Genomic DNA, 144,179 nt, shown 5'->3' with positions numbered 1-144,179 from the left:
GTTTTAAAAGGATTCCATTGAATAAATACAAATGATCTAGGAATTAAATCATTTATTTTAGGGATATAAAATACAGAAGGCTGCTACTTTCACTGACATTACATATAGATGGGCCACAGCCAACATCCAGACTTATTAATTCCATATGTAAAGGTTAAGTACGAAGCAGAGAGACAGAAGGCAGCGCTGGACATTGTGAAGTGACAGCACGCTGAAATAATCTAGATAAAAGATTTGCCTTAGACAAGCTTGTCAGCTGAATACGGCAAATTATATAGGTTTGAGAAAGTAAGGTATTGAGTATCCCGTCAAGCTTCCCATAAGATATTGGAAGAGCTGTCGGAAAAAATGTGATTATTTTGCTTGGGTTGTGAAAGTACTTTTTTATATACCAAGAGAGTTTGGTTTGCCTGTCTTAGAAGGAAACCAGGGCCAAATATGTAATGTATATGCTGCTTGCAAATCCTTAGTGCTATTTACAAAGCGGGATTTTGTAGACCTTTCCTAGATTTCAATGAATCAAACTGTAGGAGAGGATCCAGCTGTTCTTATTTTCACCTGTTGGCCAGCAGATGGCAGGAGCGTTCCAACATGCATGGCAAGCTTGCCTCTCCACATTTTTGCTGTATGACACACTGGACATAATTGTTGATTCTGTAACATGTAACTTGTAACTTGGATGCTGGGAGAGCACATTAAAAAAAAAATCTCCACTGTTTACTTTTTTTTTTTTTATTGATTAGAGATACTTTTCATAATAAATTCTACAAAGTTGAAAGTTTTAGCGCATACGACATCTAAAGGAAAACAGATATCTGACGTCTTTGTAAAAAAAATGTGTTTTGATAAACCTGATTAAAAATAGCAATATGATTAATATTGCTTGCTGGAAAATTTAGAGAAGACAACACTGTCAAATGGTTGGAGGCCTTACAGACAAAACAATTTCGTAAACCATGTAAAAGTCAGGTAAGGCAAATCTGTTACGCGTGAAGCAAGTTAGTCATGTCGTAGAAGAGACTGAAACAATGTAGAAATTCTCCATTACATCATAAAATGTGCCAAAATTTATGCAGTGTCACCTCCTCTCCTAGGGAGCAATCAGCACTCTCGTCAGCTCCCGATATGTGGGCAAACCCCTCCACACTCGTCCTGCATTATATGCAATGATGTTGGAGAGCATGCAACTGGAAGATTCACAAAGAGGGTACAATGGAGGGGCAAGGAAAGTTAAGAAAGTTTGCATCTAGAGGGGGAAGGGGAGCACTTTAGCTTAGAGGTAAAGCCAAAATGGATAAATGTACTTTGCTTGAAAGGGCACTTGTCCTGTCAGGCTGGTGCTCGGCAGTGGGAGAACGCAGTGAGATCCTTACATGTATACAACATTGGCTACATTTTAATGCGTGTGATATCCAGTGCGATTGAGCACCTGTACTATGTGAGTGGCTAATTTGTTAAGTATTTCATAAATAAGCATTTTTAAACATAAAGCACTATTTTTTAAATATATTTTATTTGTGCGTATGCTGAGTGGAGGAGCAAGAAGGAGGAGGATTTGCGTGAAGAAGGTGATCCATCTTTTATAGAAGACTCCAGTCCAAAAGCCACATTATTAAGTCCATCTTATGGAATGCATGCGCTTTTTGACCAAACATTTATGAGGTCCAAAGCTTCAGGTGAGGGCACATCTGGTGTGTTTTGGTGGAGGTGCACATATTTTTATTAGGAAGATATTGATTATTATTGGAAAAGCTCCTATATTATGATTTGGATTTGTTCAAAGGAACACTATATAGAAGGACTCATTGAATATTTGAGATTCATTAATAGTCGTATATGAATGATACATTTTTATGTGTAATTATGTTTTTTTGAAAATTTAATTGCACATGATCCACATATTGGTTGTGAGAAAAGTGCGCACTAATATTGAGTTATTTTTGGTTTAGAGCACATTTATGTGAGTATGTGTATGTGTAGGCAGCTTTTCTTTTTCTTTTAATTTTCTTTTAATTACCACTTTATATTTGGCACTAAGAGCTGCTTCCAGGATTATATTTGCTATTCTTACATTCAATGTTGCCATTCAGTAATTAGAAGTTTTAGTACAGTCTCACAGTTGAACTCCAGGCAAACAGGTAAATACCCCATTGAGTTAAATATCTGGGATCTCTTTACCTGTTGAAGGATCGGTATACTTGACTCCTGCTGCCTTCCTCCTGGGTAAATGCTCCTTTCTCCTACCTCCACTCTTAACTCCAAAACGCATTGACTCCTGCTATATTCAGAACAAATGGTGTATTTATATTTTTGTATATGTTGACCAGTTCTCACCTTTAGCTGCACCCGTTTTACGATCGGTGTCTGTTTCCTGAGAGAATCATCCCCCACTCCTCATGTGATCTTTATCAGCTTCTAATTGGGGTGGAGTTGAATGCTCATTTGAGCATCTCCCTATAAATTTAGATCAGCTCATGGGGGAGATCTCTGATGGGGGGCACAGTCTCTGATGGGGTGCTGCTTCAGATTGAGTGCGGCTTCGAACGAGTGCATAGAAGAAGCAGTTAAACGCAGCAGTTGAACTAAAGCAGGAGAACCCAAGCAGCAGGAAGACACAACAACAGTTAGAAGCTCTACTGCATGCTGGAAGACTGCAAGCAAACACCCTGGGAAACCTCTTACATGCCTGAGACCCACTCTGTGTGCCTTTATATAATACGCCCCTCTTCTCATCATATTACTACCCTCTGTTCCCAAATCTCATTTCTCTACCCCTCTGCTCCACCCCACAACCTGTACATCTCCCCCTCACTGCTATCATCTCCCTACTACTGCTCTCTTCACCTCCCCAAAATGTCTCTTCCACTCCTCCTTCTCATTTTCCTCTCCTCCGTTCCCAAATTCCATTCACTATATCCCTCTGCCCCTCCCAAACATTTGTATATCGTGTCCTCACTGCTTCCCTCACCCCTCTATGGCACCCACCACCTCCTCCTATTACTCCGCTCTCCCACTGACCCCAACACCTCCACTAGGAGTTTCTCACGCTCCTGCACATCCCGCTCCCATGCCACCTTTCTCACCCTTCTCCTCCTCCTAGCCGCGGGGGACATCTCCCCAAATCCTGGCCCTCCACCTCCCTCACCCGCTCAACACCCTCCCACTTCCACGTCCTACTGCAACCCCCGCAACTTAGTATCTGTCTCCCTGCTCCCTAAAATCTCTCCCCCGTTTTCATGTGCACTCCTGAACGCCCGTTCGGTGTGCAACAAGCTTACCGCCATCCACGACCTCTTTGTTTCCCGCTCCCTCAACCTCCTGGCGATCACGGAAACCTGGATCCAGCCCACTGACTCTACCTCCCCTGCTGCACTCTCCTATGGAGGTCTCACCTGGACCCACTCACCCAGGCCTAACGGTTGTAAAGGTGGTGGGGTTGGTCTGCTCCTGTCACCGCAGAGCACCTTCCGAGTCCTCTTAAACCCCCCCTCCCTATCCTTCTCCTCCTTCGAGGCCCACTGCGTCCGACTATTCTCCCCAACCCCCCTGAAGATTGCTGTGATATACCGGCCTCCTGGATCCATACCCCGCTTCCTGGATGACTTCTCCTCCTGGCTACCCTTCTTCCTCTCCTCTGAGCTACCCACCATAATTCTTGGGGATTTTAACATCCCTGTCAACCTCGACAACCCGGACACAGCCCGTCTCCTCCACCTAACCTCCTCCTTTGCACTTGCACAGTGCATACAATCCACCACCCACTCCGACGGAAATATCCTTGATCTTGTCTTCTCCAACCGATGTGCTCCCCACAACCTCACTAACACCCCCTTCCCTCTCTCTGACCACAACCTGATCACCTTCTCTATCTCCTCGTCCTCCAACGCCTACCCCTCCAAATGTCACACTACTACCAGCCGTAACCTCCGCAACCTTAACCCTGCCTCCCTCCACTCTGCAGCTGATCAACTCCACGACCGCATCCTCCCCCTGTCCTGCCCCGACTTGGCTTTGACCGCCTACAACAATGCGCTCTCAACAGCCCTTGACTCACTAGCGCCTTTAACCACACGCAACACCAGACCCCGACCGCTCCAGCCCTGGCAGACTGATCACACCAAAACCCTCAAACGACAAAGTCGTGCCCTGGAGCGACTATGGCGCAAAACCAAATCCAAACAAGCCTTCACCCGCTACAAATCTGCCTTCCGCACCTACACCTCCTCCCTCCATGCTGCCAAACAGGCCTACTTCTTGACCCTCATCAAGGCCCTCTCCTCCAATCCTCGCCGACTCTTCTCTGCCTTCAACTCTCTACTCTCTCCACCCCCACCTCCACCCAGCACCTCACTCACTGCCCTTGAGATTGCCAATCACTTCAAAAACAAAATTGACACAATTCGCAAGGACATTGCCGCAACTCACACGCCCTCTCAACCTGTCCCCTCTCACACAGCTACCCCCTTATCCCCCCTCCCCCTCGACATAACCCGCAGGGACTTCGTCGCTGCTCAAACTCTCTCCAACCCCCTTCACCCTCACTCAGCTACCCCCTCATCACCCCTCTCCCACGGCCCCACCACTGCTCTGACCTCCTCTTCCACCCCACCCTACATTCCTCATACTGAAGCTCCCCCAACACTCCACACCTTTGACCTTACTACCATCGAGGAAGTCTCCAAGACCCTCTCTGATGCCCGCCTCACCACCTGCCCCCTCGACCCTATCCCCTCACAACTCCTACGACCTTCCTCCTCCTCCATCCTACGCTCCCTCACCCACATCTTCAATCTCTCCCTCTCCTCAGGCACTTTCCCCTCCCCTCTGAAACATGCACACATCACCCCCATACTTAAAAAGCCCTCCCTGGACCCCAATGACCCGAACAACCTCAGACCCATCTCCCTGCTCCCATTTACATCTAAACTCCTCGAGCGCCTAGTCTACACCCGCCTATGCTCTCACCTCAACGACAACAACCTCCTCGATCCCCTACAGTCCGGCTTCCGTCCCCTACACTCCACCGAAACTGCCTTACTCAAACTCTCCAATGACCTGCTAACCGCCAAAGCTAATGGACACTATTCAGTGCTCCTACTCCTTGACCTCTCTGCGGCCTTCGACACAGTCGACCACCCCCTCCTCCTCAAAAAACTACACTCCCTCGGCCTCAGAGATTCTGCTCTCTCCTGGATCTCATCCTACCTGTCACAATGCTCTTTCAGCGTTACCTATAATGCTACCACCTCCCCCTCACTCCCCCTCTCTGTTGGGGTCCCTCAAGGCTCTGTCCTCAGGCCCCTTCTCTTCTCCATCTATACCTCCTCCCTTGGCCAACTCATACACTCTCACGGCTTCAACTACCACCTCTATGCCGACGACACACAAATCTATCTCTCAACCCCCCACCTCACCCCCTTGGTCTCAGCCCGAATCACACACCTACTGAGCGACATATCAGACTGGATGTCGCTCCACTTCCTTAAATTGAACCTCTCCAAAACCGAGTTTCTTGTCTTCCCCCCAGCCCGGACACCACCCCCCATTGATTTCTCCGTCACATCCAACAACGCTACCATCAAACCCGCCCTGCAGGCCAGAGTACTGGGTGTCATTCTGGACTCCAACCTATCCTTCCAGCCCCAAGTCCAATCTTTAACAAACTCGTGCAGACTACACCTCCGCAACATCGCCAAAATCCGCACGTTCCTAACCCCAGAAACCACTAAACAGCTCATCCACTCCCTCATCATATCACGACTCGACTACTGCAACTCCCTCCTCACTGGCCTGCTTCGCCGCTGGCTATCCCCTCTTCAGTCCATCCTGAACACGGCTGCCAGACTCATTCACCTTTCCAACCGCTCTGTCTCCGCCACCCCCCTCTGCCAATCCCTCCACTGGCTTCCGATTGCGCAACGGATCAAATTCAAAATCCTAACGCTGACGTACAAAGCTGTCCACCATACTGCCCCGAACTACATCACTGACCTAATATCCAAGTACCGCCCAGCACGCACACTCCGCTCCTCACAAGACCTCCTTCTCTCTAGTTCCCTGGTCTCCTCCTCCCATGCCCGCCTCCAGGACTTCTCCAGGGTGTCACCCATCCTCTGGAACTCCCTGCCCCAACCCATCAGATTATCACCTACTCTCCTCTCCTTTAGGTGCACCCTGAAAACCCATCTCTTCAGGGAAGCCTACCCCACCCCCTGCTAACTTGCCTCCCTCCTCCACTCTTCCTACCACTCCATCCCCCACAGCTATCTCCTCCTGTGCCACCACCCCCTCCCTCCTAGATTGTAAGCTCGAAAGAGCAGGGCCCTTGATCCCCTCATGTTTTGCATTGTATTGGTATTGTTCTGTCACATGTTCTGTCTCCCTTTGTAATGTACAGCGCTGAGCGAACTATTGGCGCTTTATAAATACTGTATAATAATAATAATAATAATAATACAGTATCCTGAGACTTACAAAGCTCTTTCAAATGGGACAGGCAGCATGATGACCTGACTTTTCTCTACTGTAGTTAGAGTGGATCTTCCACGCAAATGTATATCTACTTCCCAGCTAGACCCCCACAACACAAATAAACTGGAAAAAAAAATTTGTAATAAAGATTTCATAAGAAAAAAAGTATAAAAAATTCTCACCTTGTCCCGGTTTCTGGGAGGTGCTAGGTGACATCACCATCCACTGCCTCCTTGCATTCTTGTAAGATTTAGAAAGCATAGTTGTCCAAGGAGGCAGCGGTAAGTCATGGTGACAATATCTGTGCCTCCTGGAAGCCAGGGCCAAGTTAAGTATTTTTTAAATCTTTTTTTATCTTTGCTTTTAAAGGTTTTTTTTGCTGTTAATTTTTGTCTGGGAGGCAGACCTTCCCTTTTTCATGAATAAGCCGCTTTAAATAGTTCACCTTCAGGGCAGTTTTGTAATTTTTCACACATATGTAAAATTCTATTTTTTGGCAAAAAAATTAGTTAAAAAAATGTATATATTTTTTGAAAGCAGAGCCCTGTTAGAATAAAAATCTGGTACTTGCATTTTTTTTATGTCACACAATATTTGCACAACTGTTTATCAGAATCTATATATTCAGTAAAAAAAATACACAAAAATTAATTGCAGTGCACATAATCACAATACAATTCTAATTTTTTTTACAATTAAATATTATTATTAATATTATTATAATAGATGATGTATCTAGCGCCAACAGTTTGTGCAGCGCTTTACAAAATCTTCAAGCTCACCTAAATCCAACAAACACTAAAAAAATATATAGAAATACAGCTGCAGCACTCAAAGTTATAAAACCTTGTACAACATATATATTCACCACATGTGCTGCACTAAACTGTAAAATGTGTTATTCATCTATGTGAATCATATACACTGCTCCAAAAAATTAAAGGAACACTTTTTAATCAGAGTATGGCATCAAGTCAATTAAGCTCCTGGGATACTGATCTGGTCAGTTAAGTAGCAGAGGGGGCTGTTAATCAGTTTCAGCTGCTTTGGTGTTAATTAAATAAACATGGAGATGACCCCCAAAACAGGAATGGTTTTGCAGTTGGAGGTCACTGACATTTTTTTCCCTACTCATCTTTTCTGACCGTTTTTCACTAGTTTTGCATTGGCTAGGGTCAGTGTCACTACTGGTAGCATGAGGTGATACCTGGACCCTACAGAGGTTGCACAGGCTGTCCAACTCCTCCAGAATGGCACATCAATACGTGCCATTACCAGAAGTTTTGCTGTGTCTCCCAGCACAGTTTCAAGAGCATGGAGGAGATTCCAGAAGACAGTACAAAAAATAGCCACTGCCCCAATCTAACTGGCCTTCACAGCAAGGAGCACATGGAAGGGTGATGCATGTCAAACAATAAAAGAGGAAAATTCCCAGTTCAACTTACCGACCAACTTGCGAACAAACCAAATTGTCCTGTCTAACAGTATGTGTTAAAAACGGTTTAGTTAGCACACATTTGCAAATACATGCGTAGGCTTTAGAGCCTCCCAATATTCTGCAGTTCCTAACGCTAAATTTTGAGAGCCTCCATAGTAGAAGCACATGTATAAATGGATAGACTGAGGGCAGGTGAACCTGAGGGAGTCCACCCCGCCTTAAAGGTACAGGGGTGCATTGGACACCCAGCATATAGCACAATGGCAGCCAGGATGTCAACCCTAAGGCTGGCCAAGAGTGAGTCAGTTTTTTTGTTCAACCAGTGGGTAAACAAAATAAAAAAGACTTGATTCCCCCATCCACACTTTCAAGGTAGATGAAGGAATCCTCCCTGCTGTCAGAATGCACTGATCAGCATTGTTGGTTATAGCCTGCAATGCTGATCGAATGGCAATAATCCAACTGGGTGGTTGTACAGAAGTAGACGTAGAAGTAATGTCAAGAGAAACATTAAGCTAGCCATATGTGAATTGATATTTGGCCCTGCTGAACTGACTGAATATTGATCCATGTATGGGCAGCTTAATGTTTCTCCTGAGCTCTACTCTACTAGCTAATCAAGCACATAATGTGATTTATAGGCTGTTTACCACATATATTACTCTATGCCCTGCTTGCCATCCTGACCTGTTTATTGTGATCCTAGGCTCCCAGGAAAAGCAAGATCACTTTTTTACTCCAGTGCTTAAGTCAGTCCAGTCCGTAAGCCTGTTTTGACCCCTAAGGGTATTGGATGTATAAGACACACCAAGGTCCTTACCTGTCCATCAGGCTCCTTATTAGCACATGTGCATGCAGTAGTGCAGAGTACAGACCCCCCTTCCCCAGTCTGATATTCTACTGCTCAGTTATCAAGACACATTCATATTAATAAACTAGTAAAAAAATACATGGAATAATTTTAATAAATATGTAACTGTATTTACTGGTGTTTTTATTGCTCCCCAGAGTCCAGCTTTAAATCTCCATCATAACAGGAGTTTGGGAGTTGGAATTGCAGGAAATTATTATTTTTTTGGACAGGACAGATAATTATTCAGAATGGCAACACTTTCCCTGAGTTTAGCATTTCTTTATCTGGACCATAAAGGGCTCAGTGGAGAAATATATTTTATCCCAATTGTGAACTGATGCATGTCTGAGCATTTTTGTGTGCCAGATTCCACCTCTTTAAATCATATGTTGTTATCAGTTGGAAATGCTTCCTCTGTATATCCTACATTTTAATATTCAAGCTTTTTTATTGATTGAGATGAACAATTGCTGTAGAAATATGCTGACTTCATAGGGCAAAATGTTTGCAAAGTGTAGTAACTCATAGTAACCAATCAGAATTAAATTTTTACTAGTCTGCCTTCAGAAAACCTGAAATCTGGTGTTTGCGTTTAGTTGTATAATTTTGCAGATCATTGTTACTCTTTGCATTGTCTTATGTCACCTGAATATCTTGAGTTCCTCATAATCAACAGGACTAGAACTGGCCACATAGGTTATTTATTTATTATAAGTATATATATATATATATATATATATATATATATATATATATATATATATATATACACACACACTCACACTCACACAGCCACTGTATTAGGTACACCTGTTCAATTGTTTGGTTGATTAGCAATTTGTGTTACCAATCACATGACAGCAACTCAATGCATTTAGGCATCTAGGCGTGGTGAAGATGACTTGCTGAAGTTCAAACTGAGCATTAGAATAAGGAGGAAAGGGGATTTAAGTGGTTTTGAATGTGGCATGGTTGTTGGTGCCAGACGGGCTGGTCTGAGTATGTCAAAAACTACTGATCTACTGGGATTTTCACGCATAACCATCTCTAGGGTATACAGAGAATGGTCCGAAAAAGAGAAAATATCCAGTGAATGGCAGTTGTTTGAATGAAAATGCCTTGTTGATGTCAGAGGTTAGAGGAAAACGGGCAGACTAGTTGCTGCGCCATTCATATAGTAGGGTAAGAATTTGGTGTAAACAACAAGAAAGCATGGATCCATCCTGCCTTGTATTAATGTTTCAGGCTGGTGGTGGTGTAATGGTGTGGGGGATATTTCTTACCTCCAGCAAGGTGTACCTAATAAAGTGGCCGTTAGGTAGCAGAGGAGGTTATTAATCAGTTTCAGCTGTTTTGGGCTACAGAAGGTCCTCAGCCAATCAGCAGGACCAGTATCTGCTCCTTTGTGCAAGGAGGAACAGGATGAGCACTGCCAGAGCCCTACAAAATGACCTCCAGCAGGCCACTGGTGTGAATGTCTCTGGCCAAACAATCAGAAACAGACTTCATAAAGGTGGCCCGGCACCATAAAGCTCGATTGGCATTTGCCATTGAACACCAGAATTGGCAGGTCCACCACTGGCACCCTGTGCTTTTCACAGATGAGAGCAGGTTCACCCTGAGCACATGTGACAGACGTGAAAGGGTCTGGAGAAGCCATGGAGAACGTTATGCTGCCTGTAACATCGTTCAGCATGACTGTTTTGGTGGTGGGTCAGTGATGATCTGGGGAGGCATATCCATGAAAGGACACACAGACCTCTACAGGCTAGACAATGGTACCCTGACTGCCATTAGGTATCGGGATGAAATCCTTCAACCCAATGTCAGACCCTATACTGGTGAAGTGGGTCCTGGGTTTCTCCTGGTGCACGACAATGCCTGGCCTCATGTGGCGAGAGTATGCAGGCAGTTCCTGGAGGATGAAGGAATTGATACCATTGAATGGCCCCCACGCTCTCCTGACCTAAATCCAATAGAACACCTGTGGGATATCATGTTTCAGTCCATCCGACGCCTCCAGGTTGCACCTCAGACTGTCCAAGAGCTCAGTGATGCCCTGGCTCAGATCTGGGAGGAAATACCCCAGGACACCATCCGCTGTCTCATTAGGAGCATGCCGTGACAGGCATGCATACAAGCATGTGGGGGCCATACAAACAACTGACTACCATTTTGAGTTGCTGCAATTAAATTTCAGCAAAATGGACTAGCCTGCTGCATGATTTTTCACTTTGATTTTTGAGGTGTCTTTGAATTCAGTCCTCTGTAGGTTGATAATTTTCATTTCCATCAAACGGTGGGGCATCCTTACATTCCTAACACATTACCCAGTCCAAATAAGTATACATAGCCAGCATGATAGTTTTCCCCATTGAGATCTGATGTGTTTTCAATGTGTTCAATTTTTTTGAGAAGTGTATATACAGTGCTTTGAAAAAGTACTCATACCCATTGAAATTTTCCACATTTTGTCATGTTACAACCAAAAACATAAATGTATTTTATTGGGATTTGATGTGATAGACCAACACAAAGTGGCTCATAAATGCGAAGTGGAAGGAAAATGATAAATGATTTTCAAAATGTTTTACAAATAAATATGTGACAAGTGTGGTATGCATTTGTATTCAAACTCCCTGAGTCAATACTTTGTAGAACCACTTTTTGCTGCAGTTACACCTGCAAGTCTTTTTGGGTATGTCTCTACCAGCTTTGCACTTTTAGAGAGTGACATTTTTGCCCATTCTATGAACAGCAATTTTCAAGTCTTGCCACAGATTCCCAATTGGATTTAGTACTGGCTTACTATAGATGCCAAAGCACTGTATCCAAGTATACCACGCCCTCTAGCTCTATCAAACACCACTTGACATATTATAGCACATATAATATGCAAATAAGGGAATTTTTGTGCATGGCAGTTGAATTTTTGCTTAAGCATACTTTTTACACGTTTGATTCGAAATATTACATTCAATGTCAAGGAGCATCGATGGGAGCTAAGTTCTCCCCTTCATTAGCAAACCTATATATCGGCTGTTATTCTCTCATAACAGCATATATAGATCTCATATTGCCTGGTACAGTCGTTTTATTGACAATCTGATTTTAGTCTGGATGGGTACAGTTTCGGAGATAGAAAACGTAATTGCATACTTGAACAATAATAGTTTTAATTTGAAATTTACATATAACTGTCATCCAAATATCATTGACTATTTGGATTTGACTTTACCAGGACATGTGAGAAGTGGAAATGTCACTACCAAAACATATAGACAACAGTGCATGGGTAATTCCCTATTACTTGCCTCTAGTTGTCACCCGATACAAACTATCAGAGCATTACCCATAGGTGAGTTTGTCAGGGCCAAAAAGAATTGTTCTAGTCAATCTGACTTTTTGAAGGAATGTGATATAGTCTCAGACAGACTAAGAGAGCGGGGGTACAGCAAGCATTTGGTAGATCAGGGAATGATTGCAGCCCTAGAGAAACATCGGGATATTTTAACTACCAAACCCTTGAAGAAAGATAAATTCTGTAAATATAAATCATGTCATAAAGTTCATTTTGTGACTACATATTCCATGCAATGCAATCAAATTGTCAGTATTGTTAAAAGATGCTTTCCGATTCTTTATGCAGATAAGGAGTTATATGATATTTTAAAAAATGGCTGTAACTTTTCTAGTAGGAGAGCTCCCACTTTAGGTACTTTACTATCACCTAGTTTATTTTGTTCAAGAACCCATCATCAAAACAGTGAATGGTTAAGAACTAAAGGTTCCTACCTGTGTGATATAAACACATGGAGACAATGTAAAACACATAAAAAAGTACTGCAGTTACTTCCTTTTCTACAGGGAAGATACATCCTTTTAAAGGTTATATTACCTGCAATTCTAGAATGGTTGTTTATACTATAGAATGTAGTATCTGCTGTCTTCAATATGTGGGGTGTACCATTCGTCCATTATGAGTTAGAATATCTGAACATTACAATGATACTAACAACCTACATGTCTCTAAACATTTTAGGGAGAAGCATGATGGAAACCTTGATTCCTCCTCTTTCCTTGGTTTGGAACATATAAGGAAACCTATAAGAGGGGGTGATGTACAGCGTATTCTGCTTTGGCGTGAAGTGTGGTGGATCCATACGCTCAATACTAGGGTCCACTCTGGCATAAATAATAGAATGGATGTTAATAATTTTTTGAAATGACAAATGAATAATGATTTTATTATTTCCATTCTATATTTGTAATGTATGCACCCATGGTAAGAACAGTGTTGCCGTTAGGCATTTCATGATATTTGTGGTGCTGTTCTTATACTGGGATGCATATTGCTATTCTCTATGGGATAAGATTGTCTCTCTTTGAAGTCTTATTGATTCACCTTCACCTGCAATTACTTTGACTAAATTATAATTTTAATCAAGTATGTACCACCCCTATTTCATTGTGGGTTGTTACGTTATATAAGCTTGTATTTTATTTTTTAAATGTAAGCGTTGAGAAAGGCTGTGGCTGAAATGTGTCAGTTATTATGTATTTTACATCTTCTACTGTATGCTAATAAAGATATTATGATGAAGAAATGATTTGCCGACTATATTGCTATATATCTTGGACTAAAAGATCAGCCTGAGCACCAGCACCCCACTCACATCTTTTGGATTAGCAGTAGAGCTTGGGTGAGTTGTTTTTGCATCTCCAGAATTTGCCCCTTTTTAACCAATGGCACCACAAACCTTCTTATTCACTTCTGGTTATCTCTCGCCTCGACTACTGCAACTCTCTCCTCATTGGCTTACCTTTACATAGGTTATCCCCCTTTAGTCCCTTTAGTCCATCATGAATGCTACTGCCAGACTCATCCACCTTGCCAGCCATTCAGTATCTAATACCCCTCTCTGCCAATCCCTCCACTGGCTGTGGCTGTGTCAGGATCTGGGTGTTCTGCGGCATCGCGTTGGGCGGCGCATGCGCAGAACACCAACACTCACTACCCGGTGGGCGGTATGACCTGGGCGCGCATGGCAGCGGTGGGGTTCGCGCATGCGCACTCGGGATCGCGGACGCGCGCCTGGCACCAATGACAGCGGGAGGCGGGCTATTTAAACATAGGAACAGGTATGTCAAGTTGCCGTTTGGTCTTGTATCTTGTATCCTGTTCCTGTGTTGCTGTATACTCCGTTGCCGACCTCTGCTTGTTCCTGATCCTGCTCTTCTCCTGCTTAACCCCTGGCTTGCCTGACTACTCTTCCGTCTGATCCCTGGTACTGTATTCGCCCGCATCCTGCTGAACCTGGCTTGTGACCTGACCATTCTTAGCTCGCTCCTATTGTACCTCGCTGCCCGCATAATACTGACCCGGCCTGTCTGACCATGCATACCGTACCCGACCATCCATCCATCCGGCTCGGATCAGACCAGTGTATCTGTCTTCCTCTTCCAAATTAGATTCCATTCCTGCACTCCCCTGTCAGTACTCTCTACCACCGCAGGACGCACTCGGGGGTCGCGACCTGGTTCCAGTCTGCACCAAGTCCATCCCCACCATCAGGGGCCCTGGGGAACAGCAGGCTGGGACTTAGACCCCGTGCCCTGAGGGCGTCCGTGCGGTGGGCTGCTAGAGACTCTGCCAGGCGGTTATAACAGTACCAAACGGCCACAAATGGCGGAACCTGGAAGAGGACCATCTCCCCTGGAAAGTATGTGCCAGCACCTGGCGGCTCTTACTCAGGCGGTAAGGGCGCTGGAGGAGGGCTATAATCACCTGGGCCGTCGGATCCAGACCCTAACTACCACTATTTCGGCCCCCCAAGATCATAGTCCCTCAGCTCCGGCCAGTGGTACCCCCAAAACCCCGGCCGGACCAGCAGCACCTACACCTATGCCAGAACCTCATGTTCCTGTCCCGGAGCGATTCAGTGGGAATCGCACCAAGTTCAGAGCATTCCGTAATCCCTGCCTGTTGTACTTTAGGCTACAGCCGCGAACATTCGCTACAGAAACCGTGAAGGTGGGGTTCATCATTTCCCTGCTACTGGACGAACCCCAAGAATGGGCTCATCGACTATTGGAGATCCAGCAGCCACCTCAGCTGGAATCTGTGTCAGCATTTTTTGAAGCGATGGGCCTCCTATATGATGACCCCGAACGAGCAGCATCAGCCGAATCGGCCCTTCAGTCTCTCAGGCAAGGTCGTAGGCCTGCGGAGGAATATGCGGGTGAGTTCAGGCGTTGGATGGGAGACACGCAATGGAACGACGCGGCCTTGCGCAACCAGTTCCGCATAGGCCTGTCTGAGTCCCTGAAAGACGAACTAGCCAGGGTAGGCATACCAGCCACACTAGAAGAGCTCATGACCCTGGCTATTCAGATCGACCGACGCTTGCGGGAGCGCAGGATGGAGAGGTCAGGTCAGGGCCTGAGGCCTGCTTGGATGTTACCCCATGCTCCAGGACCAGTCAGTAGCCCTACTGGGAATCGCAATCCAGAACCTCTGGGTACACCTGAGCCAATGCAAGTCGGACTAGCTCGTCCCTCCCTAACACCTGAGGAGCGTCAGAGACGCCGACGCAACAACCTGTGCCTCTACTGTGGGGAAGCGGGCCACATGGTATGTTCCTGTCCGGTGAAGGCTGGTAAGTGCACTTCTGTTTACTCTGCCATACCTACTACAGCCAGTCACAATGTCAATTATTTAGCGGTACCCATTTCATTCCAGCTCCCCGGAAGGGTCGTGACGGCTACAGCGATCGTTGATTCCGGGGCCTGTAGCTGTTTTGTGGATCTGGACTTCGCGGCTCGATTCCAGATTCCCTTACAGGTTAAGGAATGTGGGTTTAATATTTTCCTAGCCGATGGATCTCGGATTAAGTCTGGGGTGGTGGACCAGGAGACCCCACCTCTCTGTGTAACTATATCCGAGACTCATCGAGAATTCCTGTGTTTGAATGCTATCTCCTCCCCTCTGTTTCCAATTATTCTGGGGCTTCCGTGGCTGCGAGCCCACGACCCCCAGATTAATTGGAAAGCCGGTACCCTCCGGTTCGGCTCTCCATACTGCCAAGATCATTGTTGTCCACCTGAGCCGGAGGCCCCACGCACACTATTCTGCGTAGATACTGACCTAGAGCTGACACGACTCGTCCCTTCAGTTTACCATCAATACCTTGACGTATTTAGTAGGCAGGGAGCTGACAATCTTCCCCCGCATAGGGCCTACGACTGCTCGATCGATCTGCTCCCGGGATCTGAGGTACCTTTCGGGCGGATCTTTCCTTTGTCAGAAAAGGAACTGGAGGTACTAAAAGAATATATTGAGGAAAATCTTCAGAAGGGGTTCATACGCCCCTCCACGTCCCCGGCCGGGGCGGGTATTTTTTTTGTTGAGAAGAAGGATAAATCCTTAAGGCCCTGTGTGGACTATAGGGAGCTTAACAAGATCACGGTAAAAAAACGTTACCCACTTCCTTTAGTACCAGAACTGTTTCAGCGACTCAGGACTGCATCCGTTTTTACGAAGTTGGATTTGAGGGGGGCTTACAATCTGGTCCGTATTCGGGAGGGAGATGAGTGGAAGACTGCCTTCCGTACTAGGTTCGGGCACTTCGAGTACCTGGTAATGCCCTTCGGTCTGTGTAACGCCCCCATCGCCTTCCAGCACTTCATTAACGATGTGTTCAGGGACTTCTTGGATATCTTTGTGGTCATCTATCTTGATGATAATTTAATTTTTTCTGCATCTCTGGAGGAGCATAGGGGTCACGTCAGGGAAGTGCTGGAAAGGCTCCATTTGCATGGTTTATACGCAAAGGCGGAAAAATGCAGTTTTGAGCAGCACAGTATTCCCTTCTTAGGCTTAGTTATTTCTACTACTGGAATAGCGATGGATCCCCAGAAGATCTCCGCAGTTCTGGAATGGCCGGTGCCGTTGGATAAAAAGGCGTTTCAGCGGTTCATTGGCTTTGCCAATTTTTACCGGAAATTCATTATTAACTTTTCAGGCCTGGTATCCCCTATCACGCAACTTACCAAACAAGGAATGCGTTTCAAGTGGACACCTGAGGCGCAAGAAGCCTTTGAGTCCCTAAAAAGGTTATTCACCGAGGCCCCAGTATCGAGCCATCCTGATTCTTCACTACCCTACATCTTGGAGGTGGATGCATCCGAAAACGCGGTTGGGGCTGTGCTTTCCCAAAGGAAGGGCATCAAGGAATTGATGCATCCCGTGGCATTTTTCTCCAGGAAACTGTCTTCTGCCGAAAGGAACTATGACATAGGGGACCGAGAACTCCTGGCCATCAAGGCAGCGTTGGAGGAATGGAGGTACTTGCTGGAAGGAGCCGTGCACCCGATATTGATTTTCACGGATCACAAGAACCTTGAATATTTAAGAACGGCAAAGCGCTTGAGACCAAGACAGGCTAGGTGGGCACTTTTTTTCTCTCGGTTTGTGTTTCACATTACTTATAGGCCTGGATCAAAGAACACGAAACCAGATGCTCTTTCGCGTATGTTCGAAGACCCAGAGGAGTCCCACAAACCTGACACCATCCTGTCTTCTGGTAATTTTCTGGCATTACAGACTGAGCTACATTCCCAACTACAGGCAGCATTCATAGGGGCTCCAAATGTTCTGGGGGTGCCGCTACAGAATAGAGACGGATTATGGTGGAAAGAAGGACGAATCTTGGTACCTGACGAATCTCGCACCACGGTCTTGGGTCATTGCCATGACCATCCCCTGGCTGGCCACTTCGGGACCCGGAGGACTTTGGAACTTCTGCAACGCATGTTCTGGTGGCCCAGCATGTCCAGGGATTGCGAGGCTTACGTAAAGACCTGCGCGGTCTGTCAAAGAAATAAGCCTTCCAGGAACAAGGCTTGGGGGCTCCTGCGACCCTTACCCATACCTAACCGACCGTGGGAAATGATTTCAATGGACTTCATTGTGGAACTTCCTCCATCTCAAGACCATACCGCCATTTTCGTGATTGTGGACCGCCTATCCAAGATGGCCCACTTCGTGCCTCTCAAAGACACACCATCCGCTGCGGAGACAGCGCAAATTTTTGTGAGAGAGGTGGTAAGACTCCATGGAATTCCTAAGGATATAGTTTCAGATAGGGGAGCCCAGTTCACCTCCAAATTTTGGAAGGCACTATGCGAGACCTTGGAAATCAAGCTATCTCTCCTCGGCATATCATCCACAGACCAATGGACAGACGGAACGCACAAACCAAAACTTGGAACAATATCTCCGATGTTATACGTCATTTCTTCAGGACGATTGGCTAACTCTTTTACCACTGGCCGAATTTGCTTACAATAATGCAAGCCACTCGACTACTCAGCAATCCCCATTTTTTGCCAATTACGGCTTCCACCCGACCTTTTTACCTGACACAATTCCTGAAAGTTCGGTGCCAGCTACACAGGACATGTTGCACTTCCTTTCTGCGAACAATAGGGTCTTACAAGAAGCAATCCTGAAGGCCCAGGAGGGCAGTAAGAAAGCCTTTGACAAAAAGAGAAGAGGGGAGCTTATTTTACACCCAGGGGACCAGGTCTGGTTGGCCACAACAAACCTTAAGATGACATGCCCGTCAAGAAAATTGGGACCAAGATTTATGGGCAAAGCGGAAGGTTAACGAAGTGGCGTACGAGCTCTTACTCCCGGAATCCTTTAGAATTCACCCGGTATTTCACGTATCTCTGTTGAAACCCACGGCGCCGGACCCATTCCCGAACCGGAGATCTAGGCCTCCTGACGCCATAAACGTTGATGGGGAGGAAGAATTCGAAATTGAGACAATTCTAGACTGTAGGAAGAGGGGAGGTCAGATCCAGTTTTTCATTAAGTGGAAAGGGTATTGTCCAGAGGAGAACTCATGGGAACCCTCCCAGAACATTCATGCCTCTAGATTGATTCGGGATTTTTTTGACAACCACCCACGCAAGAGAGAACTGTTGGGCATCCGGTGGCTGCCCGTAGAGGGGGGGCAATGTCAGGATCCGGGTGTTCTGCGGCATCGCGTCGGGCGGCGCATGCGCAGAACACCAACACTCACTACCCGGCGGGCGGTAGGACCTGGGCGCGCATGGCAGCGGCGGGGGTTCGCGCATGCACACTCGGGATCGCGGACGCGTGCCTGGCACCAATGACAGTGGGAGGCGGGCTATTTAAACATAGGAACAGGTATGTCAAGTTGCCGTTTGGTCTTGTATCTTGTATCCTGTTCCTGTGTTGCTGTATACTCCGTTGCCGACCTCTGCTTGTTCCTGATCCTGCTCTTCTCCTGCTTAACCCCTGGCTTGCCTGACTACTCTTCCGTCTGATCCCTGGTACTGTATTCGCCCGCATCCTGCTGAACCTGGCTTGTGACTTGACCATTCTTAGCTCGCTCCCATTGTACCTCGCTGCCCGCATAATACCGACCCGGTCTGTCTGACCACGCATACCGTACCCGACCATCCATCCATCCGGCTCGGATCAGACCAGTGTATCTGTCTGCCTCTTCCAAATTAGATTCCGTTCCTGCACTCCCCTGTCAGTACTCTCTACCACCGCAGGACGCACTCGGGGGTCGCGACCTGGTTCCAGTCTGCACCATCAAGTCCATCCAACCATCAGGGGCCCTGGGGAACAGCAGGCTGGGACGTAGACCCCGTGCCCTGAGGGCGTCCGTGTGGTGGGCTGCTAGAGACTCTGCCAGGCGGTTATAACAGGCTGAAATGTGTCAGTTATTACGGATTTTACATCTTCTACTGTATGCTAATAAAGATATTATGATGAAGAAATGATTTGCCGGCTATATTGCTATATATCTTGGACTAAAAGATCAGCCTGAGCACCAGCACCCCACTCACATCTTTTGGATTTGCAGTAGAGCTTGGGTGAGTTGTTTTTGCATCTCCAGAATTTGCCCCTTTTTAACCAATGGCACCACAAACCTTCTTATTCACTTCTGGTTATCTCTCGCCTCGACTACTGCAACTCTCTCCTCATTGGCTTACCTTTACATAGGCTATCCCCCTTTAGTCCCTTTAGTCCATCATGAATGCTACTGCCAGACTCATCCACCTTGCCAGCCATTCAGTATCTAGTACCCCTTTCTGCCAATCCCTCCACTGGCATCCACTCACCCAACAAATAAAATTCAAAGTACTAACAACAACTTACAAAGCCATGCACAACTCGGCCCCCAGCTACATCACTAACCTGATCTCAAAATACCAAGCAAACTGCTCTCTTCAGTCCTCCCAAGACCTTCTGCTCTCTAGTTCCCATGTCACCTCTTCCCATGCTCACCTCCAAGACTCCTCCCATCCTATGGAACTCCCTACCCCAATCTATTTGACTATCTCCTAATCTATCTGCCTTTAGATGATCCCTGAAAATCCTTCTGCTTAAAGAAGCCTAGCCTGCTTTTAGCTAATTCACTGTATTTTTACTTTATCAATCAGCTCATCCCCTATAGGTATTACCTTTTGTATCACTTGACCCTCCCTCTTAGATTGTAAGATCTAACAAGCAGAGCCCTCTGATTCCTCTTGCACCAAATTGTATTGTAACTGTAATATCTGACTTCATTTTGTAAAGCGCTGCGCAAACTGTTGGTGCTATATAAATCCTGTATAATAATAATAATAATAATACTTGGAAAACTCCTCTTTACTTCAAGTAGCTGAAGTAAAATTGCAATGGATTCAACTTCTGTGTTTTATTGAAGAGCCAAGCTGCCTGTGGATGGTGCCAAGTCAGCAGGTGAGCATACTCTTCAGACAGACTGGGTCTAAGGCGGTATGTTGATGCATAAAGCAGCATTTTAAACACAACATAATGTGCATTGCAGTCTTTTTAACCCTGTTTCTAATGTACTTACGTTTTTAAGATATTTTCATTTTATAATATTAAACCCAAACCCAAGTTGTATAAACAAACTGTTATGTATGCAGCCTTTGTAAAAACTGTGCGCAATGATACAAATCCAATAATCAGATAAATCAATTTAAATTCCCACTGCTATTTTCCATGGTGGGTTTACTGTAAATCTTATTTCGGTTTAGTAGGAGAAAATGTCCCTTAAGTAAATGCCCCAATACAGAGAGCTAAAGGCTCATTGGTGTCAGTTTGTAGGCAGTTGATGCTGCAGTATGTCCACCAACCTGAAGAGAGCAAGCACTGTGTCACATCTGCAGGCTGGCAGGAACCCGTAAGGGACTGAAATTGTTCCTTCTCAGGGGCTCTAGGCAGCCATCTTGCAGAGTCCAGTGCCTTCCATTGGATGCCAAAATCCTGTAAAATTTAGGCAGCCATCCTGACTCCAAAGTGCTTAAATTATTATTATTATATTAATATACAGGATTTATATAGCTCCAACAGTTTGCTCAGCGCTTTACAATATAATGGGAGACAATACAGCAACAATACAGTTCAATACAAGAGGGATAAGAGGGCCCTGCTCCTTGGAGCTTACAATCTAGGAGATTAATAGCACTTTCTGCATCATTCAGCATGCCCATGAGGTGTGAGTAGATCTGTAAAAAAGCCCTACTCGATAGGGAGAGCGTGGTAGTATTGGTTATACTGTTAGTGTAAAATTGGGTATACAATTCAGGCTTTACTTTACTTTTACTCTACTAATTTCAGAAATCCCTCTTTTTAGTGACTTTGTTCAAAGGACCCCATTGTTGATCTGGCTCTGAAATTGCTAGCTGCCTTGCTTTCTCTGGTTTCAAGTACACAGTTTATGAAAGTTGGAGAAACGTCCCTATGCATATTTGTTCCAGGTCAGTGTCTAATATAGTATCAAAGCCATTGGATCAGCATGACAGCTAGTCAACCATCACTTTCAGAAGAATATTTCAACAATGGTGGCCTCCATGTTTCTCTCATGATAGAATTTCTTTAAGAGGTCAAATAATACTCCATTGTATTATCCAGATCTAAATTGCATGTGACTCTTTAACTGTACATAAAGAATGGGGGGAGGTGATTTATGATCTTATAAGTTATCTCAGAGTCTACAGTATCTAAGCAGACATCTATAACATCCAGCGAACAATGCACTTTCTAAACATTCCAAAAATAACTACAGCAGTGACATCACTTGATTTTTAAACCCAAATAGTATTTATTAGTAAGAGGCACCTCAAACAATGAATTTGCTTGACGTGACATATTGCAGGCTATATTATGTTATCAGTTGGGTGAACTTCTAAACCTCAAGATGTATCGTAGACCATTACAGTCCATAACTGGTATGTTTTCATAACAAGTTACATCCAATCAGCTCGATCTTCCCCAGATGTTTCTCAATTAAAACGTTTTCAAAAGGAAATGTCATGTTTAATATGATATTTAAATCATACAGCTCTTTTGAAAGCGATTCGGTGACCTAACCCAGACATTCTGTAGTGTTTATGTGGCTATGCAAACACCAGTAAAAATAATGAAATATTATTCACTTATGTGAATTTCTGTAGACGCGGATTATGACATGGACCTGGAATGGTTGGATAAGGCTGTAAATATGTATTAATAAAAATTAAATAACCTTCCACAACAAGAAAAGATCATATTATAATAATAGATTCATGAACAGCATTTTTTTATTTGGTCCAATTATGAAAATAAATTCTAGGGTCAGTTATCGAAAGCACTGCACATGCAGTATTCTCATTACCATGCATTGTTTGCTCATTTTTAGGATTACAGTGTTTTTTAATGCTAAAGACTTAATATCAAAGATCAGCTAAACTTAAAATGTTATAATGATTACAGTTTTGTAGTGTTTAGCTTACATTATTTTATATGACTTTTACAATTTTACAACCTTGCTCTTCTATAATTTGTTTTAGTAATAAATATAGAAATTAATAGATAAATCATAAGAGGGAGCTCTAAGTGGCTAAGTGCAATTTCTCTTTTCCTCTTAAAAGCTGGTGAGATCAGGCATCAATCACGCAAGTAGTATATTGCTTGTTGTGAAGAACAGCAATAAGACACAACTTTGATGCAGCACTGCAAAGCAGGTAGGAGAGTCTGGTTATGTAATGAACAATATGACTGCGTCCACATATATAATTACATATCATGTACAGAAACATCGTTTTTTTACACATTAACACATACTGATAAATTTTATTATATCAAAATTATATCTTTTACATGATTACTTTTAAACTGACCTTGTCACCAGACCATTTTTATTCAACAAAATTATGTAGCGATGACTCCCTAGAAACAATTAGGTTCTTCTTCCTGTTCCATGGCTACCTGCCCTGTATCCGGACTCGACAACTCACTGACAAATCAAACAATTATCAGGCTCCAGCCACAGGGTTTCTTGGTATCTTGAAGCAGCAGTAGGTATAATGAGGGTGACCTCTCAATAGATGCAACCAGAAAAATCTATGACCTTTTGAGGGCAGTCATAGTGTTTTCTTGTTCCTGAATTTTACTTCTGTCCAACTATAAGGAGAAAAAAAACCTGAGTGCATGAGCAAAAGATTCCTCTTCCAAGGTCCAGAGGATATCTTCTATTCAGCTCTTCGACTCTCTTCAGGCAAGAGTATTCAAACCAATTCCCTTCAGGCATGCACTTCAAGTGGCTTGGTATCCAGGGCCCTCACACACGGTTCATGATGTCAGGTCCTCACAGCAAACCCCAGGAAAGAAGAGTTCCGCAAAGACACTCACAAACATTTGCCATTTCCCCAAACTACACTGCTGAACAACACCATCAGGGATTGATGGAGTCAGATAACTGTGGGAATGATAACCATTGTCACACTGATTGCTGGCACGGCCTCCTTTCAGGAATGGAAAGAAGCATTCAACCCACCAGGCTTAGGTAAAACCTACAGAACCCAGAAAAGGTAAATATCAGCTCAGGCTGTTACAGCTTAGCAGCAAAACATTTTACATTTATTAGACATGCAACTCTATAGGACATGGTCTGCACTGACATATGCACTTGCACTTATGTGCATTTGACCTATTTTATGCATGCTACTTACCTGTAAATAAATAACAATAGAGTGTACAGTAACTCAATTGACAGTCTATAGGTCGCCAGGGAATACATAAAAGTTTATGTAAGAAGGTGGAGGAGGGGCTGAGGAGCTGTGCAAGCACAGAGATTAATTATACACTCCCAAAAGACGAGAGGTCTATGACTTGCAAGAAGGAGGAGATTGTGCTGAAAAAATTGACTAGTCAGGTTTTCTAACAAGTTCAAAGGCACATTGCAAATGATAATTGATTTCTAAACTTTTTGTAAAGGAAAAACACTACATATATATGCATTAAACCACTTCTGCCAAATGTATGTACCAGTACGTCCTCGGGTTTCAATAGTTCTAACAGAGTCAAGGCTGCAGCCATGGCCCTGGTGTCGCAAACGTGTGCACCAGAAACTGACCCAGTCCTCCATTTTGTTAAGAATCTCCATGTTGTCCCTCATTTTTTCCCCTTCCCTCTCTGAGAGGCACAGTGACATTTGGCCAGTGTGTGTGTGTGTGTGTGTTAGGAGTGTCACAGGAGGCCAGAGCCCAGCAGGGGGCTAGGAGCTATAAAATCCCCAAGGGAGCTGGGGCCTCGCTGTCTGAACAACCTGTGCCATTTAACACCTCGTAAAAAGATAACGGAGCCTTCCCAGGAGTTCAAGGCATTCCAACGAAGCACAAATCAGATAAACACTTTTCAAAATCCATTTTTCCCCTATGTCTCATATCTTGGAATATGAGAGACTTATATCAAAACCAGACATATTGTCAGATTGGCTAAGAGAAGACGAACAATTTGATGGGTCACTCGCCTTGTCTCGAATACATAGGAAAGCCGAAAAATAGATCTCGTGAACCGTTCAGTGTATAATTTCATAATTCATATCTAATCAATCCGCAGACGTGTCTGCATAATAATCCACCCGCGGATGGAATGTCACGTGCAGATGGAAAGTTATGGGCCAAAATATGAGTTACGAGAGATTTTGGCTCTAGTTGAGGTATCCGCCCAGACCTCCACGCCCTAAACGGGGTATTGGTCCTTGACTTCAGAGACACCCCCTGCTGGGGAACTACAAAGTCGGCTGTCAGGCCTAAGAAAGTAAAGTCGAAGATGTCTTCCATTTTAACATCAGTACCACCTGGGGAGACCCGTGCCTTTTCGCTCTAAAACTTGGATCTGCTAACCCAGGCAAGTACCTTAACCCTTTCACCTCTCTCTGATATCTCTTTGCTATGCTGTTGGTCTCTGTATATTTATATATATATCTTAGTTACATCTTTTTCTGTAAATATTGTTATTGCACCCGTTTGACCTTTTAGTAATAAATCTTTCCTTCTGAAAGTGTTGAACTGTTGCTATAGCGCTTTATTGCAATTTACGAATTCCTGCCTCTAAAGAGAACGCTACTGTGTTTGTTTAACCCTCTGCATAATCGGCCTGTGGTGACCATATTATGCAGACAATTATCTCAACCATTAGAGTGTTTTAGCTGATATCGCCGAGTTTCCTCTTTCTCTGTACAAAAAGGAGGTGGTGGCAGTGTGAAGGGTTAATTGCATAATTAACCTGACCCAGTAACAATCGATTCAGGCTGCCGGTGCATCGATTGTAGTCCAATTAGCTGTAAAATCATTGTGCACGGTGCAACTGAGTGTGGCATTGTTACGCACGTGACATCGTGGTTTTAGATCGGCTAGTCCTTCGGTCACGAGTTTGGTGAGAAGGTCTGGGGTCTGGCGCCGCGATCGTGACACCTGGTATATTTTTTAGAGCAGGAGATGCTCTTTAATGTAATAATAATCTAAGTGGTTGTACAGCCACTCAATCACTTTTACATGTGGCAAAATGTGGTCCACCCCACCATACACGGCCTTCCTGGGCTCTCCCATTCCACCAGGTAGCTTGGGATCGAGGCTGCACGCAGTTCTGTTCCCCAATCATTTCTACGGTCTATGAAACTGGAAGCAATTTTGCCACTTCAAGCTTCAGTTTGTTGCTTACCAGCTGTTACCAGCTTGTGAAAGCATCTGATCAAACCAATCTCGATTTGATCAGATGCTTTTGAGGGCAGAGCAGAAACCAGGGGGTCTAATAGATTCCAGATCTCTCTGTAAAGAGTACCTGTCACTGCCCCAGCTATTACAAGGGATGTTGTCCAAAAAAAATATTTAAAGACATTGTAAAAAAATTTATATCAGTAAAATAAATAATTTGCTCATGCACAAATGCGATTGCACATGTTGGTCCAGCATGTAAACAGCGATCACACCACAAATGTGAGGTATAACTGCAAACATCAGAGTGAGCACAATTATTCTAGCACCAGACCTCCTGTGTAACTCTAAACTGGTAACCTGTAATGGCTTTTAAAGCGTGACATATGAAGATTTTTAAGTAATGTAGTTTGACATCATTCCACAGACGTTCACAATTTTAATGTGTGACATCTTAGGTATCTACTGTATTTACTCAGAGTCACATAATCTTTTATATTTTACTAAACAATTGAATTGGGTATTATATTATGTTTGTGTGCACTAAAATACATTGTATTTTTTTTCTAAAAAAAAATTGTGTTTGGAAAACTGCTGCGCAAATATCATGTGCCGTAAAAAAATGCAATTGCAATTTTTTTCTCCAGGGCCTTTGTTTTCAGAAAATATATAATGTTTGGGGGTTCTAAGTAATTATCTACTTTTTTAAAAAATGCAGATTTTTTGCATGTATGTGAGAAGTGTCAAAACTGTCCTGAGGGTCAAGTGATTAAAATACATGTTCTTTCTTTGCTTGCAACCTATTGATGGGGTTTGATTTGAGCAATTAGCCTGTTTCTGTAAATCTCCAGTTACATTTTACTTGCTGTAATCTTGAAAAGTAAGTACTATGTGGGATGTCCTGCATTTACATGATCAGTACCAGTGTTAAGTAATAATAAATAAGTAGTATTATTAATAATAAGTAGCAGTAAGAAAATGTTCAGCTCAGACATCATATTCTGTGTACTAGTACTATACCTCAAAATGTTTTATTTTTTTTATAATTTAAATATTTATTATTTTTTTTTTACCTCAAATTTGATCTCAAACTCTCTGCAGATCCCTGTGACAGCCAGAAGGACCAGGGAGATAATGTTTGTGGAAGATCCTGATTGCAAACTGGCATGGATGAAATAAACTGAAATGTTATTATTTATTTATTCTATTACAGAAAATCATGGTTAGATATGGACTGAAATGCAAAAAAAATATTCAAAATAAAAATAGAAAATGTCTTGTTTGCCAGGTGTACTGCACATTGATATAAAAAAAGAAACATTTTCCACTAAGGGCATCATAATGATAGTATTCAATGTTGAGTGCTCATTGATGGACTGAGTCACCTACCTTCTTTTACATTTCACCAGCTGTACAATATCTCCCCCATCTCTTTTCAGCCCCACATGTTTTTATAGTGGCAGACCCCAAACAAAAAGAAACATTCACAAATATTGCCCTTGCAACAGTAATGGATGGTAGGTACATCTAGAAACAATGGTGTTAAGACTATGACGTCTTTACATGATATAGAAACTAAAGGGTTATTCAACTGATCAGTATAAACCTAGTGCTGATATCTGAATTTAAAGTGCATATTAAGCAAGGCTGTGGACATCTAAGTATTTGCAGTAAATGAGCTTTAAAAGCAACCCTCACTGGTCTCTGTAGCTGTGGGCACTGTCAAAAAAACTCAGCCTTAAAGGTCACAGCAGAAGGCCTTCCAAGTCCAAATAGTCAAAGTGGATCTCTCATTTAAATCTAGAGATCCCACCCCCCCCCAAGCTGCTTCTCTTTGTTTCCATTAGAGTTTAGAGGGAGAAAGGTGGCTGTGTCAATATGGGGGGGCAGGGAGAACTGAGCTGCTAAGTTACTGCTAGAAGAGGGCAGAGGGAGGGTAGGCTGTAAACATGTGCACATTGGAAATTTTTGTTTCATTTTGTTTCAGATGCATTAGTTCATTGATGAATGCAATTTCATCATATTCGTTATGTTGGCTCGATTCATTTTTTTTATTCGTTTTGTATCTTCAGCATTCATATCTTCGTTCTGTTGGCTCTATTCATTTTTTTTATTCGTTTTGTATCTTCAGCATTCATATCGTATATTCCTTGGTTCAGGTAGATTCAAAAAATGTTGCACTTTTTCTGGAAGATTGCTACATATTCAACATATTATGGAACTGGACAGACTCGAATTGAAAGGATTCAATATTTTTGAAACGCTACTTTAACCCACCAAGAGAAATGGCATGAGCTATTTGGACAATGTCGACTGGTGTCATGTGCATCCGAATTAATAAATTAAACTAAATTGGGAACCATTTGTTATCCGAATCTGAACAAATTCAAAAACGTAATTCATTTCCCCATGGGCGCAACGTACTATTGTTACATCATCTGAATGAAACAAATTCATTGGTTAATTTCATTATACCTTTTTTTTCAGATTTGTTAACATTCGGTCTTATGTCCATTAGGAGATTCGTATACATCTGAATCTCTGAAAATACAAATTTCATCCATAAATCAAATAAAATCAAAATGCACATGTCTACTAAACTGTTGAGTCACTGCTTGTAGGGGGAGGACTGAACTGCAGAGTATTTGCTAGGATGGGGAAGCAGGGTGAGCTGAACTACTGAGAGAACAATTGTGCATCTGCTGTGTACTTTGAGGAAAAATTTCCCCATAGTGTCTGCAGGTACAGAGGACAGTGAGGGTTTGAGCTAAACCTCATTTACAGCTTGATAATAATATGTATATGTAATGTAATATGTATATGTAATATGTATATGTAATATGCATAGGAGGAGCCCATTACGCCGTGACATCACGCCGTAGGAGCATCGTGGAGCTTTGGCAGCCATCCTAACTTGTGGACGGTCAGTCCAAGTCTTTTTACACCAGCCTATTTTATATGTGATTTTACTCTTTCACTTGATGCATCTTTAATAAATAATGAATTTTAACTTTACTACACTATGGGCATTTTTCTGCTTTACTCCCTGGTGGAGTATTAACCCCCCAGATGTCCAGTACCAGTCTCAAGATTCCAAAGAGGGAGCCTCCTGTTACTTTATTAGCGGCACCCACCCATCCCTTAAGGGGAACTCTGGATACCCCTGGATCACCACATATGGTTCCTGGATCCAACCATACCTGACCTGACCCTGATGATCCTCTGATGACCCAGGATATATTTTATAACATGCATTACTATAGCACGTCTGGTGAGTGCGCATTACTTCTATTTTATGAAAGCACAAGCACCGACTAGAGCATTCAGGATCATAAAGAGCACGAATAAGTCACCTATATGAACTATTAATGATAATTATTTATTCATGCTATATGGACATGGCACCTATATATCACCTATATATTTTTTAGCGCTGCACTTTTTTATGTTTATTGTCTGTTTAAGGTTTTATCTGGTTACCTTTGTGCACAGCTGCTGACATTTGTTACCTGGATTTTAGTGCGCTCACATACACTTACTATTAATAATATGTATATACTTGAAGGTCCACTGCCTGGTCACATTTCTACTTTAACATAAACATGAGACAAATATTATGGCAGTTATTGCTGACCCTTTCTTCTGGAAATGTGAGTTTGTTTGACACACTGATGTACTAGTTGGAAATTGGAAATTGTACTACCTGTACTAAAATAAAAAATATTCAAAATACGTGTGCAAAATGTGATAATGAATGTCAGAAGTCTGCCAAGCAAATTAGGTGAGCTGAAAACTATGGTGTATGAAGAGATTTATGATTTACTTGTTACTTGGTATTGCTGAATCTTGGCTTCATTCTTCACATGACTGGGCCATTAATATTCCTGGCTATGCTGTCTTTCGGAGAGACAAGGTAAAATGGAAAAGTGGGGGTGTCTGTCTCTATGTGAGAAGTGATCTCAGAGCGAGTGTGAAAGAGGACCTAGTTGATGGAGAGTGTGATGAGGCTGAAGTATTATGGGTAGAACTGCACATGGGGGTGCGTACTACAAAGGTAATCACTGGAGTTTGTTATAGGCTTCCCAGTGTTAATGAAGAGGTGGAGACTCAGCTCCTTGCACAGATACAAAGGGCTGCAAGGGCTGGGACAGTGATAATAATGGGGGATTTTAACTACCCGGAAAATGACTGGAGTAATGGCACTGCAGGAACAGTTAAAGGGGAAAATTTATAAACCTATTACAGGACAATTTTATGGTACAGTTCATAGATGCCCCAACTAGGAATGATGCTCTGCTGGACCTGGTCATCTCAAAACATGCTGAGCTTATTACTAATGCTCATATAAAAGAACATCTGGGTAGGGGTGACTATAACATAATTTAATTTAATGCTAGCTGTAAACAAGCAGCACATACAGGAAAGATAAAAAGCTTTAACTTTAAGACAGTAAATTTTCCAAGGCTGAGGGTTGGTCTCCAAGACATAGACTGGAAGGAAATATTGGCATCAATGAACACAGGACAGAAATGGGAATTCTTCAAAACCACTGTATGAGAACACCCTGCAAAATATATTCCCATGGGCAACAAGTTTAAAAGGCTAAAAATAAAACCTACGTGGCCCACATCCAAAGTTAAGAAAGCTATAAATAATAAGAAAAGCTTTAAAAAATATAAAAATGTAAAAACACTATCATCATTTAATTGTTATAAGGAATATAACAGAATATGAAAAATTCAAAACGAATGACAGATTGCAAAAGAGAGTAAGACAAACTCAAAGAAATTCTTCAAACATATTATTAGTAAAAACAGTCAGTTCTGAGCATGTAGGCTGTTTACAAATAATCTAGAGTGGGTGACTGGGGACAAAGAGAAGGCAAATTTATTAAAAACCTCTGTGCATTCAAAGGAGCATGGGGGAGCTCGTGTCCATAATTAAGATGCTATTGACACAGTCTCAAATGATCCACAATGGCTCAGATTTGATATGATCCAGAAATATTTAGACAGAATAATGGTGAATAAAGCACCTGGACCAGATGGCATACACCCACGGGTCCTTAATGAATTGAGCTCTGTCATTTCAAAGCCACTGTTTATAATTTTAAAGACTTTTAATGACTGACATAGTACCACTGGATTGGCGTAAGGCCAATCCAGTCAGCATAGATTCATGAAAGACAGAAGTTGTCAAACAAATCTGATTTCTTTTTATGAGGTGGCGAGCAAAACCTTGGACAAAGGGGTGGCGGTGGACATGGTATACTTGGATTTTGCAAAAGCGTTTGACACAGTTCCCTACACATGGCTAATGTGTAAGGTAAGGTCTATGGGCTTGGCAAAATCAGTTTGTAAATGGATAGAAAACTGGTTAAAAGATCGTATTTAGAGAGTGGTGGTTAATGATTCATACTCTGAATGGTATAGGGTTGTTAGTGATGTACCCCAAGGTTGAGTGTTGGGACCCTTACTTTTTATTATACAATATTTTTAAATGATATAGGGTCTGGAATTAAAAGAACAATTTCAGTCTTTGCAGATGACACCAAGCTGTGCAGTGGAATAACGTCCTTACAGGATGTCTTCAGCTTACAAACTGACCTCAATGCACTGTTTAATTGGGCAACTATGAGGTTTAATGTTGACAAATGTAAAGTTATGCACTTGGGGGCAAAAAATATGCATACATTATACATACTAGGGGGGGTACAACTGGGGGAATCAAGGATGGAGAAGGATCTGGGGGTTCTGGTAGATCATAAGCTTAATAGCATGCAATGCCAATCTGCGATTTCCAAAGGGAGCAAAATCCTTTCTTGTATTGAAAGAGGTATAGATGCCAGAGAGAGAGAGAGATATCATATTACCCCTGTACAAATCAATAGTAATACCTCATCTGGAATATGCAGTTCAGTTTTGGGCACCAATTCACAAAAAGGATATTGGGGAACTGGAGAAAGAGGGCAGAGAAGAGCAACCAAACTGATAAGAGGCATAGAGGAGCTCAGCTATGAGGAAAGATTAGATGAGCTGAATTTATTCTCTTTTGAGAAGATAAGATTAAGGAGGGATATGATCAACATGTAAAAATACATAAGTGGTCCATATAATGAACTCGGTGTGGAGCTATCCAGCTGAAAGTGTTACTAAACCCAGGACCCTCCATTCACTATATCTGGTCTCCCGCAGTACACACAACATGAAAATGCAATTATTTTAGTAAATATAAACTGCTAAATACCTTTTCTCATCAGCAGTTAGAGCAGTCTTGTGACTTCAGCAGAGCACTGGTTAAAGCTTGTAGGAGTAGTTTTCTTTGTGCTCTAGGAGGATGTGAAACTTCTGACCCTCTGTCTGGACATTGATGATTGGCCCTGTGCTGATCACATGCACCCTCCCAAGAAAAAAAAAAAACCTCTCTAGCAATACACACCAAACTGAACAGGTGCATGTGACCATGGGTTCAGTCTGTATCAGGTGGTTATTTCAACAAGAGGAGGGGCAGAGAAGAAAGAATCAAACAGCCTTCTTACACAATGCAGAGGATTAACCCCTTAGGTTCCACAGTGAGTATAACAAGCATACTTTACTGCATATACAGACTGATTTTACTGTTGTGGGTTTAGTAACAATTTAAGGTCATCACAGAGGACAAAAGGGCACTCTTTACATCTGGAGGAAAAAAGATTTCTTCTCCAAATACAGGAAGGCTTCTTCACAGTAAAAGTTGTGAAAATGTGGAATAGAATCCCTCAGGAGTTGGTTCTGGCCAGCTCAGTAGATTGTTTAAATAAAGGCCTGGATTCTTTCCCAGATACACAGAATATAACTGGATACTAACATTTATAGGTAAAGTTGATCCAATATATGACTTCTTCTTGGGGGATCAGGAAAGGATTTTTTTCTCTATGTGTGTGCTTTTTTTTTTTGGTTTAACTGGACGGACTAGTGTTTCAGCCAGATTAACTATGTAACTAAGTAATTCAACGAATATGCAGATCAGAGAAAGTCAGTGAAAAGTCAAAAGTCCTTGTTGGCACACTTGTTCTTGCTTATAGATTCAAAGTACTGAAACAAAAAGCATGTCTACCAGACATATAGGGGTTTATTTACTAAAGCTGGAGAGTCCAAAATCAGACTCCCTTCTGCATAGAAACCAATCAGCTTCTAACCTCAGCTTGTTCAATGAAGCTTTGGCAATGAAACCTGGAAGCTGATTGGTTTCTATGCAGAAGGGAGTCTGATTTTGGACTCTCCAGCTTTAGTAAATAAACCCCATAGCATCAAGAATTCCAATGTTCTCAGTTTTGTCCTATTCATTGTGTGAGGATTGCCAGGACTGGGCCTTTCTGTCTCTCTATACATCAAAACTTCTGGGATGATGTTTGGGCAAAATGGTGCAAATTTCCCAATTTTTAAATGTGAAATGCGTATAAGAAATATAAACAGAATGGATGAAACGGGTCCATTAATGTATCAGTTTGCAATGTATTGAAATATCCATCAGTTTCACGGATCTGACATTCCGTCGCTGGACGCTGCCAGGGGACGTGGTGGAGTAGATGGGATTGAGGTCAGTGTTTATAGGGAAGTAGTAGTGCAGGCGATGAAAACGACGATGTGAGAGATGCAGTATTGAGTGCGAAAGACGCTACAACAAGTCCTCACTTGTAATATACTGAGCTCCCGGTCCAAAGCAAACAGCAGACGCAGCTGATGTCATCTGAATGTTATTACTGATGTTTGGTAAAGCTCAGCTACCCAATGAACAGCCAAAGTAAACATTATCGTTTTTGGATGCCCTCACTTCACAAGAAATCACTGAAATATTTAAAACAAAATCACATTCTATAAAGTACAGATAAGCTTGACAATACATGACACCTGCTGTGTTTTGTGGCTAAGTTGTCTCTTAAAATAGGTGCCAGTTTTTTTTTTCTAGAGTGCAGTTAATGGCATATCCTGTAGCCTCATAATCTGGTCATACACTATCACCAAGAACAAAATGAAGCTTGGTATCTGCTCATTCCTGCTTGCATTATACAGTATGTTACCCCATTTTGTTGATTCACTCAAGGTTCTGGTTTTCTGAAAAAAGCAAATCGCAAAAGAAAAAATGAGGTATTGACCTACCATGAAGACAAATGCCGCAAATCACAAGACATCTGGCATTTATATCAAGAAATAATATATTTGGAAGAAAAAAAAACAGCAGCTAGGGAGAGCTTAAAGTTAATTGGTCCTGAGGGAAATATGGAGGCTGCCATTATTGTCCTTTATCTGGACAGTGTAATCCAGAAGGTCCTGCCTGGTTTCACACCTCCTCCTGGACACCAGAAACTTCCATAGCCTTGGTTTTCCCAAACGTTGCAGCAATTTTCTTAGCACAAGGAACAGAAAACACTACAGAAAACAAATCTGCTTCAATTGAACTTTACCACAAATCCCGGACGGCCCCCAGTTGTTTTGCAGTAAAGCACTTAGTACAGTAAAGCAAGGACACATAAAAACCTATGCAGTATATTATAGTAAGTGCGTTACCAAACAAGAATGCTGTACATAGAAACTACTTACAATTTTAGATAAACAGTAAATAACATGCAGTTTATTACGCAAAATCCATACAATATACACATGCACAACGTAAAAGTTAAGGATACACTAAACGATTTCTTAACTTGGGTTTTAATGTAGATTTAGTGCCATACCCAGGTGAAGTTCCCTACTTGCATAGACTGTCTTTGATCTTATGGAATTACTTCCTTCTTTGTTCTTTCTGGTGATATGGCTGCCTTCCTTCTATCTAGTGTAGCCAGGTGCTGGCTATATTATTATGCCATTCAGGGACATTTACAGATGAGATTGCGGTCAATCCTTTTTCCCTCTATTGCCCAGTACTGGGACAACTACATTACTTCCTGTTTGTAGAGTGGATCCAGTTCTTCTAACAGCAGAGGATCCTGGGACCTGTAGTCATATAGCCAATACATACTGTATTTCTGAGTGATGATTGTACTACAACTACCAGAGAGCTCGGGAACCAAAATGTTGTTGGGAGAGCAAATATATTCTACAGCAAAGGACTGGCTAGTTATCTTGGTGCAGGATTCAGAAATGAAAATAGGGGGACTGCCATTCTTCAGAGACAGATTGCTGGCTACTACTGTGGGACTCTGCATACCAGTTCAGCACAGTTGTGATGCCAATTGGCACACTGGGACTGCATCAGCTTCTCTGCATCAGGACTGTCACTGTCCAGTCTTCAGCCAGTCATCTCTGCATGAACCGCTGACAGCCTGTCAGGCGGTAACTCTACACTTCTCTGTGAACAGCCAAGAACCTGTGCAAGAACCCTCTTCCTTGCAGGCTGTGCTATCCAGGGGATTGGTGAGCACGCAGATGCCCAACCTCTTTCTGACAACACTCTAGAGATACTGCATGCCTTTACAGCTCAATACCAAGAGATCTTTGCTTTGAGCATTTAGAACATTCTATCTGTTATCTTTATTGAATTATCATTACTCACTACTGTATATGGGCCCCACCATTGCTAGCAGAAGACAACAGCTACTATCACATCAGGAACTGTAAACATCTCAGGACTCAAGTTGCTGTTTTTAGTAAATGTCACCTCTTCACATCAAAGCCATTGTTAATCAAATTAGGGTGTCTATACCCATTTTTGCCAGAGTGTATATATATATATATATATATATATGCAGTGCTAAGCATACATGTGTACACTCCAACAGATTTGTCAGAAAACCTTTACTTACAGAATCAACATTTTCTTTGGGACACTATACTACAAAATACCGGCCATTGATTGCAAACAAGATTTGTTAATTTGCATACACAAAAAAGTATTTTTCCTAACAAATTCATTCAAGATCGTGTTGCAGAAATGAATACTCCCCAATGAAAGTCTTAGGAGCAAAGTTTAATTGTAGACAACAAAATCCTAATTAACAAGAATTCAACTATATTATTATTCATTAAATAGGTGTCCAGCAGACAGTTTTTTTATAAAAGGGTGTTACTTAACAAAGAAAATCCCTCCCCATTTCATACTGTCAGCAATGGCACCACATGGAAGAGAAATGTCACAAGGCCTGAGAAAAACAATTTTTTTTTTGCACAAAAAAGGTGAAGGCTACAAGAAGATCAGCAAAGCTTTACTTATCAGTCTGAATACTGTAGGAAAAGTGATACAAGGATGGAACTGCAACCATCTCACAGGTCATCCACAGAAGTTAACCCGTCGACAGGAGCGTCTTCTGATGAGAAGTGTTGAAGAAAATCGCCATGCAAGTTCAATGCAGTTAGCTAAAGAAGTAGAAAGCCAAACTGGGGTGATAGTTTCCCATGACACAATACGATGCACACTGCAGAGGAATGACATGCATGCATGTCGTTCAAGAAGGATACCTCTCCTAAAGCCCTTGCTCAAAAAAGCCCATCTAGAATCTGCCAGGGCCTATGCTAAAAAAAAAAGAAGACTACTGGGACTCTGTACTTTGGAGTGATGAAACCAAGATAAATGTTTTTGAAACTGATGGCTTCAAAACTGTATGGTGTCACAAAGGTGAGGAGTATGTCTCCTGATCTGAACCCAATCGAACACCTATGGGGAATGCTGAAGAGAAAGGTTGAGCATCACTCTCCATCCAGCATCCAGGCTCTAAAAGAGGTAATTCTTAAAGTATGAAAAAGATAGATTTTGCAATATCTCACCAACTTGTTCATTCCATGCCTAGAAGATTTGGTGCTGTCCTTACAAATCATGAAGGTCATAGAAAATACTAGATGGAGTAGTTTTTGTTGTGGGGTGTATTCATTTTTGCATCAACTAATTTGCGTAAAACTGAAGATTTTGTCATCTAAGTGATATTATTAACCTTACTTTCATGTAACGAGCTAAACCAATGTTCTATAAAACTCAGTTTTGTCACAGTTTTGTAAATTGCTCTTGTATTCATTGAGATATTGATTAAAATCTTACTTTTTCAAAAGGGGTGTACTCATTCATGCTGAGCACTGTGTATGTATATATATATATATATATATATATATATATATATATATATATATACACTTACGTAAATCTTTGCATTCCCTGTTTTGACAGTGGTGGCCCAGAGGGAGATGATGAGTCAACAAGCCTTTTCTTCTCCTTCCTGCCACTGGTGCTTTGCAGTTACATAGTTATAATGTACCATTTGTGGCTGTATGATCTGCTAACCGTTATTTGGTTATTTCCATTTTATCAGTGTTTTGCTTTTATGTGTTAACTGGCAATGTACCTCCTAAACCTTTACTCTGTGGTCTACTCTTTTGAATGAGCCTAATATAGAGGTGTAACTATTGTGTCTCTTAGATTATTTTTTCATACTGTTGAAATATGTCTGAACCCAGAGTGTCAGAAGTGTCGAGAGGCTTGCAAAGTCAGGGAAACCACTGGGTACAAGCATTATCAAGTGATCAAGTGACCCCTGCGGGGGTAGCACTACATTAGGGTCACTTTCCAAAACTCCTCCTTGCTTCTCGAAGTCCTCCAAACTAGTTCTTCCTTTATGTTCAGAACATGGCTGTGTTCAAGTCCTTTTTTTCTCTCTCCAATTTCCTGCCAGCATCACTTCCTGCTTTGCTATTCTCAATGAAACCAGTCAAACGGATTAATTAGCATAGTCGCAATGAAACCAGTCAAACGGTTTAATTAGCATTTGAATAGAAGACATCCAGCGTCTACAAATAATGCATGGTAAGTAAAAGGTATTATTACATATATTCGTGCTATAAAAAACATCACTAAAATAGCAATAGCAACACACCACTGTCCTGGAACATGCCGAAAGTACAGCCAGAGTGAAGTCAGAATCTCTGATTTGTATATTTGTTCCGACTCAATGACTGAGAAAGTAATACAACCTGAGATCAGCATGACAGTCAGACAATTGTGCTGGTATCCTTTAATCTGTAGGCTTTAGACTAAAAAAAAAAAAACAGATTGTTACACAAACAAAATGTAAGTAGGTTGGGAGCATAGGCATTGACCCTTGTCATTATACTTTGGTTACATGTTGGTAGAGCAGGAGGTGTTCCTAAGCACATTTAAAAGTTTGGAGCTGGGCTTTAGGGGGCTAGTCTACAAAATAACTACTGTTTCCATTTTGTGAGAACCTAGTGAGAAGATTCTACCTGCATATTATTTCATATTTCCATTAACAGTAATGGTGATATATCCATGTTCATGATAAAGTTACAGTATTAAAAACTAGTTTTGTGGGATTCTCATTATGGCTGCAGCAGGTGGGCAGAGATCAGAACTCACGGTGACCTGAACATACATTCCTGATGGTTTATATAAACTAAAACAACTATCACAGTTCTGGGAAGCCACATTTTCTATTGCTGTCTGGGATATTAATTTTAGCACATTTGTAGCTTCAGAGCTGCAGTTTTGCCATAGAAATTCTAAAATAACTATGGTATTCTCATAAAGGTCAATAGAGGTCCTTTTAGTCTGTAGATATAAAAAAAAACAATATATTTTCCTAGATTTCCCTGTCAAGTTGACCCAATTTCTCTATCTTTCTTTAATTTCTTGTGAAGCCAAAAATGCTAAATTCATATAGAAGATATTTACTACTTTTCTGTGGTGGTGAACATTTATTAAATAAATCTGCATGCTTTGCATACTTTTCTGGTCTTTATATAGCATTTACTGAAAAACATTTTTCTCTCTCTTTTCAGTGGAAGAGGAATTGCACGTGGAAAAGTCCATTAGCTCAAAAGATCTGTTTTTCCCACCCCTCAAGGGTGATCCTGTGTTGGATGTCCCAGACATTGCAGATTTGGCCATACAACTAAGGAGAAATGTCAATTTACTATTCTTTTTATTTGTCTTAAAATGAAGCCAAGGCCAAAATGCTTTTTTTTTTAATTGAACATGGTTAGAACCCATGTCAGATTTTTATTGTCCAATGGAAAAATGCACAAGCACACCATTCAGCTACCAAGCACATAAATATCTGATGGTTTCAACAGTTAGATAAATCTCCCTAGCTATCTGATTATGTCAGTATTTCTGTGCTCAAAGAGGTACATTTTTTTGCATGGAAATATGTCGTTTTTTTATTGTAGGCCTGTAATTTTTAGGAATAACTCACTGAAATCTGTCCGAACCAGAGTCTAGTAAATATCATATGATAAAATTTGAAACACAAAATCATAAATTATAATATAATAAATAATCATAAAAAATAGTAATATAATAATAATAAATGTAATTCAATAATATAATCAAACCAAAAACACTGAAATTTGTAATAGAGCGCCAAATTCACACATCACTGATCTTAGTCGCAAAATCGTTTTCAGTGTCTGATGACGAATTTCCTCACAAATCATTATCACTCAATTCTGCAAGTGGTTCTGATTTACTATTGCTGTTCTCTAGCTGGTCTAAAACCGATTTTGACATAAACGGACTCTTTTTGGACACCATGGACGTTTCTCAGTTTCCAGGCAGAAAGAACAGTAAAAATGCAGGCAGGGCACAGGACAAAGCACTCGGGACAAAATGTATGTGAAATGGTTTGATACATTAATGTTTTACTATGTGATTTTAGTGTAAATAGTGAATGTCACTTTTTAACATATTTAAATTTCCCGCCGGTTCCGTCCACATACGTCCCCGTCCGTCCCGACGCTCGCAGGGAATGGAACCAGGAAGACAGATGCCGACATTGGCTGGAGGAGATGGCCGGGGACACTGCAGGGGGGACATCGCGAGAGCGAAGGACAAGGTAAGTGAAGAAGAGATCCCGGAGCAACGCTGCAGGGTATTCCCGAATGTAGCTCGGGGTTACCGCTTTTGGTACTGAAAGTTTACCCCAAGCTACACTTGGGAATACTGCCAGGGGGGTTAAAGACCAAGGTTTTTCGAAAAAGGTTTGCTAATACAGTACATATGAAGTTACTCTGTGGCATCAAGGCACCTCTGTGAACCTCTCTTCTAGACTATCTGAGCTCCCAACTATAGAACATACAGTATGTAAAAAATGGAAAGCAGACTTACCTGGAGGCACCCCCTTTCTTCTTAAAGATACAGCAAAACATAAGAAACCCATATGCAGGGATGGGTTTTCAATAGCTGTAAGCCAGAATCATCACAATTAAAAGAAAGAAATGCTTGAAATCACTGTGTGTGCAGTGCATCTATATAATATACGAGTTTCACTTTTTGAATTGAATTACTGAAATAAATTAACGTTTTGATGATATTCTAATTTATTGAGATGCACCTGTAAAGGAAAATCTCCTTCAGTTTGTAACTAACAGAAATAAAAACTTGTTTGAGGGTCCAACACTTGCTTATTTTATTCAAAATTAATGCCCCACTCCAGCATGGTTGAAAAAAAAAAATTTTTGCCACAAAATGTGAAATAAAAAAGGAGCTCTTGCTGCGATATTTAGCCTGTCCTCAGCAGGAAGTCCTCTTTGCTGCTAGACGATGCTTCTCTGCTGGGATCAATGATGCCCAGCATCATTCAACACGCTTCCTGTGTCAAGAACTCACTCCCATGGGAACTCTCATCAGGCCACCCTGGACTCACAGGAAAGTGCTGCATGTCACTCTTGCCAGCATTCTGCACCCACCCACCACTGGAGGAAGAGGGCCCATGACAACCAGAATGATGGCATCTGCAAAAAAGTATGTCATTTTTGTAATATTTATAATTATTAATATTTTGAAATTATTAATATACTTTTAAAGAGATGAGGTGTTCAAATGTGGGGATCAAAAACAGGAAGATTGCCCATCTTAGAGTTGTGCTTTAATATAAACTTTTCTGGCTGGAAACACACTTTAATATTTGCATGCAGATCTATCTGATTTTCAGAACATCATCAACCAAAACAAAGTTGCTGAATCCCAAAAACCTACCTACACAATGTGTGTGGGGAATGGTTTCCTGGCAGATGTAGTTCTTGGTGTGTGCCAACCTATGACCTTTTTTCACAAGCCTAGAGAAGATGATACAGAAGATAATAAAAGTTGTTCACTAAAGGTACATGAGAAAAAAAAAATCAGTCCTGGTTCATGTTCAAAAGCAGGAGAGGGAGGTTTAGGGTAGGTTTAGGCCATTCCTATACAATTTCTTAGTTATTACTTTTGAGCTTTATTAATGTATCGTGGAGTTACACATGCATTCCTAAATTCAGCGATAGAGCAATATAATTTATTTTGCATCTTTCTAAGTAGAATCTTCAGGTTTATAGTCAAAGGCAAACAGAGAAAAATATTTAACAGATAGCCAGTTGTCATAAATAAATCCTTGAAAACAGGCTTTGCAGTGACTCTAGTGGGAAGTTGTACTCTAATAACAAAATTGAAGCCTATACCAAACATTATTCCGTAGAAAGATTTTTTTTTTCTGCGATTTTGTCAGCCGTCCATTGGATTTTTTTCCTCCAGTCCACCAGCTGCACCAATAAATTGTGAAATTATCCCTTTGTCTATATATGTATTTTCCTTTGAAAATTCACATGCATATTTCCAAGATTTTTTTTGTAATTTGTATTTCATTAGGGAATAAATGATAGTGTTTTGAACAATAATAAATGCATTTGCATGTTTTTAGATCTTGCTTCCTCTTATTTGCAGACCGCATCCAACATGTTGATTAGAATTTGGAAGTCCAGTGCCTAATAAATTCTTAAGTGAAAATAATAGTCTAATTAACATTTTATGGGGGACACGTAATAGAATTAGCAAGGCCCTGCTGCTTGTCCAGCCAGGCTCCCCTGCTTCATGTCACAGTGTTGATGCCAAACGAAACACAGATTTTTGGCGGAGGTGATGACCATGGGTGAACATTGCTGCACCTCACTTGTTTTTTTACAGATACATAAAAAACAGTTGTACACCTGCACATCAAGTGCTAAATTAGCAATAAAAGGAGACTTTAGGGAAAACGCATGCAGATATTTATGTGTAAAAATCTGCAGGATCCCTTTGTGGAGTGTGTATGCCGGTGACCATAACATGCCTGTAATCTGGGACACCAAGTCTCTGTGTTATCGTGTTCAGGGTTCTCAAGGGTAAGCATCCCATTGTTCTTGTATATTAAATTTCAGCATAATTTTTCTGGGGCTGGGATTAGGATAAAGCGTAATCATGTACTGGATAAAATAGGCCAGGCACTTATCCTTTAAGTGGTTTCTATAGTTGTTTTGGGGTTTCAGTACAGATGCCAATACCACAGTGTAGGCAGCTGCCTATTATGTTACTGTCTTGTGCTTGTGGAATTAATTACTCTTAATGTGGGGTTTAATGTGCTGTGGTGTGTCTGCCTTTTTGGCCTGTGGTTCTGATAGAGGGGGGATACACAAAAGTGATAAAGGGTTGGCCCAGAGGGTTTTTGTTGGTCATGGGAGTCAGAAAGACCACACACGCATGCAGATGTAGCGCTGCACCTAAAGTGGGGTGACCCCTTGGTGGGACTCTGAAACAGGATTGTCCAGTTGAAGCCATATCACTACTGATCTGGAACCACCTCAAGCTAAAAGATTTGAACACCACAGCACAGCCCAAGTTCATCCTATGCCCTTTTATTTAAACAAAGATTTACTGCAAAGCGAGAGTGAAAGTGTGCTCATACACTGAAAGGGAGCTGGTGGTGGCTGGTGATGGAGGTTTTGTCGGAGGTGTAGACTGGTGGCTGTATGGTTTGCCATTTCAAGTGACAGGGCCCTTATATTAGGGCCTGCTGCATAATGGAACACAGGCCTGGAACACAGGTATGTGGGGCCTTATGAACCATCCAGCAGCCTCCCTCCATACCTTCAGGCTGAAGAGTAAAGTGTATTGTGTAACATGTCTAAAGGAACTGGTCTAGAGAAAGGACAGAACTCCTCTGCCAGATCCAGCCCTTCTCTGTGCAGCCATGGAGAGGTTCGTCTCAGCCCCCCCAACCCCCCGGTCTCAGCATTCAGCACAGAATTCCTTCTACAGATCCTGAGCCTCTCTGTGCAGCTGCATCACCACCACATCTCTGCCTCCCTTGGTCTCAGCATTCAGTAGACTCTCGGCATTCCAGCTCTGCCCCCAGCTTCCTCCTGGCAAGATCACAAGGTAAGGGGGTGGATTGTGATGTAAAGGAGGGCGGGGGACTCTTCATATCTGATGTTGGGGGGTAGGGTACTCTAAACAGGTACAACCTGCCCTTTGAGGGCAACCATAATGCTGATGCTGCCCGCGATTAAATTGAGTTTGACACCCCTGATTTAAAGTGTTACTAAACCTACAACAGTAAAATCAGTCTGTATATGCAGTAAAGCATACTTGTGATACTCATGGTGGAACCTAAGGGGTTAATCCTCTGCATTGTGTAAAAAGGATGTTTCATCTTGTCTTCTCTGATCCTCCCCTTCTTCCAGTGTCTCCTAAATGTCTCCTGAGAGAACAGAGGCTTCGGGGCAAGCTGCACATGCTCAGTTTGATGTGTATTGCTAGAGAGTTTTTTTTTTCTTGGGAGAGTGCATGTGATCAGCACAGGACCAATCAGCACTGTCCAGGCAGAGGTCAGGGTTTCTGCATCCTCCTAGAGCAGAAAGAAAACTCCTCCTACAAGCTTTAACAAGTGCTTGGCTGGACACTGATAGAAGTCACAAGACTGCTCTAACTGCTGATAAGAAAAGGTATTTAGCAGTTTATATTTACTAAAATAATTGCATTTTCATGTTCTGTGTACTGTGGGAGACCAGATAGAGTGAAAGCAGGGTCCTGGGTTTAGTAACACTTTAAGCACAGACAACGTTATTGAGTCCTGATAAAGAGGAAGCATAATTGGCCACAAAAACACATTGACTGTTGTACTGTATATGATGATTAAGGTCCCATTCACAGCTGAGCATTTTGTAGCATGAAGCTCCAAGATACTCAACATTCAAAATCCCTTGAATTACAATGGTAACTGTTCACATATGAATGCTCAGATTCCTGTAGTTCGAAAGCTGAAGCTCGAAAAGCTACATGATTTGGGTGGTTGTAACCCCGCAGACTTCAATGTAAACACCTATAAATACTTGACTCAAACGTTTTGGGTTTTTTTAGACGTATTGGCCCTACTGCTTTGCCTTGGATAAAACAAAAACACCTGATGTTTGATGTTAACACTGTAAAATTGAAATACATTTTTAAAGAATCTGTATAGTCACGCAAAAAGACTCAAATAAAAAGCCTGAAAATCACTCTGCTTAGGTGTCAATGTAGCCTAAAGGTTAAACTTTTTTGGAAATAGTGCTCTTTAACCTCCCTGGCAGTATGATTATTTCAGATTTTTGGTGCTGAAAGCGGTACCATTATTTTTCATGGAAATCTGGCATTTTATATTGTAGGCCTGTAATTTTTAGGAATAACTCACTGAAATCTGTCCGAACAAGAGTCTAGTAAACATCCCGTGTAGGATAAAACTTGAAACATGAAATCATAAATTATAATTTAATAAATAATCATAAAAAATAATAATAATAAATTTAATTCAATAATATAATCAAACCAAAACACTGAAATTTGAAATATAGCGCCAAGTTCGCACATCACTGAGCAAAGTCGCAAAATTGTTTTCAGTGTCTGATGACGAATTTCCCCACGAATCATTATCACTCAATTCTGCAAGTGGTTCTGATTTACTATCGCTGTTCTCTAGCTGGTCTAAAACCGCTTTTGACCTAAAGGGACGCTTTTTGGACGCCATGGACATTTCTCAGTTTCCAGGCAGAAAGAACGGTAAAAATGCAGGCAGGGCGCAGGACAAAGCAGTAGGGACAAAATGTATGTGAAATGGTTTGATACAGCAATGTTTTACTATGTGATTTTAGTGAATGTCACTTTTTGTCATTTTCAAATTTCCCGCCGTTCCGTCCCCCGTACGTCCCGACGCTCGCAGGGGACAGAACCCAGAAGACAGATGCCAGCATTTGCCGGATTACATTGTCGGGGACACTGCAGGAGGGACATTGTGGGAGCGCAGGACAAGGTAAGTGATCAAGGGATCCCAGAGCAGCGCCGCATGGTAAGCCCGAGTGTAGCTCAGGGTTACTGCTTGTGGTGCTGAAACTTTACCCCGAGCTACACTCGGGAATACTGCCAGGGAGGTTATTGTGACCTGTTCTGAATTTTTTTTATACAAACTGGTAAAGTTATTGAAAGGTCCACTTTTATTTAAGGAGATACAGAGCATAGAAAAAGACACTAGCTCCCAATCTATGCTGACTTTTGTTGTAGGATCCAAAGTGCTATTGCAGTATTATTCTTGGCACCCCAAAATTCAGTGTTTCAGTGTTCTGGGACCAGCCTCTCCAGTCAGGTGCCCCCTTAATAAAATGCATAATTAGGAGAATCTCAACACCAGAATCTGTAAACGGTTATGGGAATGGAGGCTATTTGCTTTTTTGGTGAAACTAATTAAAAAACTCAATTAAGTAATTTTGCCAGTGCAGAAAAGGAAGAATAACTCAAGGAAAGCAAACACTGTGAGTTTCATTTTTTTTAATAAAGTAGAGAAATACAGAAGACATTCAACTGGTGTAGAAAAATACTTTCATTTTCCTTAGTATTTGTAAATAGACAGCCAAATGAATATGAAAAAAAAGACAGTAGTATCACATTATCAAACCATCGTGGTGTTTGGTACAGCCTCTTGTAAACATTATCACTTGTGACTAACCAGGCTAAGGGTCGGTGTTAACGGGCTTTGGGGTCTAGCCATTGGGCAAATGCAGCTTACATTTAGGTGGATTCAACTTGTATCTTAGATCAGTTTTAGATACATTTGAGATCATTCACAGCCCATTGACAGGTTCAGTTGACCTGCTTCTAAGCAAGATCGAAATGCTTCAAGCTGCTTTTTCATTTCCATTATCTTGTATGGGGAGAGAAGCAGACCTAACATAAACAGAAGTTCATAGACAGAGGCCTGCCAGACATGGTATAACAATTGCAGGCCCAGTGGACCGTTTTTCACTTTAAATCTCTTTAAGGACTCACTTCAATCAGCATGCAGTATTAACTTGAACATATCTTTGTGTATCTATATGCTTGAATGTATATATAGTGAGGGAGGTGCACTGTAGCACCTATTTGGTACTTTTTTGCACATTTATTGGTTACCAGCGAATCAGTGTTGTTATGCAGCAATTTTTTAACCATAGACATCTTTCATGTAAATATATATGCGCCACACACACATGGGAGAATAGTGTATACACATAGTGGGGGAAGTGCACTGTAGTACTTGCTCTTTATTGGACACGCTTATACCGTATACTAAATATTTAAATTAAGGAACTTTCTTGTGGACCTATTTTATACACAGTAATAAGAGTTTACATACCAGTTGGGGAAGTTTGTTGTAGCACTATACAGATTTTATTTACACCTTTAAGCAAAAAGGAATTCTCTTTGTACACTAAATAAATGACACACATATGGGAAACTAGTGTTTACATTTAGTGGTGGAGGTGTACTGTAGCATTTACACTTTTTGGTATAAGTTGATCCATTCACACCGAGTACTAATTATTTTATTTAAGGTTCCTTTATTGTGGATCAGTTTTATATAAGAGATTATACACTTGTAGGGGAGGTGCATTGTAGCACCTTACACACAACACACATGCATAATATATATATATACATATATATATATATATATATATATATATATATATATATATATAAAAAAATAAATCTGTTTTGTGTAAGGCAGCGCTACACCATCTAATGATATTTGGTAAAACAATGTTTAACTCCAGACTTCTTTTACATGACAATGTAAAGAGCAGGAACCCAGACCAAAGGACCTTTTTAGTTTACTAAACTGAATCCCAATAAGTTGTTATGGAGTTTGAACATTGATCTTTATCTGATTTGATTGAGAAGGCTGATAGCAGCAATCAGGTAATGTCTAAAACAGGAGAAGTGTGAGAAACAAGAGATACGCACTAAATGTGGTCATTCAACACAGTGGGCCCAATAAACTGATTGGTGGTTGTACAGGAAAGCAAGGTGTTGCATGGCACATCTGATCGTGGTGCATTGTAATTCATATAAACCATTATGTTGCAGCATGTATCATTTACTAGGTGCGGAAGCCATGATCTTGAATGTCTTGTGCCATCATCCTACTGCACACCTCCATTGTGCCAAATACAAATACTGACAAACTCATTTTCTGAGAAATTATTTATTTCATACAGATCTTGCAATTTTTTTGTGCAAAATGTCACACTTGGGATTTTTTTCCCACATTTGGTGTACTAGTCACATCTTCCTGCCCAAATCCTTCAACTTCTACAATTGCTTGGTGCATTCCATAATTCAGTGTTCCATGCACCAAATATTTGGTATACCATCAATAGTTTATTGGGACTTGTGTCTTCCATCTGTGATTGTATATAATGCGATGTGCCTCAAAAATTCAACAAAATTGGATGTGATGAAAATCATGGTATATCTGTAGATTTTCTAGTTCTGGTATTCAAAAGAGGTTATAAGTAATTTAATAATATAAGTAAACACTTATCTGATTATATAGATTGAGAGAGGGAAGTTGCACCCATGCATTGCATGGAGCAGTCAGGGTTCAGAAAGGTCACAGCAGGGCAAGGCCAGGAGGTGTCAGAAAAATTCAGCATACAGAAATAATCCTTTTTGCAGGAATTAACATGCATTTCCAGGCCTGTGGTGTTTAAAAGTCTATGCATGTAAACTCATTCTATTGGCTAGAATATTTATTTATTCCATCCACTAGAATACATTTATGCACACTTTTGTATGTTTATACGCATTTATGTGCGCGTGTGCAGAAATTATGCCAGAAAGCTCCTCTCCAAATTCAGGTTTGGGGCATTTTTTCTGCCTCTAAAAGTTGCTCTAGAATACAAATCTGAATTCCACATTGTGCATTGACACATTGGCTGAGTTAAAGCTGTGTAGAGGCTTAAAGCAGAACTATAGCAAAACTTTGTTTTTCAGTTTGGCTAGAGCAAAGGAGGGTTCTAGCCCATGTCAAGATTATTTTTCCCCATCTGTGTCCCATTTCAGAGATTTCCTTTCACTATCTGTCCTATAGCCAAAAAGAAAGTGAGAGGTAATCCCTGCAAATTAAAGGAATCCCTTGGGGACCCCCAGGTCACCAGAACTAGTGTCCCCATTGGAAGTTTCCCCTCTTCCTTTTTCCGGGGACAACCCAAAATTTGTGATTTTTTACTTTCACTTTCAATGATAATGGTAAACAGGACAAATAGAGAGAGTGAATCTCCTTACCGGGGGCTCAGACAGCAAGTGACAGTTGTTCTAATCCTTCTCCACTCTATCAAAAACTATAAAAAAAGTTGTGCCTTTAGTTATACTCTAGCTTAAAAAAAATAAAATAAAATAAATTGCCTTTAAAAGCAACATTTGTTTTCTTCCCAAGATGAATGAGGCCTAATAGTCACCAGCATCAAAAACTAGACAAAAGTTCTGGCTGTATCCAAAACTAAATAAAATGTTTTGTCTGAAGTTGGTCTTTAAAAGTTCAATCACAGCTTGTGCACGGTGAGAGAGAGAATTAATATTCCAAAAATAAATGATGCCTAAGGCCATCTTTCAGAAATTCCCATGCTTATGGTTACTTCTCTAATATGTCTGGTTTGCCTGAGCAGAGAGAAGCATTGGAGGATTTCCAAATTACGTGGATGGGAACATTTCCCAAATGATTCCTTACACAGGCTGAACAGACACAGATCAAGTGAATAGCATGGATCAGAGAAACTGATGGCAAAGGTATTAGTATGTAATGCTGTACTATAGTCTCTTTCATCCACAAAGGACATTATGGGGTTTATTTACTAAGCTGGTTCACTCAGAATCTCATTCACCTGTGCACAGTAGCCAATCAGTTTCTAACCTCAGCTTGCTCAATTAAGCTTTAGCAATAAAACCTGGATGCTGATTGGTTTCAATGGTGAAGTGCACATGATTTTGAGTGAACTAGCTTTAGTAAATAAACCCCTAAGATCTATGCACATTTTGCTGATGCAGCGGACTGCAGTGTAGGGCAATGCATTATGGTGTGTTATAAAGCATGTGCATCAGGGCTGTATTGCCTTCTTGGGGTGACATTCAAAAGAAATGGCACGCCAACATGCTAAAGCATGTAGTATGTCCTAAAATACATTATATTGCAAAACAGAGTTTCAGTCCTTTATGGTATATTTACTTTATTTTAGTTTTGTGCGATTCACAACTGCACACTTGAAAGTCAACATTTGTCACCCATGATAAACATTTATATTAACTATGGCACTGTGCAATTGCTTGTAACTGTGCAGCAATGGCATAACCATTTGGTAATATTCTTCCCCTTTCCCTCCATCCTTCCAGCTGTAAAGTCCACCACTAAGCTACCTACAGAAAAACAGACAGGACGACCAGCTGAGCTTATACACAAGCAAGTCAATCATATCAATGTCCTCTTAAGTCATCTGACATCCGTAGAGGGAGTGAGCCGGGTGATGTTGCCATGATTGTGTTTGCAACAAAATAAAAGAGTTGGAGTTTTTCAGCATCAACCTTCCAAATTAACAAGGGGCTGTATTTTGCCACAGCAAGAAGTCCAGAATGGCTTAAAGGAGCTTGCCTACCCTTCTGTAGCCATTTAAGCTTAACGCGCTCCTAATCCCTTAGTGATTGCAATATGCAATTAACAGTGCAAAAGAGAACTAGAAATGTGCAACTTTGTGTGTTTCTTACTCCCAGGACTGATATCAAACTGAAGAAAATTGTCAAAAAGTTACTATCACGTTAATTAACACATACTGATGCTGCTAAACGTGGTGAGGACATCTAAACTCAATAATAATCTAGTCCAGAAAGAGTTAAACCCCACCTTAATTTCGCCTTCCCTATTGACTTCAATGTATTCCATTGAATTGGTAAAATGTCTGGATTTTTGCAGAAATTGTGGAGGAGTGAAAATCTAGGCACAAATAAAAAAAAAAAAATTATATATATATATATATATATATATATACACACACACACACACACATATACTGTATATGTATGTGTGAATATTTATGAGTTGTTTTCTATGCCAAAGGATTTGTATTTCTGTATACTCAGTCCTGAGATATACACAGCCTTGTCACACCACAAATCCCTGTCTGGCAGGACAAAAGACCGTATTTTTCCCTATTGAAGTTCGGTAACATAGGTCAGCAAACCAACCCCAACCTGTGACTGTACGGTGAAAGAAGAAGCAGCAGAAAGATGGGCTGGTCTCTGTCACTCTTCTCCTACTAGAATGCTCCTTGCATTGCAGCTCAACAAATTGGCTCTTTGTGTTGCTTCTGCCTCCCTAAGCCTGAGCTCTACTTTGCAGGGACTGCAAGATACCAAGTCAAATTCAAGTACTGGTTGCATTAAATGAAAAAAAAAACCCACCATATTTAAATATGTCTTAATTGACACAGAGCTGCATTAATTAATATATGCCTGAAGCTTTCATTTTGCTCTTCCCTAGTCTGTAAGTCCCCATTGACTTGGATATAGTTGCTGTGATATCTAGTTGTGTAGCAGAACAGCTGAAAACTGCTCCATATACTAAAACTCTAAATTATAATTATAATAACATGCTAACACACACAAAGGGAAAACAGGTTAGTAATGAGGCCCAAATTCTACACTATTATAGACTAATTTCACCTAGCAATACAAATATAGTATATTTTTTATTCCTTGTAAAAAGAGTATCCAGAAATAAAAAGTAGTATAAAACAAAAAAGAACTTGAATAAAAACAGAACCCAATAACAAGCTATAATAAAAGCAAAATAAAAGGTAACTAGAATTGGTGTCAGGATAAAATGAATTATTGGGATGGTTTGCTAATTAAAAGACGTGGAGCAAAAACTTGATGTTTGTTATGATTGAACCTGAATTACAGTAATACTTAAAAGCAGTTCAATGCCCCTGACTCACGTGATTTTCTGATCTCTTTACATTGCATGGCCAAGGGGATTCGAAAAATGGAGCCACTCCATAACATTTTAGTTACACAGAGTGGAGCTCTGGGACAATGCTCCATACAACGGCTCCATACCATAGCCAGTTAGAGGCAATTGTTTAGGTGACACTACACAACCATCATCTCAACTCCCCGAGAAAACACAGCTGTCACTCAAGACGTAGTAGTGTTACAGGGCAATAGTGCATCTCTCCAAGTCTGCCAACATGATGTACATAGTAACAAAGTCCCCAATAGTCCAAGATGACTAGACTGTGTGTCATTGACCAATGATTTGGCACTACCATAGGCACTGGTGGTTAGAGGAACAATAGGAAAATTAGACAAACCCACTTCTGTGAAATAAAAAAGGCCTAGGCCTAAAGGTCAGGGGAGGGGGGGACATAAAGACAGGTAGGAAAAATAGTGAACATCCTATGCTTCTCTAGTGCTTAGTGTAAAAGAACAGCAGTCTTTGATAAAAATGAAGAATAACATGGACATTCATGAGTTGCTTTGGGCAACAAAGGTGTTTCTTGTCAATCCTAATATGCATTAGGGTTGATTTACCAAAGGCAAATAGGCCGTTCACTTTGCAAGGGAATTTTCCCCAGAGCTTAGTGAATGAGAAAAAGCTCCTCTGACTTCTATCATCCAATGTGCAAAATGCTTGGTTTTTGTTTTGTTTTTTTACTTTCCTTGAACATGTTTGGGTAAACTTTGCCAGGCAAAGTGTCACCACTTTCACTAAGCTCTGGGGCAAAGTGCAACTTTCCTTGCAAAGTGAACAACCTGTTTGGCTTTAGTAAATAAACCCCATTGCCACTACAGCCTAGTAGACTGGAGAGAGGAAAATATTTCCTATGTTCTGGCGACAGGTGCACTCTGAATATGGTATTGACTGTCACCTATGTATGTTTTATACATCCCAGTTTCAGTGCTTATAAGAAACATATCAGAGTCTATGGTAAACACAAAAGACAAACATGATGAATGAAAAAATACAGTAAATTAGGTGCTAGTTTTATAAAAAGTGCTAAGATGACCTGAATATCGGAAGGCAATAGTTTTGTTATATCCAGCAGCTGTGTGATTTCTTAAACATCACTCCACTCAAAATTATATTCAGTGCTTTGGAAATAAGTACAGAATCACCCAACAGGTGATGCAGTTTTAGTGGTGGTTAATCCACAACTGTGTGCCCAGCTGCATCCACGACTAGGACCATGATGAAAAGATCTTTTATCAAGGAATCCAGCAATACCTTTTGAATGCCGTAACTGGAGGCTTTGAACACATCCATCCCATCACCAATTATTCATCTTGTATGGGCTGACTCTTAGCTTATGAACTCTTATAATGTACATAAAGCTCACAGTGCAGCGAACCACTTTTGCACAGCCTATCAATTCACCGGTGAGACCACTTTTGAGTGAATTGATAGGCTGGCTATTTCTAGTAGCACAATGCTTGCCCCTCAAGAGTGCTCCTAATTATTTATTGACAGTGAAAGAGCAATGGAATGCAGAAAAGCTTAGTATCCAATCAGCAATCAGGTTTCAGCAGCTTAAGGAGACCACCAAAGGGCATAAATATTAAAAAGATGCAATCAAAGATTCAAGATGACAATTCTCAATGCTACCAGCAAGGAAAATTAGCCGCAAACTCCAATTATAATCTCGATGTTTTCAAATTATGAAGGATAACTGTACAAATAACAATCCGACTTGAGGATTCTCTTGCCAACAATGAATGAAAAATGTAGTCTATTCCTCCTCTTGCATTGTATAGTAGACAGCTTCACTATTCCCATAGCAAGCATCAGGATGTATGTAAGCTACTGAAAAATTGAATACAGCCCGCCATGGCCTGGTTCATAAAGGATCACAGCCATCCTAGGGCAGACCCAGCCTACTTGTCTTTAGCGAGTAGACATAGCCTAGTACTAATACAGCTAAGCTGTAAACAGTTGCAAAGAAGGCTCAAAACTGTAAGCAGGCTTCACAGTGCAACCATAGCATACCTGGCCTACAAAGTTATCTATCCTGAGAAAATCTGGCTAGGGTCACCTGATGCTGAATTAATTTTTTTAAGTATTTGTACATTTATCTTTTAAGCTACCCATAGACATTAGATGACAGTCATTGGACTGGGTGATGTCATACTTGGGTCCTCCCTGAAAATGTAGAGATATAATGTAAAAGCTATTGTACTTCCCTGAGATAATCAGCACCATGCAATTTTCTAAGCAGCTCATGTCCTCCTCCTTTCCATCTCCAAGTACATAAACCCAAGTCAGCAACACTTCTTATACTAAAGTACAGCTCCATTGTGTATATTAGGCATGTGACTCAAAAACCGCACCAAAATCGCAACACAGGTGCATTTTTTTATGTGATTTTGCTGTTTTCTATTGTTTTCAAAGGGGAGGTGTGTTTTTGGTGCATTTTTTTATCACAGCAAACCTGCACCAAGAATGCAGCAAGCATGATTTTGAAAAAAACAACAGATCAGTGTAAAGAGTTCCATAGGAATACATGGTCACGCGTTTTTCTTCCGGTATTTTTTTTTAATGCAGAAGCAGAAGAAAAACATATTGATTTGAAAGCAGCCTTACTGTATCATAAAACCTAATGGATGTCTATCTTCAGGGTTAAGAGTTGGCCTTAAAAATTGGGAGGATATGGTCAAAATGATCTGAATTTAGTGATAATCTCATATCTTTGGGCATCTGTAGATACCTTCAGATGTGAACTGTTGGGGGGAAAATTGCTGGGAGAGGTTGAAAAACCTTGACCAGTTGCAATTGTACATTCTGAGAAGGGTCAGTGCTGGAGAAGTCAGCATGATCCTCCCATCTCACTAAAATAAACATTAACGTTTGAGCAAACTGAAGCATTTACATCTATATCTTAAGCTATAAAAAAACACCTATAGCGGGCTGTATCAGGTCCCCATATCTCCCTGTCCTTTGATATAAATGACCAGCTCTGGACCTTGTGAGTTGTAGTATAAACGTCTACAAGCGCTTCTCACCATTCAATTGCTGCTACCACTAAAATAAACATAACATTGCAATATATATATATATATATATATATATATATATATATATACACACACTGTATATATGGCCTTGAGCTACCCTTACATTTTAGATAATTGCCAATCTGGCAAAATTCAAGTATTTTTGGCAACAATAAGTGTCAGTGTGACTACGACTGCTGGCATATGACTTCTGTTCTTGGTTGGGCAGGGTTTGATCCAATCTTAGCAATTCTATACAATTCTGTGCCATAGGTGTCAGCTTATGATGTAGACATGATGATTGCCTAACATGAGCTTGCATGTTTATGCATCTAAAAAAAAAATAAAAGCATCGGGTCTGTTCAAGTAGATGATCTTTAGAATGGTTACTATGGGTTACTGCACACCACTGCTCTCCATTGTACCAAAAAGTCCACTATGAAAGTTTTAAACTCTTTCCTCTTATTCATAAAGTAATAAAATGTAGTGATTTACAGGTCTTGGCTCATTAACTTCCACATGAGAGCTAAGGGCTGGGTGAAGTCTAAGAACCTATATTAAAAACAACCATGCTGACATGGACCTATTATTATAGGTGCTAAATAGATACCTATTCAGTTCTGTGAGTATCTATGGCATGTCCTAACCTAACAACCAGTCCATTGCAGCAGGGTAGATCTCAGATCACAAATAACATTCAGCTTTGTGGTGGTTAGTGCACTGATGGCTACAAATTATTGAACTGCCTCTCTCTGTGTCTAAGTGAAAAGAGTCTTATTCTTTCCTAGTGAACTTCTTGAAATCATTCCATATATAAAAGGTGGCAAGCATGACTACCATTACTTTAGACATTTTAGGATTTAAGGAATGTGCTTTAAAATATTTGTAAGACATACCATATCACCAAGATCTAAATGTACTTAACAATACTAGAACCATTTTTCTATTTCTTTCCATGTTCCTTTTTAGGTTCTTCTTTTTTAGACCCTTCCTTTTTGGGCTCCTCTTTTTTAGACTCTTCCTTTTTAGACTCCTCCTTATTAGGCTCTTCCTTAATAGGCTCCTCTTTTTTAGGCCCCTCCTTTTTAGGTTCCTCCTTTAGGGTTGATTTGTGGTACTTCTGACCAATCCCATAAGGGACATGTGCAGCAATAGTACCTGACTCGTGTGCATTTTCTATGTGAAACATTTGGTCATCAAAGAAAATATGAGGTCGTATTTTGTTCAAGATGGGCCCCTTTGGGGCCCCTGCCAAGAAAAGGGCTTCATCCACCTCCAAACCCCACGCGCGTAAGGTCTTCAAAGCTCGGGCCCCAGAGCTGGCAGCACTCCTGGCTGTCACAAGGTAGGTCCTTATGGGGCATTTAAGCCTTGCATCTTTAGCATGAAACTTTCTTTGAAGTTTTCCTAGTGATTCCAGGAAGCATTTCAGTGGACCCTACAAGATATATTAATATGATAAAATACATCAGATATAACACATTATTGTTTTTTAGAAACATAAAATGTATTCACTTTAAATAACTAAGCTCAGATTTATTTCATCCTAAAATAGTGTGTGAAGATTTTTATTTATCCTTGTCATGTTATAGCTAGAAGTTACAGTCATCTGTACTCATTCTATAATGTTCAGCATTACAGACCAAGCCCAGTTGAATGTGACTAACTACTGTACTACAAGTTATAACCTCAGTGTATTTTCAGGATAACATTTACGCTGGATTTGCACCATTTCTGTTGTGTTGACACCTACTAATTGTACTTGACTTGCATTGACATCCTTTTTTTTTAAAGGCATTTTATGGTACGGATACATTGTTTTGTGTGTTTTTTGTTCATAGCAGAAGCAAAATGAATTCTTTTTCTTTCTTCAATGTGCACAAACACAGCACAGAAAACTAAACTTATTGGAAACAATAAATTTTGACTTGTTAATACCTTGGGCCTGGATTGAGCCTATGTTATACAATGCAGTTCAATGCACTTGGCCCCCTAGTGTACTTTAACAATACATTGGCAACTGCATGCAGGTTGAAAGGCTAGCTCATTTACCTGCAGTGCAGGAAACGCACACAGAATGTATGTTTGGAGGTATAGACCAGCCTTTCTCAACCAGGGTGCCCAGGCACCCTGGGGTGCCTTTAGGTTTCTTCAGGGGTGCCTTGGCAAGATGTCTAAAAATTGCCCAAAACTTGTATACAAGCCAGAGGGTGGAACAAGCCTGCCTTTTAGCTACACAAAGCCACAGGTTTTCATTGTGCACCATTACAACCTTCTAGCCGCAGGCATCCTGACAACAAATGATGTCATCAGTTGATAAGGAGGATGTCAGTTGCTTGCACAGCATCCTAGTTTGACCATCCCCTGCCCCTTTCCATCAGTGCTGGGGTCACATTAGCTCAGTGATGGAGAACAACTGAGGGAGGAGAGAAACACTGGGATACTAGTCAGTACCAGTGTGCAAAAGTATATTTGCTTTGGAAGAATAAATCACCTCAAATGTTGGGTGTCCCACATGTGTGGATGTTGCTGCGTTATATAAAACTAATAGAATAGTTTTTCACATTTTAGAATGGGTGCCCTTTTAAAATTATGGACAGTCTAGACGCACCCCATTTTAGAATATGGTGCCTCAAGACTGTCCATAATTTTAAAGGGTGCCTTGACTTAAAAAAGATTGAGAAACACTAGTATAGACTGCAGGAGACACAAGTCTCTCCAACTGAAACAGGTCTACAGAAACACAAGCCTGGTTTAAATTCTAAGTCCGCCTTTTGCAAAATAATAAATAAACACACCCATATTTGTAGAAAAAAAAATGTTTTTTCGGTGAGTGCAATACTCAGGCTCTCGCAGACTATTCTTCCAGCTCTATGTCTGCTGGGGAAAGTCTCAGTGTACTATAAGTGCAGTAATCCTCACACTTGTATTCCACTAAGAACTTCAAGTCCATTTTCTGCGGTGGCAGGTGGGACTTGTGGTTTATTTAATCACAGATTTCTTTGAATAAATAACAGGTCTGAGCAGGCAGAGCCATGCACAGTGGTGCTAAATTCAAATCTAACAGCTGCAGCAGGGGGGCCATTTTGGCAGTGAGTGGGGGGGGGGGTCTGCTTGGGACCATTTTGCATGCTATACATTATGTATGGATGTAAAATGATCCTAAAGGTGCAGTTAGCCTTTAACAACTCTTGCACCCCCTCAACACACATACACTCCATCCATTCCCACTTGGAGCTGCCTCTAAAGATTAAGAGATTTGTGCAGTCTTAAAGCAGTGGATTGCATATTGATGCTTTACTGTCATCATACATGGTAGGGACAATGCAGGTGGTTCGCAATTCAGAAGACCCATTAACTCTTTTTTCAAGGAGGCAAGAATGTGCAAAGTGCAGCAGCCTACAATACAGCACAACCAATCAGCAATTATCTTTCACTGAATGGATTTGCTGCAAATGCTCTTTGAAGGACCCTATTATTTAAACATGTATATGTAACTATAATATTGGCTAACAGTGTTCAGCATTATGTAACTCAGTCTAGCACTGGACACAAACTTGGCAAACAGTCACATATAAAATCACATAACAATTCTCCTGCCATGCTTTCAAAACCTAAAATAACAAACCTTAAGAGCTTTCTGTGATATACTGGTTACATTAGACATGACTATAGGAACTGAGTGCAAGCTGTTGTCACAACAAAGCTTGGCATTCCGCCTCATTTGCTTGCATATACAAAAGAGCAAAATCTTTCTGTGACTCACTCACTAAAATCAAATGGCTTTAAAAGCTGTCCCTGCAAAAGCTGATCGTAAATACTTACCTGGTCCCATGGATGCTCCTTGAAGTATTACTTTAAAAGGACATTTGTCATCATCAATAAATAAACAAATATAGCATACTGATGATATTATTCTATCAAACATATACAGTGGCTATAGAAAACAATCACTCTCCTTTTAAAATAATCCCATTTTGATGCTTTGCAGACTGAAATGAAGACAGACACCGGTTTTGTTTTATTTAGCTGTATTTCTAACTCTCACTGGCCACTTTATTAGGTATACCTGTTCAATTGCTTGGTAACACAAATTGCTAATCAGCCAATCACATGGCAGCAACACAATGCATTTAGGCATCTAGACGTGGTGAAGACAACTTGCTGAAGTTCAAACTGAGCATCAGCATAGAGAAGAAAGGGGATTTAAGTGACTTTGAACATTGCATGCTTGTTGGTGCCAGACGGGCTCGTCTGAGTATTTAAAAAGCTACTGATCTACTGAGATTTTCATGTACAACTATCTCTAGGGTTTACAGAGAATGGTCCGGAAAAGATAAAATATCCAGTGAGCATCAGTTGTGTGGATGAAAATACCTTGGTAGTGTCAGAGTTCAGAGGAGAATGGGCAGACTGGTTTGAGATGATAGAAAGGCAACAGTAACTTGTGTCAATATGGACCAAAATCTCTGAGGAATGTTTCCAACAGCTTGTTGAATTTATGCTATGAAGGATTAAGGCAGAAGGGGGTCCAACCCAGTACTAGCAAGGTGTATCTAATAAAGTGGCCGATGAGAGTATAACATCCAAGTGAAATATATAATGCCAACATGTCAGAAAAAAATATAAACAATTCAAAAAGAGAATCACTGAGCTGGAAAAAGGATCACCCCCTTTTGTCAGTTTTTTGTTGAACCATCCTTTGCCTTAATTCCATCCTTTAGTCTAGTGGGATATGTCTCTACTAACTTTGCACACCTAGACTTTGCAATATTTGCAATATTTGCCCTCTGCAGAACTGCTCAAGTTCAGTTAAATTTGATGGTAACCGTTTGTGGACTGCAGTCTTCAAGTCATTCCACAGATTTTCAGTGGGGTTTACGTCTGGGCTCTGCAAGAACATTCACATTTTTCTCCTTCAACCACTGTGTGGTAATTTTTGCTGTGTGCTTTGGGTCATTGTCATGCTGGAAGGTAAACCTTCTCATTGACAACTTTCTGGCAGAGGACAGCAGATTTTCCTCAAGAATTTGACGGGATTTTGCCCCATCTATTTTTCCTTCTATCTAGACAAGTGCTCCAGTCCCAGCTGCAGAGAAACACCCCCATAAAAGGATATTATAACCTCCATGCTTTACTGTAGGAATGGTGTTATTTGCATGCTGAGCGATTTTGGATTTCTGCCAGACATTTTGTTTGGTCTCACCTGACCATAACACCCTTTTCCATGTGGCCTCAAATCTTTCTTGAGGAGTGGCTTTTTTTATAATCCATCTCCTGACTTGTACTTCTCCTTTATCCTGGAGATCGTTTGACAGTGCCTTGCCACCCATAGCGGATTGTTTGCTTTATTTGCACTACCAGGGACTAAAATGTTCCAGGAAAGCTCTATTCATGCTGAGCTAATCAAAATGACCACAGCTTATCACAGTTGTAAATGGAATGGCTTTGTGTGTAATTGAGAAGAGGATTAGCTACACCTAATAGAGTTTACAAGTCATTTTTAGGAAGAGGGCAATCCTTTTTCCAACTCACTGATTCTGTTTCTGAATTAAAAAAAAATATATATATATATTTCTAACATGTTGGTGTTATATCTTTCACTTGGATGTTATATGTTGCACTGGGTAAATACAGCTGGATAAAACAAAAACTGTGTCTGTCTTCATTTCAGGCTGCAAAGCAACAAAATGTGATTATTTTCTATACCTACTGTACATTTTAGGCTCCTTTGTACATTCTTTCCTGTGTCGCCTTTGCCCTTTTGATGTAAAATGGCTGTATACAAAGTTCAACAGCTCTAGCTGAAATTCAAACACATGAACAAATCAAGCAGTGTCTCTCTCCCACACCCACCAAACACATTAATCTGGGGTTTTAACGAGACAGATATCTCTGAAAGAAAATGACTACTGTGGTGCAGATTGTTTGGGTAACCCATAGTACTCTGGAAATCCTTTGTGTATTGGTAATATATGTGTATATATTTGTGTATATGGTAATATACAGCTATAAAAATGTTAGGAATCAAAGACCCCACATAAAGAACCTGCTACAAAAACAATCTTCAGCAAATAATTATGCCATAAAGACCTCCATTAAATTTGATTTCTGAGCTGGGAAAATCTAAATTACCCAAAATGTAATCATATTTCCACTGTACACAATATTTAAATTTCCCTACCTGTGCCAATGGCTTGTTCTCATGTTCTTTCTCATGTTCAAAAAATGAATCCAAACCCTTTTCTTTTACTATCTGCTCAGACTCATCAGAGAACAGCACTGCATCTCCATCAAAAGCCACCCGCAGTTCCTTCTCATGCAGGGTAATGTCTTGCTTTGGTGTGAACATGGTGGCAGCTGCAATACCTGCAAAAACAGAAAAAGTCCTTTAGAAGATGTACAGCAGGGACTGAACTCAAACCAAATACAAAAAGGTTAAAGTGGCTGTAAACCTCAGACATGAACTATGTACAAAGAATAACCCTCTATAGTCTGTACTTGTCTCAATTAGGAGCACTGAGTGTCATTTCTGTCTGCTGCTTTGTTCCTCTACTATTCGCATGGATCACTTCTGACAAGTTTTTCTGACACAAAGAGAAAAATAGTGATGGGGAAGGAGCTCAGCAGATGGACAGCCTCTGCTCTGTTCCTGCGAGCTGTGTGGAGTGAGGGGTGTCTCTTCCCTCCAATCAGCTCTCAGAGCTGAGCTCTGCCGAGTGTAATGTCAGCTCTCTACCCCAGTTTTCAGACCTCTCAGACAAGCTTTCTAAATTTGGCAAGTTGAACAGATGTAGAGAAGAGAAGACTGCATACAGACAGCTACAACCTATGTAGGAGGGTTAGTTTAATCACCTGAGGCCACTCATTTCACTGGGTATATGTAAGCGTTTACAACCACTTTACAACTACTTGACCTCTAGATTTACCCCCCCCCCACCTAATCACCAGGACATATTTTCTCTTTGGCACTGTGTTACTTTAACTGACAATTGAATGGTCACACAACACTGTACACAAAAAAAATGTATATAATTTTTTTTTCCACACAAATAGAGCTTTCTTTTGGTGGTATTTGTTCACCACTGGGTTTTTTCTTTTTTTGAGCTGTAAATGAAAAAATAAAAAAAAACGAAAATTAAAAATAAACCAATATTTTTTTGCTTTCTGCTACAAAATAAAAAAAAAACAAGAAAAATTTTTAAAAATCAAATTTCTTCATAAACTTAGGCTAATATGTATTCTGCTACATATTTTTGGTAAAAAAAAAAATCTGCATAAGCGTATATTGATTGGTTTGCGCAAACGTTGTAGTGTCTACAACATGTACATGGTAGATATACTGGAATTTTTCATTTATTTACATATTTATTTTAATACTAGCGATCAGAGACTTATAGTGGGACTGCAATATAATGGCAGGCAATCTGACACTAACTGACCCTTCCGACACTTTTTGGGAATCAGTGACACTAATACAGTGATCAGAGCTAAAAATATACAGTACACTGTCACTGTACTAATGACACTGGCTGGGAAGGGGTTAAACATCTAGGGCGATCAAAGGGTTAAATGTGTGTCTAACCAGTGTTTATGTGTACATTGTAAGGTGTTTTCACTAAGGGATGTGTTGGTTTTTATTCCCTGCTTTGCAGGGAAACAAAAAACGGCACGTCCCTACTGACAGAACAGAGCTCTGTATTGTTTACATTGATAGAGCTCTGTCCCGTCTACCTCTTCACTGATCAGTGGGTGCCAGCAGTCAATCATTGGTTGGCACCCACTGATCGGCTTGTGCTGTGAGTAATCTCAGCACAGCCGGCGCACTGGGGTACACATGTACCCTACCCGGAAGTGCCGGATCACGTACTAGATACATGACCTGACATTTATGGCTTTAAAGTGCACTTTATAAAGAGTTTTGAACAGATAAAACTTTTTTTTTTACTTTTTTCTGACCTACAGAACGGATTAATTGGTTTTCAATGCATTTACAAATTATTTATTAATCATGTCCCTGTTCAGTATTTAGGCCTTTAAAGTGCCCTTTAAAAAGAGCTTGAACAGATAAAAGACTTTTTTTTTTACTTTTTTCTGAATGGATTAACTGGTTTCAATTAATTCCTTCGGGAGACCGAGTTTCGGTTTACGAATTTTTCACAATACGGAACGTCCCGCAGAACGCATTAAATTCATAAACCGAGGTACGCCTGTACTTCTACTCGCTGTGAAAAAAAATTAGTATTGGTACATCCCTACTCAGGAGTTACTGTTTATGTTTTTACTTTCTTATTATTATTATACAGTATATATATAGCGCCAAAAGGTTTGCTTAGCGCTGTACATTAGAGTGGGGGACAGTACATGAGACAGTACAGTAACAAAACAATAGATGAGGGGTTTGAGCGCCCTGCTCTTTCGAGCTTACAATCTAGGGGGGAGGGGGTAGAGGTACAGGAGGAAGTGGCTGTGGGGGATGGAGTGGTAGGAGGAGTGGAGGAGATCGGCTATTAGGTGAGGGTGGGGTAGGCTTCCCTGAAGAGATGGGTTTTCAGGGTGCGCCTAAAGGTGAGGAGGGTAGGTGACAGTCTGATGGATTGGGGTAGTGAGTTCCAGAGGATGGGGGAAGTCCTGGAGAAATCCTGCAGCCGGGATAACTAATTTAACATAATTTAAAGGATAACTGTTAGTACCCTGTAAATTAGCTTGTCTAAATGTCTGGTCTCATATCAGACTTCATCTGCTCCAAGCAGCAGTAAACACATGGTACTGTGTCTACAACCAATGGCAAAAGTCCAAGGTGGGGGAGGAAAGACAACTATGTAAGCCATGGTAATGCACTTGCCCAGTATTTCTTTTTTATCAAAGTGGAAAATGCCTTTAAAGTACCAGAAGGCAAAACGTCTGTGCTACTGTATATTGTGATTCTCTGGCACTAATTGTAAACATAGTAAATGTATTGAAGAACAAGTCAGCGAGTAGGTGTGTTCGTTCACGTCAGCGTCTAGGAGTGTCCGTGTATTTATCACAGCAATAAATACCTGGGTGTGTCCTGCAACAAATATACAACAAATATACACTGCACAAGTTTACAGACTGAAGAATGCAACAAATACATTGCTGATACCTAATTGTATTATGTGATCAGCCCCCACATGTCGTTGTTTGGGCAACCCCAAAAACAGGTCCCAGCAGAACATTTTGTATATAGATCCACAAACTTGTAGTTCCAACCCTGACACTGGGCACTTTCTGGCAAACAATCCTGATCCTGAGTGGGTGGCCCACTGGAATATCTTGGCAGGGGGTGGACCATTAAAAAAAAAAACTAAAAGGCAATAATGATTCATATGTTGCAAGCACTTGTTGCACATGGAGGCTTTCATTAACTTGTTGGAGGGAGCCACTCCTTTCACTGTCAGAGATGCACTAAACAGTCCGGTTTTCATACTGGGCACGTGCAAGTTGGAAAATTTTGCATTGTCTTCATTTCAGATGCATTACTTAGGTAAAAATGTTGTTTATTCATTTTCATTGTGTTGGTCTGTTTCATTTTCAGGTTTTGTTTTGTTCCTTCAGGATTTGTTTCGTTTATTCATTATACTGTTGGATTTGAAAAGTTCAGACGGATCCAAATTTATTGCGAATAGCTGTGGTTGTTAAGGAGCAGGCGGCCGCCGCATCCACTTGCCTACCGGGCATTTATACCCCCTTCCTGCCCAGGCCAATTTTCAACTTTCAGCGCTATCGTACCTTGAATGACAATTGCGTGGTCATACAACACTGTACCCATATGAAATTTTTATCATTTTTTTTCACACAAATAGAGCTTTTCTTTTGGTGGTATTTAAACACTGTTGGGTGTTTTATTTTTTTGTACTATAAACAAAAAATAGAGCAAAAAATTTGAAAAAAAAAAGTTTCTATTATAGAATTTTGCAAACAGGTAATTTTTCTCCTTCACTGATATGCGTTGATGAGGCTGCACTGATAGGCAGCACTGATGGGTACTGATTGGCAGCACTGATGGGCACTGATGAGGTGGCACTGATGGGCACTGATGAAGTGGCACTGATGGGCACTGATAGGAGGCACTGATAGGCGGCACTGATGGCCAGCACTGATAGGCACTGATGGGTGGCACTGCTGGGCACAGGTTGGTGGCACAGCTGGGCACAGGTGGGTGACACAGCTGGGCACTGATGATCAGGGCACTGATGATCAGTGCCGATCACTTCTCTGATGATTGCCAGTTATCGGCAGTACTTTCCTCATGCTGTGATAGCACAATGATCACTGGGGGCTCGCAGGGGGCGTGTTCTGGGAGGACGTCCATCCATCTTTCAGCTATAGCGTGGTAGGGAAGAGGTTAACAACCATGACTCATGCTGGATTTATATTGAAGGATTTCCCCACTGACAGCAGAATGTAGACATAAAACGTGTCGGTGCCAAGGGCCTCTTCCCCACAACCCTGGGCACTGGTTGTGGGGGTCTGCAGGCAGGGCGTTTATCGGAATCTGGAAGCCCTTATTAAAACAAAACAAAAAAAAGTCACCTGAAGCAGATCCAGTGTCAATCACGATGAATGCCAACTCACATGACAAAAAAAAAAACCTGCCTGCAGAACACGGCAAGGGACACATGCCAAATGAAAGGTAAACATGGGGGCCCCCTCCCTCAAATCACCCCTCCCATGTTGATGTCCCAGGTCACTTGTCTGGCTGCGTGCCCAAATAAGGGTCTGATTTTGTCTTTGCCAAAAAATTAGTGTAGGGTTCCCCTTAAAATCCATACCAGACCTGAGGGTCTGGTATAGGTTTGGGGGAGAACCCCACCTATTTTTTTTTTTAATTTTGGAGCAGGGTTCTCCTCAAAACCCATTCCAGAGCTGAAGGACCTGGTATAGATTGGGGAGATCTCCACACTGTTTTCTTTCACATTTTTTTCTCTGGCACTTCTTTTATTTACATTCTGCTGATAGAGGGATTTGAGGTTGTTAAGGATGTGATGGCTGGCCATTTTGTAAAGTGTTACTAAATTCACAACAGTAAAATCTGTCTGTATATGCACTAAAGCATGCTTGTTATACTCACTGTGGAACCTAAGGGGTTAATCCTCTGCATTGTGTAAAAAGGCTGTATGATCCTGTGTTCTCTGAGCCTCCCCTTCTTCCACAGTCCCCAATCCATCTGCCACAGTACAGAGCAGCAGTGGCAAGTCTGCACATGCTCTGTTTGGTGTGTATTGCTAGAGAGGTTTTTTTTTGGGGGGGGTGCGTGTGATCAACACAGGGCCAATCAGCATTGGCCAGACAGAGGGTCAGAGTTTATGCAGCCTTATAGGACAGTCAGAGGAGAATGAAAGCTCCTCCTACAAGATTACCCAGTTCTCAGCTGCACACTGATAGATGTCACAAGACTGCTATAGACTGCTGATGAGAAGAGGTATTTAGCAGTTTATATTTGCTAAGATAATTGCATAATTGCTCTGTGTACTGTGGAAGACTGGATATAGTGAATGCAGGGTCCTGGGTTTAGCAAAACTTTACTTTTCATACTTTGTTAAGGAGGAGACAGGTGAAGGGCCTTTGCAGATATACGAAACTTATCATGTCACCTTCAGGAGGAACCACAGACAAGCATTGCACTGGAGACCAGTGTTTCCCCTTTATACAAGGCAGCAGTAGCCCAGTACCTTAGGTGGTATGTTTTCCTGTGTCCATCTCTGACAATGTGGGTCCAAGACTTCACACTACCCACTGCATGCAATGTGTTTCTAACCAGCAACAAGACCTCCTGCTGTCCACAAATCAACCTGGTTAGAAATTTGCCTAGCTGATAGGAACTGACTTTCACACTTCAGCACATTTAAGAGTCTAAAAAATAAACCGCAGCCTAAGGAGCCTAATCTGACACCACAGGGGTTCAAGGCCATTACTAAATATTTAAAAAAAAACAGAAATCTACTCAATATAACAATATCTATCCGGATCTGTGTTCAGCGCAAATTGATGAACTGCGTCAAATGTGAATAGTAATGGAAGTTTACAAATAGCACAACAAACCTGCTTATAAATGTTCATTGAGTTGCTGAAATGAAAAAAATAATTGCAGTCATTCCTTAATAAATACATCTACTGACTTTTATACAGACCAAAATTCTCCATTAACTAGTAGAAGTCAAATAGCACTCTGATGTGCTGTCTATGGAGGACATTTGTATTACAAGAGCAAAGCCAGACATGGCACAACAAACTATGGACAAAACAATATACACCGGTAACACAGGCTGCGCAATATAAACCTGTGATTGACAGACACTGGAAAGACTCCAAGCTGATCCGCCAGGCTCTCACATTCTCATACTGAGAGGATTGCGAACAGTTTATGAAACATATGAAAAAACATACACAGCCAAGGAAGAGGAACAGACATTAACTGTTTAACTGGAAGTCATTAGGGTCCTTTATTTTAATTCCTACCTTTTCATCATAGAAACTAAAAAATATCCAAGACGCTGTTGCCATTTTTTATTTTTTTAAAGAAAGAAGACCTTTTTTATTCACTTGTCCCACCACCAGTTCCTTGATTCTTTGCTCTGTTATTATTAATATTATACAGGATTTATATAGCGCCGACAGTTTGCTCAGCGCTTTACAATATAAAGGGAGATAATACAGAAAAATACAGTTCAATACAAGAGGTTTAGGAGGGCCCTGCTCCTCGGAGCTTACAATCTTCAATAACTGAGTATAAAAAGTCTTCTTCTATTACTCGTGCATTTACGTACCCTGCATATGGGATACCATTGGATAAATATTTGTACAGTGCTGAGTGAACTATTGCCGCTTTATAAATACTGTATAATAATAATAATAATATTACATCTAATGGATAATAGGATGCAGTACTTGAATAATGTGTTTCAAGGAGTGTACTGTGTATCGGTTTGTAAATGCGTTTTGTTGTGGATAAATCAGTTAATTAACTGACCATCAGATTTTTATTATCAATACCACAGCCCACTAATTACCTGGGTGTGTCATGGCAGAAAGAGAGACTGTACATGTTTACATAGTTACATAGTTAGTCTGGCTGAAAAAAGACAAAAGTCCATCCAGTTCAACCACAAAAAAAAAAAGTTATAATCCTATACCCACCGTTGATCCAGAGGAAGACAAAAAAACCCAGCAAAGCATGATCCAATTTGCTCCTGCTGGGAAACAAATTCCTTCCTGATCTCCCGAGAGGCAATCTGATATTCCCTGGATCAACCTTACCTATAAATGTTAGTATCCAGTTATATTCTGTGTATCCAAGAAAGAACCCAGGCCTTTATTAAAGCAGTTAAATAAAATTATTAGTCTCAAATGAAAATGAATTGAGCTACCATGGCTGCAATATAATCTAGTTTTGTTCTTGGGTTTAGTCATGCTTATGTAATTCTTCTTCCTAGAACAGCAATATAGCTCCCCATGTCCATTTCATAGCTCCAACCTTCTCATTGGACAAGGATTCGGCATCATCCCCGCTGTCTCAAGAGCTGACCCAAGACGTAGTAATAATAAACCAGGATTTAGCAAGGCAACGTTACTAATTAGCAAATGTGTGCACTACAAGAGCTACTGGCTAAAATTACAAAGTTTTTAACAGATAAAACAGAAAATGTATGTGCATTTTAACCATGTAGTTAGAGTTCCACTTTAAATGCACAGCACACAGTTTCCATTTGCACAGATGTAGAAGGAAGCAGGTGCTCCTACTAGCCATATGTAAATGAGATGCAGAGATGAAATATGAGGCACAGGTAGTGGATGAAATGAATAAACATCTTGTGAAAGGAGCCAGAAAAGAAAAGCATGTGGCCAGACAGCAGCCCATACAAGAAGCTCCATTTTAGACTGTACAGAACATGACTTCACAGTGAACGCTCAGGCCACGGAGCTGCGAAGAGAAAGAACACATTCACCGACACACATTGCTTTTTCCAGACACCAGCACTTGGCTTTCCTGTTTAAAATGTGAAGTTGACAAACAGGAGAGTGAGTGAACCTTACCTGCCTCAATGGCCTCTTGTACTTTCTCAGAGTCTGACGAGAGGTACAGGTTAGTGAGGTAAGCTTTCAGGTAGCCAATGGGGCTTTTCCCTCCAGTCATGCAGAATCGCTCAATGTTCAGGCCTGAAACATACGGGATTGTTTGGTGAACTTGGTGCACATATACTGAGCTCCACATATCTGAACCACTATCATTCCAAGACAATACTAGGCTTCAAGGTTCCATATCATGATATTTCAGTACAGTAGCCTAGTGGTTGGCACCATTGTTGTAAAGCACAAGGTCTGTAATTCCAGCATTCATATGTTTTAATTGTGTTAGTGATGCTTTCCTTCATTCAAGTGTATCTGAAGACAATGATTATCTATTAGGTAACCATTTAATTTCGAATGGGCTGTCGACACAACTTAACATATGGAAAATATATGGCTGCACTAGTTTTTAAAAACACAGAGCACCAAATGGACAGGCTATTTGTATCTGTATGTTGTGGTGTCCTATAGCACATGCGTATTGCAGCAAACCTATATGTGTGTTGGAGTGCAATGGAGAATGAAAGGCCAACACTCTACAACACACATAAGCAGCACATTGTCACTCATTACCTTAGTGCAAAATTAGAAAGCATGCTATGACACGTGTGGTGTGAACAAGCTCCCTAGCTGCCCCCACTGGAAGATTTTTCCTTACCTCCATTTGTCATGACAAATATTATTTTGGACTTCCCATCACTTTAAGTCTCAGTGACAATGAATACCAAGGAAAGTAGTGAGCGGGAAACTTCCCAGTAAGGAGACACCCATCAATAAAAACCCAACAGGGGTTCTAACTTATTGGCACTTTATCAAAAACTTAACATTTTGGATATACCTAATCTTTCAGTTTTTCCACACAATTCAAACAGTAAGAAAAGTAACAGGTTGCCTGTATAGTATGAAGAGTAATTATTCTCTACATAGCACTCCAGAGCACCCCCACCACTCATTCAACCAGCCAATAAAAAAATACCCAACAATTCCAGCCAATACAACATGTATTGGCTCCCATAGTACTTTGTGCTTGATGGGCTAATTGCTAGATTGGAACACTGCCCGTGAGTGTACAGGGTGCATTAGTAGCACTATCTACTGTAAGTATTTGGCCTTCTCCGATATCTAAGATTACAGGCAGTAGAGTTTGAGGGGGCTCTTACAGTATACTGAGATGATAGGGAGTGCTTACTATAAACGGAACCTGTTACTTAGCCTACTAATGGACCTGTTACTTTAACCAGAGATACAGGCCCTGCTAAGCAGCTTCAATTTTCATTCTGACACTCATGTTGTGCAACTAGTTCAATCCGGAAATTGCTTATCGGAGTCTTCAAAAATTAAAGCAGCCCATAGATAACCCGATTTTCCTTCCTTGCACCATGGGTTCCAGGAAAGAAAATTGCTTGATTCCCCACACAGTTAGTGTTGAAAGCAGAATGCCTCTCACACGGTTATTGTGTTCTGCTGGCAGGGAGCCTTCCTGGCTGGCAGAACACAGTGATTACTGCTAGTGGCTATAGCAGCCAGGAGTAATCAAATGTATAAAATCCAACAGGCTGGTTGTACCCAAGTCTTGGATTGACTTCGGTACAATCAGCCTGCCCATACATAGATCAAATCTCGGCTGGTTCAGCAGGAAATTTTGATCCATGTATGGCCAGCTTAAGACCACTCATCTTCCACCACATGATCCATCCACATGGAGGACAATTTGCACTTTGGTTGATTTGATTTTCTGTTATTTTTCAATCTGTGCTATTTAGTCTATGTTATATGTTAATAGTATGGATGTATTACAGTATAGTTTTAATTTAGTTTTATGGCGGTTATTGGTAATTTTATTGTGTCATTTTGTCTTTGTTCCTTGTTGTGTTCCTGAGTTTTCATTGAATGTGGCTGCATCTTGATAATTTCCCTTTGGGATTAATAAAATATTCTGATTCTGATCATCCTTTCACTGAACCAGTACAGGTTTACCTTACAAGCACTGGAGCATGGGAGGGTGATTGCACAGCACAGGGTCAAGTGACAGTTTAGGTCCAGCCTCTAAGCACTGTGAGAGGCCTGATAAATATGGCTAGAAAAGCTTATATAAATTCACAAAAAAACTAAAATATTCCTGACTTCAGCATAGTTGCAGTGTTTCCTGGATAGCATTAACACTTTGTTTTCTTGTTGCCCAGGTTAATCTCACTCAAACGGTAATAGAAATTTTTGCAAGCTGTATTGTGTCAAGTGATATCAGTGCTTCCAGTAAATTGCTGCGGCATATGTTGGTACTATAAATCAAAATTAAATACTTGCATTTAAATATAAATAACAGAATTGATGTCTGCATTCCAGAAAACCTTCAGAGAGCGAGTCTTTGATACACGGTAATTTGTACTGTAGAGAGGTGAGGTATCAATTTGAAGAAAATATGCTACAGTTTGAGCAAATGATTTGAAACAGCAGGACTCAAACACGGTTCTCATCAGAGAAAAAAGGCCTAGGCTTACTGTGTGTTTAACTTGAAAAAGAAACACTTGGGTTTGTTATTGTTCAGTGCCTGACATAGGTGTCATGATGAAAGTCTTCAGTAAGACCACCCTGGGGCAAGCCACCACTTCCTGATTAACTCCTCACTGAGCTCTATCTGCTGACCTCAAATTTACTGATCCATCCCTACCCCAGCTGCCTGTTGTGTTTCTCTCTTTCAACTTCTCACACATCCCAGCAGCAAGAGGGGAGATGTCATCATTACTCATGGCTGAGAAATCTGCACATAATCCTTCTGTTAAGACAACTGTATCAGCAGAGCTTGGATACGGGAGGCCTATAGGAGGAGGCAGCAGCAGCCATTTTGTTTGGTGATGGTTCTAATGTGACAAGTTAAGTCTGCAGTGCTGGGATTTGAAAGTCTGTTGAAAGTATAAAAATGTGTGTTGTCACCGACGCCTTGACATAGGCAAATAAACATATCTACATTAAAGAGGACTGTCAAGTAGATGAAGCAGACGCTTCCCTTCACAGTGGTAGCAAATCTGAGGCTGGCCAGTTATTTATTTGACTTACCATAATGATTGATGCTGTTTATGAGCCGTACGCCAACCTGGGCGTGGTTATTGGTCATCAGCACGATATCAAAGAGTTCTTCGCTACTTGGGTACAGTTCTCGCAGCTGCGCATTCACCTCCTCCACTGCCTACATAAGGGGAAGGCAAATAGAGAGAAAGGTTATGGGTGACCTCAACTGAGGACTCTTATCAGCAACATAATCAAGGTTCTATTTATTAAAAAAGTCAGAAGAGCAATGAGCAATGTGCAATAGCCCATAACAACAAGATTGCCTCTATTGTTACTAATATACTGTAGTTCCTACAATGTTTAAAGTATAACTGCACTGATGTTGGAGCATCCTGCACCCCCTGTCCTCCTCCCAGGCATACTATATACTCAATCGTCCAAGAAGAGATCACTCCTTAGATCACCAGGCTGCTAGTCAAAAGTCTTCCCAGCCAGGCCTCTGCAATCCCATACATTCCTATGGACAGAAAGATGTTTGACAAATTGCCAGGCAATCTAGAAGGAAATATGTCCCTGCATTAGGGACAGGCAAGTATAGGAATGGGAGTACTAGGGGCGGAGGCAGTGATGTAAGAGTAACTACACCAAAGGTGCAGTTACACTTTAAAGTAAAACCATGGCAAGTCTATTGATATTCAAATATGTATGTAATGCCCCCCCCCCCCCCCCCGCATCAGGGAGTGCTGACATTCCACCTCAGGGGTCAGGATCCTAAGCATGGTGGGCATGGACAGTTGAAGAAAAACTGGGTGCCAGTCACTCTTAGGCTGAACAAAGGCCAGTTTATTGCTTATAATGACAAAATGTAGGGAGAGAGGGTTAGGGCACAGGACACCCTAGGAAAGTAGGCAAACAGATCAGCAGACTCCAAAAACTAAAAAAAAAGGAGTAGACAGCAGTACAGAACAAGGGCCTTAGGCCTGCACCCAATGTTCTGTACCTTTATAGCAACAGCTGTCTCCTATAGCAACCAAAATCTCACAGCACTGTGCAGGGGTTCTTTGGATGAGTCAGTCTTGATGGTTTCTCAGACTCTCCACAGTCCCCCGCTCATGGAAGTGTACTTGATCTCAGAACTCCATCCCTTTTCTCATGCCTCTAGGCAACAAACAGGCTCTACCTTGCAGAGCCTCAAGCACATGGCTAGGACTTAGGCTTCAGGCCTACCCAACACAGCTGTTCCTTACACATCCACACCAGACCAAGGTCTGGGTGGGAGGACCCAGATCACGTGACCTCCCCAAATATACATACTCTCTCCCAGCAAGCATCAGTGGCTAGAAGAAAATCCTGCTGATTGGTTGAGAGAAGTATGCATATTCATGATCCAGCTTTACTATAGGTTGTCATATTAATGTCAAAGGTAACAATGCCACCTACTGACAAAAGGGAGGAACTACATCTAGGCCAGACAGGAGTAAAATCAAAATGACCAAAAGACTACAAATCAGCCGGGCTAACTACAACCTAGCACAGCTAAATTTACTAGTAGTCCTTTTTTAAGGCAAAGGGCTACATATACATGTATTTATGTTATTTTTCTTACATAGAAGTCCTCGCTGACTTCTGTAGTTGCAGTCATTGTGGAGCAATTCATCCTTAGGTTTACAAGAAAGAAGCACAGTTGTTGAAATTGGGTCTGTGCTCTTTTGGCACTCCCTTCCTCCTGCGCTCCTGCTCTGTGTTTATATTACAGATTAGAAGATTGAAAGGTTGCCAATCCACGACTGGGAGGAAGGAGAAAAATAAGCTAGTGAAATGAATTTGAAAGTACTTTTTGCTGTGAATTTGGAGGATGAATTGCCCCACTGTGGTGGCAACTACAGAAATCAGTGAGGACTTTCCATTGGCTATCCAATGGTGGGGTTTTTTTAGGGACCAGAGGATTGCAATAGCAGAATGACATCACCACAAGGGGACCGGTCAGTGATGAGGACAAACTGGAGCACTGGATCACAAATCACCACTCTTAGAAAAGACTAACAAGCAACATGTTGCAGATAAAGGTAAGCAAAAACAAAGAGGGTTCTTTTATGTTGAATTGGTGACGGGGATGGGGGAGCAAGGGAGTTCAGGGAACCACAAAGTTTGTAAGGAGGTGCATTTTTCAAACTTTTCTTACTGCTTGTTAAGAATATGTAAATATTTCAATGTCCATAGCCTGGACATTTTTTTGTGTGTTTTAGTGTGTTTTAGAGTGTGTAAAAGTCAAAGCCCAGTTGGATTTTCAATTCAAATCAGCTAAATACATTTCAAGTGCATCAAACAAAAGTTGTTCAAAGTCTTAATCTATTTCTTTCGAAAGCAGCCACAACCTAAGTATCCACTCACAGTCTGTCCACTGCCACTGTCTGCTGCCATCCTATAGCCTTGCTCTCTGTATGAAAGCAGTGGACTCTCTTTCGAGATAAAATACACCCAAAGTTTGTCACAGCAAGAGCTGTGCAATCAGCAAACTCCTACTCCCTGCTGATTCGAGAGCTGACTCAGCAAGAGGCGTTTCATACCTCTGAAGAAAGACCACTGCTTCCAGAGAGCAAGGGTTCTTCACTATAGCATGCATGTTGGGGACAGGCTCTGGTTGCTTTCTAAAGAAAATAAACTAAGACTTTGCACATCTCTTGATTTGATGCACATGGAGAGTGTTTAGCCGACTTAAATTTCAGTTGTGCTTTAAAAGTTATGTCAGATTTTTATTTTTGTCTGTAATTCCATCCGGGAGAAGGTGGGAAAGAAAGTAACTCTCTTGCCTTGACTATTGTAACTCCCTCCTCATTGGCCTACCTCATCGCAGGCTATCCTCTCTTCAGTCTATCATGAATGCTGCTGCCAGATTCATCCACCTTACTAACCGTTCTGTATCTGCCACCCCTCTCTGCCAATCCCTCCATTGGCTTCCCATTGCCCAATGGGTAAAATTAAAAACATTAACAATAACATATAAAGCCATTTATAACTCTGCCCCAAATTACATCACAAACCTTGTCTCCAAATATCAACCAAACCGTACTCTCCGCTCCTCACACGACCTCCTGCTCTCTAACTCCCTTGACTCCTCTTCCCATGCTCATCTCCAGGACTTCTCCAGAGCTTCCCCCATCCTCTGGAACTCTCTAACTCAATTTATCAGACTATCGCCTACTCTGCTCACTTTTAGGCGATCTCTGAAAACCTATCTCTTCAGGGAAGCCTATCCTGCCCTCAGCTAATAATGGAATCTTCTATTCTTCCAACCAGCCCATCCCCCACAAGTTTTACCTTTTGTACCACTAGCCCTTCCCTCTTAGACTGTAAGCTCCAAGGATCGGCCCACCTTTCCCTCTTGTATTGAACTGTATTGTTGCTGTATTGTCTCCCATTTAATTGTAAAGCGCTGAGCAAACTGTTGGCGCTATATAAATCCTGTATAATAATAATAAGTAACTTCTTGCAAGAGCTGTGAACAGTCCAGTTGCTAACGCAATCAACCTAATATCCAGGGCTGCCTGTTACAATTTTCCTTCTAATATATTGTTCATTTGCACTAAATGATGGTTTACTGGCTGTCTACTGATTTTAAAAATGCATATATTAACATGAGCTGCCATGAGTTTTAAAACAGTTCAATTTGATGGTTGGGAAACTGCAGATAACACTAAATTGCTTCCAGAGCACCTTGATGAGTTGCTAGGAAAAAGGTGTTCATAAAAACAATGGACTTTCCAATGTCCTGGCATTTTGCCTTGTAGGGAAAATGCACATGGCAATGTATTTGGGGTGAACAGGGACCGAGCAACATAGCAAGACAACCCCCTGGCAAGCTGTATGACCCTAGTTCAGGTGTTGGTGACCCCGACCTTTAACATGTTTGTCCATCCTAATCTGTCAGTTCCGTCTGTGGCTGAACGTCTTGCAGACTGTAGTAGGGCTTGTACAGGTGTGATCTTTGCATGACCACATGGACCTTACCAGTCTTCTGCTTTCCAAACAGATATCTGCTAGCCATAAACATTGTGGGCAGTCTATATATTACCTGATTATCTACAGATCATGGCTAAAAAGGACCTAGGAATTAATTTGCCCAATACTAGAGAGGTCACTCGTGCAGCTCTACCGTTGAAAGTTTATCTGTCAGATGTTCTTGTACATTCAAGCGCCTTAGGGCCTTCTAGTTATGACAATACCTTTACAGGAAAAAACTGTATGCTATGCAGAGCTAAAACGTTTTCCAGGCTGGATGCAGAGCACATCAAATGTCAGATATCGGTAACCGTCACCTGAACCCACCTGTTCATTAATCACCTTTAATCCCAATATATGAATAACCTTTCAGTACTGAATTAATTTTTACAAGCAGAAAATTCCCCTTTTTAAAGTAATTTGGTGTCTGCAGGAGGTCATCCACTTTCTGTGTAAATAAATCAAATATTATTCAGAATGTTGTCAGGACTGAGCCACACCTGGCTTATAGACACATTGGGGTTTACTAACAGTGAAGAGTGCAAAATATGGTGCAGATCTGCATAGAAACCAATCAGCGTCCAGTTTTTTCTGGCAAAGCTTAGTCGATCAAGCTGATGTGCGTGGTAGCCAATCGGCTTCTAACAGTCTCACAATCCTGTAGTTCTTAGTTTATCTAGCCAACATCCTAATCTGTGATCAGTTAAGATCTATGAGGAAATCGCAAATAACTGCTTTTACGAGACCAAGCAATCACTGTCCTCACTAAAATAATCTTCTGCTTGGATACTCTGTGCATGCCTCTTTCCTCCTTCCTCCATCACCTAAACAGGGACACTCAGAGCAGATATTTGCTGCATAGAGCAAAAGTCAAGCCAAAGATATGGTCAGACAGCTGGATCACGCACACAAGTCTGACTATTCACTAATGTTGATGGTCAACTTCACTGGATATACCTATTTTACTTTTATGAGATGGCTCTGGATTATATCACCTGTGTCTGCGCTTGGTCTCTAGTTTCACAGTGAAAGCGAAGTGGTCAGCACAGACACTATAATCCAGATCCTGTAAACCAACCACTAGAAAAATTCCAGTAATTTAAAGATGGGTTACCCAGCAGATAAAATAACTCAACTGCAGATTACCACAAAATCTTTAAATGCCTTTGATCTTTCACAAGAGTTTACTACTCTTCTAATAACATGGCAATGAGCAGTAATATGTACTAACTTACAGAAAGCAGAGATCATCACCCTGTACATTTCTGTAGTCAGGCTAACAAGAATGAACGGATGCCTTTACACTTATGAACTAATGTTATTTATCTTTTAGAAACATTCTACGACATCATCAATGTACCATGTTCATGCAGATTGGCTCAGCATGATCCCAAGAGATTAAAGTCACTGGGCCAACAACTAATAGAAGTATTAATAACACAAAGAATAATGGTCTTATCATTTTTAAAGAACAGTCTGTACACAAATATGCACTAATGGTGGTATGTTGGTTTTAAGCTCCAAGCACCTAGTGCCTGATTTGGATGTGGATCTTTTGGTGCCAAAAACAAAAAGGTGAAAAAAAAAGTTTCCTATACCTCTTGGCCCCGATCCTTACCTGACCCTTATTCTACACCCCAACTCCAGAGGAGTTCATCAAAGACCCTGCCAGTTTATGTTTGATTCACAAACTACCAAAACTGTTGTTTGTCAGTCTGTGGGAAAGACAAATCTACAATAATTTCAATTCTGGTTACATGATATCAATTTGAAATACTCATCTGCTTTTTGGATCTGGATGGAAATTCTGAGGACAATTGCTTATCAGTGGAGATTCTGGGGAACATAAAAATCTAACATATATTAAGAATTTGACAAAAATGAAATTACTTTTGAGTAGAATTGTCCTTTGACTCTGAAAATCTCAAACCGACAGAGATGGCAATAAATAAACATATATAAAAAAGAGATGGTTTACTGGTTCTAAATTTTTGTTTTAAGAATGTTTGTTTGATTTTCTAATCATTAGTGGGCTCAAATCGACATTCGTTTTCGACTGCAGCGACAAGAAGTTTTGAAGGAGCAGGATTGAGAAAATTTCACAATTATCACATTTCTAACACTGAATGTATTTTTCATTCCGTAAAGTTAATTTGTTCCAAAATCGAATGTTAAAAGCAAATAACATTTTGAGATACTTTCTAAATGACATTTGTCAAACTATCAGATTCACTGAGACTTTTTCGTACGAATGCTCATTTGAAAATCCTTTAGTGTATGGCCAGCTTTATTATTATTATTATTATAATACAGTGTTTATATAGTGCCAAAGGGTTTGCTGAGCGCTGTACATTATAGTGGGGGACAGTACATGAGACAATACAGTAACAATACACTACACGAGGGGTTCGAGGGCCCTGCTCTTTCGAGCTTACAATCTAGGAGGGAGGGGGTAGAGGTACAGGAGGAAGTGGCTGTGGGGGATGGAGAGGTAGGAGGAGAGGAGGAGAATGGCTGGTCGGTGAGGGTGGGGTAGGCTTCCCTGAAGAAATGGGTTTTCAGGGTGCGCCTGAAGGTGAGGAGAGTAGCTTTACTGTAGTTGTCAATGGAACAGGTGTCCCTATTGGAAAATTTCCCTTCATCATAACATTTTGGATTTCCAATAATTGACTGTTCCAGGTGGCAAAGGTTAGAAGGACAAATAGAGAGGGTGACTCTTCCTAGCGGGTCACAGAGAGTAATATACCTGACAGTGGTTCTAACCCTTTTCTATCTCTATCAATAAATAGTTTGGGATATAGATAGAGTACATCTAAAAGGCATTTTGAACTCACAGTACAATACCTTGGGGCTAGTACAATGTGAAGTGTTTTGTGCTGATGTTGCTTATGCCGTTATGCTAAAGTGTCATCTGTTGAACTGAATAACGCTTTCAGCCATATTTTTAACTCACTGTTCTGTGAAAAGATTCAACAACGCCACAATGTAGTTCTGTTTGGAAAACTCTGGCTAAAAAAATCCATAGATTTTCCCTGCAGTATTTTTTCTACCTCTGAACTCAGGTTGTCCAGGACCCACCCCCTGCCATTTTATAAAAAAGACTATCTTGTTTTTGAGAATACTTCCTTGTCATTATAGAGACAGCCAGGTGAGAGACAGCGCCATTCATATTTTCTTACCTCAATAATGGAAAAGAATTAAATTAGCCCAGAATGAATGTGCTGAACTGTGCAGAAAAGTAACACATCCTATCCAACCTGTCCTAACATTGTCATCACAATTAAAAGGCCTAAAGAGGCTAGAGAATGCAAGGTAATGAAATTCTGCACTGGCTTACCGTGTCTTGTTCTGCACTGGCTTACTGTGTCTTGTTCTGCACTGGCTTACCGTGGCTTGTTCTGCACTGGCTTACCGTGGCTTGTTCTGCACTGGCTTATCGTGGCTTGTTCTGCACTGGCTTACGGTGGCTTGTTCTCCACTGGCTTACCGTGCCTTGTTCTGCACTGGTTTACCGTGTCTTGTTCTGCACTGGCTTGCCGTGTCTTGTTCTGCACTGGATTGCCGTGTCTTGTTCTGCACTGGCTTGCCGTGTCTTGTTCTGCACTGGATTACCGTGTCTTGTTCTGCACTGGATTATCGTGGCTTGTTCTGCACTGGCTTACCGTGGCTTGTTTTGCACTGGCTTACCGTGGCTTGTTTTGCACTGGCTTACCGTGGCTTGTTTTGCACTGGCTTATCGTGGCTTGTTTTGCACTGGCTTACCGTGGCTTGTTCTGCACTGGCTTACCGTGACTTGTTTTGCACTGGCTTACCGTGACTTGTTTTGCACTGGCTTACCGTGGCTTGTTCTGCACTGGTTTACCGTGGCTTGTTCTGCACTGGCTTATCGTGTCTTCTTTTGCACTGGCTTGCCGTGTCTTGTTTTGCACTGGTTTACCGTGTCTTGTTTTGCACTGGTTTACCGTGTCTTGTTCTGCACTGGCTTATCGTGTCTTGTTCTGCACTGGCTTATCGTGCATTGTTTTGCACTGGCTTACCGTGGCTTGTTCTACACTGGTTTACCGTGTCTTGTTCTGCACTGGTTTACCGTGGCTTGTTCTGCACTGGCTTACCGTGGCTTGTTCTGCACTGGATTACCGTGCCTTGTTCTGCACTGGATTACCGTGGCTTGTTCTGCACTGGCTTACCGTGTCTTGTTCTGCACTGGATTACCGTGTCTTGTTCTGCACTGGATTACCGTGTCTTGTTCTGCACTGGATTACTGTGGCTTGTTCTGCACTGGCTTACCATGTCTTGTTCTGCACTGGATTACTGTGGCTTGTTCTGCACTGGCTTACCATGTCTTGTTCTGCACTGGATTACTGTGTCTTGTACTGTATAAGCACAGAGACTATGCAAGTTTTAAAACTGAAAAGCTGTATCTCACTTGAAACACACTATTTTCTGTAATTTGTAAGTAGATCAGATTGGTCAACAAATCTTGTTGAAGAGGTTCTCCAGAGTAACGATTTACAATATAGTCATCATCGACTCAAGCAAATTAGCAAACACAACCACACACCTTCCTCTTGCAGTCCTGTACTAGTAACTAGTAACAGCAAACACAAATGCTCCTGCGTTTGGGGATGGACTCGATGCTACAACCACATTAAGAATGTCCTGGAACATGCACACCTTGCTGCCCCCAAATAGACCGGGGGAATCCAAATATACTGAATGAGGAAAGAACAAACAGAGGGCGCACAGGCCTTGTGCATTACCATAAAAAATGTTTAATAAGAAATAAAGTAGGTGTTGTACTCACAAACGACAATAAAGTCAAGGCACATCATAAAGAACAGCTGGGTCAAAACTGCGCTGAGTAACAGTCCACAATAGGGAGTGTAGACATCCAATAGGCTGACGCGTTTCGAGGACTTGCCTCTTCCTCTGAGGTCTGTGTTGACCAAGCTGTTCTTTTATGATGTGCCTTGACTTTATTGTCGTTTGTGAATACAACAACAACTTTATTTCTTATTAAACATTTTTTATGGTAATGTGCCCTCTGTTTGTTCTTTCCTCACTAGTAACTAGTACTAGGATCATAAAGGGTCCTATGAATTCAGACTTTATTCTGGTTCCTGATAATATCATCTAGAGATACAGGGCCATCTGCACATGGAGGTATGAACTAGAAGTGCAGCAGGTCCGGAGTTTGCATGGTGGGAACCGTCTTCCTACATGGGACCCTTACAAACTCACTTCCCCAAAGCACTGCTACCTCTTTTTCCGAAATTCCAATGCAAAGATCAACTGTATTTGCATAGGGCTAATCAGGTCCCAAATGTGATAGTGCTCAGAGCTGGTGATGGGTCATTAATCTCCTGATCAGTTCACTGTGGGACACAGGAGGATATGTGCACGTTTGGTGTATACGCAGAAGTTTGAATTTTTCAAGGGGCTTTAGAAACAGAAAAGAAAGGCTTCTACCTCTGTAAAGGTAAGATATAGAGCCATAAAGCAAAAGAGCAATGGTGTGATGTTTCGAACATGTTACAGGTTCACTTTAAATCACATAGTGACAGTAATTAAAATAGGAATTACAACTGAAGTTTAATCTGATTTTTTTGCTTTCTCTGGTTCCTCCTACCTTAATCGAAACACTAATATTTTTTTTTAAAATAAAACCTTTCCGTTTTCATTACATACCTTATTAACACCTTCCCGTCTGGCCTATAGCAGATTGACGGCTGGGTGGGACACTCACCATTGTAACAGGATGTCATATGACATCCTGTCAAAAGCAGCCGTGCACTCAGCCGCGGGGCCGCGTGATCTGTCACCAGCTGTGTCCACGGGATACAGCCGATGACATATCACTGCCCCGGCCCGTTGCCAGTGTCATGTGACTGCTGTGACCAATCACAGCAGATCACATGTCGATTTTATACAATGGATGGCTTCCTGTCATTGTAAACAATTGTGTTATTAGCTGTGATTGATCAAAGCAGTCACATGGTACAGACAGGGCCATTCACATCTGTATCATGTGATGAGCTTTGCCCAATCACAGCTAATAACAAAAGACTGAATGAATCAGTTTCATTTAGTAACAATGATTGCAAATATCAATGAAATACATTGGTGTTAGCCATCATAATGTGTAAAAAAAAAAAAGAAACAGTCCTGATCACTTGCCCAGAGTAGTTCAATGTTCCTATGGTAACATTGTATTGCTTTGGTCACAGTGAAAAAAAAATAGTAAGGAAAAGAAAAAATAATGTAATGAAAAATAGAAAAAAAAATATTTTGTGCCTACTGTCACCAGTCAGTGTCCCTGATCACCGCCACACCAGTTATATAATCACGCTGTACTGGACTGGTGACAATATGTAAAAAAAAAATTTACATTTACATTTTCCAAAAAATTGTAACAAAAGATTACAACCTCCAAAAAACTCACCATGCCTCTTACTAAATACCCTGGACTGTCTATTTTCTAAAAATGGGTAATTTGTACTATGCTGGCATTTTCGGGTCTCAAGAGATGAGATTGGCTGTCAGTACATTGATCGATTGTCAGATATACAGTATATACCATGGTTTGTGGACTCTATAACTTTCCTACAGACTAAATAATATACACTAATTTGGGGTATTTTCACCAAAGAAATGTAGCAGAATACATTTCGACATAAATTTATGAAGATTTTTTATTTCTTTAGAAAATTTTATAACAAAACAAAGAAACATTAATTTTTTTTCAAAAGTTTCAGGTTTTTTTTTGTTTATTTAGCAAAAAATAAAAAACTCAGTGTTGATTAAATACCACCAAAAGAAAGCTCTATTTGTGTGAAAAAATATGATAACTTTATTTTATGGGTACAGTGTTGCATGACCGCACAATTGTCATTCAAAGTGCAACAACACTGAAAGCTGAAAATTGGCCTGGAGAGAAGGGGGTAAAAGTGCCTGGTATTGAAGTGGTCAAAGACCCACTGATGCCATTTTCATGCAGACCCCCCTAGGTAACACACGCATGTGATGATGAGGCTCCATGATTCAAAGGACCAACATTAAAGGAATAAAAGGGATGGGTACACAGCTGTGCATAGGACCCAATCAGAGTGCGCACACATAGGTGCCTTCTTAGCACTCTGCTTGCTTCAGAAGACAGGAGAGGAAGGAGTATCAAAGTACAGAGCAGTTGAGGTTTGCCTTTTTAATTTTTTTTTAATGTAGACTAAGGGCTCGTTCACACTTGGCTGTTTTACCAACGCTTGCCAAACGCCCCTATAGCGTTTGGCAAGCGTTGGTCCGGCGTTAGCAGAGCGTTTTTCTATGCTCGGCAAACACCGCATGCGCGGTTTAACAGCGGTTGCTAGGCGTTTGCAGAGCGTTAAAAACGCCCCACAAACGCCTATAATGCAGTTTGAATGGTGTTACCGCTCCGCAAATGCCCCGCAACCGCACCGCAAATGCCGGCCAGGCGTTTGCGGAGCGGCACCATAGACTAGAATAGGAGACTTCAACGCCTCCTGACTCGATCAGAGGCGTTCGTTTTGCCGCAACGCTCCCGTTAGAACAGCACCATGTGCTGTAATGTGCAGAATTGGCAGAGGCGTTTGGGAAGCGGTAAAAACGCTTCCCAAACGCCTCTATGCGGCCTGCACACAACGCTAGTGTGAACATAGCCTTAATGTCACTTTAACCTTTAAGAGTCCTCTTTTCGTTTAAAGAGCAATATTACTTTAAAATCCACCTCCTAACAGAAGTGCAACGTAATATGCAATTCACATATGTTATCTAATGCTACAGGTCAGAGCTTGCTGCAAGGTGTGATCTCCAACTGAAATATTTGCACAAAGTCCTGAATGACTAGGCAGCACCTTTACTGCATGAAGTAAAAGTCATTGTGAAGCTACCATTTAATCTCCCAATTAATGGACTGAGATTTTCACATAACACTTTAAAATCACGTTTAAGTCACCAGTATTTAAGCAGGATTAGGCCAATATGTCAGTAGGAAGATAAAATAAAAATAACATGTCAGGTCTTCGAAGCTGTCATGTTACATCTGCTTCAAGCAGGCTGGATTGGTGGCTGCCATTAAGCCAATGATACTCTGCTTAATAATAGCAGAGTTCATATGCAGTTTCAGAAAACCACTATTTTGGATGAAAAACACTGTCTTACAGGGTCCCTGTGCCTCTATGGGTGTCTATATTTTAGAGGGTGGTCAACAGACATGCTGTCAGGAATGGACTCAGCACTGGTGGTGGGACTCACCTGCCATGTGGGCTGCAGTACCAGAGCTGACTAGCGGGTGCTCTCAGCAGCCAGAAGCTCACACGTGCAATCAGCCAAACCTGGGGCTGATTGCAGAAAGGTGTATTTAAGGCATGACCAGGCCTGTGCTCTGGGCCTTGGTGTATGTTTTCCCATGAGCCTCGGTACCCGGTATCCTGTGTTCCTGCTTCGTTGCTGACCCGGCTTGATCCTGACCGTCTCCTGTTGAACCCCTGGCTTGCCTGACCATCCTTCTGCTTGATCCCCTGTACCGCGCTGCCCGTGAGTTACTGAACCCGGCTTGTGACCTTGACCATCCTCTGCCTGCTCCTTTGGTACCTTGCTGCCCGCACGTTGCTGACTTGGCCCGTCTGACCACGCTAACTACTCTGCCATCCATCCATCCTGCACGGATCCAGCCGTACCTGCACATACCTCTGGCGGATCCCTCTACCACTAGCAGGTGTACTCAGGGGCCGCGACCTGGTTCCTGTCTGCTCCAAGTCCATCCCCACCATCAGGGGCCCTGGTGAATAAGCAGACTGGGACTTAGACTCCGCGCCCTGGGGAATCCTGTCCTGGGGACCACTAGAGGTACCACCAAACGGTCATTACAGAACCCTACGGCCGGCCTGACCGTTCCACCTCTCCAGCCCTGACTACGCCTGTGTTCCTGCACCTACTAAGATTAGTGGAAGGTTGGTTTGTTCACTGTGCGTTTATATATATATATATATATATATATATATATATATATATATCTATCTGGGTGGCTAATAATAAACTGTATTATTATACTATACCTGAAACCTGCATTTCCCTGTGTCAGTCCACACCTTTCTGGTCATTCCTAGATTCCTGACACATGCGCTCAAATAGTAAACCAGGAGGGTGCGGATCTAAAGGTTTAGTTCACCCTTTCCCTGATGTATTTGCCTCCATAGGTGATGAGCTGTCAGTGCCCAAGCAGCCAGTGCAGGAGTCTATGAATTTGAATTCCTCTTCTTTTTGTAGCATTTCCATGTGCTGGTGCTGGCCAATCAGAATCACACTAATCCATCCCTATGAAGTGGATCAAGCCATGAAATGCATGCATACAGATGTAGCCCAGGCTGGTGGCCCTTTCAATTAACAGAACCCACACGGCTAGTGATGAGCTTGAATGTCCTCCAAACTCATCTCTAACCAAAACTCCAAACTCCTGCTTTTTTTCTATTCCACTGAGCTGCAGGCCAGGTCATTCCCCACCTCGCAATTCACATGAGCTGCAGGGTTGGGAATGACCTGGCTCACAGCTCTTTATAGTACAGAAAAGTGGGCGTTTAGTTTGCGTTAGAGATGAATTTGGAGGATGTTTACAGGATAAGTTCTCCTTTGCAACATGTTTCATGATCCACCTGTATTTAGGCTGGAACATGTTAAAGCTCCTGCCTCATCTTCCCCGTGACTGATCTTCTCCCCCACACAGCTGCATCTTTCATTCACAAATTGATGTGAATGAATAAACTATTAGTACCATCTGCCACCATAGCAGATGGATTTGTAATTTCAATGGGCTTAGGGGCACTGATGAGTGCTCCCATAGTCCACCGACACTCCAGTGTTCAAAACAGAAAGCCCACACAGAAGTACCGAGCTGAAAGTCGGAAAATATGTCTGCAGGAGCCAACATTGCACCCGTGATCTACTGATTTCTGAGCTATCTAAGCTCCCACAATGAAAAATAATAAAATAAATTTTTTTTTCTACAAAAATATGTGCATTTATAATTTTTTCTATAAAGGTGAATTTAGCTTTCAGGCTCATCTCTACTCGGGGCATCGTCGCTTCCTTCCCACTCCATTTCTCTCCTCAGCTTGATAGGCTGCAAGGAGAGATGTGGTTTGAAGACTGCAATTGGCTACTTCTGCAGTCAGGAGATAGCCCACCCACCAGACTCGGGGAGAGCCAGGAAAGTGACAGAGCAGGAGAGAGACATACATGGAAAGGTGCTGTGCAACCCCATGGAGATAACAGGGAGCGCCAAGTGGGTGGAGAGCAGGAGAACTGTCAAGGAAGGCGCATAGGTGTGCGCAGGCGCAGGGCTCCGTTCACGGGTGTGCATGTGCAGTCGCAAGTGCTCACGGGTGCGCATGCGCGGCGGCAGTTTGGCAAGCTATTTAAACTTAACTGGGACTCAATGCCGTTTAGTCTTAACCCCTGTGCATCTGTTTATCCTGCTACCTGTTTTTATATTGATACAAACTGTTGATACAAGGCAGGATGGATCCATGCTTTCATGTTTAGGCCAAATTCTGACCCTACCATCTGAATATTGCAGCTACAATCAAGACTCATCAGACCAGGCACCATTTTTACAAACTTCTATTGTCCAATTTTGGTGAGCCTTTGCGGATTGTGGCACCCGGTGTGGTCTTCTGCTGCTGTGGCACATCTGCTTCAAGGTTCGACATGTTGTGCGTTCATAGATGGCATTCTACATATCTTGGTTGTAACGAGTGGTTATTTGAGTTACTCTTGCCCTTCTATCATCTGGAACCAGTCTGCCCAGTCTCCTCTGACATCAACAAAGCATTTTCGTTCACACAGCTGACGCTCACTGGATATTTTCTCTTTTTCAGACCATTCTCTGTAAACTCTAGAGATGGCTGTGCGAGTAAATCTTAGAAGATCAGCAGTTTTTGAAAAACTCAGACCAGCCCGTCTGGCACCAACAACCATGCTATGCTCAAAGTCACTTAAATCCCCTTTCTTCCCCATTCTGATGCTCAGTTTGAACTTCAGAAAGTCGTCTTCACCACGTCTAGATGCCTAAATGCATTGAGTAGCTGCCATGTGATTGGCTGATTAGCAATTTTTGTTACCAAGCAATTGAACAGGTGTACGTAATAAGGGGCAGGTGAGTATATGTCACTATTGAAAATTTTCGGATTATGTTTTTATTCAGTGATTTTTTTTATACCATTTTTACACTTATGACATTACTAAAATTGTAAATATTTTATATTTTTCACTCTTGAGTGCCCCTAGAAGTCACATATTCTTTTTTTAGGTTCTTTGGTTCACACGAGTTCCCTTTTTCGTTCTTTGGTTTAAATATTTAAATAACTTTAATTTGCCAAATTAGGATTGATAAAAAGGCCAGAGTTTTTAAAGGAGAAACTCATCATGAAGCATTCACAATTCTTCTATTGCTCTAGATTACATTTTTACCTAGCTGGTGTGTACCAAGACTTTCTGGATGACCCATTTTCCCTTCTAGAAATCCTGTGTTCCAGTAATGTTGACATGATTACCTAAACCACTGAAAAGTGTGAACGTTATAATTACAAATTACATCTCCTGTAAACACGTCACTCAGGATTACAAACAGGTCCTGACAATTAGCTAAAGCAATCCTTCACCTGAAGTTTTTTTTCAACACATCTGACACTAACTAGATGGAAAACCCCAAACGTCCTGCCTGATGGAACTTACACAACCACATCCTGTGCAATCTGTAGATGAAGCCATTTCTCAGTATATGACTTACAACATCTAAACTGAAGTTTCACGGGGAAACACAAAAGAAGGAATTAAAAATAATTTAAGAGTAACAAAAAATTGTTGTCAGTAATTTTTTTAAATTACCAGCCTGTGAATTACTGACTTAAGATGGTCATAGATTCTAGATGGGAGTGACACATTTTTGAGTGACATGACACACCAAGGAATTTCTTTTTCTCCAGATTAGAATGCATGCATGTGCTTCTTGTACTATACAAAAAGCACAACTCCAAATAAAGTTTTATGGTTTTGGATAGAGTGGAAATGGGATTAGAAATACTTGAGGGCACATTACATTTATGTGGTGCCTTAACCTCCCCAGCGGTCTGATTATGTCCATATTTCTGTGCTCAAAGCGGTACATTTTTTTGCATGGAAATATGTATTTTTTATTGTAGGCCTGTAATATTTAGGAATAACTCACTGAAATCTGTCCGAACAAGAGTCTAGTAAACATCCCGGGTATGTTAAAATTTGAAACACTAAATCATAAATTATAATTTAATAAATAATCATAAAAAATAATAATATAATAATAATACATTTAATTTAATAATATAATCAAACCAAAAACACTGAAATTTGAAATAGAGCGCCAAGTTCGCACATCACTGAGCAAAGTCGCAAAATCGTTTTCAGTGACTGATGAGGAATTTCCCCATGAATCATTATCACTCAATTCTGCAAGTGGTTCTAATTTACTATCGCTGTTCTCTAGCTGGTCTAAAACCGATTTTGACCTAAAGGGACGCTTTTTGGACGCCATGGACGTTTCTCAGTTTCCAGGCAGAAAGAACAGTAAAATGCAGTCAGGGCACAGGACAAAGCACTAGGGACAAAATGTATGTGAAATGGTTTGATACAGTAATGTTTTACTATGTGATTTTAGTGAATGTCACTTTTTGTCATTTTCAAATTCTGTGATTTTTTTTTTTTGTCATGTTTGTGTGTTACAACATGGGATTGGTAGCTATACATAATTATTGTGTAAAGGTTTAAATTTTTTTGCAACATCACAATGGTGGTGGAACCCCCCTAATTGTCTTTATATTTGGTTATATGATTTATATATGGTTTATAATGATAAATGCACTCATGTTGAGCAATTCTGGTCACAATACCATCACATATTTGTGTTATTACTTGAAAAAAAAATATGTGTTATTACTTTTGAAATTATTGATTTTGATGATTTATTAATGCAGCGCAGCACTTTTTAGAGTTTATCTATGTGTTTCTGATGTCCATGCATCGGTACATAGTGGTGTGTGAATAGCAACATGGGGAATCTACAGTTATTTATTATCTCGGTCAGGATCAATAGCACAACTATCAACCCATCCCAACATGCCAGGGTGTTAGGGGTGACCCTGGATTCTGAACTGTCCTTTCAGGCCCACATCCAATCCCTGTCTAAATCATGCTGCCTCAACCTCCGCAATATCTCCAGAATACGCTCCTTTTTAACCATTGATACCAAAAAATCTTCTAATTCAATCTGGTTATCTCTTCTTGACTACTGCAACTCTCTCCTCACTGGCTTAGCTTTACATAGGCTATCCCCCCCTCCAATCATGAATGCTGCTGCCAGGCTCATCCACTTTACCAACCATTCAGTGTCTGCTAGCCCTCTCTGCCAATCCCTCCACTGGCTTCCACTCACCCAAAGAATAAAATTCAGTACACTAACTACTTACAAAGCCATCCACAACTCTGTCCCCAGCTACATCACCAACCTGGTCTCCAAATATCAACCAAACTGCTCTCTTCGATTCTCCCAAGACCTTCTACTCTCTAGTTCCCGTGTCACCTCCTCCTATGCTCGCATCCAAGACTTCTCTTGAGCTTCTCTCATCCTATGGAACTACCTACCCCAATCTGTCCGGCTATCTCCTAATCTATCCTCCTTTTGAAGATCCCTGAAAACCCTTCTCTTTAAAGAAATCTATCCTACTTCTAACTAGTAAACTGCTTTTTACTTCCTCCATCAGCTCATCCCCCCCACAGCTATTACCTTTTGTATCACTCAACCCTTCCTCCTAGATTGTAAGCTCTAACGAGCAGGGCCCTCTGTTTCCTCTTGTACCAAATTGTATTGTAACTGTAATGTCTACCTACATTTTGTAAAGCGCTGCGCAAACTATTGGTACTATATACATTCTGTATAATAATAATATTTTTTTATTGTGAATGTGATTAGATTAACATACAGTAAGTTCTCAGCTTTATGTTTTAAAATCTTGGTCAGATAGAAACATTTTAACTATATGTGTACATGGGGCAGAAATATTTGCTCTGTACATATTATGCAGATCTACTTTTGCTGTGTGCAAATATAAATAGTGATAAATGGTGGACAGGTAGTACTTTGATCCCCTTATCTCAGAAACTGATATCAATTCACAGGCCCTCCCTCTCCATATAATTCATCCAGAAAAACCTGCTGGTGTTTCAGGCACAGGACTGAAAGTTTAGCCTGCGGGCTAATGTTGCCTATGATTGGAAATGCTCCTGAGGAGTGAGTTTACAAATTCATTGGGTCACATGATTGATCAGGAACATGCAATCATCAGCGCTGAAGGCAGTCCACAGGGAGCCTGTGCAGGACTCTGCCAGCACACATGAAATCTACAGCAGGGCAGAGGAACATAGTGGGGTTTATTTACTAAAGCTGGAGAGTCCAAAATCAGACTCCCTTCTGCATAGAAACCAATCAGCTTCCAGGTTTCATTGCCAAAGCTTCATTGAACAAGCTGAGGTTAGAAGCTGATTGGTTTCTATGCAGAAGGGAGTCTGATTTTGGACTCTCCAGCTTTAGTAAATAAACCCCAATGTGTCAAGCAAAATTAAATTGCTCATAGCTTTCATATTTCATAATAATTTATATTTGTGTTATCAGTTTTGTGGGAAAGTTTAATGACAGGTTTGCGTTAAGTTAAGAATGACAATAATGCAGTGCTGCCCAAACTGCCATCCTTTTGATTGCCTTCAACTGACAGTTGGGAAAATAATCCCTTCTACTGCATCCATTGCAATAACACATTACACCCTAAACTGTTTCCCTCTGTCTTCCTTTAACCACTTGCCCTCCAGAGGATTTACCCCCTTCCTAGCCAGGCCATTTTTTGCGTTAAGGCGTTGTATTACTTTAACTGGCAATTGTGTGGTCATGCAACGCTGCACCCAAATGAAATTTATGTCCTTTTTTTCCCACAAATGGAGCTTTCTTTAGGTGGTATTTTTTGCGCTATAAGCAAAAGAAGATCAACAATTTTGAGAAAAAAAACTATATTTTTGACTTTTTGCTAGTAAACATGTCCAATAAAAAAAAAATTAAAAATCAAATGTCATAAATTTGGGCCAAAATGTATTCTGCTACATGTCTTTGCTAAAAAAAATCCCAATACGTGTAAATTAATTAGTTTATGTGAAAGTTATAGCGTTTACATATGAAGGTATATATACTGGAATTTTTTTTTCTTTTACTAGTAATGGCGGCGATCAGCGACTTATAGCGGGACTGTGCTGGCATTCTGACACTGGGGGGAACTGACTTAGTGTCCCTGACATCCCCAGTGACACCAATACAGTGATCAGTGCTAATAAAAAGCACTGCCACTGTACTAATGGCACTGGGCAGGAAGGGGTTAACATGTGGGGCGATCAAAGGGTTAACTAAGTGTGTGCTGTTTCACAGTATGCTGTGTTAGTGCTTTCCACTGTAAGCAGTGAGCAGGAGTTAGCAGGGGAGAGAATTGTATTGTTTACATATAGTTCTCTCCCCTGTCAGTAATACTTGGCGATCACCAGGTGGTGGCAAGTAATCACCGGCCGGGACCTGGTGATTGACAGTCGAGGCCGCGAATAGCGGCGTGGGTAGGGCATGTGCACCCTACCTGGAACTGCATAATCACGTATATATATATATACGTGATTTTGCGCACCCCTGCCACCCTGTAGCAGTATTTCTGCTATAAGGCAGACGGGAAACGGTTAACTGGCATTCGGGGCACTATTTCTCCCACTGGACATCAATAATGGGTTCCTATTTTTCCCTTTTACACCAACAATGGGGCACTATTCTTCCTTCTGTCACCAAGGATGGGGCCCTATTCTTTCCATTGACAAAAACAATGGGGCACTTTTTTTTTCCAAATGTCATCAATGGTGGGGCTCTATTCCTCCCACTGATGCCAATGATTGGGTACTATTCTTCCCATTAACACCAACAATGAGGCACTATTTCTTCCATCGATATCAATGATTGTGGACTCTTACTCCAATGATACCAACAATGGGACACTATACCTTCCACTGACACCCATTACAAGAATACAGCAGTCCCTAAACTGTAAACCTTTACTTGCGTTTAACAGGAACTTGGGGCACTATTGCTCTTACTGGCACCAAGGATGGGTCCTTTTCTTACTATTGACACCAATGATGGCGCACAGTTTTTCAAATTGACAGGAATGATGGGGCCCTATTTTTCCAATTGTCACCAATGACGGAACATTGTTGTCTCCCTTGACAAACGATAGGGCACCATGATTTCCATTGACAATAATGATGGGGCACTATTCCCTTTACTGACTCAAATGATTGGGGACTATTACTCCAGCTTGGACCAATGTAGCTATGTACAGTGGATATAAAAAGTCTACACACCCTTGTTAAAAATGTCAGGTTAAAAATTATACAAAGATAAATAATTTCAGAACCTTTTCCACCTTTATTGTGGCCTGTAAACTATACAACTCAATTGAAAAACAAACTGAAATCTTTTAGGGGGGGATTAAACATAAAAAACTAAAATAATGTGGTTGCATAATGTGCACGCCCTCTTATAATTGGGGATGTAGCTATGTTCAGAATTAAGCAATGACATTCAAAATCATGTTAATTATTATTATTATACAGTATTTATATAGCGCCAAAGGATTTGCTCAGCGCTGTACAATAGCAAGGGGGACAGAACATGGGACAAAACAGTAAGGATACAATACACAACGGGTTTGAGGGGTCAGTATACACCTACCATCATTTACAGTGCCTCTGATTAACCCCAAATAAAGTTCAGCTGTTCTAGTAGGTCTTTCCCGACATTTTCTTAGTCGCATCCTACAGCAAAAGCCATGGTCCACAGAGAACTTCCAAAGCATCAGAGGGATCTCATTGTTAAAAGGTATCAGTCAGGAGAAGGGTACAAAAGAATTTCCAAGGCATTAGATATACCATGGAATACAATTAAGACAGTCATCAAGTGGAGAAAATATGGCGCAACAGTGACATTACCAAGAACTGGACGTTGCTCCAAAATTGATGAAAAGACGAGAAGAAAACTGGTCTGGGAGGCTGCCAAGAAGCCTACAGCAATATTAAAGAAGCTGCAGGAATATCTGGCAAGTACTGGCTGTGTGGTACATGTGACTACAATCTCCTGTATTCTTCATATGTCTGGGCTCTGGGGTAGAGTGGCAAGACAGAAGCCTTTTCTTATGAAGTAAAACACCCAAGCCCAACTAAATTTAGCAAAAACACATCTGAAGTCCCACAAATGCATGTCGGAGAATGTGTTATGGTCTGATGAAACCAAGGTTGAACGTTTTGGCCATAGTTCCAAAAGAAATGTTTGGTGCAAAAACAACACTGCACATCACCAAAAAAACACCATACTCACAGTGAGGCATGGTGGTGGCAGCATCATGCTCTGGGGCTGTTTTTCTTCAGCTGGAACTGGGGCCTTAGTCGAGGTAGAGGGAATTATGAACAGTTCCAAATACTAGTCAATACTGGCACAAAACCTTCAGGTTTCTGCTAGAAAGCTGAACATGAAGAGGAACTTCATCTTTCAGCATGACAATGTCCAAAGCATACATCCAAATCAACAAAGGAATGGCTTTACCAGAAGAAGATAAAAATTTTGGAATGGCCCAGCCAGAGCCCGGACCTGAATCTGATCGAAAATCTGTGGGGTGATCTGAAGAGGGCTGTGCACAGGAGATGCCCTTGCAATCTGACAGATTTGGAGTGTTTTTGAAAGGAAGAGTAGGCAAATATTGCCAAGTCAAGATGTGCCATGCTGATAGACACATACCCAAAAAGACTGAGTGCTAGAATTACATCAAAAGGTGCTTCAACAAAGTATTAGTTTAAGGGTGTGCACGCTTATGCAATCATATTATTTTGTTTTTTTATTTTTACTTCCCTCCACCTAAAAGATTTCAGTTTGTTGTTCAACTGAGTTGTACAATTTATAGGTTACGTAAAAAGGTGGAAAAAGGTCTGAAATTATTTATCTTTGTCTTATTTTTTTACATCAAAGAAACCTGACATTTTAACAGGGATGTGTAGAGTTTGTATATCCACTGTAAATAAATGAACTAGCCTATTTCACTGGAATGTGGAAATCAGTGGAGTAGACACCAATACTGCAGTAATCTCAACTTGCTTCTGGGTCCTGTGCTGAGCGGCTGTCCTGCTACAATCAGAACACAGGAGATTGGTCAGTTGGCATGGGCGCCATTCAGAAAATGCTTAGTATTTTCTAAATGAATGCAAAGCATTCTCTGATTGGACGAGAGGCAGGGCAGTGACGCCATGCTCTCCATCTTGTCCAATCAGAGAATACCCTGCATTCTTTCAGATAGTTGAAAACATTCTTTGAATGGTGCCTGTGCCAAATGGCTGACCTCCTGTGTTCAGAATGCAGCAGGCCAACTGCTCAGCACAAGACCTGGAAGCAAGTGGAGATTACTGGAGGTGTTGTGTCTACTTCAGTGATTTCCAGCTTCCAGGGGCATTGGCCAGGTATGAAATATACATAATTACATTGGTCCAAGCTGGACTAGTGCAGCTATGTCTAAAAATATCTATATGTGGAATTCTTCCTTCAGGGCCAGTTCACACCAGAGCGCGGTGGTAAACCCACATTCCATGAGTGTTTCACGCAACGTTCCAAACTTGATCTGCAGCAGGAGTCAATGTTAACTTAAACCTCCCAAACACAGGTTGCAAATGCAGTGCATTTGTCTGCACGAAATCACTTGGTACAGAAGCACCATGCGATCCAGATTTTGTGCATTTTATAAAGTAGGGTATGCACTGAATTGGTGTTGTCCGGCACGATTTTGCACTGTACTCAGATCGCATGTGAATCACACAGGAACACACAGCTTATTCCTGTGCGCTCAATAGTGTGAACCGGCCCTTAGTGTTGTCTGCTATGGCCAGCATATTGGTAGTCTGGACATGCCTTTGGTTATATATATATATATATATATACACACACACACACACATATTTGGATATATATATATATATGCACATACACACATACATATATATATATATATATATATATATATATATGCACATACACACATACACATATATATATATATATATATATACACATACACACAGTTGTGTTCAAAATAATAGCAGTGTGTTGAAAAAAGTGAATAAAGCTCAAAATCCTTCTAAAAGCTTTTATTTCCATACACACAAATGCATTGGGAACACTACACATTCTATTCCTAATCAAAACATGAAGACAAATATATCAAATTTGTGTTGTTCCTCTAAACAAATTGAAGAAAAGTGAATATTAGACTGTTCAAAAAAATAGCAGTGTTTGTATTCTTCTTTACAAACTCAAACATTCACTATATAAACTGAAAAATGTTTGTAGATTTTGCTTTTCTTTGAATCACTTAATGAATATTTAGTTGTATAAGCACTGTTTCTGAGAACTGCTGTACATCTGTGTTGCATGGAGTCAACCAACTTCTGGCACCTGTGAACAGGTATTCCAGCCCAGGATAATTGGACTACATTCCACAGTTCTTCTCTATTTCTTGGTTTTGCCTCAGAAACTGCATTTTTGATGTCACCCCACAAGTTTTCTATTGGATTAAGATCCGGGGTTGGGCTGGCCACTCCATAACGTCAATCTTGTTGGTCTGGAACCAAGATGTTGCACGTTTACTGGTGTGTTTGGGGTCGTTGTCTTGTTGGAACACCCATTTCAAGGGCATTTCCTCTTCAGGAAAAGGCAGCATGACCTCTTCAAGTATTCTGATGTATTCAAACTGATCCATTATCCCTGGTATGCGATAAATAGGCCCAACACCGTAGTATGAGACACATCCTCATATCATGATGCTTGCGCAACCATGCTTCACTGTCTTCACAGTGTACTGTGGCTTGAATTCAGTGTTTGGGGGTCGTCTGACAAACTGTCTCCGGCCACTAGACCCAAAAAGCACAATCTTACTTTCATCAGTCCACAAAATGTTGCGCCATTTCTCTTTAGGCCAGTCAATGTGCTCTTTGGCAAATTGTAACCTCTTCAGCACGTCTTTTTTTCAACAGTTGGACTTTGCGGGGGCTTCTTGCAGATAGCTTGGCTTCACATAGGCGTCTTCTAATTGTAACAGTACTCACAGGTAACTTTAGACCTTCTTTGATCTTCCTGGAGCTGATTGTTGGCTGAGTCCTTGCCATTTTGGCTATTCTTCTATCCATTATAATGGTAGTTTTTCGCTTTCTTCCGCGTCTTTCAGGTTTTGGTTGCCATTTTAAAGCATTTGCGATCATTTTAGCTGAGCAGCCTATCATTTTTTGCACTTCTTTATATGTTTTCCCCTCTCCAATCAACTTTTTAATCAAGGTACGCTGTTCTTCTGAACAATGTCTGGAACGACCCATTTTCCTCAGAATTTCAGAGAGAAATGCACTGTAACCAGCATGTACAACATATGCTGCCTTCCTTCCTTAAATAAGGGCAATAATTGCCACCTGTTTTTCAAAGAATGAATGACCTCACTAATAGGACTCCACACTGCTATTATTTTGAACATGCCCCTTTCAATTAGTGATTCAATTACACAGAATCAGCAGCATGCATGTCATGAATGTTGGGTCTGTTGGATTTCTATTACTCTACTACACCTGCTAGTAAATTATTTGCCATGTAGAAATATCATTTCTACCAAAAACAGTGATTGATCAGGTTAGTGATGTCTGACTGCTATTATTTTGAGCACAACTGTATATAAGAATGTCAGTCACTTCCCTACCTGTATGGACATTGGTACTTTTCTTATGTAACCTAGAAATATTTCAGTACCTCTTTTCCACAATGTTATGCATTCATTTCTTGTTTCCTCTTCTTCTGTTGTAATCATTAATCATTTAGCTGGCAAAGATTTATACAGAAACATCATAATGGGTATGTTATTACATACCCATTACATGATTGATTTTCTCCTGCCTGTCTAGTTTGAATGCACAGAGAATTAGTCTAAATGTCTCTGACACAGATAACACGCTATAGTAAAGCCCACCTTAAAGGAAACACATTTAGGGGCATAGTTACAAAGCAGTGAATATGACATTCATCGTACATTCACTTGTGATGAATCAGTCACTGTCATTTAATACACATGCACCTAGAAGGGTCACCTGCCAATGTTTACTCAATGTCAGAATATGTTCTTTAGTACTCGTTTACACTTGTGTTTGGGGGGGTTCATCAGCATGTTTTTGCCACCCCCAATTACTCCCCCTTATGCTGCAAAGGCAGAGGAGGGGAAGTACATATGCCACTGCGCTGCAAAAATGATCCTCACTGTCTCCTTCAGCAAGCAGTACTGAATGGGGCCGATTGAAAACAAGCCCCTCCAAGATAAGGCTGACATCAGTGGCCCACTGCAAATATTTAGCAAATATGCAATTATAAATACAAGAGAAATGGGGAGTCTAGTAGAAGCCAACACAGCAGTACATAGTCACAGTGCACAGCACCTATATAGCGGTTTCTTCATTGTCACATAACTCAGCACTTTGCACATTACACAGCAATTATTTATTACAACAACATAGAACCAAAGTGGATTTTTGATATTAGTATCCTGGAGGATCAGAAAACTGCAGTCATCATGGTTGATAATTGTGATTTCTTTCCCATAATCCCGCTAGACCCATGTCAGATTAACAATGTCATTGTAGGCACTTTACCAGCAACAGGATAGCTACAAGGAACGATCGCTTGCTTTTGTGCTTTTACGGTCTCGATCCCTCACTGGCTGAAACGCTCGCCAGCCACAGAACAGCGGCAGAGCGACATTGTGCTGGTCTGGCCAGTGAGAGAGCAACACCATAGAAAAAGATGAATGTTTCCCACCAATCCTGTCACTGGTGAATTGCTGGAAGCGACAGGATTGCTAGTGTGTCACATGATGCTGAAATCTAATTTCCCCTTAGGCCACAAGCAGACAGTTCTCTCTGGATGATGTATGTTAAAGCCAGAGGGATTTGAAGTGCATTTCCAAAAGCCTTCAATGCTCAGCACCAGACTTCTATGTTATTCTATTGTGCTCAGGGGCTGACAACTCATGGGGCCCCAGGCAATAGGAGATCATGGGGCCCCTGTGTCCTTGCCCAAACTCAAAAAAGCCTATGAAAAAGGTACCAGGGGCATCTCATGGGGCCCCCTACTGATCCCGGGCCCTCGGGCAGTGCCCGAGTTTCCAAATGGTCAGTCCGCTCCTGATTGTGCTCCTTCACATGTGAGCGATGATCTGTCACTGAATGCTCAGAATAGTACAGGAGCTTCTTTGGGGCATGATTGCACTTTTTTGGCTCCAACAGACTTCAATGGGTGTGCCTGAAAAACAGGCATAACTTGCATTTTATGCTCAATTTTGCACCTAACAATTGGCTTCTACTAATAACTAGCTTTCCATTGGAGAAATGGGAAAAAAAAGTCTGAAAAGGTGTGAAAAATGTGCAAATACACTAAAGTGAGCACAAAAAAAAAAATGCTCCAAAATCTGCTTATATGTGAATCCAGACTTAGGCCTCAGTCACACTAGCCTCCTGCTAGTGGATTACTTAAATGCAGGAGAACGGATCTTGGAAGAATAAACAAACGTTATACTTATCAGGTCAAATTCTTCTGTGACTTGCATTTACATGTCTTTAGATGCGTTCAGAATATCCAATATGCCGCTGGACCAGGGTTGAGCTCAGGCGTGTTTGGATCATGGTCCGAATCCACCTAAGCTATCCCTCCAGGAAGCTGTCACTGTACTATTATTTATTTATTTATTTATTTATTTATCGAGTTTATATAGCGCCAAAGGGTTTGCTCAGCGCTGTACAATAGAGGGGGGACAATACATGAAACAGTACAGTAACATCAAACAGCACACAAGGGGTAAGAGGGCCCTACTCTTTCGAGCTTACAATCTAGGAGGGAGGGGGTAGAGGTACAGGAGGAAATGGCTGTGGGGGATGGAGTGGAAGGAGGAGGGAAGGGCTACTAGACCAATCATTAGGGTTCCCCACCTCACAGCCACATGTATACAGGCTCTGCAGGGTGGGGGAATACCTTGGCCATATCTGATGGCTTTGTGCAGTGACAGCTTCCCGGAAGGACAGCTAAGGTGGGTTCAACCGATCCAAACATGCCTAAACTCATCCCTACCCTGAACACACAGAATTTATTTTAACCACTTGCCGCCTGCTAACAGTATATTTGCTAGTGGGCAGCACAGCCAGGCTCAGTGATTGCTAAGCACATGTGCACTGACATGCCCCTGGGGGCACGTGATTCTGTGACCACTGTGTCCAGTGGATACAACGGATCACAGTGCTTGGTATCTGGCCGCTGTGAGCAGCTGGGATATCATATGACCAATCATAGAGATCACATAATAACATGTAACAAAACTGTCATGAATGGCTTCCAGCTTGCTTACTATTGTAATGTTGTGATTGACCCACAGCTATCACATGGCACCTGACACCCTGCACCATGTGGTCAACTGTAGCCAATCACAGCTTAACAATAGTAAGCAAGCAGTCATGAATGAAAGAAATTAGATAGGTTGTCAGTACATCAGAAATGGTCAATTTTCAAATATATATCCCATAGTTTGTATTTTGTATATAAGTTTCACATAGACCAAATAATATACACTGATTTGGGTTATTTTTATGAATGAAATGTAGCAGAACACATTATGGCCTAAATGTATGAGGAAATATTATCTGTTTGCAAATTGTGAAGAAAAACAGTTCTTTTTGTTTTCCAAAATTCTTTTTTTGTTTATATAGCAAAAAAAAAAAAAACCCAGTGGTGATCAAATACCACCAAAAGAAAGCTCTATATGTGTGCAAAAAGATACACATCTCATCTGTGTACAGCATTGCATGACTGAACAATTGCCAGTTAAAGTAGTGCTGTATAGCAAAAATTGTCCTGGTCATGAAGAGGCATAAACCTTCTGGAGTTCGAGTGATTAAAGGTATATGCACACATTTGCTGGCACAAATATTCTTTAGCTTTAAGTGGAACTACACCGCAACTGAGCATCACAAAATCAAAAAGCTATTTCATTTATTTTTGATATTCAAAGCAAACATATCCATCCATGTTTCCATGCTTTCTTTAGCTGAGAAATTACTTTGAAAAACACCCTCCTAGCAATTCTGGCTGTGGCCATATTGCGTAAGGGCAGATAATTCATGTAGCTTCTATGTGGTAATCTGGGCTATTGATACGGCACCTTTCTGCACCTCGTCCCCAAGTAAGATAATTCATGATTCATGTAGCATTTACTTCTTGGAACCCATCTGCCCTTGCCTCAGGCATGCAGGCAGGAGGCTGTGCTTAGCTGAGAAAACCCCTCCTCCCCTCCCGAAGACTCCTGGGATGTATGACATCATTTGCCTAGGCATGGGATCCAGGAAATAACTGAAGAAAATGTAAAAAAGGTCTAAATAAGTAAATATACTACACTTGCCTATCTATTTGCTAATGCTAGCAGCATAGGGATTCAAAATTGTCAATGTCGATTGAAAGAGTGAAGTTCCACTTTAAAATTCCCATTGCTTTTCTGCACCTGGGAGCCACATGTGCATATGGCGAATTCCACAAAGGCAATAATACCACATTCACGAAATACGCCACATGCACATGCATGGGTGAATGCTATAGCAAAAGTTAGCAGATCCCCTTGATAAAGACACGTGGTCTATGACGAAACACGTCAGGGAGGAGCGTGTGGATGACGTCACGACGTTGCCATTTATCAAAATAGCAGTAGTAGTTATCCACACATCGCTCCAGGATTGTCATATCTGCAGGCAATTTCATATATATATATATATATATATATATATATAGGGCCCGTGCATTGCCTTGCAATATGCTTCGGAGCGGTTTGGAGCCTGGACTTATTTCTATACTGCTGGGGATGATACTGCCATCTTGTGCCTAATAATACATTACTGAATGTTCACCATACATGGTGCAAACATGAACCTACGGAACGTGAGTGCATCTCTTATGTTTTAATGTGCAATAAAAGTTTTAAAGGGTAAAGCACTATTGTGAGCTTTTATTTGATGAGGAACATGGCTGAGCCTGAAGCTGTTATCTGGAGGGAGCATCCTTTGGAACTATTATTCAGCTATTTGATCTTCAGAGTTTACACATTTGGGACCAAAAGTGCAGGCAGACCAAAACATTGTAAAATGTGAGGTCACACTGCTGGAGGTGAGCAGATATATGGTGGAGGATGTTTTGCACTGGAATTCTGTAACAGATTCACACAGTGGTTGTTATCCCAAGGAGGGGTCACGAGAGAACACAAACTTTTGGACTGTGATATATAATTTTTTATTTTTATTTTTTAAATCATTTATTAATTATTTTGGTGTCACAATTTTAATTTTTTGCTATCACCATTCTATGCTTATATATTTCAGAAGTGTGTGCATTTTCTATGTAGCGCAGCAATTTTTCATTGTTATTATTCATTATTTAGCCCACTGAGACATGGGTTGTGTGCACTATCGGCTACAGTATTCATGTATATATTTTTTTATTCACCATAGTAAGCGCTTGAGTTTATTCACATTTTATTACCATTAAAAGTGCATCCTTGTTTACACAGCCATAAGCTAGTGCAGCCATTCACTTCTATGGCTGGATGCATGTGCTGCCTGCGGCCCCCTGAGTGTGGGAACATGCTGGGAAGTTTACACTAGAGCACATCTGAGCCTGCAAATAAACTGCGGCTGCAGCTAAACCCAGCGAAATGCATCTAACATGCAAAGTGTGAATCATACCATCAAAAATAATTACATGCATTTATATGCACAGAAATGTTCTACAAACACATGCGTGGGCTCATTTGCATGAGCGTCCCCCTCTGTGGATTGCTTTTCAGAAAGTGTTTAACAAGCGGCGAGGTGGCCTTATGTCACCTCCCGACCACCTATATTAAATCCTAAAAACCTGCACCACCGTGTGCATTGCATGCAGTTACAGGACAGCCCCATTCAGTTGAATAGGTTACGTTCAGCGGGCGGTGCTGCCTGCCAAACAATATGCAGAAGGGTAGGGGAGATCATTTTCACAGCCCCCCAACTCCAAATGTAAACTCAGCCTGTGTCACTGCCAGTATATATCAGTACTACTTCTACTTTACTTATTAACTCCTACGCAAACCTGACAGGGGTTAAACACGTATACAGAGCGTAGGGTGTAAGCACACCTGTCTAACAGCTTGATGACAGTAGCTGGAAATTGGTGGAGTCATTCATCTCCTATCCCCACCCTCAATGCCTGCAGCCGATGTGTTGAGCAGGAATGTAGTGTGGATGGGAATAGTGAGATAGGACAGGCCTGAAGCTTCACTGTCACATTGCTATGTATAGAATGTCAGCTCTGCTGCCCGGGAGGAATGTTGGGTGGAGGGAGTGCCTGCAGGCCTGCTGCTTGTAATTAAAGGAGCTCAGCAGAACACAGATGAGGTTGTCATTACTGACAGAGGTATACTATGTCCTATAACAGGGACACCAAAAGGCTTATGAAGCAGTGGCAGTAAGACTGCTGAAAAAAAATGGACTTATGGTTCAGTTTTGTAGGAAATTGTTCCTTCAGTAAGAAAAAAAGGTGTCAGCAAAGTGTACTAACCACTTCTATACCGGACACTTTCACCCCCTTCCTGCCTAGGACAATTTTCCGCTTTCAGCGCCGTCGCACTTCGAATGACAATTGCACGGTCATGCAACACTGTACCCATATTTTTAGACAGATAGAGCTTTCTTTTGGTGGTATTTAATCACCACTGTTTTTTTCCTATACAAACAAAAAAACCCTGCTATTAAAAAAAATTTTTTTCTAAGTTTCTGTAATAAAATTTTGCAAAGAAGTAATTTTTCTTCTGCACTGATGTGCGGTGATGAGGCTGCACTGATTGGCACTGATAAGCTGCACTAAGGGGCACTGATATGCTGCACTGATTGGCGCTAACATGCTGCCCTGATGGGAACTGATTGGTACTGATGGGGCTGTACTGATAATCAGGGCACTGATGATCAGTGTAAATGTGTGCTGTCAGGATTGCTGGTTATCGCGGCTTTCCTTTCCTCACACAGTGACAGCGCTGAGAAAAGGAAAAGCCGATAACCGGAAAGTTTGTTTACATGTGATCAGCTGTGACTTGACACAGCTGATCACATGGTAAAGGGTCACTGTGATTGGTCCCTTACCTTGATCTGTGATCAGCTATGTACAAAGGACAAAGAAATCACACAGTGTGCCTGACGCACACCCCAGGGGGCACATAGAGGGTGTGGTTCTGGAAGGACATCTATAGATGCCCTCCCAGAACTTGATTATGCTGTAGCCGTCTTTTGGCTATGGTGCAGTCGGAAAGTCGCTAATCTATAGCAACCAATCAAAAATGTAGTTTTTTGTCTAAATACACCAAACCTGGTTGGCTGCTCTGGCCCTAAAGGCTCATTTACACCAGCCTGTGTATGGGCCATTGTATAGAACAGCAACGGGTGTTACTTTGTTTTGCTACAACACAAAGCATTGGTAACTTTTTCTTTTTTCTTTTTGTTTATGGAAATGCTACTAAATAACACTTCATTCAAGCCTATGGTGGTGCGACGCACTGCAGTGATTGGCGCTGTGTAAGAATGCAGCATGGCAAACGAACCGCAACCCACCTCAATGCATCACTGAATGGAGCACATAAAAAACCGTTGCTTTTTATGTGCCCTTCTATTTAGTCTTTGTTGATCTATGCAGATCAACACACATCAACAGGTGATAGTGTGAATGAGCCCCGATTTTATAATAGCATATCAAGCAGTCAGGTCACCCAGCATACCTTCACAAAGTTGAACGCAGGACCTGGCTTCAGAGGTTCCTCTTCATGTTCCTGTTGATAGAGGACATATTTCTCTACACCTTCATTTTCATACATCGTCCTCTCATCCACCATGTTGAACAGGGCGCGCGATGACACTGCGATGGTTATCGCAGTCTGCGGCTTGGGCTGAAATGACAGATAAATGACAATCAGTGGTAGGTTTCCAGGATAACATTGTGCAAAGTGTAATGGGGTGACAACATACATGGCCGGATAAACCTGCACATCGGTCACAATGGTCCTGCGCTAAAGATTTTAGTTTAATCATACTTGTCTGTAGTGTGCGCATGTACAGTCAGGTCCATAAATATTGGGACATCGACACAATTCTAACATTTTTGGCTCTATACACCACCACAATGGATTTGAAATGAAACGAACAAGCTGTGCTTTAACTGCAGACTGTCAGCTTTAATTTGAGGGTATTTACATTCAAATCAGGTGAACGGTGTAGGAATTATAACAGTTTGCATATGTGCCTCCCACTTGATAAGGGACCAAAAGTAATGGGACAATTGGCTTCTCAGCTGTTCCATGGCCAGGTGTGTGTTATTCCCTCATTATCCCAATTACAATGAGCAGATAAAAGGTCCAGAGTTCATTTCAAAGTGTGCTATTTGCATTTGGAATCTGTTGCTGTCAACTCTCAAGATGAGATCCAAAGAGCTGTCACCATCAGTGAAGCAAGCCATCATTAGGCTGAAAAAACAAAACAAACCCATCAGAGAGATAGCAAAAACATCAGGCGTGGCCAAAACAACTGTTTGGAACATTCTTAAAAAGAAGGAACGCACTGGTGAGCTCAGCAACACCAAAAGACCCGGAAGACCACGGAAAACAACTGTGGTGGATGACCGAAGAATTCTTTCCCTGGTGAAGAAAACACCCTTCACAACAGTTGGCCAGATCAAGAACACTCTCCAGGAGGTAGGTGTATGTGTGTCAAAGTCAACAATCAAGAGAAGACTTCACCAGAGTGAATACAGAGGGTTCACCACAAGATGTAAACCATTGGTGAGCCTCAAAAACAGGAAGGCCAGATTAGAGTTTGCCAAACGACATCTAAAAAAGCCTTCACAGTTCTGGAACAACATCCTATGGACAGATGAGACTGAGATCAACTTGTACCAGAGTGATGGGAAGAGAAGAGTATGGAGAAGGAAAGGAACTGCTCATGATCCTAAGCATACCACCTCATCAGTGAAGCATGGTGGTGGTAGTGTCATGGCGTGGGCATGTATGGCTGCCAATGGAACTGGTTCTCTTGTATTTATTGATGATGTGACTGCTGACAAAAGCAGCAGGATGAATTCTGAAGTGTTTCGGGAATATTATCTGCTCATATTCAGCCAAATGCTTCAGAACTCATTGGACGTCGCTTCACAGTGCAGATGGACAATGAAGCCAAAGCATACTGCAAAAGCAACCAAAGAGTTTTTTAAGGGAAAGAAGTGGAATGTTATGCAATGACCAAGTCAATCACCTGACCTGAATCCGATTGAGCATGCATTTCACTTGCTGAAGACAAAACTGAAGGGAAAATACCCCAAGAACAAGCAGGGACTGAAGACAGTTGCAGTAGAGGCCTGGCAGAGCATCACCAGGGATGAAACCCAGCGTCTGGTGATGTCTATGCGTTCCAGACTTCAGGCTGTAATTGACTGCAAAGGATTTGCAACCAAGTATTAAAAAGTGAAAGTTTGATTTATGATTATTATTCTGTCCCATTACTTTTGGTTCCTTAACAAGTGGGAGGCACATATGCAAACTGTTGTAATTCCTACACCGTTCACCTGATTTGGATGTAAATCCCCTCAAATTAAAGGTGACAGTCTGCAGTTAAAGCACATCTTGTTTGTTTCATTTCAAATCCATTGTGGTGGTGTATAGAGCCAAAAATGTTAGAATTGTGTCGATGTCCCAATATTTATGGACCTGACTGTAAGTGTCCATAGTGTGCGCATGTAAGTGTCCATAGTGTGCGTATGCAAGTGTCCGTAGTGTGCGCATGCAAGTGTCCGTAGTGTGCGCATGCAAGTGTCCATAGTGTGCGCATGCAAGTGTCCGTAGTGTGCGCATGCAAGTGTCCGTAGTGTGCGCACGCAAGTGTCCGTAGTGTGCGCACGTAAGTGTCTGTAGTGTGCGCACGTAAGTGTCCGTAGTGTGCGCACGTAAGTGTCCGTAGTGTACGCATGTAAGTGTCCGTAGTGTGCGCACGTAAGGCTTCGTTCACATGAGTGTACTTAAGCTTACCTCCATGGGAAGGGTATGTTTGTCCGCACATGTGATGTACAGGTGTTCCATGCATCCATTTGCAGGCAGTCCCACTCATATCTACTAGGATGCAGCGGCTGCATGACCACAGCTGCTGCCACCACATTTATGTGAATGCATGTTCCTGACCCCACAGTGTAAGTTTGGAGATTATTATCATTATACAGGATTTATATAGCGCCAACAGTTTGAACAGTGCTTTACAAAATGAAGGCAGAGTACAGTTACAATACAATTTGGTACAAGAGGAAACAGAGGATCCTGCTCGTTAGAGCTTACAATCTAGGAGGAAGGGATGAGTGATACAAAAAGTAATAGCTGTGAGGGGGATGAGCTGATGGAGGAAGTAGTGGAGACAGTTTACTAGAAGCAGGATAGGCTTCTTTAACTGCTTAAGGACTGCACTATAGCAGATATACTGCTACAGAGCTGCACCAAGTCAGTTACCCCCCCAGTGTCAGAATGTCCGCCGCAGCCCCGCAGTCCCGCTAAAAGTCGCTGATCGCCGCCATTACTAGTATAAAAAATAAACAATCCCAGTATCTATACCACCATCTGTAAACACTATAACTTTCACGTAAACCAATTAATTTACACATATTGGGATTTTGTTTAGCAGACATGTCGCAGAATACATTTTGGCCTAAATTTATGACGAAATTTTATTTTTTTACTGGATGTGTTTAATAGCAAAAAGTCCAAAATATAGATTATTTCTCAAAATTGTCAATCTTCTTTTGCTTATAGCGCAAAAAATAAAAAACGCACAAGTGATCAAATACCACTGAAAGAAAGCTTAATTTGTGGGAAAAAAGGACGGAAATTTAATTTGGGTGCAGTGTTGCATGACTGCAAAATTGTCAGTTAAAGTAACGCAGCACCGTAACGCAAAAAATGGCCAGGTCAGGAAGGGGGGTACATCCTCAGGAGGGCAAGTGGTTAAAGAGAAGGACTGTCAGGGATTGTCTAAAGGTGGATAGATTAGAAGATAGCCAGACAGATTGGGGTAGGGAGTTGCATAGGATGGGAGAAGCTCGGGAGAAGTCCTGGAGGTGAGCATGGGAGGAGGTGACAGGGGAACTAGAGAGCAGAAGGTCTTGTGAGGATCAAAGAGAGAGATTTAGCTGAAATTTTGAGACTAGGTTAATGATGTAGCTGGGGGTGGAGTTGTGAATGGTTTTGTAAGTTGTTAGTATTTTGAATTGTATTCGTTGGGTGAGCAGAAGCCAGTGGAGGGATTGGCAGAGAGGGGTAGGAGACACTGAATGGTTGGTAAGGTGGATGAGCCTGGCAGCAGTATTCATGATGGACTGGAGGGGGGATAGCCTATGTAAAGGTAAGCCAATGAGGAGGGAGTTTCAGTAGTGGAGGTGAGAGATAACCAGGGAATACACACGGATGTCAAATTGGGAGCAGTGCTGCGCCCTAATAGACATGAATAGGACTGCCTTCATGTGGATGCATGGAACATCTGTGCATCCTGTGCGGGCAAACACAGCTCTCACGCTAAATTACATTCAGGTATGCCCCTGTGAATGAAGTCTAAGGTTACTTTCACACTGATCTGCAGCAAAAATGCATATGTATTTTTATTGCATTTTTACTGTATTTTTTACAGGACATGTGACTCAAAAAACACAACACAGCTGTGTTTTTGCTGCGTTTTCCAGTGATTTCATTGGGGAGGTGAGTTGAGAAACATGCAGCAAGCAGGATTTAAAAAAAAAAAAACACATTGGACCCACAACGGAGCAGTGTGACAAATTCCATAGGAATACATGGTCACATGTTTTTTTCAAAAGCAGGGGAAAAATGGCTCAATGTGAAAGCAGCCTAACAAATAATTAAAAACACACACGAGAGAGAGCAAACTCCTCGTGCATCACCTTAATAAAATGCAATAAATTCCAAGAGACGAAAACATACTGACAAACGTATGGAAGCAGCAGTCATATAAGAAATACAGCCTTAGGAGGATCGTCCTATCTTGGAAACATCTAATGGAAAACTAACGCGTTTCGGAAGTCAGGCTCCCTTCTTCAGAGCTGACCAGCCCTCTTGTGTGTGTTTTTCAGTGTTCTGGAATGTCCCTGATTCGTGGAGAGTTGCACCCGAGGAAGCATTGCATACTGATATATTGTCTGAAGCACCTTGGATTGAGCGCTGGAGTGTTTTATAAGAATTTAACAATTTTTTTTACATAGTTAGTCTGGCTGAAAAAAGACAAAAGTTCATGCAGTTCAACCATAGAGAAAAAAAAGTTATAATCCAGAGGAAGGCAAAAAAAAAAACAGCAAAGCATGATCCAATTTGCTCCTGTTGGGAAAAAAATTCCTTCCTGATCCCCCGAGAGGAAATCTGATATTCCCTTGATCAACTTTACCTATAAATGTTAGTATCCAGTTATATTCTGTGTATCCAAGAAAGAAAATGCAAAAATTGCATTTTTAAAACAATCCACTGAGCTGGCCAGAACCAACTCTTGAGGGAGTCTATTCCACATTCTCACAGCTCTCACTGTGAAGAAACCTTTCCGTGTTTGGAGATTAAATCTCTTTTCCTCCAGATGTAAAGAGTGCTCCCTTGTCCTCTGTGATGACCTCAAGGTGAATAACTCCACACCGAGTTCACTATATGAACCACTGATGTATTTATTAATGAAAGCTGACTTGTCTCTGCACAGCCGATCACCCTGCAGGAACTGGCTAAAACAAAGATCTGCCTGTATCTGTCCAGCATTGCTGCTGGCAAAATAAACTAGGCGGTGCTTTCTGATTGGCTACTGCAGATTTCCTAAATAGCTTGTGTGTTTGCATAAAGAAACCTGTCACTAAAAGACCTAAACCAAAATTGATGACTGTAGGTTATGTCATACAAAGACTCAATGCATACATGGCAATACGTTTACCCATCAAACGGAACATAGCTACCCTGGAATTGTTTCCCTTGCTCCTATCCCATGTCCATTGTCTGCACAGCTTCATTGGTTCCTAGTCCAGCCCCCTCTTCTGCTGTCCATGGGAACAGGAAGACAGATTTAGGTGCTTACACTATCTGTGCTTAAAGAAGAACTTTACCCATAACAACTTGATAAAAAATGATGTTCTTTACCAAGGAACATACAATCCACATTAATAATTCTGCTACCAAAATGATTATGTTCTGTAAATTGCCTCCAGCATTGTTCCTGTTTCTTCTTGACGGAGTCTACCATTTTACAGCCCAGAGCCCCTGAGCAGCAGAGAATCTTTAGGCTGTCAGCAGATTGGCCTCTATATTTTCAACACAGTTTGGGAAAATAGGGAGCAACTGAGCATGTGCAGAGCATGGTGAGACAATGTATTACGGGATTTTAAACAGTATAGGCACTTATTATTAACGTTTAACATACCTTTACCTGCAAAAGGGGCCAGCATGAAGTGATCTAGCAGACGCGGTTGGGGGAGGAACCGGCGGGAGATTTAAAAAAGTAAAAACATGACATACACAAAATACATTGTAATCTGTTAGGATTACATTACTTTATCAAACCATTTCACATACATTTTGTCCCGAGTGCTTTGTCCCTGTGCCCTGCCTGCATTTTTACCATTCTTTCTGCCTGGAAACTTGAGAAGTGTCCATGGCATCCAAAAAGCGTCCCTTTAGGTCAAAAGTGGTTTTAGACCAGCTAGAGAACAGCGATAGTAAATTAGAACCACTTGCAGAATTGAGTGATAATGATTCGTGGGGAAATTCGTCATCAGACACTGAAAGTGACGACAGCGACGATTCTGCGACTGAGCTCAGTGATGTGAGAACTTGGCGCTCTATTTCAAATTTTAGTATTTTTGATTTGATTACATTACTGAATTAAATTTATTATATTATTATTTTTATAATTATTTATTATATTATAATTTATGATTTTGTGTTTCAAACTTTATCATACCCGGGATGTTTAGTAGACTCTTGTTCGGACAGATTTAAGTGAGTTATTCCTAAGAATTATGGGCCTACAATATAAAACAACAAATTTCCATGCAAAACAATGTACTGTTTTGACATGTAAAAATATTGACATAATCAGACCGCCAGGGAGGTTAATTCCAGTCAGGGGCGGACTGACCAGTGGAGCACTCGGGCACTGCCCGAGGGCCCAGAGTCAGTAGGGGGCCCCATGAAATTCCCCTGGTACCTTTTTATAGGCTTTTTTGTGTGTGCTTTGAGTGTGGGCAAGGACACAGGGGCCCCATGATCCCCTATTGCCCGGGGGCCCCATGAGTTGTCAGCCACTGATTCCAGTTATGGATTTTTTTAGTATATTCCCATTGGTCCAGCATGGATCAATGTAAGTATACATATTCCTCACCTGACCAATCCCTTTGGAAAAGCAGAGAAACAATGTAGTATTTGCAGCTACTACATTAAGCTTCTCTGCCTTCCGGGTTCTGCACCAAGTGGCTGCCCTGCTGCTTAGTAACAACTTCATTTTTCTAAATGAATGCAGTTTTCTCTAATTGGATGTGGTGGAGCAGTGACCTCACAATCTCTATGTCATCCAATCGCCTTGTTCCTTTTCTAAAGGGCGCCCATGCTGAGCAAGCGGCCCCCCTCTATGCAGCAGGGCAGCAGCTTGGCACGGGACACGGAGGACAGAAAGCATAACTGCAGTAGCCTTGGGTAATATAGTGATTTCCAGCTTCCACAGAGATCGGCCAGGTATGAAACATACATATTATTATTATTATACAGGATTTATATAGCACCAACAGTTTGCTCAGAGCTTTACAAAATAAAGGGAGACAATACAGCAGCAATACAGTTCAATACAAGAGGGTTAGGAGGGCCCTGCTCCTTGGAGCTTACAATCTAAGAGGGAGGGGCTGGTGGTACAAAAGGTAATAACTGTGGGGGATGGACTGGTGGGAGGAATAGAAGTTTCCATTATTAGCTGAATGCAGGATAGGCTTCCCTGGAGAGATAGGTTTTCAGAGATCGCCTGAAAGTGAGCAGAGTAGGCGATAGTTTGATAGATTGGGGTAGAGAGTTCCAGAGGATGGGGGAGGCTCTGGAAAAGTCCTGGAGATGAGCATGGGAGGAGGAGACAAGGGAGATAGGGAGCAGGAGGTCGTGGGAAAAGCGGAGAGGACGGCATATTTCCATTGCTCCAGCTTGGAGCATTGCAAAAAAAATAAAAAGTCCTGGATCCTTTTTTAAAATAGTGGCACACAGAACCATGGGGTTTAGCGCATGAAAATGCAGACTTTTTGCTGATATGCGGGGGTGCCATTAAGAATGAATGGCAGCCCCGTGCATCTTTTAAAAAGCAGCGTGTTGGGAATGTGCATGATGGTGAGCGCTTTCCCAACACGTACTACTATGAGCCTAGGCTGACCCGCTACCGTGGGATGGAATACTGGATCCAATGAACACTGCACTGGGACACAGACTGAGAAACAGCGTTTTATTCTGAAGCCAACTATTTTTCTTTTAGTTTTGTGTAAAGTGTTAAAATGCATGTCAAGGTTTGTTTTTCCCTGTGTCCCATTGGGGAGATTACCCTTTTACCCTCCTGTCCCTTAGATACTACAGGACGTGGGAGCAAATCTTTCAACAAATATCCCCATTAGGCCTAGTTTACATTTGCTTTTTGGGGCGGTAAAAATAGGCATAAAGCCACATTTTTACTGCTCCCTGACTGTTTCCGATTAAGCTGCAAAGGCAGCCATATGGGGGATATACACATGCTGCAGCTGCAACGATTCTCATAGTGATACACATGCTGCAGCTGCAATGATTCTCATAGTGGTGTGGCAAAAAAGTGAGTGGGGCCGCACTGCAACCGTGAATCAAATGCTAAATGTGTGGTTGCAGTGCAGTACTGTCATTAAAAAAAAGGTCTTTCGGCTGTAACAAAAAAAAAAAAAACAGACAGCCCTATCGCATCCTGAATGCCAGTCAGTCACCCCGTTGCTGCTCTGTGAAAAGTGATTCACAACAGATCGCTTCTCACAGACAGTGTAAATGAGCCCTGTGTTCCTGTTGTGGTGATAGAACACCTGCCCCACCTAACAACTGTACATGTATTTTCGCCATCAGCCCATCCCCCCACAGTTATTGCCTCCCTCCCTCTGATTGTAAGCTTTAATGAGCAGGGCCCTCTAATCCCTCCTGTATTAAAGTGTACTGTCTGCCCTTATGTTGTAAAGTGCTGTGAAAACTGTTGGTGATATAAATCCTGTATAATAATAATAATATAATAATAATGATAGAAAATGTTCCCCAACATTCGTTCCTGATGACAGCAATCATCAGCAGAAAGAGAAGGGATAAACACAGGCATTTGGATGTATTTCCCTGCCTGGGTGTCACCCATAGAAATCAATGGCTACATGTAGGTATATGATGCTACCTGCACAAACACAGGGACATACGGCCCTGGACACAGTGTTAGCTTTAACCACTTGCCCTCCAGAGCATTTACCCCCCTTCCTGACCAGGACATTTTTTGTGTTACGGAGCTGTGTTACTTTAACTGACAATTGCGCAGTCATGCAAAGCTGCATCCAAATGAAATTTACGTCCTTTTTTCCACACAAATAGAGGTTTCTTTCGGTGGTATTTGATCGCCTGTGCATTTTTTAATTTTTTGCGCTATAAAAAAAAAAGACCAACAATTTTGAGAAAAAAACTATATTTTTGACTTTTTGCTATTAAACATGTCCAGAAAAAAAAAATTAAAAAATCAAATTTCATCTTAAATGTAGGCCAAAATGTATTCTGCTCCATGTCTTTGCTAAAGAAAATCCCAATACGTGTAAATTAATTGGTTTACGTGAAAGTTATAGTGTTTACGGATGGCAGTATAGATACTGAAATTTTTATTTATTTATTTTTTTGCTAGTAGTGGCGGTGATCAGCGGCTTATAGCAGGACTGTGGCAGGCATTCTGACACTGGTGGGAACTGACTTGGTGTCACTGACATTCCCAGTGACAGCAATACAGTGATCGGTGCTAATAGAAAACACTGACACTGTACTAATAGCACTGGGCAGGAAGGGGTTAAATACACAGAACTATATTGCTGTAGAAGCTAGGGTTGCCACCTCATCCCTTAAGCCCTGGTTCACATATACGCGGTGCGGTATATTGCATGTGATTCGCACAGGAACTGCACCGCATCCCTGTGCAAATCACATGCGATTTGTGTGCGGTACGATTGGAGCCATGCATTTTGTATGGCTCTGATCACACCGCACCAAAAAGGTGCAGAACCCTTTTTTGGGTCCATTGGTGCTGACCTGATTGGAAGCTGGGTGTAAGTGAAACCAAGGAGGTCTGGAGTCCATTCCTAGGGTGTACTAAGTGCCTGAGAAGTGCCTCATCCCTACCGGTTCCTAGATGACCACTAGTGCCCTTCTGAGTGTCATATACATGCGCAATTATATTGTGCGTCTGGTGAGTGCAAGCACACCTCTTTTCTTATCCACAGAAGTCACGAGCACCTTACTAATGCAACTCCAGTGCGAAGGGACCATTATCCACAGACACTGGATGATTTAGGCACCTATAAGAAAAAGTTGATTTCATGGACTGCTATACGTTTATAATGTGCGTTTACCTTACTGCAATTCGTCTAATTTAAGATGACACACTATTGTCACTTTATTGTGCTCATCTTCAGTGCTTTGATTTATCTATTATCACTTGTCACTTTGCATTTCATTTTTATGTAAGATATATTGATATTCATATGTATTTTAGCGCTGCATTTTTGATCTATATGGTATTAAGGATTTAGAGGTTTTTTCCTTATGCAAGCTGCTTTTATCGCTATGTTAAGAAGCGCTCACTTGATTGTTTATTTTAGATAACTTGTTTCGGTCCGCACTAGCATCGGATCGCATGGGTATTCACATCTATGCGATCCGATTCTGCACATCGCACTGCGTTTTGCAGACCACTTTCGGGGTGTTGTTAACTTAACATACACACCCGCAGCGGTTCGCATGAACGGGGTGCGATTCTGATGCGGTGTGGAATTCGCACAGAAAACGCTGGGAATTTCACACCGCATCAGTGTGAACCAGGGCTTAAACCCGAACATATATTAATTACACAGGTTCTGAAGCGAATTTAATGCAGATAAGGCACTAAGTGAGCTTAATTATCGCCTTAATCAGCCCCAGAACCTGAGTAATTAATAGGTGTTCGGTTTTAAAGGGATGAGGTAGGTACCCTAGTAGAAGCTGAGGGAAGAGGGTTAGGATCTGGTAAATGCAAAGTGCCCTTATCCTTTATATTTATTTATTTCAGGTACTTAGATAGCGCCTTCAATTTACATATTTATATAAATATTGTACATTCACATCAGTCCCTAACCCTCAAGGGCCGTACAATCTAAGGTCCCTAACTCACATTCATACACATACTATGGACAATTTAGAGAGGATCCAATTAACCTACCAGCATGTCTTTGGAGTGTGGGAGGAAACTGGAGTACCCGGAGGAAACCCACACAGGCACAGGGAGAACATGCAAACTCCAGGCCAGGGGTGGACTGACAACTCATGGGGCCCCCGGGCAATAGGGGACCATGGGGCCCCTGTGTCCTTGCCCAAACTCAAAAAAGCCTATGAAAAAGGTACCAGTGGCATCTCATGGGGCCTCCTACTGACCCCGGGCCCTCGGGCAGTGCCCGTGTTTCCAAATGGTCAGTCCGCCCCTGCTCCAGGCAGGAGGTACCGTGGTTGGGATTCAAACCAATGACTCTAGTACTGCCAGGCGGAAGTGCTAGCCACTAAGCCACTGTGCCACCGAGTATATAGGCCTTCTTCACCAGAGAGGCAAGCCCGGTGCGGAGGAACTTCAATTATTGCATGCTCACTGAAAACTGATGACATCATTGCGAGCACTGTCACTAGTTCCCATGATAGGCCTCATCCTCTTATTGGTTCTGACTACGTCTGCCTTTTTCCTTTGGCGACCAGTTATCTTTAATATGCATTTAAGTTTCCATACATACCAGTTTGGGTTTTTTCTTGGGGGCGACGCTGTCATAGAAAGCCTTGGCCTCACTGGTGTCGTGTGAACCCAACGACTCCGTCTTGGGTGATGGCTGAGTCGTGTCCGGGGCAGGATTATCTTTCGCTGAGTTCATGGCGTTCCAGTTTCTTCGTAGCACTCGGATAGCTTGTTTGCTGTTGCTGAAGGCAGCGGGGGCTCAGTTCCTGTGTTTGCGGACGATGACCTGCGATGGATGTGCACCGCGCTCGTGTTCAGACCCTGCAAGAAGGAAGGTGAATAATTCAGCAGCTGCTATAGATACTATGAGATGCTGCAGTAGTGTGACACTTCCGCATCGGACACATACAACAGGCAGGAGGGAGAGGAACCAACACCCTCTACTCATGACTCACCAAGGGGGGAGTGATCTGTACAGGCATCTGTCGGAGGAATGGAGAAAGTATGGCGACCTCTGAGCAGCCAATCATCTGGATATAGTACAGAGAATGGGAGGAGGTGGAGAGGAGGCTGTAGGCTGTATCCACCCTTCCCATACAAACTACAAACGTCCCACACCCTTCTGACACATTGGAAACTTCAAAAGAACGCGTTATGATGCATTTGCAACATTTTAAATCATTTTGCACTAATGCTGCTGATTAATCATGCATCTTTCAGACCCTTTTTTAGCTTTTTTATGTGCGTTTTTATGCATTTTTGTTTTTCACAATGACCAGCAATAACTGCTGTGATGTCATTGTTGCTAGGAGGAAGAGACTGAAAAAAAAGAAATAGACGTAAAAAACACATGGACGTGTATTTTTCATGTGCTCCCATTGAAGTTTCTCAATTTTTTTTTCACTTGTGGCACCCTTTTTTTTAATTATTATTATTATACAGGATTTATACAGCACCAACAGTTTGCTCAGCGCTGTACAATATATTATTATTATTATTATACAGGATTTATACAGCACCAACAGTTTGCTCAGCGCTTTACAATATATTATAATTATTATACAGGATTTATATAGCGCCAACAGTTTGCTCAGTGCTTTACAAAATAACGGGAGACAATACAGCAACAATACAGTTCAATACAAGAGGGATAGGAGGGCCCTGCTCCTTGGAGCTTACAATCTAGGAGGGAAGGGCTCATTCACAGAAAAAAATGCTGCGTTTAGATGTGCATAGCGTATGGTTTCATGTGCATCTAAATCCAACACTGTAATAATAAATGAGCCCATACACACAGCTCTGAGTCTACATGTGAAAATGTGTAATGTGGTTCGCCATGCATAAAGAAAAGTAGGACAGATTTTTTGGTGCATAAACAGGCATACCTCGGTTTACCAACGCCTCGGTTAAGGTAATTTTTGGTTTACGAATTAAAATAATGCCTCGGTTTACAAATTTTTTTACGCAATACGAAGCAAGTTTCCCCAGGATGCATTGTCCCTGGGAGGTTTATAGCGCCGGCCCCGTGCCTTTAAATTGCACTTTATAAAGAGTTTTGAACAGATGACTTTTTGTTTTACTTTTTTTTTTTTACCTCCCGAGCGGATTATTTGGTTTTCACTGCATTTACAATTTTCTTTTGCAATACGAAGCAAGTTTCCCCAGGATGCATTGTGCCTGGGAGGTTTATAGCGCCAGCCCCATGCCTTTAAAGTGCACTTTATATAGAGTTTTAAGCAGATAAGACTTTTTGTTTTACTTTTTTCTGACCTCTGGAACGGATTAATTGGTTTTCAATGAATTTACGATTTTTTTTTGCAACACGAAGCAAGTTTCCCCAGGATGCATTGTGCCTGGGAGGTTTATAGCGCCAGCCCCGTGCCTTTAAAGTGCACTTTATAAAGAGTTTTGAACAGATAAGACTTTTTTTTTTTTTTTTACTTTTTTCTGACCTCCGGAACTGATTAATTGGTTTTCAGCGTATCTACAAATTTTTTTCACAATACAAAGCAAGTTTTACCAGTATGAATTGCGTCTGGGAGGTTTATAGCGCTGGCCCCATGCATTCTGGAGCCTGTGGGTAGCACGTGGCGTAGAATGTGGAGGTGTTGGAGCAATTTTTGCATCGAGTTTTGGAGCCTTTCTGGAAATTTTTAATCATGTCCCTGTACAGTATTTATGCCTTTAAAGTGCACTTTATAAAGAGTTTTGAACAGATAAAAGACTTTTTTTTTTACTTTTTTTTTTACCTCCAGAACGGATTAATTGGTTTTCAGTGCATTTCTATGGGAAACAGCTTTTTGGTTTATGAATTTTATGCAATACGAAACATCCCAGAGAACACAGTAAATTTGTAAACAGATACTCCTGTATACAGGTACGCCTGTATATGGGTCATTCAGACAGATGATTAAAGTGGTTGTAAAGGCTCAAGATTTACTACCTTCATGTATTCTATGCATGAAAGTAAAAAAACCTTCTGTGTGCAACTTCTCCCCCAATCCTTACCTGAGCCCCCTCTGATCCAGCGACATTCTCAATAGCCTCTGCTGTCTGGGGACTCTTTCTCCTCATTGGCCGAGACAGCAACGGAAGCCCATTGGCTCCAATCACAGCCAGTGAGCCAATGAGGAGGGAGGGGACGGGGCCAAGCCATAGCGCCATGTGTCTTATGGACACATAGAGCAGCACGCAGAGGTGCCTCCAGGGCCAGCGGCTTTCCCTGGGGACGCTGCTTGAGGAGGAGGAGCCAGGAGCGCTGGAGGGAACGCCGAAAAGAAGAGGATCGGGGCTGCTCTGTGTAAAACCACTGCACAGAGCAGATAAGTATAACATGTTTGTTATTTTAGAAACAAAAAACAAACAAAGCTTTAGTGTCACTTGAAACAGGAGTTCCACTCGATTTTTAAAGTTTGGCCCCACTTATTGCTTCCTGCTGTCCCATCAATGTTTGGCACATTTATTTTTCTACTAAAGCTTCCATACCTTTAGGCTAGGTTCACATATGTGCAGGTGGTGCCGCTGTGATTCCACATGAAAATCTGTGCAGCCGCACTACCCGCACTACCCGCACAGAGCAATGTGGACCCGCGGGCGGGTGCCATTAGTTCTAATGGCACGCCGCCCGCACTGGAAAATGCAACCATACTGGGAACCGAGGTTCCCGTGCGGGCTGCGTTTTCAGAAGAAGTGCAGGGACTTCTTTCCTTCGTGTCCCGAGGCACGGGAGTCCATTCAAATGAATGGGCTCTCGTGCCCGCGCAAAACGCAGCCTGCACGGCCGCATATATGTGTACCAGGGGTTAGGCTACTTGAAGCATTGCACTTCCGATGTGCCTTTCGCTGCAGCGAGGTACATCACATCTTCCTGCCTGTTGGTTCCTGGGATGTATGTATCATCAATCCCAGAAGTCAACAGGCATCACCTACTCTGCAATTAGTGTGCCGCGCTTTCTTCACACTGTGCAGGTGCAAGATCGGGAGGTGCATGCTGGGTAGCCAGCTGCACCGTATCCCAGATGAAAGTGTGGCCAGGCTTCAGATGCCCACAGTGAAGATGGAAGAACACAAGATCACGAGGGGCCACTGAGTATCTTTAAAAAAACAAGCAAGACAAACAATTACATATGCAACTTATGCAAATTTGATTTAAAAAAAAAAGAAAAAAATGACTGGAGCTCCACTTTAAGTGTTCAGATCCATTCACCCGCTCCTGCCTCCATGTCAAACTTTGCCATGTGATTGTGTCCAGGCTGGTGCTGCATGAGCATCCATGGGTTGATGCTAGTGGCTCTGCACAGGACAGGTTAAAAGCTTGTCTGAATGAGCCCATAACACACATAAACACGTACATGTGTAGTAATTCATTGGAATGAAAGAAGATTTGGATGTACCTAAACATTGTACGCATCTACACTCAAGTGCTTTAGGAGCGCATTTTACTCAGGATCTTCTGCTAGCTCTGCCAACAGGAACCTGTGTTCCATGCAGAAAATATGCATAGGCCCGTGTGAATGAGTCCTTAAAAGTAGGCAAAATTTAAAGGCACCCGAATTTAAAATGTAAATGTTATTTATCAATAAAACCTATTTATCAATAGGTATCCTGAGCCTGTTATGATGCACACAACCACCTTGATGAAATGAACTTCACATCAGATTCCCCCCTTTAGACTAGGTTAATGGCTCGTGTATATGCGGGCACAGCAGCCCATTGATTTGAATTGGATGGTCTGCTTGTGCTTCCCACAGAAAAAAAGGTACCTTCAGCATTTTCAAAACAAAGCCACAGGGAAATCACATGTGATTTTCCTGCGGTTTCCTCACCCTAAATGCGCTTTGGGTTTATATATTTATATATTAGGAACAGGGGCGGACTGACCATTTGGAAACTCGGGCACTGCCTGAGGGCCCAGGCTCAGTACGGGGCCCCATGAGATGCCCCTGGTACCTTTTGCATAGGCTTTTTTGAGTTTGGGCAAGGACACAGGGGCCCCATGATCCCCTATTGCCCGGGGACCCCATAAGTTGTCAGTCCACCCCTGATTAGGAATGAATAGCAGCACGTTTTGGGTGCAGGAACAGCTACAAAACCCTCAACCACCCACAAGAGTGTGAACCTAGCCTTACATCTCAGTCCACCTATCATTTCAGAGGTCTCTCCTTTATGTCAGTCACCCCTTCACACCAGAGGCCCCTCATCAAATCAGTCCTTGCATGCTTGGCCCTAAGGTGTCTTTGCTTCTTTTTGCGCTTCCGGCACACTGCAACGTATGATCATAATCCAGGGCTGGAGGCACCCCAGGGGAACCCAGGCATTATCTCAGTGTGCCACAGCACCCTGGTTGAGAAGTACTGGTCTAGGGGGCAAAAAACGCACTGCAGTTGATTTACTAAACACAAATAGACTGTGCACTTTGAAAGTGCAGCTGTTCCAGAGTTTGGTAAATGAGGGGAATGAGAATTAGGCTTTTGGGACACATTTTTGCCACTCTTGGAATGCTAAGAAAAGCAGCCTACAATGGATAATATGGACAGTGGACAGAGCTGTTCAAATTTGAAAAACACGTAGTTTTGGCATCGATTCACATTGCAGTGTAGCAAAAATGAAGCTACATGTTGAGTCTGGGAGAAGCTGAAGCTTGTCAACTCTTTCCATTCAAGTCTATGGTAATGTGCTGTAATATCCACACAGACAATACTTAAAATGGAAATTTTGGACAGAAAATTAAATCCCGTTCACACCAGAGGCCTCTCATCAAATCTATACCTCAGAGTCCCCCCATCAAAGAGCCCCCAGATCACACAGTTCCCACATTTCACAACCCTACATTTTGGCTCCAGTAGCACTGCAGTGGATGGGAGGTGGAGTAGTCTGGAGGAAGTGAACTTCTGTCTTTTCCTGAATGCTGGGAGTGACACTGAATGCCTCCTCTCCTAGGTCAGAGCCATGCATTACCATGGCACGGGTGAACCAGCCATCATCACCATAGCAATGAATGACACCATGCATCCTCGGACCCAAGGTGTCATTGCTTCTTGTTGCACTGGTGGCACACTGCAACTTATGATCGTAATCCAGGGCTAGTGCCTCCAGCACCCCAGGGGAACCCAGATATTATCTCAGTGTGCCGCAGCACCCTGGTTGAGAAGTACTGTTCTAGGCGGCCAAAAACGCACTGCGGTTGATTTACTAAAGGCAAATAGACTGTGCGCTTTGAAACTGCAGTTGCTCCAGAGCTTGGTAAATGAGTGGAAGATTTACATTATTCAGTTAGGGGCTGCCTACCGCAACCACATCGCACCAAGGAAGGAGTGCATGACCCTTTTTTAAACCACACTATACTAAAACAAATGGCACTTCCCTGCTAAGCTTTTTTTGTTGCGCAATTTCTCACGCATTGCAGCAAGGTGCATTGAGGTGCCATTAAAGCGGTAGTAAACCGCAAGAAATAAAACTAAAAAAATCTCCCTGGCAGTTAGGAGCTTAATGTGCGAGTATGCATTGCATACTAACCCATTATGAAAGACTTGCCTGAAAACAAAGCTCTCCAGCGGAGCACTGTCAAGGCTCCTTGAGGTTTGCATCTTTGCCCTTCGGGGTTTACAGGCTGCTACCGTTTCACTGGTCGAGCCATGATGACGTCACTCCTGTGCATGCATGCTGGAGCCTTAGCCGCGGCACAGCTCAGTGCAGTGAGCATGCACCGTTGCTAAAGTAAATATCACCTAAACTGTGCACATTTAATAGATAATTCCAGTACCTACAGGTAAGCCTTAACCACCTCCCGCCCGCCATATAGTAATATGAGGGACGCAAGGCGGTTCTCTCGTTCTGGGAGGACGTCATATGACGTCCTCCCATTCTCACTGCTCTTGCGCGGTCAGGGAGCGAGCAGAGCGGCGATCAGCGGTGCGCTGTGTCCCTCGGACACAGCAGATCACCGATCACGGAAAGAGCTGAAGATGTCGGCTCAGTCATGTGATCAGCTGTGTCCAATCACAGCTGATCACATGTAAACAGGGAAATGCCAGTTATCAGCATTTCTCTCCTCTCGAGCTGTCATGCTGACAGCTCGAGAGGAGAGGAGAGCCGGTAATCGGCTTTCCGCGGAGGGGACATGTAAACTGATCATCAGGGCACTGATGATCAGTGTGCCCTGATGATCAGTGTAGCCCCAGCAGTGCCACCTGTCAGTGTCCATCAGTGCCTTATGTCAGTGCTCATCAGTGTCTCGTGCCAGTGCCCATCAGTGCCACATATCAGTGCCTACCAGTGCACATCAATGCCACATATCAGTGCCCATCTGAGCTGCCTTTCAGTGTCACCCATCAGTGCCAGTCAGTGCCACCTATCAATGCCAATCAGTGCCACCTATCAGTGCTGCCAATCAGTGCCACCTATCAGTGCCAGTCAGTGCTGCCTAACAGTGCCAGTCTGTGTCGCATATTAGTACCAGTCAGTGCCGCCTATCAGTGCTGCCTATCAGTGCAATGTATCAGTGCTGCCTTTCAGTGCCCACCAGTGATGCCTGTCAATGCCCATCAGTGCCACCTACCAGTGCCTCCTCATCAGTGCCCATGAGTGCCACCTATCAGTGTCCATCAGTGCAGCCTATCAGTGCCCATCAGTGCAGCCTCATTAGCGCACATCAGTGAAGGAGAAAAATCACTTATTTACAAAATTATATAACAAAAACTAAGAAAAAACATTTTTTTTTCAAAATTTTCAGTGGTTTTTTTAGTTTGTTTAAGAAAAAATAAAAAACCCAGAGGTGATTAAATACCACCAAAATAAAGGTCTGTCACAAAAAAATGATAAAAATGTCATATGGGTACAGTGTTGCATGACCGCGCAATTGTCATTCAAAGTGTGACAGCGCTGAAAGCTGGAAATTGGCCTGGGCAGGAAGGGGGTATAAGTGCCCTGCAGGCTAGCGGTTAAAAATAGACTTTACTACCTTTACTTTGACTGGCACACAACTGCAAAAGGGATGGATAGATTTTGTGGGCTGTGGGAACACATGCGATTTTGCATGCATTCCTGCGTCAGGCAAATGTGAACCTAGCCTAAAACCAATTTTTTTTTCTCACTACTTTTCATTTATTTTTTTTGGCATTTTCATATAAATAAAATAATTTAAAGGCTAGATAAAGGTTTAATTGCACTAAGACATTTTTGATAGTTGAAGTGGAACTAAAAATAAAAAAAAAATACAAACAGGCATTTCTGCTACAAAACATTGCAGAAATGACATGCTGTGTTTCGTCTGCAATAAAATAACTTACCTGTGTCTTCACAATCCCCTGTATTATTATTATTATAATAGAGGATTTATATAGTGCTAACAGTTTGAGCAGCACTTTACAATATAAAGGGAGACAGTACATTTACAATACAATAAAATTAAATACAAGAGGGCCCTGCTCATAAGAGCTTACAATCTAATAGGGAGGGGCAAGTGATACAAAAGGTTATAACTGTGGGGGATGAGCTGATGAAAGAGTTCGGTTGTTAGATGGAGGCATGATAGGCTTCCCTGAAGACATGAGTTTTCAGGGATCACCTATATGTGGACAGAAGAGGAGATAGCCAGACAGATTGGGGTACGGAGTTCCAGAGGATGGGAGAGGTTCTGGAGAAGTTCTGGAGATGAGCATGGGCAGAGGAGACAAGAGAGCTAGAGAGCAGGGGGTCTTGGGAGGAGCAGAGAGGACAGCTTGGATATTTGGAGACAAGATTGGAAAATTGGTGAGTTTTTGATGGCAGCCCAGTTTACATTCTGACACATTGCCTGTGTGCCAGGATGACGCATAAGTGATGTTATCCCATGTCAGCTAATCAAGATGGCCAAAGACTGGCACCCGGAAGAAACGGGAGGAAAAGAAGATGCTGGCAAGGGACCACATGGGTGTCAGCCTGTTGGAAATGCATCAGCGCAAAAATTTTGACAATTGCATAAGATTACGGGTTGGAGCAGGGGCGGACTGACCAATCGAGCACTTGGGCACTGCCCGAGGGCGCGGGGTCAGTAGGGGGCCCCATGAGATTCCCCTGGTACCTTTCAGTGGCTTTTTCATAGGCTTTTTTGGGTGTGGACAAGGACACAGGGGCCCTATGATCCCCTATTGCCCGGGGGCCCCATGAGTTGTCAGTTCACCCCTGGGTTGGAGAAATAAGGACAGTTGGGAGGTATGCCGAAAGAAGTACATGTTTCTTTGGAAAAATCACAACAAAACGCACAAGTATGAACAGGGATGTAGTAGTAGACTATTGTACAGTGTTACACTTCATCCACACTGTCAATGACATATATCAGTTTATAGGACATTTCTAAATGCATAGAATGATTTAAAAGAGCACATTTTCCAATGTTTGTTTACCTGGGTAGCCCCCAGTCCCCGGCGCGGCTCTGTCGGGCAGCATAGACTGGGCTACAATCACTGCTGCTGCCCTGCACGTCCTCTCCTCCTCGCATCCACTCATTCTCTCAGGTCCAATTCATACTACATGCATTTCAGTTGCGGTTTTTCTACATCCAAAACACACAGAAAGTAGGTTATATGTTTGTCAGTGTCATAGTTCACATCAGTGCTTGCAGTTCCAGTGCGTTCTTGTTGCAGAAAAAAAAGTAGAACATGCTGCATTTTTTCTGCACAGAACTGTACTGGAACGCATAAAAAACGCACTGGAACACACATGTCCCAATTTGAATTGAAGAAAAAGAGAGGGGAAAAAATGAACTGGAATGCTTAAAAACGCACTGGAACGCTTCAAAAACGCAACGGAAAGTGTCAAAAACACGCATACAAAAATGAATCCGGAATGCATCTGGACTGCGTTTCTATAGTGTGAACCGGCCTTCAAGCTTTTCAAGGGGAGTTCCAGATGTTTTTGTGCTTATTAAAAGTCAGCAGCTACAAAAACTGTAGCTGCTGACTTTTAATAAACACACACTTACCTGTCCGAGGGTCCAGCGATGTTCTCACCCGCGGTGTCCCTTCTCCACAGCGCCAGCATCTAAAGTGAGGGCACCAGGCTGTGACAGCTTGCGGCTTCACAGCCTGGTGGCCACTGCACATGTGCGAGTTGTGCTGCGCCTCCTAATTGGTTCGTCAGTCTTCTGGGACTTGTGAAAGTTCCCAGGTGACTGCGGGACAGAAGAGGAGGCCGAACTTCCAGCTCACTTCGCACAGAGCCAGAAGTGGGAGCGGGTACCCCCCAAAGGGTGCCAAATATGGCAGTGGAGGGGGCGAGGAGGCAAATAAGGTGAGCTTCCGCTTTAGGCACAGGAGCGGCTGTGGACAGAGAGACACAGAGCACTGGCCATCTGCAGGACTATATGCAGCCACAGAGAGAGCTGGAGGAAAGACCCACCCACCACCTGGTATCACAGAGAGGAAGAGGAAACTGAGCTACTGTGAATTGTGGGAAGGACAGAGCCTGCTGGGAGCAACTATGACTTGTGGGAGATGTAGTCCCTAGACAGACTGAGGCTGCAGTTTAAGATTGAAGGAAAGACTACATATCCCAGCAATACCTTGATGTGGCAGAAGGAACACAAAAGGAGACTAGTCACTCAAGGAGTTGTTGAGAGGCCGTTGACCAAACCCTACTGCACCCCAATAAAGAGAGACAGTATTGTTTGCCTAGGACACAGTGCAGGCACCTGTACCTGAGTTAGGAGGAACTTATATTGAGCATTTCAATACCGTATCTGGGCCCCAATGTGCTGGCCAGCAGGGAACGGGTTTACTACAGACTGTTATTATAACATTTCCCTTGACGCAAGACCATCCCCAGTATAGAGTTTAGGGGTCATCCTCTTGATCACTGGTATATCCTATATGCTACTGATACATACTGTATATATATTTACCAAACATATATCCTATTTGCTGCTGTTTTATATATTTGTTTGACAGGTTGTTTCCATTTGCATTTCTCTGGTTAAATATAGTCATAATAAATATCTCCTCTTCAGCCCAGGTGTGTCAAGGAGCGTGGTGCTACTTACAGAGTCATGGGCACTGGAAACAAGGAACCTGAGATCACTGCAGCTCCTTCGGGGGTAAGTAGTACAGCTGCATTTAGGTGCATTCAGTTTAGCTGCATTTAGAAAAAATTCTGTGTGTCCATGGGCAGATTTGATGATCTGAAAATGTCAAACATACGTAAAGCCAAGTACATATAAGCGCAGGATAACTTATCCTAGGAACCAAAAGGTTTGTTTATACTCCCAGCATCATTTCTCCTGCATTTAAATAATCCGACGCAGAAGGCTAGAGTGGGACTAAAGGCAGTAATACTTACCTTACCTTGTCCCAACGGTCCAATGCCCGCAAGATCCCACGGTGCCGGCATCTTCTTCCTGGCCATTTCGATTGGCTGGTGCGGGATGATATTGCTCATACTAGCACACTGCCACTGTGCTGGAAATGTAAAATTCTACATTCTGCAGAGAACTGAGAGCAGGCGGGTAAGTTTATTTTATTGAAGAGACATTCCTCGTCTTTTCTGCAATAAAGAGCCATCTGTTGTCTTCAGACCCCGTTCACACTGGCATTAGAATTAGGCATTTTGGACACATTTTTGCCACTCCTGGAACACTTAAAAAAGCAGCCTACAATGGATAGTATGAACAGTGGACAAAGCTGTTCAAATTTTAAAAACATATAGTGTTGGCATCGTTTCACGCTGCAATGTAGCGAAAATGAAGCTACATGTTGAGTCTGGGAGAAGCTGAAGGTTGCCAACTCCTTCCATTCAAGTATATGGTAATGTGCTGTAATATCCACACAGACAATACTTAAAGTGGATATTTTGGTCAGAAGATTAAGTCCCGTTAGATCACTTCAGTCTGCCTCCTTTTGCAGGTATAGATATGTGAAACATTTAACAATAAGTGCCTATGTTGTTAAAAATACAGTAATACACTTCCTTGCCCTGCTCTGCACATGCTCAGTTGCTCTCTATTTTTCAGCATTATGCCTAAAAAGTCAAGAAAGATTTGCAGACAGCCTAAAGATTTACTGCTGCCCAGGGGCTCAAAATGGCAGCCTCCAGCAAGAAGAAACAGAAGCAATGCTGGAGGCAATTTACAACACACACTAATTCTGGTAGCATAATTATTAATGTGGAATGTACGTATTTTCCTTTCTAAAGAACATTATTCTTGTTATGGGTAAAGTGTAGCTTTAAATTTACATTAAACCCAAAACCAAACATTTGTTAAATTGCAGCTTACCAATCCCTAGATGTTGTTTGCTGTTGTCCAAAGATGTCCCCTCAGCTACTTCATCCAGAGTGAAAGCTCTCTAACACAAGAAGTGTGTTACTGGCCAGATCACCAGGTGAAAACAGAGGGCAAAAAGACTAAAAAAGAAAACTAATGCAACTGACACATTTAATGATTAGTAAGCTGCATGGCTTTTTTACACTGACACTGGGGTGTCATTAAGATGACACTGACATCCGCTGCAGATCACATGGGCTGTGCGATTTGAATGCAATGTGGGAAACGCACACGGATTGCAGGTTTCCAGCACCACATTCTAGTGTGAATCTGAGCTTAGTCTTCATGGGACTCAGTCTTCGCAGGACTGAGATTGAGCTCTGCAGTCACTTTTGCAGCAGTTGTTTTCTTATTCCAGGTCTCTTTCGGTCAGTTAACCATGTCAACAGTGCTTATGCTTATCAGACAACGTTTCCTGGAAACTGTATATGCCGTTATAACCTTTGATACTGTACTTTGCGACATGGCAAATAAATTGGCGACTTCAGTCACAGAGGCACCAGCTAAGCGGCACCAACAACTTTTCCTCTTTAAAGCTCAGTAAGCTCTGACATGACTCCGTATTACTAGCAGTATATGCAGTGAATGATGAAAGTGAGGCTTCCCACCTGTTAGCTAGGTGTCTCATCACACAGCGGAAACAAAAGAATGTTACATCGCTTCTGCTGTTAATGCAAAACATATTGTCCCTTTCACACCTGCAAATCATGTAGTGTTTCCATTTTTTTGTCTAAACCCTGCATGTCTTGGACAAATCAGCAGAAAGATTCCCATGCCATACTACTGTTGATAATATGATTTTTTGGAGCTTTGGACACCATGTCAACAAAATTGGCTTTCTACACACTATTTGCGTATAGAACTCCAATAGAAATGTAAGTTGATGAGGTGGAGAGAAGGGACGGAAGACATCATGATCTACCCATGTCCAAGAAGAGACTGTATTTTTTTCAATGAAAACATTTTCTGAATGGTGGTGCCAAGTGAGCAACTCCATGTGGTCAGCGTGCAGAGGGGAAGCTGCTCAATCATGTCCATCGCTGTATGTAGGGCAAGTTAAAATAATGGTTTTCAGCATCCCCAGCAGCCCACCAGATATTGGGTATGGCTTATTACATCGTGCCAAGCTGGACCAATGTACAGTATTTTGGCAATGAACATAATTTCTGGAGTTCTGCTTTAAGGGCTAGCACTTCTTTATAAAAAGTGCTTCTAGAACATTGGGTACTGTATATCTGGGCTGCCTTTGCACCATATAGGAATATTTAGATGCCCATTTGGTGTTTAAAGCCAGATATTGGGTATGGGCTATTACATCGTGCCAAGCTGGTCCAATGTACAGTAGGTTGGCAATGAACATAAATTCTGGAGTTCTGCTTTAAGGGCTAGCACTTCTTTATAAAAAGTGCTTCTAGAACATTGGGTACTGTATATCTGGGCTGCCTTTGCACCATATAGGAATATTTAGATGCCCATTTGGTGTTTAAAGCCAGATATTGGGTATGGGCTATTACATCGTGCCAAGCTGGTCCAATGTACAGTAGGTTGGCAATGAACATAAATTCTGGAGTTCTGCTTTAAGGGCTAGCACTTCTTTATAAAAAGTGCTTTTAGAACATCTGGCATATCTGGGCTGCCTTTGCAGCATATAGGAATATTTAGATGCCCATTCGGTGTTTAAAACCTCCCAGTACTATGCAGGGCCATGGATAAGGTGGTACCACTGGTTCTCCTGTATGGGGCCCAGGCCAGCAGGGGGCCCAGGCAGCTAGTTGAATCAGATGTGGGCTTAGAGGGTGATTGGTGCAGTGGGGGGAAAGGGCAATTACTGGAACCGATCCCCTGTATGACTCTCTCTGCAGCAGCTAAAGGTATATATTTTTTAGCTCCTCCCCCTCCTACTGGCTTTCAGCCGCTGCAGAGAGAGCCATACAGGAGATCGGTTCCAGTAATTGCCTCCTCGTCATACCAATCTTCATCCCTGTACACCATATGTTACCCCATGCTGCCCAGCTCCCACCCCCTTCCCTCCTCTCCTTCCCACCAGCAGCTGCAAACACACAATAGGATCCTTCAGGATGGGGAGTGGAGGAAGGGTCCAGTAAATATGTCACATTTAAGAAGCCCCTTTCATTCATGAAAGAACACAATGAGTGATTGGTACTGATTACTCACTGTGTTCATTCATAACTAATGCATAGTAAACTGCGTTTATTTTGGGAGGGGGAAGGGGCTGTCAACTTGGCTGTATGGGGCCCCATGTTTTCTAATAGGATCCCTGCCCCTATGTACAGTCCCCACTCAGTCTACAAGCTCACATTAAAGGAATGTAGCATCTTGAGTTTTTACATGTTCACCCTAAATAGGACTACACTTCCTTGTTGATTGTAAATAGAGACAGCGGCCAGAACGGCGGTAATACCAAGCAAGCAAGTCATGCTATGTGAGGACAAGATCTCCCTATATTTTTACAAAGGAAAAATGCAGTCCTGAAACTGTCAGTGAGTATCTTGTCAGACTATAAATAGGCACGTTTTTGTAAGCTGAAATCCCAGTTCCAGCTGTTTGTCCTGTACAAGACTGTAATTATATCCTCTGGGTAAGGCTGAGTAGTCACACTAATGAAATCAACCTATTTAGAGCTTTGCAGCATTTTGACACAGGGCTGCATTTTAAATATTTAGGCACTTATTCTTTAGTTAAAGGGAACCTGCTAATCTGTAGGTAAACAATTAAAGTGAAAGCATACAACTAAAACAAAAGAAAAGCCAACCTTTTAAGGGGAGCACAGTGACTAAATGGTTAGCACTTCCATCTGGCAGTACTAGGGTCGTTGGCTCAAATCCCAGCCACAGCACCACCTGCCTGGAGTTTGCATGTTCTCCCTGTGCCTGCGTGGGTTTCCTCCAGGTACTCCAGTTTCCTCCCACACTCCAAAGACATGCTGGTAGGTTAATTGGCTCCTGTCTAAATTGGCCCTATTATGTGTATGTATGAATGTGAGTTAGGGACCTTAGATTGTACACCCCTTGAGGGTTAGGGACTGATGTGAATGTACAAGATATATATATGTCTAAAGCGCTGCACAAATGGACAGCGCTATATAAGTACCTGAAATAAATAAGTTTATAGGGACCAAACATGCACAAGTGATCCAAGTGGCAGTTTAGTCGCAGCCATGGCTTGGGAGATGGTGCCCCATTGTAGGGCCTTTAGTTGTCACACTGGCAAAACTCCACTAGCAGTACAGCTTTTGCATTATTATTATACAGGATTTATATAGCGCCAACAGTTTGCTCAGCGCTTTACAATATAAAGGGAGACAATACAGCAACAATACAGTTCAATACAAGAGGGTTAAGAGCAGGGGCGGACTGACAACTCATGGGGCCCCCGGGCAATAGGGGATCATGGGGCCCCTGTGTCCTTGCCCAAACTCAAAAAAGCCTATGAAAAAGGTACCAGGGGCATCTCATGGGGCCCCTCTACTGACCCTGGGCCCTCGGGCAGTGCCTGAGTTTCCAAATGGTCAGTCCGCCCCTGGTTAAGAGGGCCCTGCTCCTCAGAGCTTACAATCTAAGAGGGAGAGGCTGTTGGTATAAAAGGTAATAATTGTGGGGAATTGACTTGTAGGAGGAATAGAATATTCCGTTATTAGCTGAAGTAAGGATAGGCTTCCCTGAAGAGATAGATTTTCAGAGATCGCCTAAAAGTGGGCATAGTCGGCGATAGTCTGATAGATTGGGGTAGAAAGTTCCAGAGGATGGGGGAGGCTCTGAAGAAGTCCTGGAGATGAGCATGGGAGGGGGAGACAAGGGAGCTAGAGAGTAGGAGGTCATGCGAGGAGCGGAGAGTACAGTTTGGGTGATATTTGGAGACAAGATCGGTGATGTAATTTGGGGCAGAGGTATAAATGGCTTTTTACGTTATTATTAATGTTTTGAATTTTATCCGTTGGGCAATGGGAAGCCAGTGGAGGGATTGGCAGAGAGGGGTGGCAGATACAGAACGGTTAGGGCTCGTTCACACTAGGCTGTTTTGCCAACGCTTGCCAAATGCCCCTATAGCGTTTGGCAAGCGTTGGTCCGGTGTTTGCGGAGCGTTTTTAACGCTCGGCAAACGCTCCGCAAACGCCGCATGCGCGGTTTAGCGGCGGTTGCTAGGCGTTTGCTGAGCGTTAATAACGCCCCACAAACGCCTATAATGCATTTGAGTGGTGTTACCGCTCCGCAAACGCCCCGCAACCGCGTCGCAACCGCACCGCAAACGCCGGCCGGGCGTTTGTGGAGCGGCACCATAGACGAGAATAGGAGGCTTCAAAGCCTCCTGACTCGACCAGAGGCGTCCGTTTTGCCGTGACGCAACGCGACGCAAACGCTCCTGTTAGAACAGCACCATGTGCTGTAATGTGCAGAGTTGGCAGAGGCGTTTGGGAAGCGGTAAAAACGCTTCCCAAACGCCTCTCTGCCGCCTGCACACAAGGCTAGTGTGAACGTAGCCTAAGTAAGGTGGATGAGTCTGGCAGCAGCATTCATGATAGACTGAAGAGGGGATAGCCTGCGATGAGGTAGGCCAATGAGGAGGGAGTTACAATAGTCAAGGCGAGAGATAACCAGGGAGTGAATAGGCTGCTTAGTGGTTTCCAAGGTTAGGAACGGGCATATGTTGGAGATGTTGCGGAGGTGAAGTCTACAAGATTTGGACAGTGATTGGATTTGGGGCTGAAAGGACAGATGGAAGTCTAGGATTACCCCTAGTACCCTGGAATGAGGGGAATAGTATGAGCTCAGTTTCGAAAGACTGAGTTTAAGGAAGTGGAGTGACATCCATGCCAATATGTCAAACCACTTCCTCTGCATCATACATAATGGCTGTGCTGATTTGGTTTGTAATTGAAAGTGTTTCAGTTCTGCTTTGTTTCACAAGTTCATGTTTTATGTGTTTAGCTACAAGACTATTGAAGCACAATGTGTTTGACTTTACAAACCATCATTGTGTACTCAGTTTATGCTCAGTACACATTTAATAAGTGTTGCTGCTCTTCCTTTCCCCAGGAAAGTTTTTTTTTCGTTACATTTTCAATTAGTTATTTACAATTACTAATTGTTAATGTTGCATTTGCTGGCAAAAGAGCACTTTACCTTCCTGTGTTTATCATTAGAAATTGCTTTTTTTTTTATTGCACTTAGCTTTTAAATATGTAAATCAGGCATTTATAGAGGCATTTTATTACGTAAGTTGGGCTTGGTTCCATGCCTTCTATCTCATGTGCCTTACTATTGGCCAGTAAGCCTATCAGTCTTGGTATGAAATTAATTGTGAGAGGAACAAGGAAGCAGAACCAATGTGAATTTAGTTTTTAAAGTTGCAGCACATTAGCAGGGCTGTTGATAAGGGGGTACCACCAGTCCACCTGTATGGGTCCCAGGCCAGCATTAGGGCCCAGGCAGCTGGGTGAATCGGATTAGGCCAGGGAGGGTGATTGGCACAGCGGGGGGAAATTACTTAAACTTATCCTTTTGTATGGCTCGCCCTACAGCAGATAGAAGCTGGCTTCTTCTCTTCTCCCTCCCGCTGGCTTTCAGCTGCTGCAGAGAGAGAGCCATGCAGGGGACCGGTTCTTGTAAGTGCCCCCCCCCACCTCACCCATCCTACCTGTGCACCATACGTTTCCCCCTCCTGCCCAGGCTCCCTTTGTGCTCCCACTCCCCCAATGCTGCCGATTTCCTTCCTCTCCTTCCCTCCGGCAGCTGCAAGCATACAATAGGATCCTTCAAGATGGAGAGTGGGGGGAAGGGTCCAGTAAATATGTCACATTTACCAGCCCTTTTCCTTTCTAAATGAATACAATGAATGATTGGTACTGATCATTCACTGTGTACATTCATAACTGAAACATAGTAAACTGTGCTTTTTGTTGGGGGGGGGGGGGGCTATCAGGTTGGATGCCTAGGGCCTCGTGGTTTCTAACAGCAGCCATGCATGTTAGCAAACCTAAGGTTATCTTCAAGTGCTTATCTTACATGTACCAATGTATTATTAAATACAGAGCTGCATTAAAGCAGAGCTCCAGGCTCCCCCCAAAAAATGTAAAGTGAGCAGCTACAAATGTTGTAGCTGAGGACTTTTAATATAAAGTCACTTACATGTCTGGGAATCCAGCGATGTCCTCACCCGTGCTGATTCTTCAGTCGGCTTCAGGTGCAGGTGCCGGCATCTTCAGTAAGGGAAATCAGCAGTGAAGCCTTTTGGCTTCAGAGTTGGTTTCCTACTGCGCATACGTGAAGTGTTCCAGAAATCTAGGGGGAGGGAGGGGGTGAACTTCTATCTCAGATCACCATGGCACATCTGACTGGCAGTGGGAGCAGGTACCTCTCAAAACCAGATACCTGCTCCCCTCCAAAAAGTGCCAAATGTAGCAATGGAAGAGAGGGGATGTAAACAAGTGGAACTTCTCCTTTTAGGTGAAATTCCGCTTTAAGGCCACCTGCACACTGGGTGTTTAGTCCAGTCCCAACATTTTCATGCACCTAAGAGGTAAATGTGTCCTGCTTGTATGCAGCCTGTAAAAGTCTATGTCAGACTGAAATACACTGGAATTGGATGCTGTACTAGGTGACACTTGAACCTGCATCCAGGCATACACCCCTGAATGCCTACAGCATCCAGCCATAGCACATTTCAGACTGTCAACAACTTTGGCATGCTTCAGGCAGTGGGGGAGGATGCTGCACCAGTGCCTCCTGGGGGCACAAAAACTCTGGAATTGGACACACACCGGTTAAACACCCACATGTGCCCTATTTTGTGTCTTTATTATCTGCCTGGACTTCAGCCTTAACCACTCCTAGTCATGCACTCCCTGCATGACTAGGTCATTCTTTGCTATACTTTGCTGTTCTAGTTTAATTGGTAATTGTGCGGTCATGCAATGCTGTACCCAAATTAACTTTATTTAATTTTTTTCACACAAAGAGAGCTTTTTTTGTGGTACTTGATCAGCACTGTGTTTTTTTTTCCAATATAAACAAAAAAATGACCAAAAAGTTTGAAAAAAAAAAAAAATTTTTTACTTTCTGTTATAAAACATATCCAACGAAGAAATTGGAAACAAAAATCAAATTTCTTCATAATATTTGGCCAAAATATATTCTGCTACATGTATTTGATTAAAAAAGTCCCAATAAGTGTATATTTATTGGTTTGCATGAAGGTTATAGTGCCTATAAACTATGGTAAAAATACTGGATTATTTTTTATTTTTTACATTTTTTTTTATACTGCTAATGATCAGTGACTTATATCGGGACTGTAATAGTGCAGTGTAAAAATATGACACTAACTGATGCTTGGGGGAACTGACTAACTGCCACTGACATCAACAGTGACATTAATACAGTAATCAGTGATAATATTATATGCTGTCATTGTGCTAATGACACTGACTGGGAAGGGGGTAACATCTAGGGTGATCAAGGGGATGTGTGCCTTACTATGTGTAATGTGTGTAAAGTGTGCTGCTTTTACTAAGAGATCTCTATGTTCAGGGATGAGAAACACAGAGATCATTCCCTGTGTAAAGAGCTCTGTATTGAATGTCAAAACAGAGCTCTGGGCTGTGATTGTACACAGCCGATCAGCAAGTCTTGGCTGTGAATGATTGGCTGGGACTTGCTGACAGGCTCCTGCTGTGTTCAGTCAGAGTGGGTGCTGGCCAGGGGGTGTGCATGCGTGCGCCTGACACCCAGCAGCTACATAAGGATTTGTTGCTCTGCCTACAGCATCCACCTGTTCGCAGTACAATGGCAGGCGGGCAGACACTAAGTCATTAAAGTGTATATATTTACCACTTCCCCTCTGCCCTATAGCAGAAATACTGCTACAGGGGGGCAGGGGTGCGCAAAATCGTGTGTGTATATATATATATAGATAGATATATATATATATATATATATATATACAGTGGGGATCGAAAGTTTGGGCACCCCAGCTAAACATTTGTATTAATGTGCATAAAGAAGCCAAGGAAAGATGGAAAAATCTCCAAAAGGCATCAAATTACAGATTAGACATTCTTATAATATGTCAACAAAAGTTAGATTTTATTTCCATCATTTACACTTTCAAAATAACAGAAAACAAAAAAATGGCGTCTGCAAAAGTTTGGGCACCCTGCAGAATTTATAGCATGCACTGCCTCCTTTGCCAAGCTGAGACCTGCCAGTGTCATGGATTGTTCTCAATCATCGTCTGGGAAGACCAGGTTATGTCAATCTCAAAGGTTTTAAATGCCCAGACTCATCTGACCTTGCCCCAACAATCAGCACCATGGGTTCTTCTAAGCAGTTGTCTAGAAAACTGAAACTGAAAATAGTTGACGCTCACAAAGCTGGAGAAGGCTATAAGAAGATAGCAAAGCGTTTTCAGATGTCAATATCCTCTGTTCGGAATGTAATTAAGAAATGGCAATCATCAGGAACAGTGGAAGTTAAAGCAAGATCTGGAAGACCAAGAAAAATATCAGACAGAACAGCTCGCAGGATTGTGAGAAAAACAATTGAAAACCCACGTTTGACTGCACGATCCCTCCAGAAAGATCTGGCAGACACTGGAGTTGTGGTACACTATTCCCCTATAAAGAGATACTTGTACAAATATGGTCTTCATGGAAGAGTGATCAGAAGAAAACCTCTTCTACGTCCTCACCACAAAAATCATCGTTTGAACTTTGCAAATGAACATATAGACAAACTGATGCATTTTGGAAACAAGTTCTGTGGACCGATGAGGTTAAAATTGAACTTTTTGGCCGGAATGAGCAAAGGTACGTTTGGAGAAGAAGGGGCACAGAATTTAATGAAAGGAACCTCTGTCCAACTGTTAAGCATGGGGTTGGATCAATCATGCTTTGGGGCTGTGTTGCAGCTAGTGGCACAGGGAACATCTCACGAGTAGAAGGAAAAATGGATTCAATAAAATTTCAGCAAATTTTGGATGGTAACTTGATGCCATCTGTGAAAAAGCTGAAGTTAAAGAGAGGATGGCTTCTACAAATGGATAATGATCCTAAACGCACCTCGAAATCCACGGGGGATTACATCAAGAGGCGTAAACTGAAAGTTTTGCCATGGCCTTCACAATCTCCTGACCTCAACATAATTGAAAATCTATGGATAGACCTTAAAAGAGCAGTGCGTGACAGACAGCCCAGAAATCTCAAAGAACTGGAAGACTTTTGTAAGGAAGAATGGGCAAAGATACCTCAAACAAGAATTGAAAGACTCTTGGCTGGCTACAAAAAGTGTTTACAAGCTGTGATACTTGCCAAAGGGGGCAGTACAAGATATTAACTCTGCAGGGTGCCCAAACTTTTGCAGACGCCATTTTTTTGTTTTCTGTTATTTTGAAAGTGTAAATGATGGAAATAAAATCTAACTTTTGTTGACATATTATAAGAATGTCTAATCTGTAATTTGATGCCTTTTGGAGATTTTTCCATCTTTCCTTGGCTTCTTTATGCACATTAATACAAATTTTTAGCTGGGGTGCCCAAACTTTTGATCCCCACTGTATAGTATATATATGATTTTGCAGTTTCGGGTAAGGGCCTGCCCGCACCATCATTCACAACCTCGGCTGCCAATCACCGGGTGATGGTCCCGGGAACCCAGTGATCGTTGAGTATCTTCCACGGGGGAGAGACCTGTGTATAAACAACAGAGATCTCTCCCCTGTCAGTTCCTGCACACTGCTTTGTATGGCTCTGCATAGCAGAGCCATACAAAGCAGTGTGCTTATAGTGAAGCACACATCAATAGTAAAACAGCACAGAGTTAACCCTTTGATCGCCCCTGATGTTAACCCCTTCCTGCCCAGTGCCATTAGTACAGTGTCAGTGCTTTTTATTAGCACTGATCACTGTATTGGTGTCACTGAGGATGTCAGTAACACCAATTCAGTTCCCCCCAGTGTCAGAATGTCCCACTATAAGTCGCGGATCATCGCCATTACTAGTAAAAAAAAAACAAATTTCAGTATATACAACGCCATGTGTAAACACTATAGCTTTCACGGAAACCAATTAATTTACACGTATTGGGATTTTTTTTCAGCAAAGACATGTAGAAGAATACATTTTGGCCTAAATTTGTGACGAAATTAGATTTTTAAAAAAAAATTTTTGTGGACATGTTTAATAGCAAAAAGTCAAAATATAGTTTTTTTTTCTCAAAATTGTCTGTCTTTGTTTGTTTATAGCTTAAAAAAGAAAAAAACTCACAGTCAATCAAATACCACCTAAAGAAAGCTCTATTTGTGGGAAAAAAGGACGTAAATTTAATTTGGGTACAGCGCTGCATGACCGCGCAATTGTCAGTTAAAATAGCACAGCGCCGTAACGCAAAAAATAGCCTGGTCAGGAAGGGGGGTAAATCCTCTGGAGGGCAAGTGGTTAAAAACTTTTTTTTTTTTTGGTTTGTTTTGTATAGTACAGAAGGCATAAAATCCTTGTCAGGTTTTTATTGTGTGTCACGTTAAAGAGATTTCCTTTCGCTTCCTGTCCCAGGGACACAGCAAAACATGGGAAGAAATCTCTCTTACTTAGACAGTTGTCACAGGAAAAGGTGACAGCTTCCCTTTTAGAAGAATCACCTTTTGTTTCCGGTGACCACTCTAACCATAAGGATTTTCCCCTATATTCTGTCTTGGTAACAATTTTCAAATGAAGAGTGGATCTCTGCAGTTGCAGTTTTGATTGCACAGATGGTAATAAAAATTAGAAAAAGTGTCTAATACTTCCATACTCTAAAAAAATGAGCGTTTTTATTCCAGAGATACAACTTTTATCCAAGATTTGCACATTACTTCTATTTAACTGTATGAGAAAAAAAATGTGTGCATCTTGGGTGAAATGTTTTTTTTCCCCCCGACACTAAAGACTTTTGTTCTTACTAATCCACTTGCCTATCAGGCATTTCCACCCCCTTCCTGCTCAGGCCAATTTTCAGCTTTCAGCGCTGTCACACTTTGAATGACAATTAGTCATGTAACAGTGTACCCAAATTAAATTTTTAGCATTTTGTTCACACAAATAGAGCTTTATTTTGGTGGTATTTAATCACCACTGGGTTTTTAATTTCTTGCTAAATAAATGAAAAAAGACAGAAAAGTTTGGCAAAAAAAATGTGTTTTTCTTAGTTTCTGTTAATTTTGCAAATAAATAATCTTTCTTCATAAATTTTGGTCAAAATGTATTCTGCTTTATTTATTTGGTATAAATAACCCAAATCAGTGTAAATTATTTAGACTGTGTGAAAGTTAGAGTCCACAAACTATGGTATACAGTATATATTTAAAATTGACCAGTCCTGATATATTGATGGCCTATCTCAATTCTTGAGGCCCTAAAATGCCAGGATAGTGCAAATACCCCCCAAATGACCCTTTTTGGAAAGTAGACAGTCCAAGGTATTTAGTAAGAAGCATGGTGAGTTTTTTGAAGTTGTAATGTTTGTCACAATTTTTTGAAAATGAAGATCTTAAATACATTTTTGGATTTTTTTCACAATGTTTTTTTACATATTGTCACCAGTTCAGTACAGCATCATCATATACCTGGTGTGGCAGTGATCAGGGACATTGACTGGTGACAGTATGTTAACAAAAAAATAATAATTTTAATTTTTTTTCCTTTTTATTACATTTTTACAATTTTTTTTTATATACTGTGACCAGGGCAATACAGCGTAACCATAATAATACTGTACTACTCTAGGGAGGTGATCATGATTTTTTTTTTTACACACTACGATTGCTTGTAACAGCGATAATCTCTGTTATAAGCAACTATTTGTTGTGAATGAATCAATTCATTGAATGTGTATTGTTGTGATTAGCTGTGATTGGCCACAGCTAATCGCATGGTAGATAGGCTGTGAATGGCCGTATCTTTACCATTTGATGACTGTGACCAATCACAACGAGCAACACAATATTACACAAGGAATGACTATGAATGGAAGCCATTTATTGTGTACTATTGTCATGTGATCTGCTGTGATTGGTCACAGTGATAACATGGTATCGACAGCGATACACTGATATGTCATCCGCTGTGTCTATTGGACATAATGGGTGACAGATCATTCCGCAGCTTGGCCCATGGGGTGCGTGCGAGATGAAATACTGGGAGGATGTCATATGATGTCCACTCAGGATGGGAGAGCTCTTGCCCAGCTGTCATTTGACTATAGGCTGGGGGGGTTAAAAATTATCCTAGTTCTGTTTCAAATGCCACTTTATGCATTCACATACCTCCTTATGCCCAGTCTGTCCAGCCAGTATGATCACTTGCTGACTTTGCACCATCCACAGTCAGCTTGAATCTGCAATAGGTTGACTCCCATGCAATTTTACTTTAGCTAATTGCAGTATAGAGAATGTTTTTCAATGTTTTGAAGTGTAAGAAGACAACAACTTTCCTGTCTCTGTGAAGTAATTAACAATGACAGAGAGAACATGGAAGAAAAGAGGAAGGTCTAGCTGGGGCTAAACTAGCTAATATTAAACCAAAGGGGAGGACACAGGAAGATACCAAAAAGCACATGAGTAACAGTGGCAGTTCAATACAAGACATAAAATGTATATGAACGTGGGGCAGAACAGTGACTCTTATTTGGATTGACCAAGAAAAATGTGAACATGTGGCAAAATTAAAGGATATATTTTTAAATATGACTAGAAATCCAGTTGAATTTTGGGGAAAAAGAAAGGAACCAATTGTCTATAGCCAGCTTTTGGTTTAGGATAACAATCATGTTCTTTGTTTGTGTTTAAATCTAATATTGCAGATTTCATAAAAAAGACAGTTCCCAAGTATAATGGACTGAAATGGAATGTTCTCGTCACTTTCCTATAGACTCTCTCAGCAATTATAAGGATGAATGAAGTCTAGATAGCATGATGTAATATGTACTTGTGCTAGTTATACATTTGTTTTACCCTTTCACAGATCTGAAGATTTATTATAGTATAGGATGAGGTAAACTTTGGTCATGCCAAGAACCTGGCTCAAACCACATAAAAGACCTTGACAAATTCAAGCCACTTAATGTTATCTGCATGGTGTCCCGTAGTGGCCTATCTCCACTACATCATTTGTGATTACAAGTTTGGTTTAAATAGGCAGTTAATCTAAAATACAACATGGTTTATCTAATATGCTCATTAAAAAATATTTCCATGTATTTCTGGTGATTTTCAGAACTGAACAGTATGTCAGGAAATACGCGTGGAGATAAGCTCTAATCACAGAGTGGCTTAGATATGCTGATTACTGAAGAATGCATAGGGCAACTTTAACCCCTGCAGCTGCTCAATTCCTATCTGATACTGGGATGAAAAACCCACCTAAAGTGGTTCTATAGGCTGAATTTTTTTACCTTCATGCATTCTATGCATGAAGTTTAAAAAAGAGTTAAGCTGGTGTGCAGCAGCTTCCCCCTCAGCCCCCCTAATACTCATCTGAGCCTGATCCAGCAATGTGCATGAGAGCCTTGGCTCTCCCGGGTCTCTCCCTCTTTATTGGCTGATCACAGCCAATCAATCACAGCCAGTGAGGAAGGAGCGGGAGGTGGGACTGAGCCACATTCTGTGTGTCTCATAGACTCATAGAGGTGGTTCGGGAGCGAGCATGCATGAGTGCCCCCATAGCAAGCATTTTCCTCTGGAGGCATTTGGCAAGGGAAAGGGGCCAGAAGTGTAGATGGGGGGGGGGGGGGCTGAGAAGAGGAGGATTGGGGCTGCTCTATGCAAAACCATTGCACAGAGCAGGTAAGTATGACATGCTTGTTCTTTTTTAAAAAAAACTAAGAACATTGGAGCCTTCAGAATCTCTTTAAGCCTGTCATACATAGATAAAAATTTGGCTGGTTCAGCAATGACCTAATGGATTCCGATGTATGGGCACTGTAATTGAACAGAAGTCTGTCTACCAATCGATTTCTGTACAACCACCCTGTCAGATTTTGGCTGCTCGATCAGCACTGCAGGCTATTGAAGACCATGATCTAAGAATTAAAAAACCCAGAGAAAGATGAAAAACACCTTTCTCCACTCAACACTGACACTCTGGAGCCACTCCAAATATATTCTTAGGAGCCCTGTGTTCTTTTCTCGTATGTTTCCACATAGCAAGCCCTAGAGAAATTGGCGGCTTCCAACCTGCTTGTGCAGAACATGGGAGAGGTAAGGAGACTACATTACTAAGGAGGAAATTCATTTGTTTTCTATATAGGCTATATAGGTGTCAGTACTTAAAGACACTTCATTGGCTGCTGAATCTTTCAAAATTCCAAAAGTGGATTGCAAGAACCCAGCAATCATCTACTGTATCACATACTTAAAGAAAACGTTTATCTTTGGGAACATGTTACATGTTCCATCCGTTTTAGGTTGGAACAAGTAACATGTTCCCACTCCTGCAGCCGCTGCACGCTCCTCTTCCTTTAGTGACAGCAAGCAGGGGATCTTCTCCTCCTGCTAGCTGTCTCTATTTAAAAAAGTAATTCAGCCTTTGTGGCTATTGGCTGGTAGTTCTCAATAGAGTGCTTTGCTAGTTCATTTTCTTCCTTTCAGTGTGTATTTGCTCTCCCGAACAAGGTATGAGCAGACCAATACACTGACAAGTGTGCAGGAGTCCTGCATGGCAATCACGATCTCCAAGTAAAAAAATAATAAATGCACATTTTTTTGCCTGCAAAAAGATGTGCACTTATTTTTTTATTAAAATTTTTTCTTATCCTTTAAAGGGATGTACAGCAAAGGCATAACTTCATTTGAATGCTATAGCATAGGACAGGGCTTGAAATTTCCACTCGCCTGCTCGCCAGTGGCGAGTGGAAATTACGGTGGGGGCGAGTGTGTATCCCAGGGCCGTCTTACTGAGCAGGCTTGGAGCTCAGGCAGGATCTGTAATTGGCACTGGGAGCCGTCAGCCTGCTCAATAGCTGAGCGCAGTGAAAGCAAAGCAAGGAGTGTGTGCTTTGCTCTCTGCCTCCCCCTAGAGTGCAGTACCCGGATCTGTGAGTGAACAATGAAGTACTGCAACTTTTTATGGGGGGTTGGTGTGTGTGTGTACGTGTACATGTGTGTTTTTGTGTGTGTCTGTGTATGCATGTACAATTGTACATGTGTCTGTGTGTATGTACATGTGTGTATCTGTACATGTGTCTGTGTGTATGTACATGTATGTGTACATGTGTCTGTGTGTGTGTGCATGTACATGTGTGTGTGTGTGTATGTACGTACATGTGTCTGTGTGTACATGTGTCTGTGTATGTATGTACATGTGTCTGTGTATGTATATATGTCTGTGCGTGGGGTATTTCTGTGTATGTACATGTATCTGTGTGTATGCGTGTCTGTACGTGCCTGTGTGTGTATACATGTGTCTGTATGTGTCTGTGTGTACATGTGTCTCTGGTGCGTGTGTGTACATGTTTCTGTGTGTGTGTGTGTGTGTGTGTGTGTGTGTGTATGTACATGTCTGGGTGTGTGTACAGGTGTCTCTGTTTGTGTGTGTTTGTTGGTGGCAAGTAACTCTTAAGGCCTGGCTAGTAGCTCAGGACTTGAAATTTTAAACCCTAGATAGGATATAGTAGTGTATAGGCATCAATAGCACCAAATCCCCTCTGCAACTATAAAAAGTCAAATACAGTAAATACCCTTTTTGTTTGCTTTATTCAGCGGTCACATGACCCCAATGATCTTGTATCCGGAATGTGAGCTGTGATTGTGGTTAAACCAATATAATCCAATGTCAGCTAATCACAGCAAGATGCAGGCCCAGAAACTGCCAGAATCACAGATGTAGCACCCTCCTAGTCAGCTAGGGGGAGCTAGACTCTAATCGTTAGCTAAGAGGGCTGAGTAGCAGCCTGGGTGTGATAGCTAGCAGGATCAAATTTAGATCAGAGCTGAGAGGCTTTGCAGATCAGCTCTCTGGGATTTCCCCCTGCTCTAGAACTTTGGAGAAAGATCTAGAACCAGTGGGAAGAGGTGAGGAGTGGCTGGTCTGTACTCTTAGGATCCTGGACAATCCCCAACAGTAAGCTTGGCAAGGTGCTAGGACTGCCTTTAAGAGTAACTAAGCCTGCTCAGCAGCAGGAGAGAAATTTCAAAACTATTCAGGAAAGGAAAACTTTTGAACTAAGGATGATAATTCTATTTGATACAAGAGATAACCACCTTAATTTGGACATGGGATTCCTCACTCATTATCCAACAATTTTATGACCCCTCTGTGAGTGTTGTCCCCCCCCCCAGTCTTTGCTTTTACTGTGTCTTATCTCTAGTCTAATCCTAGTTTTATAACCATTGCTGTGTACATTTGTGTGTGTTTCTTTCTGTTTTTTTTCTCCCCCTTTGAACATCTCTTCTAACATTCTGCTAAAACTTTGTGTAGTAGTACTGCCTGGACCTTGAAGAAGGTGACATACCCCGAAAGCTTGTCCTCAAAATTGTATGTTAGTGCAAATAAAAAAAGTATCACGTCAGTACTCATTGTTTCTGTCGCAAGTGCACAAATACGGCTACAATCGCCTCATTAGAAATAAAACATATTCTCCCAGAAGAAACAGTGCTACAGTAGACAATCGGGTTCCTTCCATCCAAGACAACATGGCTTCCTTCTGATTCTGCAGCCAAAAGGTCTGGTGAGATGACAGTTGACCACCACTATCTGCACACGAACCTGTCAAAAACTGCTTGGTAGCTAGGTGGTCATTCCATTCTGCAGGCTTGCTGTTTCCTTTCAAATTCTAATATGGGAATATCTGTCTACTATTTATGACTGGAATTAAAACAAGCTGTGATATCAGCTCACTCCTGTGTTTTAACGTCACATCTTAGCTGTCTGTAACATCACCCCACTTCCATATTTCACTACACCATGGATTACTTTTTATTTTAATGGTTGCAGTGGACTAGAGGATGTTGTGGCTCTTTGGACTATCCTCATAACTATGTCCTGCTGTGTCATATGCCCAAGCTGTCTAACTAGTGTTGTAAAGGTATTTTATGTGTTATAAATGATTCAGGATATATGTTTCAGCACTTTGATGAGAACGATTGCTCTATGATTTGGTGTATTCCTTGGAGTGTTATTTGACATGTATTCATGCTCAAATGCTATGTTTTTGTAAAAATTGCCAAAATGAATAGCTCTAATTTTGTGATGTAAGCTGATGTTCTCTTCAATCTGTGATTATTCCGTGTTTCTTTAGTTTAATATTATCCTAAAACTTTGCATGCTCTGTTGATACATATGAAACAGATTTGATATGGAAAATAAAGTATTTTCATCACTACTATCAGAGCTGGCTCTTGATACCCTCCTGAATTCCTTTTCCCAACATTCTAAAGTCTGTGGAGCAAGTTACAGAATTATGTTCCCTTAGTATTAGAGAACAGAAGCAAAATTATACTGTATATTCACTTCTGAAGCAAACCAATATATGCATCATTACAAATACAGTGTATGGGTTATATGGGTTTTGGTTAATTCTCCTTGTTGGAATCCAGGCCTAAAAAAAAACAAATTTTCACATTTTAAAAGACTCCAAATATAAGTATTTTTTGCTCACTCCCTGCAGCCACGATCGTTCCTTTCATTCAGCATTCTCAAAATGCCAGACTCAATAGTTCACCCTATTCCTAGAGGCCAAGAAGACATTTTGTAAAATCCAGAGTTCTGCCTGAGAAATTGCTTGTCTCACTTGTGTTTTTCCAAGTGGCTAGGAAAACCATGAAGAGATGGAAGCCATGGAATGGACAAAAAAAAGTGTGACTGGTGGACCACTAAATTTAGAGTGCATCCAGGAGAAACATTGGCACTGTGTTCTCTCACTCTGCACCCATTGTTACATGTCTATGTGAGTTTGAAGGTGGCATAGATTTTCATATATAAAGTAAGAGCTATAGTATAGTTCATGGAGAGAGTCGAGTTCCTACAGAGACCACAAATAGAAGCAATTAAGTAATAGTGGAGATAAACAGCAGAAGTATGAAAAAAAGTTGTACAAGTAAAGTTAATACTCCTAGGGTCATATGTGGAGGCCTGGTACATT

General features: G+C 41.8%; 1 protein-coding gene across 1 annotated transcript; it reads right to left on the bottom strand.

Annotated features, from left to right (window-relative positions):
- Nucleotides 1-45,341: 45,341 nt before the first annotated feature.
- LOC149451554 (cytosolic 5'-nucleotidase 1A-like) lies at nt 45,342-114,679 on the bottom strand. Its single transcript, XM_089690551.1, has 6 exons — nt 114,322-114,679; nt 102,998-103,165; nt 71,031-71,160; nt 67,944-68,066; nt 60,070-60,254; nt 45,342-55,323 (listed from the first exon to the last, which is right to left on the bottom strand). The coding sequence occupies exons 1-6, from the start codon at nt 114,454-114,456 to the stop codon at nt 54,829-54,831; spliced, it is 1,236 nt and encodes a 411-aa protein (XP_089546677.1). The 5' UTR covers nt 114,457-114,679; the 3' UTR covers nt 45,342-54,828.
- Nucleotides 114,680-144,179: the final 29,500 nt, after the last annotated feature.

Source organism: Staurois parvus, unplaced genomic scaffold (genome assembly GCF_062004578.1).
Source record: "Staurois parvus isolate SC_StPar_1 unplaced genomic scaffold, SC_StPar_1.0 ptg000531l, whole genome shotgun sequence".
NCBI lineage: Eukaryota > Metazoa > Chordata > Amphibia > Anura > Ranidae > Staurois > Staurois parvus.
Note: the sequence above shows the minus strand (reverse complement) of the source record. Positions and strands in the feature narration are given on the sequence as shown.

Coding starts and splice junctions, on each gene's coding strand:
- LOC149451554 (XM_089690551.1), bottom strand. CDS start 114,456: ATGAACTCAGCGAAAGATAATCCTGCCCCGGACACGACTCAGCCATCA. Junction 103,166..114,321: donor CCAAGAAAAAACCCAAACTG/GTATGTATGGAA, acceptor CTGTCATTTCAG/CCCAAGCCGCAGACTGCGAT. Junction 60,255..67,943: donor ACAAGAGGCCATTGAGGCAG/GTAAGGTTCACT, acceptor CTGTTTTTGCAG/GTATTGCAGCTGCCACCATG.